Genomic DNA, 102,558 nt, shown 5'->3' on the forward strand with positions numbered 1-102,558 from the left:
AAGCTCATGAGAAGATACTCAACATCACTAATCACCAGGGAAATGCAAATCAGAACTATAATGAGATACCACTTAAAACCTATTAGGAGAGCTATCGTTAAAACAAAAGCAAAACAGAAAAACACATATGTTGGCCAAGGATGTGGAGAAACTGGAATCCAAGTGCACAGCTAGTGGGAATATAAAACGGTGCTGCCACTGTGGAAAGATGGAAAAGCCATTGTGACAGCTCTTCATAAAGTTAAAAACTGAACTGCCACATAAATCCAGCAAATCTACTCCTGCATTTATACTCAAAAGACTTGAAAGCAGGGATTCAGATACTTGTACACCAATGTTCAGAGGCAGAAACAACTGAAGTTGTCCACTAATAAATAAAATGGATCAACAAAATATGATGTATACATACAATGGAATCTTAGCCATAAAAGGAGATTCTGATACCTGCTACAGCATGGATGTAGTAAACACTATACTTGGTGGAAAAAAGCAGACACTGAAAGAAATATTTTATGATTCCACTTGCACTAAGTACTCAGAACAGGCAATTTCATAGAGACAGAAAGTAGAATAGAGGTCACCAGGGGCTGCAGAAAGAAGGGTAGTGGGCTGTATTGTTCAATGGTGAGTTTTAGTCTGAGGTAATAAAAAGTGTTCTCAAACTAAATGGTGATGATGGCTGCACAACACTGTGAATATACTGGGTTGTTAAACTTAAAATGATAAACTTTATATGTATATTTTACCATCATTTTTTAAACATAAAGGGTGCTGCAGTCGTGTCTGACTCTGTGCGACCCCATAGACGGCAGCCCACCAGGCTCCCCTGTCCCTGAGATTCTCCAGGCAAGAACACTGGAGTGGGTTGCCATTTCCTTCTCCAATGCATGAAAGTGAAAAGTGAAAGTGAAGTTGCTCAGTCGTGTCCGACTTTTCGCGATCCCATGGACCGCAGCCCACCAGGCTCCTCCGTCCATGGGATTTTCCAGGCAAGAGTACTGGAGTGGGGTGCCATGGCCTTCTCCAAACATACAGGGTACTCAGGTCTGAAGCAGTATGAAGTCCCTTTGAACTCTCTAAACTGACTGGTGAGGGCTTGCTTGACACTGGCCCACACTGAGAAGACACATGTGGGATAAAGTTAAAATTGAGCAGAACAGGAACAACAGACAATGAAAGAAGAGGTTTAAATCAGGGTCTTTCAGGGCTTGGCAGTAACATTTGGGGCTTGCAGGCTATGGGGTCCATGGTGCAACTTCTCAATTTTGCAGGTTTGGCCTGAGAGTAGCCATAAACATACATAAATGAATGAGAAGGGCTGTGTTTTAATGAAACCTTATTTATAAAAAATAGGAGGCTTCTGCCAATCCTTGGTCTAAATAAAAGTGTGGGAGGGGAAGAGGGTCAGCAAGGCATCGTATTTTTTAATATTATATGAACACAACAAAAGAGGGAGCCCTGTGAGATTAGGAAAACCATCCTGAACCACACAACTCCTTCTAAAAATTCCAGGAAACTAATTTCATATAAAAATAAACAGCAGAAAATTACTAAGGTCAAATCTCAAAGTTATTATTTAAAAAAAGACAGAAGTATAACATTTCTGTAAGATGAGACCACACCAGAAATACATGCATACAAAATAGCTCTAATTACAACCATTTTAAAACTAGCTAAATATTAATAAGAAAATTATATATGACACGAAAGAACCACGGTGAATGGAATTAGAAAAATTCGTTAAGAGTTTTACTTTACTCAAAGTAACACTTAGAAGTAAAAGGGGAAAAGATTAAGACTAAATTAGAAGAAACACAAGACCAAATAAATGCAATTTTAAAATGCCTTTGGGAAAACAGGAGGAAAATTTTTCAAGAAATCACAGAAGACAGTAAAATGATTTGAATGAAAATGACAATATGGCAGATAAGTGAACAAAATATTAAAAAATCAAGAAAATACACATTAAAAAATTAAGGTATACATGTCCTGGTATAAAATCAAGAAAATCTGTAAACACTTCCAGGAATGTTCTCAAATTGAGGAAAAAATATCTAAAACTACATATACACCATGTATCCATGTATTTAAGAATACTTAAACAACCAATACCAAGACATTCCAGTAAATTCACCAGACTTTCGGGAGAGAAAAAATCCTTTATGCATCTATGGGGGCAGAAAAAAAGCCAGTGGCTTATATGAGAAACAAAAGGAGGATATTGTCAGGCTTTTTAACACCAATGCTTGATGCCAGAAGAAAATAATAGAGTAACTGAGTATCTTAAATCCAAGGCAAATAAAATGTGACTCAAAAGACTTTGTATCCAGCAAAACTGACTTTCATATATAAAAAAGCACATACTATTATCAACATGCAAGAGCTCAGGAAGGGCCTTCTGGAAAATAGCAGATATAAGCCCAAATCTTGAGTTAGAATTTGGGTAGTGGAAGAAGGGGTATAGTATAAGCAGATGGCATAGTATAAACAAAAGCACAGAGATGGGGAAACAAAGAATATTTTCAAGGATTGTTATTTTTTTCACTAACTTATTCATCTTTCCGGAGAAGGCAATGGCAACCCACTCCAGTACTCTTGCCTGGAAAATCCCATGGACGGAGGAGCCTGGTGGGCTGCAGTCCATGGGGTCGCTAGGAGTCGGACACGACTGAGCAACTTCACTTTCACTTTTCACTTTCATGCATTGGAGAAGGAAATGGCAACCCACTCCAGTGTTCTTGCCTGGAGAATCCCAGGGACGGGGGAGCCTGGTGGGCTGCCGTCTATGGGGTCACATAGAGTCGGACACGACTGAAGAAACTTAGCAGCAGCAGCAGCAGCATTCATCCTTCAAATCTAAACATTACTTTCTCAGAGAACCTTCCCTGATCCTACCAGACTAGGTCAGGTTCTCTGTTACGTGCTCTCTTAGCTCATTCTTGTCTCTAATTTGAACCACTGTTGTTATAACAAAATAATGAATTGTGAAACTGGTCATTTACCATCTCCTCCCCTAGAACATAAAGCTTTCTGAAGCCAGGGACTCAGGATGACAGAGTCACATCATAATCCCACTGCCCAGCCCGAAGCCTTGCATCACAGTCACTCAAAAATGTGCTGAGTTAATGAATGGGTGGATCCACTTAGCTGGAATGGAGGGTTGTACACAAGACTACAAAAATTGGGAATTTTACTGGGAATCAGACTGTGAATGACCTAGAACGCTAGGGTTAAATGCTTAGATTTTTATTCTTCTTGCTTTTTAAATTTAAAAACAGTGATGATTTAGCAAAGAATATACTGGAGGATTAAGTCTCTCATCTCTCACTAGGGTATAAACTCTTGAGAGCTGGTGTGCTCACACAATGACTGATTAGGAAAACAATACCCATTATTTTATAAACGAGCCTTGAATAAATGTCAAGTTCTCTGAGGTGGTAGTGGGTACCTTTTAAGCAAAAAGAGGCAGGGCCAAAAAGTTCGTTCCATAATGTCTTATGCTAAACCCTGAATGAACTTTTTGGCCAAGCCAATATTTGGCTAAACACTCTGTGAATCAACTTCATCTTTCAAGGGCTCAGTAGCACTTTCTTAAAAGATCAACTTCCCTCAGTGCTGTGTCTCCCAGAGTGACTGGATTGGGTGTCAGTCTCTATGTTTTGGGACATAATTTAATTATGGACTATACCTTTAATAACTTTCAGAGGCCAAGGACAAAATGCAAATAAGCACAAACTTTTTTTCTTTTTAAAGAATAAAACAGCCACCCAGTCAAAAACTGAAGCACACAGAAGGATATAAAGTGAAAAGCAAGTCTCACAGACTCCCAGCTCTCCTTCCCAGATGATCCTGGTTAAGTTTCTTGTGTAAATTTTTATTTCTAAAATGTTGTTATTAATGCAACAGGAAAACTACACAGTCCATATTTCTTATGAAGGTTCAATCTTCTAGATCCTGTTTGACCTAATCAGAGGCTAAATTCAGGTCCCAAATAAAGAAACTTAAAATTTTCTTGAAATCCAACACAAAACTTAGATCTAAATAGACTCAAGGAAAAAAACAAAATTAATACGTATGTATTAGTTTTTAAGTCAGATTTCATTTTATTTCTTACTACCCATGGTAAAATAAACTCTTCTAAGATTTTTTAAAATAGTGTAAGTTGGTAGTCATCTGGAAACCATTTATTAACTAATTAAACCCTAAATCCATGCAGAAAAAGTATCAAATGCACTCAAGGTCAAAATGAAACAAGGACATAAGCACCTATATGCCTTGACAAAGCAACAGCTCCTGGTAAAATTCCTGATATTCAAGAGAGATTTAAAAATAAATGTCCTGTTAATTTCAATGTTGCCTGTAAGCAGATCTCAACTGATCCTTAGATGATGAGGTTAAGGTAAACATAACTGCCTACTGGGGGGGCTGAAATAACCTGGGACTTGTAAGAGGTGGGAAGTAATCCAATTAACAGAAGCATTGAAAATATGTGATCTTACAACAAAATGAGTACCAATTTGAAAAATGTCTATGGGCATGTTCTTCTCCAAATAGAGAGCAGAGTGAATACAGGGAATTAATTTTAAACAATACTCCTAGGATCTAAGGCAACCGTATGTCTGGGGCTACTAAACTCTCCAAAGCCTGAATATTAACAAGTTCCTTGCATGGTAATTATTCTAATTTTTCAATTAAAAAATCTAATGTAACAAACAGTCAACAAATTCAAACTCTTATTAAAATCAGCCTCTAGTTCTTCATACTCCATCCACAAAAAGAGCTACATAATTGTGCCCTCTTTATTTAGGGTTTCTTTTGTTTGGGGAAGGGGGTGGTGCCACAGCTTGCAGCACATGGGATCTTAGTCCTTACTACGGATGAAACCGACACCCCCTGCAATGAAAGCACTGAGTCTTAACCACTGGACCGCCAGAGAACTGCCCTTTCTCAAAGATGCAAACCATCTGCCCCCTGTGCAAATGAGGCTCACCTGGCTGCATCAGGCTGCACCTGTCACAAGGCAGAAACCTGAAGGTGTTCAGAAAGGCAGGTGACACGTGGTCATTCAGTCTGCTGCTGCTGCTGCTGCTGCTGCTGCGTCGCTTCAGTCGTGTCCGACTCTGTGCGACCCCATAGACAGCAGCCCACCAGGCTCCTCTGTCCCTGGGATTCTCCAGGCAAGAACACTGGAGTGCCTCTTTTCAACTGCAGTGAGCTGGTGTCCTAACATTGAAGACTAACTAGTGAAACTGCTAAACAAAGCCCATGCCAGTAGAGGAAAGGGGCCTTTAGACCTGATGAAGAGCTGTCCAGCCCGTTCTTTTAGTTAGTTATTTTTAAAATATTTATTTGGACACGGTATCTTCGATCTTCATTGTAGCATGCAGGAATCTTTTTTTTTTTTTTTTTTCTGAGTTGCAGCATGTGGGATCTAGTTCCCTGACCAGGGATGGAACCTGGGTCCCATACATTGGGAATGTGGAGTCTTAAGCCACTGGACCGCCAAGTTCCTAGGCCAGTCTTTTCTTATGTCTATTGTTATTAAGGAAAAGATTCCTCTAAGGTGAGCCAAGCTCAGTGGCTCACTTTAACTTAGAGCAACTATTTGCTGCTTCACGAGTTTCCAGCCATCTAACAGGATTCTCCTAAGTCAGCTCTCACTCCAGCAATGCTCTGCATCCCTGCTTGGGAAGGTCCGAGGGAAGCAGATGAAATTAATTAGGATACAGCCCATCAAAGCCAAGGCAAGTATTTTACCAGCTGTGTACAAAGACCTTCCCACAACCATGGCAAAGGCCGCAGAAGAAATATTTTTACCACTGAGAGTTCCACAGTCACTGTCCTTTTTGACTCGCTCCTCCTCTCTTCAGCTCTCTGCCCTGACAATCTCAGCCAGTCCACCATGTTTGTTCTCACAGAGGCACAAGGATTTCTTTTAAGATTATTTTTGTGGTTTACCCAACTAACCGGGAAATCAGGCCTGTTGGGATAGACGGTAAAATCAAATAAACAATCCTCTGAATGTCTGGGAAACGGCTGCTGGGCCTTCAACTTCAGGAGACACTCGGGCCAGCTGTGCTCTTCTACGCGGGGTCCTCCTCGTCCATCGCCACGTCGTCACTGGCATTCTGCTGCTGCTCGGCCTCTGGCCCCGCGGGGAGGATGCTTGTGACGGTGTGGAGCAGAGCTTCGATTTGCTCCTCTGTCAGCCGTTCCTCACTCTCCTCCACCATCTGCAGAAGGAAAGAAAACCCCCCAGGACTTATAAGGAGCCTCACAGACTGGGCCCACCCCCGCCCTCCCCTCCCCATGTTGTTCCTGGTCTCGGCCCAGCCCCTCAGCACAGAGCTCAGGGTCTGGCTCCTGAGCTGCCCTGGGTCTCCAGGCCCTTTCCGCTGTAACTCCCCAGGAGGCAGAAGCCTGCTCAAATTCCAGGGTAAGCCGATGTGGCTGCTCCACACGAGTCAGTGAAAAAAGCAAGCTGCAGGTTAGCATTTTTTCTTAAAGAAAAAGCAAACCCTAACAGTTCCCTACCCATCCACCTACACACAAAAATACACTACATAGACAGAGAAAACTCACCCGGGTAAAATGGCATTTTATATACACTTTGGTGCATCACAACCAGCACATCTGCTAACTTATGTCCTGTAGCAGCAGCTCAGTTGATGACTGCCCACTATGTGCCAAATGGTTTGTTTACTTTTTCTAATCCTTACTACTATCCCTACTGACAACAGCTCCTGGGCCTGGCACTGCGTCTTGCGCTTCACACCCATTTTTCCTTTTAAACCTCATGACAAGCTCAGCAAAGGGCAGATCTAGAATCCCAAGCCAGACCTGTCCATCTCTGACTCCTACAATCTAACACACACCATGGGCCATTGTCATCTCCTGGGGACGCAGGATGCCTGAGGAATGACGGCTGGGAAACAATCTCCCACCGCCCCATCAAAGATCCATTTATAGCCCAGTTTCTGAAATGGTCCTGGACATCTGAACGCACAGATGAGATCCACACTTGCAAGCCTAACCTCTAATCCTCAATGTTAATAAACACAAACACAATGTCATCAACCATCTTGTGAAAGCGTCACGCAAGCAGTCCAGTTATTTCACCACGCTCACGTGCAGGCACTAGCCATCTGTCAAAACAGCTTTCTCAACAAAGGTGTTCAGGGTCTGTCCTATGGCATTTCCCAGGAACAGTCTCTGGAATCTGGCAACTACAACCAAAAGGAGTTCCAGAAAGAAATCCTGGCAGATTTAAGTACAGCATGATGACAAGCGAGGCTTACAATCCTCAAAAGGACTTCAGTCTGACTGCCTGGCTGCACAAACAACAGTGCAGAAGTTAAAGAAGCCAGGTGACAGGCCCAAGATCAAAGTTCTGGCAAACCGCCAGCCTCTTCATTCACCTCAGTCCAAAAATGTTTCCACAACTAGAGAGTAACACTGGGTGTTCTAGAATAAAGATTCAGAGTGAGAAAAAAAAAAAGATCCAGAGTGAACCAATGGAGCTACTTCCCATTATGCTGCAAAGTAAAACAACCACACGATAAAGATTCAAAGGCTCCATGTAACTTTTCTACTGAAAAAGAAAAAATCCTCAAAAGCCCACTTTTATTTATTTTTAATTTTATTTTAAAATTTTTTTATATTATAGTCTTTATTTTTTTCTATTTTAAGAATAATTTTTATTTTTTATTTATTTTTTTTACTTTACAATATTGTATTGGTTTTGCCATACATCAACATGCATCCGCCATGGGTGTACACGTGTTCCCCATCCTGAACCCCCCTCCCTCCTCCCTCCCCCCTCCCCATACCATCCCTCTGGGTCATCCCAGTGCACCAGCCCCAAGCTTCCTGTATCCTGCATCGAACCTGGACTGGCGATTCGTTTCTTATATGGTATTATAAAAGCCCACTTTTAAAATCAGCCATGTAAAATTACAGCCTGTAAAAGGAAATATTCTACCACACACTGCCTCCAAAGAATGAAGGGGGAGAAAGGAGAGATATACCTGATTTGATAATTTAATCTTGAGGGAAAAATGATCTCTATTCAGGAGAACAATGTCTCCCAGCTTATGAATAACCGGCACACACAGTTGCTGATGAACCGTCTCCTGCCGCAGGTGAAGAATGTGAAAGAGAGTGTTGTGAGACCAGTGACAACCTCCCATCATTATCAGCGCTCCTTCTCACAATCACTGCACCAGAGCTTCTCAAGGCCACTGTATGTAAAGCGAGGACAAGCAACAGACTAGTACAAGGAGGCTCAGCACTACAGGAAAACTGATCTGATCTCACAACAAACAGGGCAAGGTCTCTTGAGACTTCGAATCCAGCTCCTCCTAGAACTCCATGGCCTCCAGTAGGAGGTTTCTAACAGCTCCTCTCTTGGAGACACTGGATGGCACACCAGAGTCCACTGATTTCAAACAGTTTGGTTATATGAGCTCTGAGGGGTCTTCTTAGAAAACCAAACAGGGAGGATTTCCACAGGCCACCTTCCTGCATCCAGTCTCTGGGTCTGACAGATCTGGTTTCAGTTAGGTGTGTTCTTGGCAATAGGGCTGACAAGCTTTACTAACTTTTGGCCAAAGGTGCCAACAGCAGATGCTTTTATTAGCAAACAACCCTCAGGAACAATTATAGTCAGGAAAATTTCTTTCCCAGTCACAGAAGAAAATATGAACTGTATTAAGCAAGATGAAATATACACAAAAAAGAAACTTGCAGAAACAAAAACTTACCAACCCCTCTTGGATCGCTAGAGTCAAAAATAATAACACTACTCTTCAACTTTTCTCTCCAACACAGAAGTAACAGAGCTCAAATAAAGAAATGCAGAGTGGTGTCTCAACATTCCAAAATATCAAAGGGTTCAAGTTGTTCAGAATATAAGGGCAAATGAAACATAAAAAAAAAGTATTTGAGGGGAGTCAACATAAACGATAAATTTTTTATCATACGTGAAGATTATATTAGTTACCAGGGTCTGTCAGACTGGGCTGCTATACTCCAAAAATGTTTCTCACTTAGTTGAAGTTGCCAAGCCTAACCTCCTGCTCTGCTCAAAACAACTAAAAATCTAATAACAGGCACTTCTAGCTATTTGACCCAGAACAGTTCACTTTACCTCTATAAATTTCAATTTTCTCTAAAGTAAAATTAAAGTAATGCCTTTAATAAGGACCAAAAAGGACACACATTTCAGTGTTTTATAAAGCAGGAAACTATATGATTCCAGCCTTTTTATAATCACTAAATTACAACAGGCACTGATGGTAGCGCCTATTAGGACCGTGGCCTGTGAGGCCCGGGAGTTCACATTCTGTTGTCAGGCCAGAGGTCCCAAATGGTCCCAAATGAAGACACAAAAGGGCACGGCAGAAGTCTCAGAGCTGGTGGCCTCCCCACCTCCTCACATACAGCAGGCAGTCAGCTGTGGATCTGAGGATCACAACAAACCATGGCTGAAGGATTAACCAGGACAATCGAAAAAGAGAAGTTTTTCGGCCTCCAACACTGAATCCTGACAGATGCTGGATGTTGGGATTACTTCTGGACCTAGGGAGAACACACGGCTGTAAAGCTAACATGGGGAAATTCTCAAGTTCTCTGCACCTTCCTACCTAGGGAAAACCTCATTTCTTATCCCTTTCTGGTGAGAAGAGACCTTGCTACACACCTTGGTAAATGACTTGCTACCCTTTATGGCCAGATCCCTGGCTGGGAAAAATCTGGCCAAAAAATGCTGGGAAACAACACAGACAGCTTTTAACAAGGTCTATCTACCTGCGGAAAGGAGGAGAAGAGGATAAACACAGTCTGAGGAGACGTCAGAGAACTTTCTCCTCACCATGCAGCAGCTCAGGGCTTAGAGGAAGAACAGGGCTTCTGAATCACACAGACCACTCAGGCACTCACTAGCTGAGACTACGGTGAGGGCATTAAAGGTGATACACACAGTTTCTGGCCCTGAGTCTGGCATAGAGCAGGCCATCTTAATAGCAGCTAATCCTACCAAGTCCTGAGAGCCTTCCGCAGGCTCCAGGATGAGGTCACGCTAATCCTCCTCATCTCTTCTCTCCATCTGTCATTAAGCCATGAATAACATATGTTGCTGATTAAAGTTGGAGGAGACATGACATGTGATCTTTAACCCAGAGGGATGGGGATTATTTTCTTGCTGTTTTGTTTTTTTTTTCTTTTCTAAGCTGAATTTCCAATATAGTCAAAAGCATCAGAATAATTGACGGTATTAGAAAAAAAAAGTTTATTTAGCCTGAAGACCAGTTCCCCCTAAAAGACACCCTTTATGGAAGGAATTCTTCTAATTTAATTTTGGGTGCATTTTAAAGGGTAGAAACAAAATGCTGAGAGGACAATAAAACTTTTAGTCAAAAAGTAAATATCCCAGGACTCTCTTAAAAAGGGTTTGGTTTTGTTTTTTTTTTAAGCAACTCTTAAACATCAGAGGTATTTTCTGCCATTTTCTTCCACATTTTTCTAAAGGAAATTTGATAAAGAGCTAAATACTTCTAAAAGTGATTTTGAAAACTGCTTTATTTTCATTTTATTAATTCTCCAGCCAAAGTTTTTTACTCGCAATTGAATGGCCTGCCTAATATTTAAGAGCTTAACAGTGGTCTCCACCCGGGACACGGAAGGAAAGCGCACCACACAGAAGGGCCACAACCGCTCAGTCTGCAATCCGAGGCCACTTCACAGTCTCCTCACATCTCCTCTGCCGTCTGCCCTGGCACGCGCGCGCACGCGTGTGTATGTGTGTGTGCGCATGCGCGTCCTCAGTCGCTCAGTGGCGTCTGATTCTTTGAGACCCCATGGACTGTAGCCCACCAGGATCCTCTTTCCATGGGATTTTTCAGGCAAGAATACTGGAGTGGGTTGCCATTTCCTCCTTCGGGGTATCTTCCCAACCCAGGGATCGAACCCACATCTCTTGTCTCCTGCACTGGCAGGCAGCTTTTTATCACTGAGCCACCTGGGAAGCCCTACTCTGGCTTTCCCAATCCTAAAACTTAATGCTGTGCTTGCAGTTTAGACTCTGTAAGTATTGAGTTTCCACTGAATGGTTACATGCAAAGGGAAACTAGATGATCAAATGTGTGGTTTGAGAAAGCAAACTATGATTGTGGTACGGAAGATGGGCAGGCAGGGGCTGGACTGGAGGTAGGAAAACAGTGAGAAGATGACTGTAAGAGCTGAGCAGAGAAATAACAACAGGAATTACTGCAGTGCAGCAAGGGGAGAAGAAAGAGCAAGAGGTAGGAGAAGGAAGAGAAGCCGCAACTGACCGACTAGGAGCTAAAGGGAAACGAATGACTTCCAGGAGTCTAGCCTGGGACACTGGGCCAGGAGGGTGACAGCGTGAGCCTGCGGCAAAGTGCACATATGCTCCATTCATCGAGAGAAGAAATACAAGAGGAGGTCAAAAGTGTGTGTGGGGCGGGGGCAGCGAGGGGGGAGGATAAACTCCACCAGAGCCATGCTGAATCTAACCCTACAGAGAAGCAGTGGCTAGAAGGGTGTAGGACATGGAGGAGACAAAGAGCTGCCAAGTCAGATCCCCAAATCCTACAGAAGGAGTGACATTTCTCCAGTCTTTCCTTTTCCCTAAGTCCATAGTAACTAGGATCAAATTGTTGAGGTTTCCTTTCACTTATAAAATGGATGGTCTAGCAGTCTTTTCAAATAATGACAGTTTCTGGCTTGTCTGAGGTCAGCCTTTAGAACCCATTTTACATCTCAGACCCAGAAACTAACCCATCCAAGTTCAACCCTCCTTCACTCACCAGCTGGATCTCAACAGCAGTCACAGGCCTGTGATTCAGCAGCTGAAGCTTTTCAGCTCTGTCAAAAGAAAAGTACAGAGCCTTCAAAACTCTTATACTCCTAAGGATTTGAGTCTTCACCAAGCAGTTTAGAGAACACTTTGTCAGATAACACATGGAAGAACAACTTGGAACATGGCCCTCAGTTTCTTCAACTGTAAAATGAAAGAATGAGAATAGGAGAGTCCTCGATCAGTGACTCTTACTCAAGGGCACAACCATGGATTAGAATCCTGAAGAGTCCAGAGGCTTGGGTTATAAGAAATGTAACAGACAGTACAGCTGCAGTTTTAATAAACTGTATTTGGGAAATCTTAATTCAAATTATAGAAAGTAAAGATTTACAAAATCATCTTGGTTGTTCATCACTTCCAAATGGTTGAAAATTCCTTTTTGAGGTTAAGACTAAATGTCACTCAGACTTGACCTGTTAGTAAACAAAACCAAAGACTCCAAGGAGGCAGGAGGTAATGCATGGCAGTATAAGACAGAGTTTTCTGCCCTCAAAGAGCTCAGAATCCAGTTGGGAAAAGAAGGCTAATAAAAGCGAATTTTAACAAAAGATTCACAATGAAGACACCAGTTATCTGCCACCAGACAAAATATAGCTCATGGCTGCAGGGGTGGTTGAAATGCACGTGCTCTCAAAGATGACAGAACTTGTGGGACGTAGGCTCAAGAGGGAGGGAGACGTGTATACCTATGGCTGATCCACGCTGATGCACTGCAGAAACCAACACAACACTGTAATTATCTGTTAACTAAAAACAGTTTTTTTTAAAAAAGGTAGGACTTGAAAAAAGTGGCTTCAATGTTTGCCACCCCTGTGCAGGTGACAATTTCTACATTTCTCTCTCTGACCCTGGAGCTCTACAGCTTCCTCTTTTGAATTCAATTCAATAAACATATTCTGGAATAAAGTGATGAATAAGCCACAATTCCCAGAGCCAGGTGTCTGGGGAAGCAGTAGTTACCCAGTTCTCCCTAAGCCTTGGTTTCATCACCTGTCAAACAGGAATGACTACAGTACTTACCTGTCTCATGAGAAGGTTACAAGGGACAAAAATTTTACCATTTAGAGCAAGAGTGGCAACCACTTATTGCTTACTTTCCATATGGCAAGCACATTTAACCCTCAGACTTGATGCTGAGACGGTAAAGAAATAATTTGTCCATGGCTACACAGCTAGTAAATGGCAGAGCTGAGACTCTGCTATCCAAGCTTATGTCCTGAACCATCTGCTTCTAAAAGTATTCAGTGTTCATAAAGACGACTCACACAGTCATTGCCCCATAAACGGCAGTCAGGATTAAGGCAGTGCAGTCAAGTTCTACCCCTCATAAGCCCCCAAACATGCACTCTAGCCTTGAAGGAGGGCATGGCAGCCCACTCCAGTATTCTTGTCCAGAGAATCCCATGGACAGAGGATCCTGGTGGGCTACAGTCCCTGGGATTGCAAGAGTCGAACATGACAATGCTCTTTCTTTCTTTTTCAGAGAGGAGAAGACTCTTGCACTGGGCCCTTAAGGATTTTCTAGGCGAAAAGGATGAGAGGAACGGGCAGTCAGGGCAGGAACAGCACATGTAAACATCCAGAAGAACGAACATTCACGGAGTTTTAGGAAATGGCTGCAAGAGAGGCTGTGGGACTCGAGGCTGAGAGTCAACTGGGACAAGACCACAAAGGCCTGCACTACCAAGGAGTTACTCTAGAGGCACTGGGGAGCAAGCGGGGACAGGAGGGGCTGGCTGGGTCTGGAGAGCCCGGGAAAATGGAGGCAGAGACGCTGTGTAACACTCCCGGGTGAGAGAAAGCAAAGCTGTGTACTTAGGTGGCGGCAGCGGCAACGAGAGTCCTGATCTGCTCCTGGTCGCCCTCAGGTACAGTCAACAGGCCCTGACGACCGCCGAGGCTGGGGGTGTGGGGGGCGAAAGACGGGGAGAGCTGAGGCTTGCTGTCGGGTATTTAGCCTATTTGGAAATACTGTATGAACTGAAATCTGAATTTGAGTTTGTGGTACTTTTGCAGCCACAATGAAGAACTCACCCAACAGCTTCTCTGGTCTTAGTTCGAGTTTGGTCTAGAACTAGAGAAAAAGATTAGAGCCGGCTTTATTATGAAGGAGTATGCAAAACCAGGATAGTGGATATCACAGTCCAGAGGCCAGCTGCAGAGGAAATGAAGACCCACGGCAGCCACCGTCAAGCACCTCTACTCACGGGGCTGGGGGAAGGCCGCAAAGGAGAAAGGAAAAGTCCAGGACAGAGGGTATCACCAATAGTGTCAAATGCTGAAGAGAGGACAGTAGGTTGACAGTAGAGAAGTCACTGGATTTGCCAAAAAGGAGGGCACTGTTGGCCTGGTCAGGCAGTTCAGCGGAATGATGGTGAAGGCGACAACTGGACTGTGAGGACTGGGGAGTAACTGGAGGAAGTTCCTTTTCCTTTGTAAAGCAATTCTCATCCCTTTATTCAAATCTTCCAGATAGTCTTTGGTCTACACTTTAGTATAAACCCCCACAAGATGCGCACCACAGCACAGCTGGAGACATACGACACAAGCTCCACGACAGTCAAACGTAACATGCGGACAGCACAAAACTCAGGTGCGCTGGAGCTAGAAGGTAAAGCGAAATCCAATTTCGGAAAACAAAAAGTAAGAGATTAAGGATCCCAAAATATTCTTAGCCCTAATGAGCTTTCACTGGACTCAAGTCATTTTGGAGGGAGGCATTCACAATATGACCCCATTAACCCAGCTTAGGAATTCTTGGGAGCCATGAGCGGCCGCACCAGGCACTCCGACAATAAATGGTAACCAGTTTGTGATTTGAAAATTCTAAAATTTTGGCTCTAAATTAATTTCGCTCTAAAGTCACCAGGCTTTTGAAAGGCACCTTCTGTGTCGCCCTCATATTTTAAACTGTTTTCAGTATGGTTTATGTTGATATGCTTTGATATCAGACAAAGCTCCATTTTTCTGGCACCAAAGCAAATCTGGGTTTGGTTCATGTATATGGAGAGTCTCTGAAGAGGGTCCAAAGGCACTCTCCACGTCTGTCTAAGGAGATCCAAAGTAGAAGTAGTGGAGTAGGTGCTAAGGGCACAGAGCGGGTCTCAGAGGATCCTTGTGAAAGACTAGGTAAAAGATGACAAAGGGAACTTCCCTAGCAGTCCAGTGGTTAAAAACCTGCCCAGTCAATGAGGGGTACACAGGTTCGAGCCCTGGTCAAGAAAGATTCCACATGACGCAGGGCAACTAAGCCCATGCTCTGCAAAATGAGAAGCCCAAGCACCTAGAGAGGAGCCCCCACTCACCACAACCAGAGACAGCCCGTGTGCAGCAACGCAGACCCAGTGCAGCCAGAAATATATAAGTTTTAAGAAATGACCAGTAGGAGAAGTGCAAGGAGAGAAGGAAATGGGTCTGACTGCTTTCTGTCCTTCACCGCAGAGTCAATGGAGACTGCTCGGAGGGAACATTAGACTCGGGTGAAGGGTGGGATTAGAGCAAAGGGTAGAAAGGAAAAGGCAGGCAACCAGTATGTTTCATTCATAACAAGCAACATAAATAAAAATAAATCAAAGACTTACAGGAGATTAAAGATAAATCAGAATAATCTGGCGACTTTAATTAGAAGATTGAAGTCCTCTGCAAACCTAATGTCATGTGTTATGACTAAAAGCAAACACCAGTATGGTACAGTATTACTCCAGAGGAACTAAAGGCAGATCCTGAGGGCTGCTTCAGCCACATTCATTTTATGAACAAGTACCTCCTTCACATCAACCTTCAGGGAGGTACTGCCACCACAACACACACGGTTCCTTATTAAGTTTGAAAAGTGACTTAAAGTTTGGGCACCAGAAAGATATCGCATCAACACGTGTCTAAACCACAACTGCAGGTTAACACGACTAAAGAAGTTATATTATAAGAAGCTATGTGATGTCTTTGCTGGCACAGAGGTGGCCTTGGTTCCTCACCAGATGGTGGAACCACCCTCTGAGCCACCCATGGAGAAACTTCCCTTCTACTGAATTACAAGAACCCAGGCTCCCTTCAGGACTGCAAGCTGAGCAGCACGGGGCGGATGCCCTGGCAGTGGAGGAGGAACGTTGCCAGCAGTAGCCTCAGTATCGAATCTGGCACCTGAATGATACCCTCCTCTCACCAGCACTAAGCCATGGGACTCTGGAACCTAAAGGGCCAACAGTCACAGACTAGGCCACAGGCAGATACCACGAGGTGCCAGGAAAAGCAGCGGACACAGCAGGGACTGTGGCAGCCCCTGGTGTCCTGACCTGCTGCGAGGTCAGAGGACAGACCTCACAGCAGGCAGGTCAGGCAGTCAAACCCACCAAGCAAGTTCTCTGCTCTGCACCCCAGGAGCTGAGCCCAGCTGAAGTTAAGTCACAGGACCACATGTACTGCAGGACCATTTTGGGGGATGGAGGGTCCAAACATTCCCCCTGACTTCAGAGGCTCATTTTTATCGTCTACTTTCTCTCCTTCATTTAATTCACTGCACTTTAGCTCCTGCCCCAAATGATCACCAAAACTGTTCTCATTTAGGGGCCCAGAGTGCCCCACACTGATCACTCTAGAGGGCTTCTCTGCCCTGCCCTGTCTCTGGAACACTGCTGGTCACTCCCTCCTTAAAACGACCTGCCCTTGCAGCCTCCGCAGACCATTCTTCCCTGATTCACCTAGCTTTCTATTCCCTCATCTCTTTACAGGTTTCCTCTTCCGCTTGCCTCCGTGGCATTCCTGTGGTGCCATCTTTCATCCCTACAGAGTTCTTCATCCAAACCTCACAATCTCATCTGCCGTTACAGGTTAGAACTAAGAAATTCATGTCTTCATGTAGTGAGAGCCGATCTCCAGACCTCTGTAACCAACTGCCACCTAAACACCCCAGACACACCTCAAACTCAACCTATCCCAAAGCAATCTGACTACCTTTCCCATCAAATCAGTTCCTCTCTCCATACTTCTCATCTTGGTGAAGAGCCAAATACACAGGCCAGAATCATCCTCGACTCTTCCCTCTCACCCACTGCCCATATTAAGACACTAAGAATTAATTCTATTTCTTTCGAGGTATCTGTCCGCAGCCCCGCCCTCACCATTTCTACAAGCCACTTCAATTCTTCTTGGCTAAAGGGCAAAGGCCTGTCCTCAAGCGTCTGCCACTTTTTCAGTCTACCTTCATTCTTACAAATAAAGTACCTTTTAAAAGATGAAAATCTGGTCATCTCATTATCCTGCTTCTAATCTTCCCACTGTCCGCACAGTTTATAAACTTTCTTCGTTCAACCTTCAGAACCCACGGACATCTGCTGTTTGTCAGTCTCTCTAGGTTCAAATGCCTTCATGTCCCCCAAGCACTCATATTCCAATTAAATGACACTGCAAACATTACACAGGAACTACTTCCTGATTCCAGGCTCTAGCATATCATGTTCCCTCTGCTTAGAAAGCATGTGCTCACTTATATCTAGCTGACTATTACCTTATATGAAAACCCAGTGTCACCTCCCACAGGCAAAATGATACACTCAAATTCTGACACTTCAGTGTCTCTCTGCTATGTCCCCACTGCCCTAGCACTTACACTGTAGCTATTCATCTTTGTATCCCTACTAAGACAAACCTAGCATGAGATAAACATGAGTTGAAAAACAAAGAGCTAGAGTAGCAATGACTTGCAGGAGACGTTCCAGAGACAACTGTTCGCACAGTGGGGAAACAAGGGGCGAGACTCCAGGCTCTCTAAGCAGAGTAACCACATTCCAGATGTTAGTGAAACCTGCACCCATCTATCTACTCTGAGCTGTGCTGCCTCCAGATTACTCTTGGACTTTGACACCCAAAGTCAAATAAAACATGGTTCCTATCAAACCCTCAAGAACTTTAGCAGTGGAGGTTTTTAAGCAAATTAATGGAGCTCCAGTTTGTATTACTAGAACCGGGTCACTGAGGGGCTATTATCTTGAATCTCCTCTTCCTGAGAAAAGGATGAGAAAAACTCTAGCAGGGGATATTCAGAAAAAAGAATTAAAGAGCATTTCAGCAGTTTCTGTCACACACTTGATTCCTGTCTTAAAATGCACTGGCTAGCACAAGTGATCCAGGTCTTGATAGTACGTGGCAAGCAGCCCCCTGAGTCATAAGGCACTGAGGCCAGATGAATTCCAATGGGCTGCAAATAAAGTTTGCCTGCTTCCAGAGGAGCCAGACCCAGCTACAGTGAAAGGCCCTGCAGCCCCCTCTACTGGTTGTTTTCAGAACAACACTGCCTGGAGCAAGGCAGATACCTGCAAGGGTATCTGTTAGAGCCCTGGCATGTTCATGTGTCTCGGGAAACAACCTTTAATGAAAAGTAGGCACATATGTGGGGAAGATCAGAGAGAGACTGTGCATGCCTAGGGAAAGAGGTACACTCAGAAAAGGTACACTGAGAAGACCTTGAGTTTATACCTCAAGCTGATTCTCAGCACAGAAACAGCCCACTATAATACAAAAATAGTAAACAATAAACAAAAGTCAGAAAGCCTAAGGAAAAGGAAGAAAATCTGATTTTGAGCTATGATTTTATTAGATCAAACATCCAGTTTTCAACAAAGAACTCACAAGGTAAACAAAGAAACAAGTATAGCCCATGCAAATACATAAACAAATTAACTGTCTCTGAAAAAAATTAATGGTCTCTGAAAAAAACCCGATAGAAAGTCTACTAGACAAAGGCTTTAAAACAACCATCTCAAAAATAAGTAAAACATTAAAGATGCTCCAAGAATTAAAAGATGTGGAGAAAGTCAAGAAAACAATGCATGAACAAAATGGAAATATCAATAAAGAGACAGAAAGAAAGAAAAAGAAATTCTGGAGCTGCAAAGCACATTGACTAACATGAAAATGACTAGAGGGATTCAAAGGCAGATCTGAACAGGCCAAACAAAGAATCAGTAAACTTGAACAGAAAAAAGGATTAAAGAGAAGTGAATAAAGCCTAAGGGGTTGGTGGAACACCATGTGATGAACCAACATATACATTTTGAGAGTCCCAAAAGGGACTACGTGACCATCAAGAGACGAATGGTTAAAGAAGATATGGCGTGTATACTGCTACTGCTAAGTCACTTCAGTCGTGTCAGACTCTGTGTGACCCCATAGACGGCAGCCCACCAGGATCCCCCATCCCTGGGATTCTCCAGGCAAGAACACTGGAGTGGGTTGCCATTTCCTTCTCCAATGCATGAAAGTGAAAAGTGAAAGTGAAGTCGCTCAGTCGTGTCTGACCCTCAGCGACCCTGTGGATTGCAGCCTACCAGGCTCCTCCATCCATGGGATTTTCCAGGCAGGAGTACTAGAGTGGGGTGCCATGGCGTGTATACACACACACAAACACACATATACAATATGGAATATTACTCAGCCATAAAAAAGAACACATACCATTTGCAACAACATGGATGGACCTACAGATTATCACACTGAGAGAGTCAGTTCCTAGGCAGGTTGATAGGGAGTCTAGGGGTCCCCAAGGAGAGAGGGGTCTGGAATTCTCAAGGAGGAAGAAAGGACAAACTTTTTTTCTTTCTCCACATTCCTTAGGATTATATAACAATAATGTATCCTGCCTAAGGACAGTCTTTGGATTCAACCTTCTGTTATCTTAAAATGTTAATTATGGGAGTAGACCTGGTCTTTACAAGGATGTATCCTGCCTGAGGACAGTGTTATCTTAAAATGTAAATTATGGGAGTAGGTCTGATGAGGTCTTTACAACCTCCAGACATTCTTTGGATTATATAACCTCATTGTTAACACTAGCAAGCAGGTATTCTTTCTGCCCCCTCTGATGCCTATGTCAGAAGCTTTCTCTATCTCCTTTATACTTTAATAAAACTTTATTACACAAAAGCTCTGAGCGATCAAGCCTCGTCTCTGGCCCCGGATTGAATTTTTCTCCTCCGGGAGCCAAGAATCCTGGTGCCTTCGCGTGATTCAACAACCCTTCAACACTAAGTGAAGTAAGTCAAAGACAAATGTATTATATCACATGTGGAATCTTAAAAAAAAAGGCCCCAAATAAACTTATTTACAAAACAGAAAAAGACTCAGACACAGAAGACAAACTTATAATTACCAAAGGAAGGGAAGGGTAAATTAGGAATTTGGGATTAAGAGATACACATTCACTATATATAAAACAAATAAACAACAAGGACCTCTAACACAGCACAGGGATCTATATTCAGTATCTTGCAATAACCTATAATGAAAAAGAATTAAAAAATATATATATATATGGATAACTCGATCAATATGCCATACGCCTGAAAGTAACACAACACTGTACATCAACCCTGCTGCTGCTGCTGAGTCGCTTCAGTCATGTCCCACTCTGTGCGACCCCACAGACGCCAGAACACAAGGCTCCCCCGCCCCTGGGATTCTCCAGGCAAGAACACTGGAGTGGGTTGCCATTTCCTCCTCCAATGCATGAAAGTGAAAAGTGAAAGTGAAGTTGCTCAGTCGTGTCCGACTTTTCACAACCCCATGGACTGCAGCCCACCACGCTCCTCCGTCCATGGGATTTTCTAGGCAAGAGTACTGGAGTGGGGTGCTATTGCCTTCTCCGCTACATCAACCATACTTCGGTGTAAAACTTACTTTGTCTTTAAAAAACAACAACAATAAAAACAAAGCCTTAGGAATATGCAGAAAAATTATCAGAGTTCTAACAGTTGCGTCTTTGGAGTTCTGGAATGAAAGGAGGAAGAGACTTGGGGCAGAAAAAAATGTTTAAAGAAATAGTGGTCCAAAACTTCACAAACTGGGGTAAGAAATACAAATTTACATAACCAAGAAGTTCAGCAGATAAACTTTAAAAAAAATCATAATCAAATCCTTCAAAGACCAAATATAAAGAAAAGTATTAAAAGCAGTCACAGGACTTCTTTTTTAAACTAACATCTTTCAAGAGCTGAAAGAAAAGATCACTCAACCCCTTGAAACTATCCTTTCAAAATGAAAGAATATATATAACACTCCCATTTGAACCAAAACTAAGAAAATTGTAGCCAGCAGGCCTGTTCTAAAAGAAGTGCTAGTAGAAGCTCTTTAGGCTGAAGTAAATGCTAAAAAGTAAACATGAACAGGAATGAATGATGAAAAGAAATAGTAAAATTCTAAGTAAACACGAAAGACTATTTTTGTCCTCTTAACATTCTTTAAAATATGTATTGGGTTGGCCAAAAAGTTCGCTCAGGGTCTCCCATAACATCTTACGAAAAACTGGAACTAACCTTCTGGCCTACCCAATAGTGTTGATGAGGATGTGAAGAAATAAGAACCCTGTGCATTGCCTGTGGGAATGTAAAATGGAGCAGCCACTAGGGAAAACAGTATGGTAGTTTCTCAAAAAACGAAAAATACAGTTATCCTAAGATCTAGCAATTTGGCTTCTGGGTATATACTCAAAAGAACTGAATGCTGAATCTCCAAGAGGTATTTATACACTTGTGTTCACAGCAGTACCATTATGCATAACAGCCAAAAGGCAGACATCACCCAAATATATACACTAATGGATAAATGAATAAACAAAATGTCACACACACATAAGATGGGACAGTATGCAGCCTCCAAAAGGACACCCTGACACACTCTACAGCATTAATGAGCCCTGAAGACGTTATAAATGAAATAACCAGAAAGACGTTATAAATGAAATAACCAGAAGACGTTATAAATGAAATAACCAGAAAGAACAAATAACGTAGCCAAAGTCAGAGATACAAAGCAGACTGGTGGTTACCAGAGGGAGAAGGGAGGATGGGGACTCATTGTTTAATGGGTATATGGTTTTAGTTTGGCATGATGAAAACCTATCCTTTGGATGGATGGCAGAGATGATTGTACAACTGACTCTATCTAATGCCACTAAACTGCACACTTATAAATGGTTAGAAATAGGGCTTCCCTGGTGGTCCAGTGGTTAAGAATCCACCTGCCGATGCAGAGGACATGGGTTTGATCCATGGAGCAGAAAGATCCCACATGTCTCAGGGCAACTAAGCACGGGTGCCACGATTACTGAGCCGAGCCCATGAACCTAGAGCAACAAGAAAAGCCGCCGCGATGAGAAGCCCACACCCAACTAGAAAGCAGGCCCTGCTCACCGCAGCTCAAAAAAGCCCGTGCACAGCAACAAAGACCCCGCACAGCCAAAAACAAACAAATGTTTTTTAAAAATGGCTAAAATAAAAATACCACAATATTAAAAAATATTCAGATTTTGTAAAAAGACATATACTGTACGATTCTATTTATACGAGGTATTAAGTGTAGTCAAATTCATACAAACAGAACGGTGGTGTCAGGGGCTAGGTTAAGTAGGAAATGGGGAGTTGTTTAATTGGTATAGTTTGTTTTACAAGATTAAACAGTTCTGGATGTTGACTGCACAACAGTGTGAATACTATAAATGAACTTTAGACTTAAAAGTGGTTGAAATGGTACATTTTATGTTATGTTTATCACAAAAGTAAAACTATAAATAAACATACATAAACACATACAGGCACACATTTGAAAAGATTTGTCTTCATAGAGAAGAGAAGCAAGGGAGAAGGGCACTAGTTTACTGACAATGCACCAGCCGTGTGCCTGAAACAATGCCAAATGTTGCCTCCAAAAGAAGATTTCTGATTATTCTGAATGAATGACAAATGCCTTTTTTGGATTTATCAGCTGTGTTATTAATTCTAAAAGACCAGGGTTAGTTTTTTCTCATGGAAACTCTTGCTCTAATTCTTAATGACGCTTTTAATTTCTACAAACTTAACTTGAGGTTAAAGCGTCTGCCTGGAATTCAGGAGACCCAGGTTCAATCCCTGGGTCGGGAAGATCCCCTGGAGAAGGAAATGGCAACCCACTCCAGTACTCTTGCCTGGAGAATCCCATGGAGGGAGGAGCCTGGTAGGCTACAGTCCATGGGGTCGCAGAGAGTTGGACACGACTGAGCGACTTCACTCACTCACTCACTCAAACTGAACTTATTCAGGAAAGTCATCAAGAAAGTAACTGGGCACAAGAAGAGCAAACAGAGTATTATCAAGCCATTTTTGCCCCACAAATGTCAAATGACTTAATTCACCAACTTGATCAAAAGCTCGTAATTTATAAATCCTATTTTTCAACCAATTTAGTCTGAATGTTGAGAAGAGGTTAAGGGACAGATTTGGGGGAGATTTTTTGAGATTAAAAAGCCCACTGTGTTCTATTTCTGGCCCTAGAAGGATCCCAGGGTGGAAGTCTCAGTTGTCTCATATACAATCCTAGGATCCTACTGTAAAAGAGCACTGCGTATTGATTAAAACCTAACTAAATATAAACACACAGTTGCAAACGATGACTTTTGCAAGCTATCATTTTCATTGTGTGTCAGTCTTTCCCCACTTAAGATTATTTTTACTTACTTGGTCAACTTGTGGCTTTTCATTGCTGTCAGAAATTCTCTCACAATCTCAGGACTCTGGTGCTTACATGGTGTTTTTGATATGTATTTTAATGTCTACGGAAAAAAAAGAAAAAGCAAGCGTTAGACAAATAGCTCTGAATGAACTATAGACATTAAAGAGATGAACTATATAAAGTAAAAGAACATGACTGATAAATGATTCTAGGATTCTAAACACATAATTAAATGAACAAAATCAGATAGGAAGGAATGATGACAAAAGTGTTAAATCCCTTATTTTCCTTAAAAGAGATTATGATGATTTAAGGCAAGTTTTTTAATGTCTTTGAAAAGATAAATTAGAAGACAATTAAATCCAAATCTTTATAAAACAAAACGAAAACTGAAAGCAAATAAATAACAAGAAAAAATAAATTAAAATGACAGATACAAAATCAAACATATAACAGCTTAAATGCTCTTTTTTAAGAACAAAGCATAAGAATGGGAGAGAATGCAACAAACTATCAATTAGATATTAAGATTATAAATTACTTTTAATACTTTCTTTATACATTTTGGTACTTTCTAAGTTTTCTACCATAAAAAAGTATCACTTCCGCTGTAATAAAGAATTTGTTTTTGCCAAAATAGATGATCTGGCCTTTGCCCTCTGCTTCCAGGCGGTAGTCTTCATACGCTTGGAACATTACACCTAATAGGAGTGTGTTTGTCTGGGAGCATGACGTCCTACTGGATAGTCTTAACAGTAAGACTGAGAGTAGGGGCTTTGGGTCATGCCATATCAACTGACCTGGAGGCTGACATGAACTACACAGGCAATCAATCAATCAATCATGCCTAGGTAACGGAGTCCCAGTAAAAACTGGACACCAAAACTTGGTGGAGCTTCCTTGGTTGAAAATGTTCTGAGTGTATTAACACACACTGACTTCGAGAGAAGCATGTTCTAACTCCACATTAGAGAACAAAGGAAGCTCTGCCTATGATATTTCTCCTGGCACCTGCCCCAACTGCTTCGTCCCTAGGCCAATTTTAATCTTTATCTTTTCCTTGTGATAACCTGTAACTGTGAATATAATAGCTTTTAGCAAGATCTATGAGTACTTTCAGTGAATTATTGAACCTGAGGGTTCTCTTGGGGCGCTCTGACTTGCAATTGGTATTAGAAGTGAGGGAAGGTTTTTTATTATTCCCTCCTGTAAACTTTGCAGTTGGCCAACACTTGCAATTGCCCAAACTCTTTCCACTTCTATAAACAGAATAAAAACGGAGTTACAGTAAAACTTCTCAAATCAGATAATGGATAGTCAAGATTCGGTGGCCAGTCAGCAGCAAGATACACCAAGCCCCTTTAACAGTAGTTTGGATAGACCCTCTGGAAACCTAGACTTACTTCATATGTGATAGTATTCAAGTTCTGTTGCCCAGAACTGTGTTTATTCTTTCCACTTTCTTTACGCTGCTCTTTCAAGTCAGTTAGTAACTGGAACACCTAGGAAGAGATATACAAAAAATTTTCATAGATAAGTTTGAGAAATGTATCTATTCCAAGGTCAATGATCTTGAAGGATAAATAGAACATCTCTTTCTTCTCATAAACCCTCCTCCAAACTCTTGCATTAGAGCAAATGAATCCAAAAAGCATTTGACTTTTTAAAGATGTTATTTTATCTAAGTCAAACAGTATAAATTCATTTGTTTACATAAGCTATTTCAAGTGTTTCTTATCAATATAAACCATAAAACTCTAAACAAAGTGGGTATAGTGCAAACGTACCTCAACACAGTAAAGGCCATACATGATAAGCCCAGAGCCAACACTGCACACAACAGTGCAAAGCAAAAAGCTTCTCCTCTTAAGATCAGGAATAAGACAAGGATGCCCACTCTTGCCTCTTTTATTCAACTTAGTACTGGAAGACCTAGACAGGGCAATCAGTCAAGATAAGAAATAAAAGGCATCCAAAGGGATGTAAAGAAAAATTAAAACTGTCACTATTTGCACATTACATGGTATTATTTACAGAAACTCCTAAAGACTCCACCAAAAAACTGTTAGAACTAAGAAATGAACTCAGTAAAGTTGCAAGATACAAGGCCAACATACAGAAATCTGCTGTGTTTCTATACACTAATTAAAAAAAAAAAAAAAAATTCCAATCATTATAATTGTAACAAAAAAGACAAAACACCTTGGAAAAAATTTAACCAATGAGGCAAAAGACCTGTCCAGTGGAACCTATAAGACACTGATAAAAGAAAAAGTCAAGACACAAATAAATGCTCGTGGATTGGAAGAATATTGTTAAAGTGTTTGTACTACCCAAAGCAAACCAGATTCAGTATAATTCCTATCAGAATTCCAATTGCACATTTCACAGAAAAAGAACAACCCTAAAATTTGTATGGACCACTAAAGACCCAGAATAGAGCCATCTTGAAAAAGAACAACAAAGCTACAGGCATCACACTCCCCAATTTCAAACTATATTACAAAGCTATAGTAATCAAAACAGCACAGTACTGGCCTAAAAGAGATGCAGAGATTAATGGGACAGAATAGAGTCCAGATATAAACCCACACATACACAGCTAACAACTGATGAAAAAAGAGCCAAGAATATACAATGGGGAAAGGATAGTCTCAATAAACGGTGTTGGGAAAACTGGACAGCCATATGGAAAAGAATGGAACTAGATCACTACATAAACCATACACAAAAATTAACTCAAAATGGATTAAAGACTTGATGGAAGATCTGAAACCATAAAACTCCCAGAAGAAAACACAGGCAGCAAGCGCCTTGACACTGGTCTTGGCAATGAATTTTCGGATTCAACACCAAAAGCTAAGGCAACAAAGGCAACAATCAACGAGTGGGACGACATCAAACTAAAAAGCTGCTGCGCAGCAGAGGAGATCATCAACAGAGTGCAGCCTACTGAACAGGAGGAAATGTCTGCAAATTATTAGCTGATAAGGGGTTAATATCCAAAATATGTAAATTCCTACAACTCAAAAGCAAAAAAACCAAATAATCCAATTTTAAAATGGGCATTTTCTCAAAGAATACATACAGATGGCCAACAGGTCCACAAAAAGATGTTCAACATCACTAATCATGAGGGAAATGCAAATCAAAACCACAATGAGATTATCACCTCACACCTGTTACAACGGCTATTATCAAAAAGTCAAGAAATAAGTACTGGTGAGGATATAAAGAAAAGGAAGCCATTGCATACGATGGCTGGGAATGTTAACTGGTGCATCCGCTACGGAAAACAGGGAAGGATTATCAAACAATTAAAAACAGAACTACCGTATGAGTCAGTAATTCCACTTCTGGATAATTATCCAAAGAAAACAAAAACACTAATTTGAAAGGATATATGAAGCATTATTTATAATACCCAAGGTAAGGAAATAACCTAAAGTGCCCATTTACAGATGAATGGATAAAGAAAATGTGGCATATGCGTGTGTGTGCACATGTGTATGTATATATATATACATATATATATATTTATACACACACATATACACACAGACATGCACACAGAGGAATATTATTCAGTCATAAAAAATGGAATCTTGCCAACTGCAACATGAATGGAATTTGAGGGCATTATGCTCAGTAAAATAAAGCAGAGAAAGATAAATACTCTATGATCTTACTTACATGTGGAATCTTAAAAACAACACAAAACCAAAATCCAAGCTCACAGACATAAAGAATAGATGCATGCGAGAGACAGCAGGGAGGGTGACAGAACGGATGAAAGTGTTCAGATGTCACAAACTTCCAATTATAAAAGAAAACCATGGGGATATAACGTACAGCATGGCAACTCTAGTTAATACTGTACTGCATATCTGAAAGTTGCTAAGACAGTAAATCTTAAAAAGTTCTCATCACAAGAAAAAAAAAAATTATGTGACTATGATGTTAATTAATTACTTATTGTGGAAATCATCTTGCAGTATACACAAATATCAAATCATTATGTCATACGCCTGAAACTAATATAACATATTTGACTATACCTGAATTAAAAAAATTTTTCTGACAACAAATTAAAAAAAAAAAAAAGATGTTGCTTCTTCTCCAATATGAAAATCTATTTTATTTCTGGAAAAGAAAAATTATGAGGCAAGTGATAAAAGTGGTTTACCAAAAAAAGGGGGGAGGAGGGACAGAAATGCTATAGAACTTTAGAAGTAAACTTTTCCCACAAGGAAGAAACATGTCTATTAGTGCTAAGAAGGGTCAGGAGGAAATCTCTCTCCTATTTTGGAGATTATACCAGAAAATTGTGAGAAGCACAGTATCACGACATAGTAACGACTAGACACAATGCAACCGTCCCCTGCCTGTCGGTCCTTTCAGATATAGTGGCTTGAGACCCCATTAATGCAACATTCACAAATGGATAAAACGCTAAACACCTTGTCCAGAGGCCTAACAGACAAGGAGATTTCTAAAAGCCAATGGCTTGACCATCTCCTTCCTGTTATGACTAGAACCCATTTAAGATGAACCTTTAGGAAGGAAAGAAGACGGCCCACTGTGTTAATTCTACTACCTTCTACATATATCACACAATGAAGACTTAAATCTCCTCTAAGTCTTCCTGAGTTTAGACCCTGACCTAAGAAAAATTGACGAATATATGAATTGTTCTTGCTATACCCAGAATTAACCTATCAGATGGTTTTGCTATTACCAAACAACACCCAGGTATAATAGAAAGTAAGCAGAAATAATGGTCTATCTCCGCTCTCACCAACCTTTTTCCTTCCTTCCTTTCTTTCCCCAGCAACCCAACCCTCAAGCCCCCAAATTCCAAATCTGTTGCTGCTGCTAAGTTGCTTCAGTCTGGTGAGTCAACTAAACTCTCACTTCCAAAATGAAGGTGTTAATACCTATGAGACCATTATGAGGATCAAAATAATAACTTACAAAAGCATTTTACAGCTAAAGAGTGTTAATTTGGAAAAGGCACACATTTTTTAATAGAAAATTTTTACAAACAGAAACAGTTCCAAAATAGATACTTCCATCCTATGAAGGCATCCCAAATGAAGATCTAAAATCTCTAGCATTTGGAGATGGTTGCCTACATGAGCTAGAGCCTTCTCAGCTTTCCTGAATTACTGTGTGTGATTTACCAAGCTAAGAGCATTCCAAAGTCCACCAGATGGTGCCATCTCTCTTATTTTAAATGGGAAATCCAAATGAATTCAGTCATTTCTAACCAAAACTAATTCAGCAGCCTTCAGAAGCAGAGGGCAAACAATCAGAGAGGAAAACACAACAGTGCAAAGCAATTTACCTCATAGTTACTGAGCAGTGCAGCATTGGCATCCTTCCTGCAAAACAAAGCGAACTGTCATTAGTCTGGGTTCCTATCCCTCTGTGGGAACAAAATATATAAAATAATCCCTCTGTTAAGATTCAATAGTCCAGTTCAGAAACTTGGGGACTACAACCCCCAAATTGAGAAATGTCCTAAATCTCACTGGTTTAGCTGGCGATGCAAATTCAGAGCAAATTCTCCTCTTTAAAACTGAGGTATATCACAAACCCATTATCAGGTAGGTTACTAAGATACTCTACTTATCCATGGTCCAAGTAGGCAGAAGTTAAAGAGAAGTCAGACATCAAGAGGAAGTTAGCAGTAGGAAGAACCCGTGGGCCAAACCACAGGAGTAGGGGGATGGCAATAAACAGAGGGTGCTAGAATTAGCTGGAGAAACAGAGTGCCGCCTCATCCCACAGCTATGCCCCTCTCCAGCACCTCTGCCTTCCACCAGCTGTCGACATTTTGGGCAGCTAAGTTTTCCTGCTGGATCACCAGAAATGAGACCCTTAACACTAACATCACTCCTGGAAATCCCAGCAATGTCAGGAATCCTGCCAGATTGGCACAAAACTCCCAAGGTGTTTATCTTCACTGTCAACTCAACAGGCAGAGTTCACGTGTAGAGCAGTGGTCAAAACCCTGACCCCTGTGCAACAGTCAAGGCAAAATGTCACTTTCACATATGAATGAGCGCAGCAGTGTAACTTGCATTAAATGACCACTGATCCATTCTACAGTATCGCATCAAAAAGTACATACTGTTCTTAACGGTCTATAGTAAGAATGCAAATTAGTAACAATTAAGAATTCAGTTTTGACCTACTGTATAGCACAGGGAACTATATTCAATATCTTATAATAATCTATAATGGAAAAGAATCTGAAAAAGAATATATATGTATGTATCGCTGAATCACTTTGCTGTATACCTGAAACACTGTAAATCAGCTCTACTTCAATTTCCAAAAAACACAGTTTTGAAATCAGACAAATCTGGGTTCATATTCCAGCTCTGCCACTTACCTGAGTTTTAATGAGTTAATTACCACCCCCTAAGCATCCCCATATAAAACAAAAAGTGAAGATAAACTAGTACTCAGAAGTGTAGCCTGGATTCTAAATCCAGCTCCATCCTCCATTAGATATGTGAATTTGGGCAAGTTATCGAACCCTTCTGTGCTTACATTTCCTCATCTATAACATGGCAATTATAGTACCAACCTCCTAAGATTTTTATAGGATTGAGCTGAAACACGTGAAGTACCTGGAACACAGTAAGGACTCAATAAACACCATCTATTACCACTTCTGCCTGTGCTACCACCACCTCTTCCTACTTCAAAAAGCTGTTCTGAGGATGAAAGGAAAACACAAATTTTAAAAGTGTAACAGCCGGTCGTTTCCTAGGATCGCCCTAAAGGAAAGCTGTAAGACATCATTTCACTTTAATTCTCACTAAGAAGCCTGTGATGTACGAGCTATTATGATTCTTCCTCATAGATGATGAAACAGGTGCAAAGATTAAAAACTGTGCTCAAGGGCACACAGTAAAAAGAAAAAACTGAAGTGGACAATAACTATGGGATTGTAAAAAATAAAACTGGATGGAGATCAGTAACACAGAATCAACTCACCGAGGAGTTTGTATTTGACATAATGTGCAACAGAAATTACTGTCTGTTCTTAAACTAGGAGAGGGGCTGTAAGGTGAAAACCAGGACACAAAGTTTCAAAAACATGGGCGGTTTCCCCAGTCAATAAATAAAGCAAAACAAGCAAGAAGTTGACACAGCATTCAGCCGAGACCTTAGGTCATCACACAGTGCTGTCAGCACCGTAATCAAAAAAGCACAAGGCTTACCAAAGGTTACCAGTCATTCAACAGAGAGCCAGGATTTCATCAAGTGAGGCTTTGCGCAAATGACAATGGCATTTAGGTCACAGAGAATATATTTAAAAGGAACCTGACACAGGAAGGATAATGCATAATTAGGGGCCATGACAAGGTTCATTTAAAACTGGAAATGACAAATCAAGCCACATGTCATCCTTGACTACTTAATCAGGAAGTCAGCTCAAGAGCCCTCTTATGATCTCTGCTTGAAATTGAATTACAATTCCCTGTGTGCCATAACATTCAGGGGTACCAAAACAGCCCTTCCTGGAACAGGGTGGTGAGGAATTACAAATGCTGTTCTTTCTCAAGGCCAGTGGATGCATCCCAGGTACCACTGTGACAAGTTCATCTCCAAGTCCCAGCCCCTCCTCAGTCATGCAGACTATTCTAGGCCCTGGGAAATCTGTCCTGGCTGTTCAAGTACTGCCCCACTGCCCAACCATGCTGTTAACTGAGAGAATCCTGGGAACGTCTCCTGCCTTTTCTAGAGTCAATATACAAAGGATAGGCGCTCCCTTCCAGGTATATTGTCATGAACCTGTGTTTTGGGGCCAGGAGAACAATGGATCTTACTGCATCTTGCACTCTGGTGGGCACAGCTAATTTATCCACTGATATTTTATTAGGAAGATATTAATATATATATATTTTTTTACCCAGCTAAATACTAATGGAGTAAATGCAAAAAATTCTAGGCATTCCTTCATTCAATAAAATATAGGGCTTCCCTGGTGGTCCATGGTTAAAATTCTGCAATTTCACTGCAGGAGGCACAAGTCTGATCCCTGGTCAGGGAAGTTTCACATGCTGATTGGTGTGGAAACACAACAACAAAAAAATCAATGAATACAGTGTGTTTTTACTAAGTCCTAAATTAGTAGTGTGTATTGCGGAAATTTTTTTTAATGCAGCTTTTATCCTGAAGAAGTTACTGTAACCACCACCAACTGGCAGGCTGCTGAGAACAGGATATGGTGAGATTTGAGAAACATCTTAATCGAGTTATCTAACTCAACAGCACCAATAATGATGATGTGATGCACTGAGAAGGAAACATGCCTTATAGCAATCCAGTCCAAAAATGGCTCATTTAAACCTAGTTAAGAGGATATAATCAGACAAACGCAACCTGAGGAACCTTCTTCAAATCCATTGGCCCAGATTCTTCAAATATCACTATCATTTGTCCTGATACCAATGTCACAAAAAGAGGCTAGGAAACTGTCTTAGAGTGAAGGAGGTTAAAGAACCCTGGCAACAAAGGCAATGTGTGATTCTTGACTGGATCCTAATACAGTGTTTCCTAAATCTAGCTAAAACATTATTAAGACAACTGATGAAATTTTAATATAGATTGCATTTTAATAATAGTGGTTATATAAGCACTAGGGATCCCTGATGGCCCAGACGGTAAAGCGTCTGCCTACAATGCTGGAGACCCAGGTTCGATCCCTGGGTTGGGAAGATCCCCTGGAGGAGGAAAGGGCAACCCACTCCAGTATTCTTGCCTGGGAAATCCCATGGACGGAGGAGCCTGGTTGGCTACTGTCCATGGGGTCACAAAGAGTCGGACACAACTGAGCGACTTCACTATCACTATATAAGCACTAAATTCCCCAAGTATGATGATGGTATTACAGATACATAGGAAAATGCCTTTTTAAGACTGATAACATGACACAGCTATAATTCTCAAATAGTTCAGTAGAGAGTGAGAGAGTGTGAGAGTGAGAAGTGTGTGTGTGTGTGTAGAGAAAATGCATGCATGCCTACATGGTGACTCTAGGTAAAGGACATACAGGTACTTGTGATGCTCTTTTTGCAACTGCTACATGGGTTTAACATTTCTCAAGGTAAAAACTTGAGAAAAATGGAGATGTAAAACTAAACAATTCCAGGTTTTTTAAAAAAGACATCAGTATAACTTGTAATTAAGGACCCTCTCTTCCAATTTTTTTTTCCTTCATACTCTCTTGTAGGACCTAGAATAGTACTGATATTACTTATATTTAAAGTAAATATTCCAAGTGAATTTTAAAGACTGTGTGAATCTATACTTACAAGAGGGCAGTCGTTTAAGCTCCTTAGCTGACTTGCTATTTGAAATTTAACCTGTAAAATCTGCTTAACTTGCTGAATCAATTTAATGGACACAAACAACTACTGGAAAACCAAATTCTGAATAAACAGGACAAAACGATCTACTGACAGACTTTCCTTCGAGGCACACATGCACAAAGAAGTCCAAGCAAACAGTGCCTAGTTATTGTCATGCAGTCAACTCTTACGAACACAATGACGAACGGAATTGCTCAAATCTATGTTACTGATTGAAGTCCTGTTGGGAAAAGCTAAACTCTGCTCCAAGAAAACTGAGCAACCTTCAAAGTCAATGAACAAGTTAAAGTGTAGCATGCACTTGGGAGCCAGCAAACAAAGTATCCTCTTTCCAGCCCTGTTCCTGACCTGCTGTAGGACCTCTTAGCTAATGTCTCTAAACATCAGTATTTCCAGTTGAAAGATGAAGGAAATTCTGACACTCTTTCAAAAAGATGATACAGAAGAAAGTCCATTTTTCCTAACTCTGTATCTTAACTTCAAGAATAACAGGATGAACATAAAGTCTTCCAGGCATATAAATAACCCAGAGGCATTAGACAAAGTCAGTCAAACAACAAATATCTCATGCATACAAATACTTAATCTTGCTATGAATATTTGGTATCCTTTCATCTGACGTGATGGTGAAAACGTTTTCATTTTTCAACTCTCCCTTTCAACCAAATAAAGCATAAATATTCCTTAACCTTAAAAAACTTCTAGTGTATATTATACGTATCATTCACATACACTAGGTAGTTAGGAAAAAAAGTAAAAACTCACGGGACTCTTCCATCCGTGCCTCCTCACTGCAGGTCCTAGGGCTGCCTGGCAGAGGTACAACACATTTGCCCTCTCAGAAACCCAGGGGTCTCCTGAAGATCCTGAGGACCACACTGTCCGAGATCACACCTCATGCTGGAGACCAGCCAAGATATGAAGTTAGGCGTCCAGACCATCCCATTCCAGGGGCCCTGCCATCCCCAAACCACACGCCTACCTCAGAAAACCTCATTTTCCCAAAACCGCTAGCCACAGAATTCTTGATTGATCAATGACTTCTTGGAAGAAGTGGGCAGGTTACTACCGGAGAAAAACTTCTTGACTGAAATCATTTCACTTTGGAAAATCAGAAAATTGATATGCTAAGCAATCAAGAAACTAGCTCATTAATTTATATTAATTTAACTTCTTAAACTACTAAAGTACTATTTATATTACTTCACTCAACAAGTACAGTTAGCCCTCTGTATCTGTGGATGTGAAACCCACAGACACAAAACTAGTAAATACAGAAGGCTGACTATATTTGTCAAGGCCTACTGTATGCCAGGTGCAGTGCTAAGCGCTAGGTGAACACACACTGGTCCCTGCCTTCATGGTACCTACACTGTCACGAGGAAGACAAAGCACCAGACAAACATACATCTATTATTGTAACTTGTAATTATTTAAGGGGAAAATAAACCAAGGTTCTATGAGAACCAAAAGCAGGACTGACTTCAGATTTACCAAAGAGGAAAAACACTGAAAAAGGATACTCAACCTGAGATGTCAAAGAGGTAAGAAAAGGGCAGAACAGGAGCAAAAGTATACCAGGAAGAAGGAACAGCAGTGCAAAGCCCTGGAAGTAGCAAAGGGCTTGGAGGGTTACCCTAATTACTTGCCTACCAGTGGAAAGTGTGTGTGTGCAGGGGAGGGTATATGACAAGAGACCACGCTGGTGAGTGCGTGAGGTTAAACAGGGTCTTGTGGTCCTACTAAGAAATGCAGATATCCTCTAAGCACAACAGAAAAGCAAGGAAGGATTTTTACACAGAGAGTGATTTGATCTAATATTTTAATTCACTTTGGCTGCTGTGTGGAAACAGAATGGAGGGGGCAGGGCAAGCGTGAAAACCAAAGGCTATTGTTTAATCCGAACCAGAGAAGACTGACAACAAAATTAGCAGCGGGGACAGTGAAAAGTTACTGCGATCAAAATTCATTCTTAAGTTGGAGATGACCGGAGTGGCTGATGGACTAGATTTAGCGGTGAGGAAACAGGGCTCAATTTCTGGTCAAGGCAAGTATATGGCAAAGAGAGAAGGGCTAGAAATACATTCTAGGGAATCATTTTCATATAGATGGGTAAAATGACCAGGGGAGAGAGTATGGCGAGTAAGGGTCCCAGGACTGAGCCCTAAAATGCTTCAACATTTAGAAGCCAAGCAAGGAAGGGGGTTCCAGGAAAGCAGACAGAGAAGTAGTCCTTGAGGCAGGAAGAAATCCAGAAGAGCATGTCACAAAGCCAAGAGTTTCTGTATCAATTACTGCCAAGGGATGGAGAGAAAGCTGAGGTCAGAAAATCAACTTCTGGGCTTGACAAGATAGGTAAATCTACATAAGACCCATTTCTGCAGACCAGTGAGGACGGAAACTCAAAGAATGACGGAAAGAAATAAAGAGTAAATGACACTTCTAAGAAGTTTTCTGGTGAAAGGAAGCAGAAAAGGAGCCACAGGTAGACAGGATGTGGGGACGGACAAGGAATTTTTTTCTACTCAGCAATTTTTACCTTTATTCATATGCATACCAAGTGTTAAGTTGGAAAACTCAGTGGCCACAGGACTGGAAAAGGTCAGTTTTCATTCCAATCCCAAAGAAGGGCAATGCCAAAGAATGTTCAAACTACTGCACAATTACACTCATTTTACATGCTAGCAAAGTAATGCTCAAAATTCTCCAAGCTAGGCTTCAATAGTACATGAACCCAAAACTCCCAGATGTTCAAGCTCGATTTAGAAAAGATCAAATTGCCAACATCCGCTGGATCATAGAAAAAGCAAGAGAATTTAAAAAAAAATCTACTTCTGCTTCACTGACTATGCTAAAGCCTTTGTGTGGATCATAAACTGTGGAAAATTCTTTAAGAGGTGGGAATACCAGACCACCTTACCTGCCTCCTGAGAAACCTGTATGCAGGTCAAGAAGCAACCATTAGAACTGGGCATGGAACAACAGACTGGTTCAAACTTGGGAAAGGAGCACATCAAGGTTGTATATTGTCACCCTGCTTATTTAACTTATATGCAGAGTACATCCTGAGAAATGCCAGACTGGATGAAGCACAAGCTGGAATCAAGATTGCTAGGAGAAACATCAATAAACTCAGATATGCAGACACCACCCTTATGGCAGAAAGCAAACAAGAACTGAAGAGCCTCTTCATCTGGTCCCACCACTCCATGGCCATTTTTATGGCTCTTGATACAGGCGAGTCTTCAAAAGAACTGAATCAAGTTATATTATCATCAGTAGTGTGTGAGAATTACTACCCCCGCCCCCTGGTCTGGCCATACTTTTAGTATTTTTAAAAAAGTGTATGTGTGAAATGAATTCTCAGTGTCGCTCACTCATAAATTACTCCAGGTCACCATCTAGCCCTTTTCACCTGTCGATGCCTGCCTTGGCTTCCCAACTGAGTCACAGCGAGGGGACCAGGACTGCCTCCATCCATTGGCAGAGTTTAGTAAGACAAGGGATCTTTTTTTAAGACAGATAAATTAAAACAGGTTTGTATGCTGACAGGAAATGCTTAGTGAAGAGGGAAAAACTGATAATGGGTTGGACTAGAGTAATATATGTCCATGTTTTTTCAAGTTTCATATGAAACCCCATTAGTGGATTGCACGGAGAAGGCAATGGCACCCCACTCCAGTACTCTTGCCTGGAAAATCCCATGGATGGAGGAGTCTGATAGGCTGCAATCCATGGGGTCGCTAAGAGTTGGACATGACTGACAGACTTCACTTTCACTTTTCATTTTTCACTTTCATGCATTGGAGAAGGAAATGGCAACCCACTCCAGTGTTCTTGCCTGGAGAATCCCAGGGACGGGGGAGCCTGGTGGGCTGCCGTCTATGGGATCACACAGAGTCGGACACGACTGAAGCGACTTAGCAGCAGCAGCAGTGGATTGCAAAATCAATTTAGTGGGTTAACATTCTATTTTAATAAAAGAGAAGAGAGTATCAGAGTGTATGGTATCGTCTTAGGAAGCTTTCATTTACATATAGCTACTGTGCTTTTTTTTAAGCCTGAAAAACACTAGTACATGTAGACATTAAACACGAGGCACAAAAACATAAAGGAAAATATAAGTATTAATCAGTGCCAAAGAAAACACAATATGCGGATGACTATAAGTTAACGTAAAGGAAATCAACCCTGAATACTCATTGGAAGGACTGATGCTGAAGCTAACGCTCCAATACTTCGGCCACCTGATGTGAAGAACCGACTCTTTCAAAAAGACCTGGATACTGAAAAAGACTGAAGGCAGGAGAAGGGGACACAGAGGACGAAGTGGTAGGATAGCATCACCGACTCAATGGACATGAGTTTGAGCAAACGCCGGGAGATGGTGATGGGCAGGGAAACCTGGCGTGCTGCAGTCCACTGCGTTGCAAAGAGTCGGATACGACCGAGCGACTAAACAACAAAGTAAGTTGTCAACCATGGAAAAATTCATTACACAATAGGCGCAAAAACTTCCATTTGCACGAGGAACAATGAGCAGACACGGAAAAGGCTATGCGGAGTTAAAATTGTTAGAATGGCTTTTACCCTCGACACACACACACACGGCTAAATACACCAACTTCCCATCAAACTCGGAGAGCACTTCTTCTGACTAAGGCCTCCCCAGGAGCCCACGGCCCCTAAACAAAGCTCCACCCCAGGATTTACCCATCTTTCCTTCTGGTACCTCTAGGCTGGACCCAGGGCTTTCTACCTCAGTCCCGGTTCCGACACTGAGCCTAGCTCCCCACGGTGACCCCTGCAACAGGAGTGAGTGGATGAGGGAGGGAACAGGCACTTAAAGGCAGCTGGGCCAACTTGCACGCCGCCCCGCGACCTGGGCACGCGGTGGGAGTGGGCGCGAAGGTCAGCGGGCCAGAGCGGGAGCCCCTTCCTTCCAGCGCGCCGCGACGAGAGGTCGCCCCAGGCCCCCGTCTGCCGGCTCCCAGGGCCGAGACGTCCCGAGCTGTGAGCGTCGGCCCAAAGCCCGCTGCACGCCCGCGAACCACTTACACTTCCATGTCTTCTCCGCCTCTTCTCCTCGGGTCACCAGCACACGCCGAGCTCCAGGCCGAGAAGCTGCGGCTCCCGGCTCCGCGCCACACGCCCCAGAGCCGGCTCCGCGCGCCGCGATGCACGCCGGGATCGCCGCGATGCACGCCGGGAGCCTGGAGGACGCCCGCGGGGCCGCGAGCGGGACGGGCCCCTCTGGCCATTTGAACGCCTATGCTCTTCGCCTGTCTCGGAATCAGAATGTTAAGCGTTTGCGAGAACATTAAGCTCACGTTTTCGTTGTCTAGGTTGTATAGAAGTAGTATTAACTTACATTAGTAAGTTTCCAAAGACATAATCGGATTAGCAGGTCTTTGCGGCGTTAAAGACCCCTCAGATATTAGCGATGGCTAGTGGCGAGGCGGCCCGGAGCTGTATTTCTGGACCTGGGTGCTGGGTACGCGGTGTGTTCCGTTCCGTTTCTGAAAATCCATTGAGCTCCATGCATAGGTGCACTTTTCTGTATGTGTGTTATACTTGAATAACACGTTCTAAAAGATGGGGGGAAAAAAAAACAAAAAACCTCAGCCTCCTTCCATTTCCCATTCATCGGCGTTACTTAGTAGGGAAGTGTAAAGAACCTTAATGAGAAGCACAGTCTCTGACCTTTCGGCCTTTCTAGAAAGTTGCCCAAAGGGAATTATCAGATACTTGAAGAAAGATCGCTGTGTAATGATAATGTTGCTGAGATAGAGCGTAAATGCTCAGCAATGAGGAATTGATCAATCTTGTTTCATCCATACAGTATAATATATGTAACATGAGAAATCATGTAGCATAATTTATATGCTGGGGAAATGCTCAAGATAGGATTTTTAAAAGATGGAAAATGATGTGGTATGACTAGTAATTTAAGGAAAAATAAGCATGGGGAAAAAATATCTAAGAGTATTGGCGCTGCTGCTGCTGCTGCTAAGTCACGTCAGTCGTGTCCGACTCTGTGCGACCCCATAGACGGCAGCCCACCAGGCTCCCCTGTCCCTGGGATTCTCCAGGCAAGAACACTGGAGTGGGTTGCCATTTCCTTCTCCAGTGCAGCGAAGTGAAAAGTGAAAGTGAAGTCGCTCAGTCGTGTCCGACTTTTAGCGACCCCATGGACTGCAGCCTACCAGGCTCCTTCATCCATGGGATTTTCCAGGCAAGAGTACTGGAGTGGGGTGCCATTGCCTTCTCCGGTATTGGCGCTAGAACCACCTAATCTACTAAGTTTTGTGTTCTTACAAAAAGACATCAACAGAACCGTCAGTATCTTATCTTCTGGATTTTTGGTATGTTTGAAATATTCCTTTAAGACTGGAAGGAAATATGCCAAAAATGAGAATGACAGGTGTCTTTTGTTTTTTTAAGATGCTATCTTTTAAATTTTTTATTTATTCATTCATTTGGCTTCTCTGGGTGTTTGTTGTGACATGCGGGATCTAGTTTCCAAACTAGGGATGGAACAAGAGCCCTCTGCACCGGGAACATGGAGTTTTAGCCACTGGACCACCAGGGAAGTTTGCGGTTGGTGTCTTTAGACAATGAGTCAATTGCTAATTTTTTCCCACTTTTTTTATAGCTATAGCAGTTATCATTTACTAAACATTCTCTTTGCAAGGTTCTTGATAAGTGCTTTACTATTCCATGATTTTAACAGTTAACAGTGCAGGCTTTGCAGGCAGCCTGTGATTCTATTTACCTCCATCACTTTCTTAGGGGCCATTTAACCTTGGGAGTTTACTTAACTTCTCCTAACCTTAATTCCCTAATGTATAAATTATGGATCTGTTAGATATCTAAAGTGCCTAGCACATACTAAGTGCTCAACAAATAATAATTACTGACAGTACAGTCATGACACTCTATTCGGTAGTTTCCTTTGTTATCCAAATTTTACTACTGAGGAAACTTGAGCCAAGCTTGGTGAGATTATAATTTACCCAGAGTCACTCATCTAGGCCTGTAGGGATTTAAACCCAGGCAAATCTGAACAAATACATGAAGTGTATTAAATTGTTAATAGTGATTAATGACTGGATAAATGCAACATGCAGTATTAATACAATGGAATACTATTTAGCAATAAAAAGGAATGGAGTACTTATACATGCTACAACATGGAAGACCCTCAAATACATGCTAAGTGAAAGAAGCCAGACACAAAAGACAGCATATTATATGATTCCATTTATACGATATGTCCAAGAATAGGCAAAAAGAAAAAAAAAACAACCTTTAGAGAGGAAGTGGATTAGTAGTTGCTGCTTAGGGTTGGGAGCGGGTAGAGGTGGTGATGGGAAGCTGATGGGTACTGAGTTACTTTGGAGAGATACAAAAATGTCCTAAAATTAGATTGTGATAATGGTTGCACATTCCTGTGAATTTACCAAAAAAACAATGAAGTGTACACCTTAAATAGGTGAATTGTAAGATATTTGGATTATATATCAATAAAGTTATTAAAATGGTTTTTACCGGTATTTGCCTGTGACACCTGCATTGGAAGGGAAGTGAGGGGAATTTTTAACATTTAACTTTACACATTTGCAATTTTTTAAATGTTTTTCAATATACATGTTATTTTATTTTATTTTTTTACATGTTATTTTAAAACTACAAAATAGAAAAAAAAAATTTTTGGCCAAGCCACATGGCTTGCAGAATCTTAGTTCCCTGACTGAAGGTTGAACCCAGGGCCACAGCAGTGAAAGCACCAAGTCCTAACCACTGGACCACCAGGGAACTCCCTACAAAAGTATTTTTAAAACAATTAATTTACTTTAAAAATCAACAAGTAAATAAAATGCCAACCCAAACCCAGATGGCCTAATTCATGTGGAGATTCCCCGTTGTGTTATTCACTCAACAAACATGTACTGATGGCTCACTGGGTGGTGATGATACATATATGAATAATACACACCTCCTGCCCTGGCCGGCTGCCAGCCTAGTTGTGAACGAGCTCTGGACATCAATAACTACAATCCCCTGTGTTTAGACGCTATGGAACAGAGGAGGGGATGACTAATGAGGTGGAGAGGCGTCCCAAAGCCAGGGGTGTTTGAACTGGGCGCAGGGAAGAACACACAAGGCCAAGGCTTCAAGGATGGGCTGCCACAGAAGAGGTGAGTACTTCTGAGGGCCCCATGATAAGATGGCTACACTTGTTTCTCTGACAGATGCTCCCCTAAGACTTTTCAGGCCATATGCAGCCACCCAATCTATCCCATGGGGACAGCCAAGTAGTCAGGAGACAGGCCCAACCCCAAGGGAAGGCTGCCCGCAAGGAGCCTGCATAAAAAGGTAACCCAGGCCACATAGCTGAAATTCCTGCCTGGCCTGTCCCCACTCAGAGCCCCCCTGCAACTTTCCTAACTTGAGGCTGCCTGTGGAGTCTCTGTTGTTCCCCTCCAAAGCACATTATCCTAGAAAATAGTTTTGTTTTTTTTTTCTTAACAGCTAATTTTTTAGGCAGAGGTATTAAGTACTGGATATACAAAGGGCTAGAACAAGAGCAAAGATTCATGTATGTCCTCCAAGGAGAAATATCCTGTTGAACATTAAAGCATTCAGGTTTAGAGCTCAGAAAAAAATCACAGAGCTTTTGAAGGTTTAAGTAGAAATTGAAGCCTTTAAAGTGAAGTCACCCAGGGAGAGTCTAGAATACTAAGATTTGCTTGGTGCTTACAAGCTGCCAGAGAGCTGATCTGAGCCTTTCACAATTGTACACTCATCGAATCCTCACCAAATCTCCTTCAGGATATGTACCAGGCATGGTGTTAGCATGGTCTCATTCACTTCTCTCAGGAGTTCTCAGAATTAAGCACTATGATCAGCCCGAGTCACAGAGAGGACAGTGAAGCTCACAGAGTGGTCAAGAAGTGTCCAAGCCAGGGTTCTCACTCTTATCTGGTCAACTCCAACCTCGCCTGTCTTCTGCCAACATTAAGGATTTCTCCCTGTTCTACACTAAATTCTTCCTAGACCCTTTTGCTGTACCAATGTGGACATTTCAGGGGACAGAGACCAGACAAAGTTTCCAGTCTCCCAAGGAAGGTAAATTCCATACAGCACTCAGGTCTCAGCTGAAAATGGGTATGATTCATTGTCTGAACAGTCCTGGACCGCCAAGCTGGCAAAGAAAATGAACACAGATTTGCTTGGAGTCAAGGCTCCCCAGATGGATGTTCTTGCTGCCTGCACAGAACACTGGCTTTGTGGTCATACTCCTGAAGGTCATTCTCAGCTCTGCTACTTCCTAGCTGGGTGTTTTGGGACTCCCAGCCTCAGTATTCTCATCAGCAGAATGGGAATAATTATAGCATTGACCACAGAGGGTGGTTGTGAGGATATAAGTACATAATCGCTATATAATATGTTCAGCATAGATAGAGCCTGGCACACAATTAGAAGTCAAGAAGTATTAGTTATCATTGTCATTTTGTTTGTTGTTCTATTTATATACTGGAAATGCCTCCGGCTATCTCCAAATTTCTTCCTTAACCTTTTCTTCCCTCAGGCAGGAGCCAGAGCTTTGGATTTCTGAAGATGCTCAGGAGATGTGATGATGTAAGAATGTTTCCTTTCCCTCCCAGTCTCCCTCTTTTCCTGGGAGCATACAGGACCCCAGAGCTAGACATCTGCATCAGTGGGGAGTCTTTCCAACACTGGCTCCAATATTGATGGATGAAAGGGAGTAGCAAGACAGGGAGGGAACGGTTTCCCAGGCATAGGGAAGAGCATTTAGGAAACCTTGCAACAGCTTTATGAATTCTAGGAACTCCAAGTAATCCCACACTTGAGTGAGGGCTAAAAATATTCAACCCCCGAGGTATTCCAGCTATTGGTCCAAACCTTCTCAGTTGACTTTCAAGGCCGTTTTACAAACTTGTCCCAACCTACTTCCTACTTCTCCTCCCCACCGCCATCCTCAAGCCCCTGACCCTTTGTTATAGCCACTCTAATGGTTTCCTATTCTCCAAGCAGGTCTTTCACTTTCCCGCCTCTGGCCTCCCGAACCTTGCCCAGGCTGCCCATCCCCTAAAGGGAATGTTCTAACCCCTCCCCTTTTCGCTGAGCTAACGACTCAAAGAACAGGAATTTGAGCAAACTCCGGAGATAGTGGAGGCAGAGGAGTGTTGCAGTCCATGGGGTCCCAAAGAGTCGGACTTGGCGACTGAACAACAAACCCTCATCTTCCAAGACCCAACTCAGGGGACATCTCCCCCAGAATGTAGAATTTCCAGAGCAGAAGTTCGAGACTCCTTAATCCCTAGAACCCGGGCTATCATTTCTGCTGAATAATTAATCATGTCAAGAAAATCTTTCCTGAATACTCCAAGATAAACGCCCCACTCTGCGCTGTCCTCTGTGTCCCGCTGCACACCTTGTCTATGCTTTGTTATGAACTTCTTGAGGCAAGCATCATTTCTTTTTCTTCAGTGTCTAATAAACTGTACCTATCACATAGGCGGTATCGAGTACGAGTTTGTTGAATGAATGAAGAATCGGGCGTGGCTTTTCACCTTTCATGTCCTGTGAGCCCGCCAGGTGCGGCCCAGAGTCTTTACCTCTACCCCTTTCCCGGGTCTCCAGGGCCCGGAACAGTCTGCAGCCTTGAGCACTGTCGCCCAGGCACCACCCTTCCAGTCCCTTACCCTCTCACTGGGGCCGCTCAAGCTCAAATCCGCTCCGGAGACGGCTCCGCCACAACCAGGATTGGAGGGGGGAGGCAACGCCCACCTGGAGAGGCCGCCTGGGATTGGTGTGTCCACCGACTGGAGGCGGGGACAGCGCCGAGCCGCTGCTGACGATTTCCCAGCCAGAAAAGCCCAGCCCAGCGGCTGGGCAAGAGACTCGCGGCGCGGTCAGGCGGCGTAAGTGTTCGGCTGCCGGACTGGCAGGACGGGCGGGAGCGGAGGACGCAGACGACCCGGGAGAGCGCGCTGGGCGCTGCCCACGTCCGCCTCCTCCACCGACTGCCCTCCGACAGGCGCGGTGCCCCAACCCGGTGTCGGACCCGCCCGGGGGACCCCGCCCGGTGGCCTAGGAGGTCGTCAGTCCCGCCTTGTTTTTTAGACCCGGAGGACCTAGGCTCCCGGAGGACAAGGAACCGCCCAACATGGCATCGGAGGTGAGAGGGACCTCGGGGACGCTCGTCCTCCAAGCCTCCAAATGGGGACGAGGGGCGCCCTGGGAGCCAGCCGGGGCGTGACCTGCGCCTGTCGCCCTGGGGTACTGTCCTCTTTGGCTCCAGGCAGGCTCCCTGGCGCACCTGCCAGAGCCCGGAAGATAATTTTGTCCCTTCTTTCCTGTGTCCCCACCACCATCTGCTCTCCCGCGTCCCTCACCCCTCCCCAGCCTGTGTGGCAAACCCACCAACCCGCACTCCTGGGAAAAGCAGCTCTGACCTCACCTGACCTGACAGCGCTCTCGGCCTGGCGGGGAAAGGTGCCTCCCACTCACTCAGCCTCCCAACCTGTTCATTCCTTTCTTCCCTCCCACTCACCCCCTACCCCCACCCCACCCCTCCCCATCCTGTGCCCCTCCCCTGCCTTAGCAGTTGTCCCTGTGATTCTTGTGTTTGTTAAGAGCCAGGAGGCAGGGAATCGTGCCTTGTGGCTCCAGGACCTGGTGGCTTCCTGTCCCACTGGCCCCTCCCCCTCAGAGCCAGAGGACTCCTGGGTTCTCTCCCTGACCGAGTGGCAGGAGTCTGAGGCACAGATCCCTTTTCTTGGGCCTCGATTTACCTGGCTGATGGGGAGAATATTAGCTGTCTGCCTCCTCTGTGAGGTACCGGATGGTGAGGTCATTGCTTTGAAACTTTCAGGTAAAAGGGCTGTTTGCTTGATGCCGAGAAGGGAACCCTGGGCCTGGGAATCACAAGGTGTGGGTTCCAGACCCCTCTGGCACCCATTAGCTGGCAAGTCACTTCCTCTTGGGCCTCAGTTTGTTTACTGAATAAATGGGTTAAGACTGTCTGCTCTGCTAGCTTCTGGGTCATGGCAGAGGGCCTGTGGCAGGGCCTGGGCTTTGCAGCCAAACAGACTTGGTTTCTGAAGCAGTCATTCAACCTCCCTGAGCATATTTCCTCATTTGTAAAATAGGGGTAACCTCATAGAGGGTATAACGGCATCTGGAAATGCCTAGCACAGGGCCAAGCAATAGTAGGTGTTAATAAATCATGGCTAATGACATTAAGAGGGATAACACTGGTGTTTCCTGTGTGTGTTCTAAATTGACTATTGCTGGGAAATCCCTAGCGGTCCAGTGGTTAGGACTCCTGGCTTTCACCACTGAGGGCTAGGGTTCAATCCCTGGTTGAGGGAAATAAGATCCCACTACCTGCATGCATGGCAAAATTAAAAAAAAAAAAAAAAAAAGCTATTGCTCTTTTCTCTCAGCCAATCAATGTCCCTCTCCCCTCACCCCTCACATCTTTCTGGCCCAGTTATGCCCTGGTTCATAGCCGTGCCCTCTGCTGTCACCTCGCCCCTCCCTTGGTGTACATGTGGTAGCATCTCACTCTGACATCCCCCTGGAGTCCTTTTAAGCCTGCCAGCGGCGTAGGAGCTTGGACCCAAGCTCCACTGCAGAATGGACTGCCTTCAGGAGTCCAGGGCTCTGGGTGATCTCTGCTTGCCCCAGGCTGTCCTGTGGGTTGGCACTAATTGGTCTGGCTGCAGCCCCAGTTGTTAAATAGCTGTTATTACTAACAACCCATGAAGGGAGTCCAGGGGCCTGCTGGGGGAGGGGATGCCAGGTGACGCCTTGCTGAAGGCCTGGCTCTGCATCCTGACTAGCTGGCTGAGGCCCTCGGGCCCCAGTGGTCAGGACCAGGGCCCCACGTGGTGCTTTGCTGGAGATCTGGGCTTGGCGGGGCAGCATGAGGGCGAGGGGCGGGTCCAGCTCACAGGGAGGGCAGAGACTGCATCTGCAGGGCAGAGTCCACTGGCAGCTGAGGTTGCTGGGCACTGAAGTGTCAGCTCCCAGCCTGGGGTGGTGGTGGAGAGCCCAGGGGGACATGCAGAAAACAGGAGTGGAGCTAATGCACACCCTGACCCCTGGTAGTCCTCGGCCCCTCCCTGAATAATATCTAGAATTTACTGAGTACCAGGCACTGTGCTGTATACGCAATTAGCTTAATCTAACTGAATACTCACAACAACCCCACCAGATAAATACTATTCTTATTCCTTTTGTATAGAGGGGCAACCCTGAGATTAGAGAGGTTATATAAAGGCCTATGGTTAGGTGGCTAACAGAAGTCTGGGACATTGCAGGGGGACAGAGGAGAACTTATGTCCTCAGTGCCCCATGATGGGAAAGAACCCTAACTTCAGTGTCCAGTCAGGTTCCCACATTCACTCCCTGACCGACTCTGGGAAAGCTCCTGACCCTCTCTAAGCCTCAGTTTCCTTATCTGTCCAGTGAGAATAACCCTACCCACTGGCTCCCACTGCCATCAGACTGGGTAACTCTCCTGAGGGCTCTTTGTGGGAGGCATTGTTCTCAAGGGGGGAGGAGATTAATCGCTTCTGCCCTTCTGGCCAGAGCGGGAAGCTATGGGGTGGCCGGTTTGTGGGCACAGTGGACCCCATCATGGAAAAGTTCAACTCGTCCATCACGTACGACCGGCACCTCTGGGAGGCGGACGTGCAGGGCAGCAAAGCCTACAGCCGGGGCCTGGAGAAGGCGGGGCTCCTCACCAAAGCCGAGATGGACCAGATACTCCATGGCCTGGACAAGGTACTCTCCACACCCCCAGGCCCACCCCAGAGCATGCCCCTCACCCCTTGCTGTGGACGCAGGCTTTCACCAAATCCCCAAGTACAGGCTGCAGTAACATCCCCAGATGACAGGCTTGGGATCTCCCCTCGTAGTGATCAGATGCCTAGAGAGGTGCCCTTCAACCACGTGCAGCGCTGACCATCTCTCTTCATCCCTCAATGCCCCTGTGATCCTGTGGCTCCTGAGAAAGGTGCTCTGGACCTGAGATGCTCGCAAGGGCGGAATGCTGCCAGGACTCAGCTGCCAATGCCTGCCCTCCTGACCCCTGTGTTGCTGCCATCTCTGCAGGTAGCTGAGGAGTGGGCTCAGGGCACCTTCAAACTAAACCCCAATGATGAGGACATCCATACGGCCAATGAGCGGCGTCTGAAGGTGTGACACCCACTGCCTCATCCCCTACCCCTCCCCTCTCTGCCTTGCCTGGGGCCACTTGAGCATAAGCACCACCATTCTGTTCACTTCATCACTGGGACTTCAGAGCAGGAGGCAGCAGCAGAGATGGCAGAGATTAGGCAGATCCAGGGGACCCCAGGGCAGGGAGGGAGAGTCACAGGCCAGGGAGGAAGTGGAACTGCCTGAGCTGACCCCACAGGGCTGTGAGCAGGCAGACCCCAACTGCATGCCTCTCTCCACCCCCAGGAGCTCATTGGTGAAACCGCGGGGAAGCTGCACACGGGACGAAGTCGGAACGACCAGGTGCCGCCACCTCCCTGCCCCGCACTGGGGGCCTTCCTAACCTTGGGGGGTCCAGGGAGCAGAGTTAGGGCTGAGTCCCTGAGTGCCAGCTCCTCCTCCCCCCAGGTGGTCACTGACCTCAGGCTGTGGATGCGGCAGAATTGCTCCATGCTCTCAGCCCTCCTCTGCGAACTCATCAGAACCATGGTGGATCGGGCAGAGGCGTGAGTCCCGGGGTCACCAGGTGGCAGAGAGGGCCAGGAGGGCAGCCAAGGTCTCTGCTCCCCTGAGACAGGTAGCCTGAATGCCAGACCTAAGTGGCAGGGTGAAGAGGGCAGGGGGGCCAGGCTCTGGGGTACTGGGAGCCCCAGAACTCCTGGGCCGAGTGAGGCAGAGCAGCCAGCAGTGGGCCATTTCTTTCAGCATCGCCTACCCACAGCTGGCCCAGCTTGACACGCAGGGGAGCTCACCCTTTGTGGATTCACAGGCTGGAGGCTAAGGCACCAGGCAGGTGCCCTGAAGCCTGAGGAAGGGGCTGGTTTGCTGGGGCTGCCAGAGAGTCCTTTCTCAGCTGCCTGCATCTCAGGTCGCCCATCGCTGCCCAGCACCACAGGCAAAGGAGAGAGCTGAGGGCTGCCTCCCACTGACCTCAGCCCAAAGCTCTGTGACATGACTGCTGAGAAGAGTCTACTTGTGTCAGAGACGGGGTTGAGCCTTCCTTGTCCCAACTCCCAGTAACCCCAGTTTCACTGACTTCACAACTAGGGGAAAACAAGGGCCCAGAAATGTCATCCTGTGGGAGACAGGTGTTGGGAGAATAGGGAGTGAGTGAGTGCTAATGAGTAAGGGTTTCTCTCTTGGGGTGATGGTACACTTTAAATGGGTGATTGGTATATTAATTATATATCAATAAAGTCATTAATATTAACAAACCAGAACCATCACCCACAGCATCTCTGCTACTGTGTAGCCTACGCTAAAATGTTCCCAGCTTTTCTGGGCTCCTCCAGGGCTCCTCTCATGCTCACAAACTCAGCCTCTCAGTGCCAGTGGTACCGGCCGTGCACCTTCCTCCCTGCCCTGGCTCCTGCCCAGATCTGCTGCCAAGGTGCAGAGGCGGGAGCTGAAGGTGTGATCTACATCAGGTCCTACACTCATCCCCTGAAGGCCCCACAGCCACGGCCCAGCACACTGCCTGCTTCCCAACCTTCGCTGACACCATGTATTGTCTTCAGGAGGTCACTTGGTCCCTCAAACAGGCAGATCCTTGGCAAGCCTGCCCTGCTGTTCCCAAGAGGGCCCCAGGCCTGCAGGGTCCCAAGTGTGACAGGCAGGCCTCACCTGAATCTTGAGAGCCCCTCACACACCCTGTCCTTGCTCTTCCCCTCAGGGAACGTGATGTCCTCTTCCCAGGGTACACACACCTGCAGAGGGCTCAGCCGATCCGCTGGAGCCACTGGATCCTGAGGTCAGAGGGGTCATGATGGAGACTCGCGATGGAGGATGTGATTGGGGGCGTGGCAGAGGGGAGGGGCCAGGCCAGGCTGCCCTGACGCTCTGGCCTCCTGGCCTTCCACAGCCATGCGGTGGCTCTGACCAGAGACTCTGAAAGGCTGCTGGAGGTGCGGAAGCGGATCAACGTCCTGCCCCTGGGGAGGTGAGCAGGGCCCAGTGCTCAGAGGGTGGAGTGGGGTTCTTGCCACCTAGTTAACGTGGTCCTAGGGGTTCAGCAGAAGAGGAGGAGCCAGGAAGGACAGAGGGGGACAGGAAGCCAGGCGATCAGCCTCCCTGTCCAGGGTGGGAAGGGGACCATACATGGGCCCTCAGCTCTAAGATGAGAACGAGTATGTCACAGCAAAGCCAGGGCTCCCTGGAGAGCCAGCCAGCTGTGTTTCCCCACCTGTGGGGACAGGTGTCTGGCTCCCAAGCTGACCAGGCTCTGGCCCTGGCAACCAGCACGCAGCATGCATGTGCATGTGTGTGCGGCCAGGGCCTGCCTGTGGGAGCCCTGGTCACTCAGAACCCCACCCCACTCTGCAGCGGGGCCATCGCAGGCAACCCCCTGGGTGTGGACCGGGAACTGCTCCGAGCAGGTGAGGCACCCTGCCCCTCCTTTCCTGGGAGACCATCCTCAGTACCTGCCAGGTCCCACAGACACACACCTAGAGACGGCAGGGGTCTGGGTGAAACTCTGGTTTGTTTCTGTGGACACGAGGCTAGAGTGGCCTGGGGAGGCCATGCTAGGGGTACGTAGAGCCGGGGAGACTCAGGACTCCCACCTCCCTCCTGGGACCTGTACAAGAGACCTCAACTCCTGTCCCTCCCTACTCTGCCTCCCTGAAAAGGGGTCCAGGGGGAGGTGGCTGGGCAACCTGGTTCGGGGAAGGGAGAAGGCCCTTCCCAGCCCTCCAGCCCAGCCCTATTGCCTTCCCTTTCCCGCCTCACTCAGAACTGGACTTTGGGGCCATCACTCTCAACAGCATGGATGCCACCAGTGAGCGAGACTTTGTGGGTGAGTCCTGGGAGCCAAGCAGGAGATGCGGGTTTGATCCCTGGGTCGGGAAGACCCCCTGGAGTAGGAAATGGCAATCCATGCCAGGATTCTTGCCTGGGAAATCCCATGGACAGAGGAGCCTTTTGGGCTGCAGTCCATGGGGTCGCAAGAGAGTCAGACACGACTTAGCAACTAAACAATAACAACCTGGGAGCCAGCCCGCCTGTCCTCCAGGGCCAGTCCCCTGCAGTGTGTGCTGCCTCTGTTCCCCCCACCCTGGTTCCTCTCCAGCTTCCTGCCACCCCCGTATGGCCCACCTGGAGCCTCTCCAGGCTGGGTGAGCAGCAAGACAGGCCTGGTGAGCAGACAGTTTGCTCTCTCTTTTCTCCCACAAGCCGAGTTCCTGTTCTGGGCTTCGCTGTGCATGACCCACCTCAGCAGGATGGCTGAGGATCTCATCCTCTATGGCACCAAGGAGTTCAGCTTCGTGCAGCTCTCAGATGCCTACAGGTGAGGCTGCGCCCACCCTCGCCTAGCCCTGCAGCCCCCGGAAGGGCTTGATTCCTCCCCACCCCCACCCTGGGCAGAGCTGCCCAGCAGACCAGCCAAGTGGCGCAGGAGCCCCTTCAGCCCCAACATCTGTGTCTCCAGCACCGGAAGCAGTCTGATGCCCCAGAAGAAAAACCCAGACAGCCTGGAGCTGATCCGGAGCAAGGCGGGGCGAGTGTTTGGGCGGGTGAGCCAGGCAGGGAAGGGGGCACAGCCTCAGGGCTGACCCAAGGGTCCAGAGGGAACATCCTGGACAAGCTCCGAAGTCCTCCCTTTCCCCGCAGTGTGCTGGGCTCCTGATGACACTCAAGGGACTTCCGAGCACCTACAACAAGGACTTACAGGTTCGGGACCCGCCTGTTCTACCTCACACACCAGTTCTTGGGGTCTTGGCTCATCTGGGCAGGGGCCCCACAGAATTGCCACCTCCCATCATGTACACCCAGCCCTTGACCACCCTGAGAGCTCTCTCCTCTTCCTCAATGTGGGGTGTATGAGGTGCTGTGTGTTCCCAGTGGGAGGCAGTGGGGGTGCCTCCGTGGGGACCCAGCTCCTGGGGCCTTACTTCCTGCCACGTGTCTCCCAGGAAGACAAGGAAGCCGTGTTTGAAGTGTCCGACACCATGAGCGCTGTCCTCCAAGTGGCCACTGGTGTCATCTCTACCCTGCAGGCAAGACACACCTCTTCTCCCCGAGGCTCTCAAACTTGGGGGTGGTGTGCCAGGAGGGTGATCTTGAAAGGAGACAGGTGTGGGTGGGTCCGGAAGACCTGGGGCAGAGGGAGGGGGTATGTGCTTGGTCCTGCCCTGGGAACAGTGAAGAGACACAGTTAAGCTGCTGCAGGAGAATGGAAGTGGGTTAGATCCAAGGAGCCCCCTCAACTGGCCTGACCAGATTTCTTTTTTAAACGCTTACTGTGGGAGAATTCAATATACAACAGTGGAGAGGATGTATGATGACCCCTGGGCTTCCCCAGTGGCACAGTGGTAAAAGAATCCGCCTGCCAATGCAGGAGACCTGGCTCCGATCCCTGGGTTGGGAAGATCCCCTGGAGGAGGAAATGGCAACCTGCTCCAGTATTCTTGCCTGGGAAATCCCATGGACAGAGGAGCCTCTAAAGTAGTGGTTCTCAAAGTGTGGTCCCGGGATCAGCAGTATCAGCATCACCTGAGAACTTGACAGACCTGCAATCCTAGGCCCCCCTGCAGACCCACTGAATCACAGGCTCTGGGATAGGCCACACGATCTATAGTCTAATCAACCCTGCAGGTGGTTCTGATGCATTCTAAAGATCAGGAGGCAGCCCTGGTAACACCGCTAACACTTGTCAATAGTTGGGAAATGGTAGCTCAAGCAGAAAGCAGGACAGGGTGGGTGAGAGGGGGTGTGTCCAAGGCAGGGGACATCCTGACTGAGCGGGGTGGGTCTGGGGCGGGCAGCTCCAGGACCCAGGGCCCCTGGATTCACTGCTGGCCTGGCCTGCTGTCCCCAGATTCACCGTGAGAACATGGGACGGGCTCTGAGTCCTGACATGCTAGCCACTGACCTCGCCTACTACCTGGTCCGAAAAGGGGTGAGTGTGGGGCAGCCAGGGTGGAGGGGCCAGGGGACAGGGATGTTCCCCAGGCCGGGGTTGGGGGGGCCATGGGGGCGCCAGCACCCCAACAGAACAAGGGGTGGAGAAAGCTGTGTCAGCACTGCCCTCCTCCCTGGCTCTCCCAGATGCCATTCCGCCAGGCCCACGAGGCCTCCGGGAAAGCCGTGTTCATGGCTGAGACCAAGGGGGTCGCCCTCAATCAGCTGTCACTGCAGGAGCTGCAGACCATCAGGTGCGTCCCCCTTCCTGTCCTCCCCCCATCTGCTGGGAGGCAAGCCCAGGCCCTCTGAGACTGGGCTGGCCAAGAGGTCCTGGCCCACCTCCGCCTTCCCCCTCAGCCCCCTGTTCTCGGGCGACGTGAGCCACGTGTGGGACTACGGACACAGCGTGGAGCAGTACGAGGCCCTGGGAGGCACCGCGCGCTCCAGCGTTGACTGGCAGATCGGCCAGCTGCGAGCTCTCCTCCGGGCACAGCAGACCGAGAGCCCTCCCCACGCCTCTCCCAAATAAAGCGGGCCCTGGAAGAGGCTGTGTGTGTTTCCTGCCCAACCTGTCTGCCTCAGTGGTGGGCTCTGACGGGTAGCGGGTCTGTTGAGCGGGCAGTAGAGGTCATCAGGGAGGTGGAAGAACCGGGTGACATAGCTCGAGTCACGGATGCTGACGGCCCAAGGGGGTCTCACCTGCACCTACCTCCTCCGCCCCCGGCGCAGGCCCCACCCCCATCACCGACCCCGCGCAGGCCCCGCCCCCGTCACAGCCCGGCCTCACAGTGATTTCCAGCCTTGGGTGTCTAGGCAGCACTGGCCTCCTTGGATCCGTGGTGGGACCTGACGGGCTTGGCTCACCCAGTCAGCCCCGGTCCAGCCCCCTTCCTTCTGGGGCCCTCCCTAGGCTCCCCTGCTCCCATTCTCCTCTGGGTTAACCCAACCCTTCCCTGGACCATCCGGCAGCACTGCACGGTGCCCCCTATCTTCTTAAAGGGAATGCTGTATCTGGTAGCAAAGTTGGTTATCCGGATAGTGAGTGATGCCTGGCACTAGGTGAGCTCCATGCATGGGTAAAGAACACTTTCTCCACCCTGAAGAGTAATGTACAAAATGGCAAGCACTGACCTTGAGGTGAGGCCCACAGACAGGTGGTGCCAGAGGGGTCTGCCCATGCTGTGGTCGAGGGAAAGGATGGTCACGTTGAGGCTGCAAAGAGCCTGAAGTGAGGTCTGGCACGTGGTCACTGTTCAATAACAGCGGGTCCCCAGAGCCAGCAGAGATGCAGAGACCTCTTTTATTAATACACAAATCTCACCAAAATCCTGATAATAAAACATAAATTTCAGACATTTCTTAACAACAAAGATAAGCAAGCTAAACACAAAGTATGAATAAGTCCTCCAAGTGAGTCTGGGAGCAACGAAAAGATTTTGTAAATTAAAGAACAAAAACTCTGGCCTTGGGGGACAGTACACCAAATTCCCAAAAGGGTCAAAGCTATGGGTCACAGCATCTTCTAGAGCAGTGTTTCTCAAAGCCCGGGTTCCTGACTATTATCATCATCTTCAAACTTGTTAAAAATCAAATTTTCAGTCCCCACCAAGACCTGTTGTTCTTCAGTCGCTAAGTTGTGTCTCTTTTGTGACCCCATGGACTGCAGCCTGCCAGGCTTTTCTGTCCATGAGATTTCCCAGGCAAGAATACTGAAGTGGATTGCCATTTCCTTCTGCAGGGGATCTTCCTGACCCAGGGATTGAACTCACATCTCCTGCTTGGCAGAAAAGTCTTTCCCACTCAGTCACCTGAGAAGTCCCTAGCAAGACCTACTGAATCATTTTGGGTGGGGTCCAGCAATCTGTTTTAACAAGTGCTTCAGGTGATCCTGATGTGTGCTCAGGTTTGAGAGGCACTGATCTTAATCTTGTTACACAAAGTTGGGGCAGACCAGCAACATCCACCTCACCTGAGGCCCGCCCTGATTTACTGATTCAGAATCTGCACTTTAACAAACTACTCAGGTGATTCCTGTACACTCTTAAGTAAGAGTCAGAAATGCTGATTTGTGGATAAACAAGAAGGCTTTATTTTATAGTACAGGAAACTATATATTTGGTAACTTGTCATATCCTTTAATGGGCTTCCCAGGTGGCTCAGTGGTAAAGAATCCACCTGCCAGTGTAGAAGATGTGGGTTTGATCCCTGGGTTGGGAAAATACTCTGTAAGAGGACATGGCAACTCACTCCAGAATTCTTGCCTGGAGAATCCCATGGATAGAGGATGCTGGTGGGCTACAGTCCATGGGGTCACAAAGAGTCTGACATGACTTAGCAACTAAACAAAAATAGTTGAATTACAGTGTTGTGTTAATTTTGTGTTAATAGTTGTGTACACTTTGTATATAGCAAAGTAACTGTACATCTATATATACAACATATATATACATTCCTTTTCATATTACTTTCCATTATGGTTTGTCTCTGGATATTGAATATAGTTTCCCATGCTGTACAGTAGGACTTTATTGTTTTATTGATTCTACATATACCAGTTTGCATCTGCTACTCCCAAAGTCTCAACCCAGACCTCTCCTACCCACTGTCCCCTTAGCAGCCATCAGTCTCTTCTCTATGTGCCTGATTCTGTTTCATAGATTCATCTGCATTGATGTATCTTTTGACTGATCTTTCTGCTTTTTTATAAGAACCCTTGTGATTACATTGGAACCACCTGAATAAACCAAGATAATCTTGTCGCAATGTCCTTAACTTAATCACATCTTCACTTTTTATCATGTTAAGTACCAGGGATTATTCAGTACCAGTTGCAAGTTCCAGGGATTATTAATCAGCTTACTACATTCTGTCTGGCTCTCAAAGATTTATGTCTGTCCCACATGCAATGTGCATTCACTCCATCCCAAGATCCCCCAAAGTCTCAACTCATTACAGCATCAGCTCAAGTTCAAACTTAAGTCCCATATCTCATCATTTAAAATGGGTATGAATGAGATTTTGAGTATGACCCATCCTGGGGCAAAATTCCTCGATATCCATGAACCTGTGATTGTGGTGAGGATTAAATGAGTTCATACATAAAAATTCAAGAAATAAGAGGACTTCTGTGGTGGTCAGTGGTTAAGAATCTGCCTTCCAATGAAGGGGATGTGGGTTTGATCTCTAGCCAGGGAAGTAAGATCCCACATGCCTCAGGGGAACTACTGAGCCACAACTACTGAGCCCACGTGCTCCAACAAAAGATCCCCACATGCTTCAGTGAAGATCACTCACGCCACAAGTAAGATCCAAGGCAATCAAATAAATATATATTGGAAAAAATAGCCTTTTAAAAAATTCCAGAAATAAATTATCTGCTACTAAAATATGCCGTTTCCTAAAACAGGAACAGGATAACAGTTATAGACATTTCAGTTAAAAAAGACAAAAGGGAAATTCCCTTGTGCTCCAGTGGCTAAGACTCCATGCTCCCAATGCAGGGGACCCAGGCTCAATCCCTGGTCAGGGAACTAGATCCTAAATGCTCCAACTAAAAGATCCTTCATGCTTCAATAAGATCTAAGATTCTGCATGTTGCAACTAAGACTTGGTACAGCCAAATAAGTAAATAAATATATAGTTTTTAAAAGTCTCTGGGCTTTTCTTCAGGAAGGGAGGACAAAATAAATTTATGGGTTTGCTAATCTAATGTTCTGCTAATCTTGAAAAATACTGATTCTGATGAATTTTTGTATGAAGCAGAATTACAGTTAAACACATTTAACTTAAAAACATTGAGAGGCAAAATATCATATATTGCATAATTTATATAAAACATCCGGATTAGCTAAATCTGGAGAAAAAAAATTAGTGGTGGCTTAGGGCCGACTGGGAGGGGCAGAAGGATAGATAACTAAAAGGCACACAGGGTTTCTTTTTGAGGTGATGAAAATAATGATGGTCGTACATATACATGAATATACTAAAGTTCATACTGAGAAATTTGTATATTTCCTATTAAATCATTTCTTATTAAAAAAAGTTATATACTTTAAATGGATGAATTATGTATGTGAATTATATCTCAATAAAGACATGTTTAAAGACATTATAAATCAACTATACCACAATAAAAATTTTTAACAAACTGTTTAAAAAACAAACCCTATGATGCTCTTGGCTGAATCTACCATGAGAAGACTATTTTCAGCAACCGAACTGTCAACACTCCAGAAAACATCAAATCCCTCTGGAAGGACACACTGTCATTGGGAAGGGCCCAGAGAGATCCTGCAGACCGACAACAGCAGGCTAGAACTCAGCCTCCTGGGAAGGAATGGGAAGGGACTCGGGTTAACAGTGCAACAGAGAGGAACCAGTTCCAGCTCACACAGTCTCTAGCCCAACACAGCACGTGATCAAGGGTGTTCCACTGGGCTTCCATCACAAGACAATGTCTGTGTGTGCTCACTTCCCCATTCGAGTCCTTATTCTGGAGAGCAGGTGTCATTGAAATCTGAAATTTCTTAGATGAAAAATCTGCAGGGCTCATATGAGGCCAGGGATTGTTTAATGGGTATCTCACGTCCTGAAAGTGATTTGCATTGACCTTAAATCAGATTCATCTGCTTTGATCCAATAAGCCACACAGTTAAAAAATCAGGATATCAGGGACTTTCCTGGTGGTCCAGGCTAAGACTCCATGCTCCCAATGCAGGGTCCCATGCTAAGACTCCAATGCTCCCATGCTCCCAATGCAGGTTCTATCCCTGGTCAGGGAACTAGATCCCACATGCCACAGCGAAGTTGAAAGATCCCATGTAGAATACTGACCTAAGACCTGGCACAGGCAAATAAATGAAAATAAATATTTAAAAAATAATAATAATATCAGAAAAATCTGGATGTTATCTATGAAAAAGAAACCAGTCTTCAGGCTGTCAATAAGATCTAAGACTTGTCTAGCTATGGAAACAAGAAGATGCCAAACGATTCCCAGGACCTGTTTGTGATATCTTTAAAATACAATGAAATTTGACCTTTTTTATTTATTAAAATGTTTCTTATTATTACAATTTTTTTTGGCCACACTGTGTGACATGTGGGATCTTAATTCCCAGACCAGTGATCAAACCCATGCACCATGCACGGGACGCACAGAGTCTTAATCACTGAACTGCCAGGGGAGTCCTGAAACTTATCTATTGGAAAAATAAAATAAAAGGGAAGTCTCACACATGTGCTCTGATCAGCTGAGTGTCTGGTTACTTGCTTGTTAGGCTCAAGGCTGTGACCCTCCCAACTTTAAAAAAAAAGAGCAAAATGGCTCTATGAGGCGGCCTTAAAATAGCTGTGAAAAGAAAAGAAGCAAAAAACAAAGGAGAAAAGGAAAGATATACCCCTTTGAATGGAGAGTTCCAAAGAATAGCAAGGAGAGATAAGGAAGCCTTCCTCAATGATCAGTGCAAAGAAATAGAAGAAAACAATATAATTGGAAAGACCAGAGATCTCTTCAAGAAAATTAGAGATACCAAGGGAACATTTAAAATGCTAAAATAGACTAATACCAATAAACTTATGCTTATAATATTTAAAATTAGAAAATTGTAGGCAAAATATATTTCATTAACCAAGCTAGAATTTAAGAGGGAAAAAAGCAAGAGTCCAATTGTCTTGAGTATATTTATAGGCAAAAAGTGTATTTTTAAGTGAAGTATATATGCAAGCATCTCAGTAAAGTCTTCCTCAGAATAAGGAAAATACTAGGGGAGCTCTTATATTCTTACATTCAATCATTTCCTCTCTTTACTACTTTTATATTCCTGAATGTTTTAGTCATGATCTTAGAGCTTTGGTAGATTTTCCATGATGAAAGAGATTGTTTCAGTAAAATTTATCATATGCTTTTTATGTATTGAGATTATGTGATTTTTTTTCTTTCATGCTATTAATGTGATGTATCACATTGACTGATGTGCATAAATTGAATCATCCCTGCATCCTGAATGTAAATTCCACTTGATTCATGTGAATGGTCCTTTTAATATGCTACTGACTTTGGTTTGCTGGTCTTTTTTTTTTTTTTGGTTGCACTGGGTCTTAGTTGCAGCATGCGAGATCTTTTTAGTTGCCTCATGTGGGATCTAGTTCCCTGACCAGGGATCAAACCCAGGCCCTCTGCATTAGGAGCTCAGTCTTACCCACTGGACCACCAGGGAAGTTCCGGTTTGCTAGTATTTTATTGACAGTTTTTGCATCGATATTGATCAGAGTATTGACCTGTAGTTTTCTGGTACTGTCTTTCTTTTTGCTTTGGTATCAGGGTCATGCTGGCTTCATAAGATGAGTCTGGCCTCGTCACATATTTTGGAAGACCTTGGGGAAGATTGGTACAAAGGTAACCATTTTAAAGAGTACACTCAGTGACATGTAGTGCACTTGCAGTGTTGCGCATCCGTCACCTCATCTAGTGGCAGAACATTTTGATTACCACAAAGGAGGTACTGTACTCATTAAGCAACTTATATGCAGAGTACATGATGAGAAACGCTGGGCTGGAAGAAGCACAAGCTGGAATCAAGATTGCCGGGAGAAATATCAATAAGCTCAGATATGCAGATGACACCACCCTTATGGCAGAAAGTGAAGAGGAACTAAAAAGCCTCTTGGTGAAAGTGAAAGAGGAGAGTGAAAAAGTTGGCGTAAAGCTCAACATTCAGAAAACGAAGATCATGGCATCTGGTCCCATCACTTCATAGGAAATAGATGGGGAAACAGTGGAAACAGTGGCAGACTTTATTTTTTTGGGCTCCAAAATCACTGCAGATGGTGACTGCAGCCATGAAATTAAAAGACACTTACTCCTTGGAAGGAAAGTTATGACCAACCTAGATAGCATATTCAAAAGCAGAGACATCACTTTGCCAACAAAGGTCCATCTAGTCAAGGCTATGGTTTTTCCAGTGGTCATGTATGGATGTGAGAGTTGGACTGTGAAGAAGGCTGAGCGCCGAAGAATTGATGCTTTTGAACTGTGGTGTTGGAGAAGACTCTTGAGAGTCCCTTGGACTGCAAGCAGATCCAACCAGTCCATTCTGAAGGAAATCAGTCCTGGGATTTCTTTGGAAGGACTGATGCTAAAGCTGAGACTCCAGTACTTTGGCCACCTCATGTGAAGTGTTGACTCATTGGAAAAGACTCTGATGCTGGGAGGGATTGGGGGCAGGAGGAGAAGGGGACGGCAGAGGATGAGATGGCTGGATGGCATCACTGACTCGATGGACATGAGTCTGAGTGAACTCCGAGAGTTGGTGATGGACAGGGAGGCCTGGCGTGCTGCAATTCATGGGGTCGCAAAGAGTCGGACATGACTGAGCCACTGAACTGAACTGAACTGAACTGAGTGGGTTTATTATGTTTCAATGAATGAATGCATATTTAAATAATTTCTCAGTTTGTAACTTCTAATACAGTAAATACCAAAATATCAAATACAGATATAACCCACATAAACAAAGCCTTTTAGGGGTATTCAATAATTATTAAAAGTATAAAGGGGTTCTCCTATCAAAAAGTTTGAAAATCAGTGCTTTTGACCAGTTCCCCCCCCCAAAAAAAAAACCCAAATCACAAATCAGACAAAATTTTTTAAATGGGTGAGATAAAGTAGAAATAGAACAAACAATCCTAATGTCTTTGTGGAATCAGAAGAGACCCTGAATAGCCAAAGCAATCTTGAGAAAGAAGAACAAAGCTGGAGGCATCACAGTCTTTGACTTTAAACTATACAAAAAGCTACAGCAATCAAATCAGTATGGCAGTTGCATAAAAAGAGACACACAGATCAATGAAACAGAACAGAGGGCCCAGAAATAAACCCACATATGTATGGCCAATTAATTTATGATAAAAGAGCCAAGAATATACAATGGGGAAAGAATAGTCTCTTCAGTAAATGATGTTGGGAAAACTGGACAACCGCATCGAAAGAATGAAACTAGACCACTATATACACCACACATAAAAATTAACTCAAAATGCATTAAAGACGTGAATGTAAGAACCGAAGCCAGAAACTCTAGAAGAAAACATATGTAGTAAGTTCCCTGACATTAGTCCTGGCAATGATTTTTTGGATTTAACACCAAAAGCAAAGGCAATGAAAGCAAAAATAAACAAGTGGGACTCCGTTAAACTAAGCAGCTGCTTCTGGGCAAAAAAAAAACATCAAAAAAATAAAATGAAAAGGCAACCTACTGAATGGGAGAAAATATTTCCAAATCATGTATCTGATGAGGACTTAATACCCAAAATACATAAAGAACTCATACAGTGCAATAGCAAAAAAATCAAACAATCTGATTGTTTCAATGGGCAGAGGAACTCTAAGTAGACATTTTTCCAAAGAAGACACAGTTGGCCAATAGGTATTTGAAGGTGTTCAACATCACTAGTCATAGGGAAATGCAAATCAAAACCACAGTGAGATATCACCTCACACCTGTTAGAATGGCTACAAAAAGACAAGAAATGAGTGTTGGTAAAGATGTGGAGAAGAGAACACTTGCTGGTGGGAGTGCTTTTTGGTGTAGCCACTATGGAAAACAGTATGGAGCTTTCTTAAGCAACTAAAAATAGAACCACCACATGATCTGGCAGTTCTACGACTGGGTATTTATCTGAAGAAAACAAAAACACTAACTGAAAAGACAGTACCCTTATCCTCACTGTAGTGTTATTTACAACAGCCAAGACATGGAAACAAACTAAAACGTCCATCAGCAGGTGAATGGGTAAAGAAAACGTGGCATGTAACAGGTTATTCAACCATAAAAAAGAAGGGAAGTTTGCTGTGTGTAACACCATGGATAGAATTTCAGGGCCTTATGCTAAATGAAACAAGTCAGAAAAAGATAGAGACTGTATGATCTCACTTATATGTGAGATCTAAAACAACAAATAACAAATGAACAAAAAAACTGAGTTCATGGATATAGAGAATAGATTGGTGGTTGCCTCAGGGAGGGAGTGAGCAAAATTGGTGAAGGGAGTCAAAAGGTACAAATTTCCAGTTATAAAATGAATAAACCCTGAGGGTGTAATGTACAGTATGCTGGCTACAGTTAAGAATATTGTATATTTAAAAGTAGCTAGGTAAGTGGCTCTTCAAAGTTCTCATCACAAGAAAAAAAATGTTGTGTACCTGTGTACGGTGATGGTTGTTAACTGGACTTATTATGGTGATCGTTTTGCAATATATGCAAATATCAAGTCAATGCATTGTACACCTAAAATGATATCTCAATTCTACCTCAATAAAAGAAATAATATACCGTTCAATAAATTATATTTTTAATTTATTTTAAAATAAATTATATTTTTTAAAGATTCCATGGCTGTAACTTTTTTTAAAATAAGAAATTAACACATGTTGGTGAGGATGTGGAGATTTGGGAACCCTTGTTTACTGCTGGTGGATAAAAAGGTGCAGTCACTGAGGAAAACAATTTGTTAGTTCCTCAAAAAGTGAAACATGTTACGATAGCCAGGACATGGAAGCAACCTAGTTGTCCATCAGCAGACGAATGGATCAGAAAGCTGTGGTACATATACACAATGGAATATTACTCAGCTATTAAAAAGAATGCATTTGAATCAGTTCTAATGAGGTGGATGAAACCAGAGCCTATTATACAGAGTGAAGTAAGTCAGAAAGAAAAACACCAATATAGTATATTAACACGTATATATAGAATTTAGAAAGATAGTAACGATGACCCTATATGTGAGGCAGCAAAAGAGACACAGATGTAAAGAACAGTTTTTTGGACTCTGTGGGAGAAGGCAAGGGTGGGATGATTTGAGAGAATAGCATTGAAACATGTATATTATCATATGTGAAACAGATCGCCAGTCCAGGTACGACGCATGAGACAGGGTGCTCAGGGCTGGTGCACTGGGATGACCCTGAGGGATGGGATGGGGAGGGAGGTGGGGGGAAGGGTTCAGGATGGGGAACATATGTACACCCATGGCTGATTCATGTGACTGTATGGCAAAAACCACCACAATATTGTAATTAGCCTCCAATTAAAATAAATTTTAAAAAAAGTTTAAAAATGTGAAACATGGAATTACCATATGATTCAGCAATTCCATTCCTAGGTATATACCCCAAATATTTGAAAACAGGTATTCAAGCAAGTACAAGTACTTGTTTACAACAGCACCATTCACAATAGCCAAAAGGTAAAAACAACTCAATACTCAAAACATGCTATATCCATACAAAGGAATGAAGTGCTAATACATGCTACAACACAGATGAGGCTTGAATAATTATGCTAAGTGAAAAATGCCAGACACAAAAGATCACATCCAAATGAGAATTTCAGGACAGACAGATCCATAGAGACAGAAAGTAGGCTAGTGGTTGCCAGAGGCTAGGGGAGGGGGGTAGTGAGGAGTGACAGCTTCAGTTCAGTTCAGTTCAGTCACTCAGTCGTGTCCCACTCTTTGCAACCCCATGAATCGCAGCACGCCAGGCCTCCCTGTCCATCACCAACTCCCGGAGTTCACTCAGACTCTCGTCCATCGAGTCAGTGATGCCATCCAGCCATCTCATCCTCTGTCGTCCCCTTCTCCTCCTGCCCCCAATCCCTCCCAGCATCAGAGTCTTTTCCAATGAGTCAGCACTTCACATGAAGTGGCCAAAGTACTGGAGTTTCAGCTTTAGCATCAGTCCTTCCAAAGAAATCCCAGGGCTGATCTCCTTCACAATGGACTGGTTGGATCTCCTTGCAGTCCAAGGAACTCTCAAGTCTTCTCCAACACCACAGTTCAAAAGCATCAATATGCTATCTAGGTTGGTCATAACTTTCCTTCCAAGGAGTAAGCGTCTTTTAATTTCATGGCTGCAGTCACCATCTGCAGTGATTTTGGACCCCCCAAAATAAAGTCTGACACTGTTTCCACTGTTTCCCCATCTATTTCCCATGAAGTGATGGGACCAGATGCCATGATCTTCCTTTTCTGAATGTTGAGCTTTAAGCCAACTTTTTCACTTTCCTCTTTCACCTTCATCAAGAGGCTTTTTAGTTCCTCTTCACTTTCTGCCATAAGGGTGGTGTCATCTGCATATCTGAGCTTATTGATATTTCTCCCGGCAATCTTGATTCCAGCTTGTGCTTCTTCCAGCCCAGCGTTTCTCATCATGTACTCTGCATATAAGTTAAATAAGCAGGCAATATACAGCCTTGACGTACTCCTTTTCCTATTTGGAACCAGTCTGTTGTTCCATGTCCAGTTCTAACCATTGCTTCCTGACCTGCATACAGATTTCTCAAGAGGCAGGTCAGGTGGTCTGGTATTCCCACCTCTTTCAGAATTTTCCACAGTTTATTGTGATCCACACAGTCAAAGGCATTGGCATATAAAGCAGAAATAGATGTTTTTCTGTAACTCTCTTGCTTTTTTGATGATCCAATGGATGTTGGCAATTTGATCTCTGGTTCCTCTGCTTTTTCTAAAACCAGCTTGAACAACTGGAAGTTCACGGTTCACGTATTGCTGACGCCTGGCTTGGAGAATTTTGAGCATTACTTTACTAGCATGTGAGATGAGTGACTGCTTCAGTTCAGTTCAATTCATAGTGAAGGCTTGTGTTCTCTTTCTTTTTCCTCTTTCACTCTTACCATTCTGATTTTCTTTCTTTTTTATCTTTTTTTGGCCATGCTGCGTGGCATGAGGAATCTTAGTTCTCTGACCAGTTCAAACCCATGCTCCCTGAATTGGGAGTGCAGTCTTAACCACTGGACCACCAGGAAGCACTCCCCCCCATTCTGATTTTTAACTGAACTTTAACCTTCCAAAAACTTGTCTTTGCCCAAAAGTAATAAAACGTAGTTCCCACTGTTATCAGTTCTTCCCTACCTTCCCCAGCTTGCTCTCCTCAATTTACAATATATCAAGAAGCTAGTAACCTAGAGGGGTAAAAAGATACAGGAAACGTTCATTTGGAAGTTTCTCATTGTTCTCACTTGAGAAAGTACAGACCATGTTCACTCTGAAAGCTTTTAAACACTCCTACATTCAAAACCATTTGATGATACTTATCTGTATTTGGTGAACCTGTCTTTCATAAGCAAATCATATAAAACAGACTGAAATGTCTTAGGTTTCTCAGGCTTTGTACCTTACCCTAGAATCACGAGTGTATCCCAGTAAATCCAATTCAAGATCCACTTTTTCCTCACACTGTTGTGAAACACAGAGGAGAGCTGGCCACCTCTGCCTTGAGACGGATGCCTCTCCCATTTACTTCAGAAACTGATTTGCATTACTTGCAGCACACAAGTAATCAGCTGCTTGCTCAACACAACTGACTTTATCCTAGGAAATCCTCTGTGTAGCCTGCTTTGATGATATCAGCCTTCCCCTGCTTGTTTCCGGGGTTCTTAGAACCAAATGTCCTGAACTAACACACCCACCAGAAACAATGAGAAGGGATACATCCCATGCATCCAAATGCCACTTACACTGGTTAGTCATGAAATCGGCAAAATTCCAGATGAGCTCGCCAACCACATATTCTTTGCGTTTTTGGTCCAGAACCGCATGATACTGCTGGGGCAGGCCTTTCTGGTACTCTTCACTGAACATCAGTGGTGGATCCTGGAATTCAAGGCAGAGACAGAAGTTAGGAGTCACAACCAGTAAAACTGTAAACATTAGATAAAAATAAAGACCCATGTATTGACGACCCAAATATCTGTCCTTGTGGTGGGCTACAGTGCCTGCAGGACTTGCTGATACTGGTGGAGGGCCAAGCTAGTGTGTGATATAACCCAGGGTTAAAAAAAAAAAAAAGGATTAAAAAAAAACCCCTTAATTAGTAACTGCTTCATTAATAAACAGGATATATATATATATATATATATATATATATATATATTTTTTTTTGGCCATACTGAGCGGCTGGTGGAATCCTAGTTCCTCAACCAGGAATTGAACCTGGACCCTCAGCAGTGAAAGTGCAAGTTCTAGCCACTGGACAACTAGGGAATTCCCATTAAAGAGAATTTAATATTTGCTTTACTTTTTTCCACCTCTATTCCCCACTGCAGTCTTACAACTGAACTACACTAGGAATAAAAGTACGTCTCTGGATAATAAATTTAAAACCCAAGGCTGAAGTAGCTGCCAATGCATAATTTGAGCACTGGCGTGACTCAGCTTTAACTTCACACCAATTCCCCTGTATCTCATCTAGGTAAGGAGCTGCTGTTTAGCCCATTGACTATTCAACAAATCATTATTTAGCATCTGCTTATATGCCAGGCATTAGGGACAAAGTAACAAACTAGAAAGATAGGGTCCCTGTCCTCATGGGCTTTACAATCTGGCAAGACACAAGCTCGAAGTGTAACAAGGGTGAATTGGGAGCATGTAGTGTGTGGGGGGCGGGTAGGAGGAGGTTAGTAGGGGGCGCAGACGGAGGCGGGGGCCACAGAAAGCTTCACTGAAGTTGAGACCTGTCAGGCGAGGAGGGGAAAAGCAGAGGCCACATCTATGGACTCAGCCTCCGGAGAAGAGCTCACGTCTGTCATGTGCTAAGATATAATGATCTTTGAGGTGTTCTTAGAGCTTAAGGTCTGCGTTTTCATCTCATGGGAATTTGTGGGGGGTGCTGGGTCTTTGACGCATGAGGATGCAGCACTGCAGTCATCTTACAAGAGAACCAACCCCTGTTGGCTTTGGTCCTCCTTCCCAACGAGGATTAAAACGTTATTATACAAGACACACTGCAGATACCACTGTGGAGTGCTTAGGAAGCCAAGAGAAACACAATTTAATCTCCCTCCTGGAGCCCCCGGTCTGGTCAAGGAGAGAACGAAAGAGAGCATGACAGCTCACGGTGTTCCTCTGCCCAGCTAGGTGGGGTCCTCCTCCCCAAAGAGTGGACACCTGAGCTGAAGCATGACCGCTGAGTCAAGTTCCATCAGCTGGGGTTATGGAGCTAAGAAGGGCTTCCTGGGCAGAAGGAAGAGGCCAGGCCAGCACAGGAGCCACCAAACAGAACAGACTAGGATCTGGGACTGAAGGCCTGGGAGAGGGCAGAGGACGCGGACAGCCCTGAGCACAGATTACGGCTTCATCCTGTGGGGTCAGGGAAAGCCAGGGACAGGACAAGGCTTGGATTTGTTCCAGGGACCACTTGGGCAGCTTGTGGGAGGCTATCTGAGGACCACGCACATGGAACAGAGGCTGAGTCCGGGCCGGCCGTGTGGAGAGGCAGCTTAGGGAAAGCCTGGTTAGCTGTGGGAGGTGGCCAGGACAAGGGAGGGACGGGGAAAGAGGCAGATCTCTAGTCTGGGGCCGTGATGACTGACATCACTGTCCGAGAGAGGGAAAAAATAACTCCCATCTTCGATGCACTTACCTCATGAAACCCTTCAATGGCATCTGCTCCGTACTCACTCTGAATCATCAGCTTCTGATAGGCCTTATACAAGTTCTCGAACTGGGTTGCCAGCTGCAGCTGAATCACCTCCATGTGCCCATAGTCGTGGTACCAGGAGTAGTAACTGTTCACACAGATGATGTCCACGTACGGCGCCTGCAAGAGCATGGGGAGAGGCCACCAACCAGGAGAGTGGAGGACTCACACTCGGAGTGCTTCTGGCAGAGGAAGTAAGGAGTGAGTGCGGAAAGTGCGTTAGATGCGCACGTGTAGGAAATAATAGTCAGAAGGGACCTGAATGGAGCGAGTGAAGGGAGCAAGCCTCTCGTTCTGGGCCGGCACCCCTGACCTGGCTGCAGCTGGGCTCTGGGGAGGGCGATGAGAGGCAGAGCTGGCCCCAGGGAGCCCATCCAGACTGGACTTCCTTCAACCCTAGGTGGTGCTCCTGTCACTAGTCATCCCCTTGGCCCAACTGAGGGCCGAAGGCAGTTTTCCCCTCACAGAGCCTCCCAAGTCCCCTTTATGAGCTACTGTCATGGGCCCTGAAGAGATTGGACAGTTCCCTCCTGGGAGGGCAGCCCGGGTTGGGGGCAGCACCGCCGGGAATCTGAGCAATGTGCTGCTCGGTGGACCCCAAAGCTCACCTGAACGCACGCTCGCCTGCAGAGTCTGTACTGGGACCCACGCGGTCCATCTCTCCCAGGGGGCTGCAGCACCCTTCTGAGCTTGGGGCGGAAAGATGCCGCTGGGAAGCAGTACCTCTGTGTGGGCACGTGACCACACTCACACATCCCAGTGGGTGAGCCTGGCAACCTTCTGGGGGACCAGCACAGGCTCCCCTGCCCACTAGAGCAGGAAGGCATGCCACTGAGACTTTGAGACGCCCAGGTCGCCTGTGCCCTGCTGGTGTTCCACCACAGTCGTGTTCCTTTGAAGGGATGGCCCCGGATCACTAGGGCTGCAAACCGTCGGTTCCACGTGAAAACGACAGTGCTCACACTTACACGTGAACACAGTGCTTTCTTATCCGCTCTTTCTCGAGAGGATTTCGCTTTCTGGAGCACTTCTTAGTACTGGTCTCAGTTCCCTAGTGAGGCATCTTCTTGCTCCTGTTTTATAGCTTTTGCGCAACAACTCAACACAGTTTCTGAGGGGCTGCTGTGCCCAGGGACTATGAGAAGAGCCATGGGGTCCAACCGGCTGGGTGAGCCTCTCCCTTCAATTTTCAGTCCCCCTGACACTGGATCTCAGCAGTGGTTCCCAAAGCCGAATGATGCCTGGAATCACTGAGGAGTTTTTTAAAAACTCAGATTCCTATCCTGGACATTATAAATCAGAATCACAAAATCCGGACCTCTGTACTTTCAAAAAGCTTCCCTTTGTGGCTCCAATGATCAGCCAAGTTGGAGAAACACAAGTCAATGATGACTTTAAGCTCCCTTAAACCTCTGCCCCTTTCTGAGCATATTAAACTTGGGGGCATAAAATTAAATCAAAGTGCAGAGAAATCGATGAGTTGAGAATGAACTGAGAAGGAATTTGACCTCCCTATGCCTGACCTCCTTAGCGTCAAGAAGCTACACTGCCTGGCAAATCACTCCCTGGCAGCTCTCTTTAACCCAAAGAGCGTCTATGGAAATGGTCAGACTGGCTGCTCGTGGTCCCTCCCAGCAGCTCATGTCAGCAAGCATCAGGGCAGGACAAGAGGACAGGCAGAAGGAAGATGTGCAGAGACCCCCAGGCTCACCCCCAGGTCTGCTTCATAGTTGGTGTTGGTCACAAAGGTCACGGGCCGGGAGGGGTCCAGGGTTTTAGTGTGGGCAATCAGTGTCCTGTTCACGGAGGGCAGAAGACACGGTGCCGTCAGTCAGGGGAGGGCCTCAGGTTCCCCTCCTGAACCTCTCCTTCCCATCTTCCCAGACAGAACACCCCCAAGACAGGGCTCTCCTCCCTGCCTTCTAGGGCATTTCAGGTAAGCAAACGTGCTCCTCGAGACATCATGTTCCCTGACATCATTCTCTCTTCCTCCCTCCCCAGATCTTAGCCCCCTACCCGTCCACCAAAGGGGGCCATCCTCAAGAGAGGAGAGGCACAGCTGAGATCTTTGAGCTGGGCGCTGCCAAAAGCAAGTTTCCTCATCTCCGACAAAACTAGGATGTTGTGCAGGTTAGGATGAGTATTAATGTAACACATCACTAGGGAGTGTGTCCTGGGAGGCAAGCTGTGCACTGGGCACTCACTAGAGACTTAAATACATGTATTGGCTTGGCCAGAAAGTTCATTCGAGTTTTTGAACAATGTTATGAAAAAACCCAAATGAACTTTTTGCCCAACCCGACCTCCAGCTGTGTGTCCAGAGCTCGTCTTTGCCCAGGAAGGTCCACTACTCAGAGCCTCCATCCAGGACAGGGGGATGCAGGCAGTGTCTCCTAGGGAGTATTTCCATGGCCTCTGCTGCCTCCGCAGTAAGTGAAATCATTCCCCATGCCCAGCTATGCTAAAATTGCAGGATGGCAAGAAAGAGAAGAAACCAAGGACCACGCCAGGAGGCTGGCCCACTGTGGGGAGATGGCCCCTCTCTGAGGTTTCTGCCCAGGACAATGCCTGGGGGGTGGCGGAAGATACTGGTATGCAGTGAACGGACAATGAACTTCAGGTGACCTGGTCCTGTCTAACAACGTAACTTTAGAATAGTCAGAATATGCACGTCTTTGAAAATCTGTTTATAATTATATGCCTAGGTAAGTCGGCTTTATAAAGTTTAAATCCCCTTTACAGGTGAACTCAAAAGCATTGCAAAGTGGTTTTGTGCAGTTCTAACATGTACTAAATTTCCCAGGAATGGGGACAGCATAAATATCAAGGGAAGACACAGGTGGCTTAGTGGTAAAGAACCCGCCTGCTAAGTGGAAGACGCAGGTTGATCCCTGGGTCAGGAAGATCCCCTGGAGAAGGAAATGGCAACCCACTCCAGTATTCTTGCCTGGGAAATCCCAAGGACAGAGGAGCCTGGTGGGCTACAGCCCATGAGGTCGCAAAGAGTCGGACACGACTTAAGGACTAAACAATAACAGCAGGGCTTGGTTTTGACTGGAGCTCTGTCGGCCATTGCTCAGTGCCTCAGAAAAGGGCAGAACAGAGGGAAATGCTGCTCGCAGCACCACAGTTGCTGGCTATGCTTTCCAGCCCTATATCAGCTTCTGTAGCTCTGTTTTCAGGGAGTTTCCCAGAAGGTGCAAGCGCCTGACCCATTCAATGGCCCTTCTGGAGAGTCAGGTCACAGATTTATGTATTCTTTGACAACTGTCTCTTCCTTATGTCAGTCAGGCCACGTCACTATCTTTTTTCTTTAATTTGAAGTTTTATGTAGCAGCAGGTAGGCTCCCCACTCCAGTAGTCTTGCCTGGAAAATCCCATGGACGGAGCAGCCTGGTAGGCTGCAGTCCATGGGGTCGCAGGAGTCGGACACGACTGAGCGACTTCACTTTCACTTTTCACTTTCATGCATTGGAGAAGGAAATGGCAACCCACTCCATGTTCTTGCCTGAGGAATCCCAGGGACAGAGGAGCCTAGTGGGCTGCTGTCTATGGGGTCGCACAGAGTCGGACACGACTGAAGCGACTTAGCAGCAGCAGCAGCAGGTAGGTTAACTCTGCATTTCATTTCAGGTGTGACAAGGAGACACTCGTCTGAAATCATAATCTGGGTGGGTGAGTATCTTGTCCCCTGAATTGACCAGGGATGGATGCACCTGGGCTGGAAGCAGCCCACACCCACTGCCAGGCCCACTGACACTCTCCCATGGCTGCCAGGCAAGGCTGAGCTGGGCCAGCAGGCTGCGGTCTCAACGGGGACCCGGACCAGGCAAGGCAGGAGCACTCACTTGAAGTAGTAACCAGCCGGTTTCAGGAAGGAAGCGGGCTCATTGGCCAAGGACCACATTACAACGGCCGGGTGATTCTTGTCCCTGCGGATCATTTCCTCCATCACCTCCAGGTGGTGTTGCAGAGACACGTTGCTGAAGCTCTCGCTGCAGGCCAGGGGAGGAGAGGGAACAGGTCAGTCTGATTTTCTTTCCCTCTAGTAGAAACTCTGGGCTTCCCTGATGACTCAGTGGTAAACAACCCGCCTCCCAACGTAGGAAACACAAGTTCGATCCTTGGGTCGGGAAGATCCCCTGAAGAAGGAAAATGGCAACCCACTCTGGTATTCTGGCCTGGAGAATCCCATAGATAGAGGAGTCTGATGGGCTACAGTCCATAGGGTCCCAGAGTCAGACATGACTGAGCGACAGCATGCACGCACAGGCTGTGGAACTGGGGGTGTCGCCCAGTGCAGGCAGCCGGCACTCACGCCAGCACGATGCCCACACCAGGGCTCTCGTCGATGACCACGACCCCGTAGCGGTCACAGGGCTGCAGCACCTCCTCCGCGTAGGGGTAGTGGCTAGTGCGGAAAGCGTTGACGCCCAGCCAGCGAAGCAGGTTGAAGTCCTTCACCAGCAGCGGCCAGTCAAAGCCCTTCCCTCGAATCTGGAGGACAGCAGAGACGGATGAGCCCCTGCCCTCGACTCCATCCCAGACACGTTTCGTCCAAGAGCCGGGACCGCCGGAGTCACCCCATCAGCCCGCTATCGAGGCCAAGCACAGGCAGTGGTTTGGGGCGCTTGGCTCTGAGCTGCCCTCAGCCACTCCAGGGGCTGCAGGGAAGGGGATGGTAAGAAACAGGGACCCAGGAGCCCCTACTCACGTCTGCATCCTCATGCTTGTTGACCCCTCGGAAATAGAACGGCTTCCCATTGATGAGGAACTGGCTCTTGGTGACGGCCACGGTGCGGATCCCCACCAGGAGGGTGTAGAAGTCAGACACGGGCCCCACGGCCATCTGCGCCGTCAGCTTCACCTGCGAAATCGAGCACTGGGCGTGAGGCAGCCTGACCGGCCTGAGCCCCATGCAGCCTGAGCTTCACAGGACAGCCCCTGGCAAATCACCGCGGCCCACCTCTGGGTCTGCAGGTGGAGAGAGGCAGAAATTATATCTGCCGTGAGCAAGAAGAAACTTTTGCCCACACTGCCGCGGGGCTTCTCTTCCAACTCGGCCTCCCCACCAATGGCTGAAAAAATCAGGCTGGGGACTCTTCAATCCAATGGACCAGGAAGCTGAGGGGACCAGGCCTGCTGAAGCTAGGGCTGCTGGATGGGGGCAAAAGGCCTCCCCCAGCCCAATCCTCACCACCATTACCTCCAACGAGTACAGGTAGGCAGGGTGCTCGTGCATCAGGTACGGCCACCAGAGGTGGGCACTGGGCACCTGCAGCTGGCCCTCGGCCCTGCCCCCTTGGCCATAACTTTGCCTTCCTCATCCAGAAGAGACACGTCCACTTGGAAGTGGTCACTGCCCTGGACGATGATCTGGTAATTCACCAGACCTACAGGAGACGAGAGATCAGATGAGAGAGAAGAGGGGGGCATGTGGCCTGCGGTCCTACAGGTGAGAGCACCTTGAGGAGGTGGATGGGAGAGCCCGTCTCCAAGGGGATCTTTCCAAACAGGGAACCAAGCCACTCTGGGCCTGGCTGAGGGCAGATCCTGGCAGGAGCCTCACCAATGTCTTGGTCCACGTCAGTGGTGACAGTAATGTCATCCATGTAGGTGGTAGGTGTGGTGTAGAGGAGCATGGACCGATGCAGTCCCGCGTAGTTGAAGAAGTCAAACTTTGTGTTCTGGACAAAGTAACCCTTGGGGTACCTAGGACGGAGCAAGGGGACCGTGGCCTTGTCCTGAATCCTTCGATCTCAACTCACATGTCTCCCTGGCCTCCAAGAGCCAGGGCCTCACCTCTGCTGAAGCCACCCTGTCCCCTGGTAGGAAGACGTCTGGGCAGGGTAGGGAGTGGGGGTGGGAGCGGGGGCTGGGCAAGGTGCTGCTCACATGGAGGGGTCCGTCTTGTAGAGGATGGTCCCAGGCGGCAGGGTGTGGGGGGACAGCGTGTTGTTGATGGCGATGGTGATGCGGCAGGAGGACAGGGGCCTCCTGTCAGCCTCAAAGGGGAGATGGCCCCCCTCATGCTCGATCACATGGACCCCATTCACCCACTGCAGATACAGGGAGACAAGCGGAGGGGGTGGGGGCTTGGCCAATTCCGGCACACCCTCAAACACAAGTGCAGGATGAGGGAAGCGGACAGAGTGGGGCAGGCTGAGGGTTCTGCCAGCTGCCAGTGACCTCAGGAGCGGAAGAAAGGGGCTCCAGGGGAACAGAGGAGACCACCCTCCGCCACCCAGGGAACAAACCCAGTGTGGGGCCTTAAATGTGCCCCCGCCCCCACATGTACCCCAGAGGCAGGCTGTCAGGTGACGGCTGGGAGCAGGCACCCCAGGACAGCCCATGCCCCACCCTGCCCCACACCTGGCCACCGGCTCTGCCTGCCGCCCGCTGTACTGACCACAATGGCATAGTAGTGGGCGCTGCTGATCCTCAGAACCACTCTCATGCCCACGTCTTCGGTTCACCACTGGGGCAGGGTGATCTCCCGTTCATACCACACCCAGCCGACAAAACTCCGCAGCTGCCCATCCTGGCCCACGTTGTTGAAGCTGGAGGGCACCGGCATGTCCTGGGTAGGGCCGGACTGAGGAGACAAGGGCGGGAATCAGGTCCAGACCACCCGGGAAACTAAAGGGCCAGGTCCCCCAGCAATTCCGCCTGCAGGACAAAGCTGGACAAAATGACTTCTCCCCAGGGCCCTTCCTGGCGGCCCAGCAATAAGGAATCTGCTTTGCAATGCACGGGACACAGATTCGATCCTGGTCTGGGAAGATTCCACATGCTGCAGGGCAATTAAGCCCAAGCACCAAAACTAAGACTGGATGCAGCCAAATACTTATTAGGCTGCACGTTAAAATATTAAAAAAAAAAAAAAGATGTCTCCCAGACCCTCCCGGATTCCAGACCACCCTACCAGCAACTCACCAATGTCTTTCATGGACTCATTTAATTTTTACGACTCCATGAAGCAGACCCAGTGACTCACTCACTCACTCACTCACTCAAGGGTGCGCAGGGAACAGCGCATGGCGTTCTAGGCGCTGGGAATAGAGCACTGAGCACGGCCTCTGCTGTCACTGAGCAGCTCTGTGTAAAGTGTGGAGAGGCGCAGGGAGCTATCTTGGGGTCAGGGAAGGCCTCTGGGGGCCAGGGCCCATGAGATACAGCCTCTGGACATCCTGGCAGAACCTGAGCCCCACAAGGAACCCACTGAACCTCTTGACCCTGAACACCTCAGGAAGAAGGCAAGGCAGGAGCGGACAGATAGCTCAGTGAGTCTGGAAGCAGCTTGGGGAAGAGCTTCCTGAAGACACAGATGGGACACGGAGCTCGGAGGAAGCGGGATTCCCTGCCCCTCACAGCTGTACGCCCAGTGGCTGGCCCATGCCCTGCCACACAGTGAGGACCCAGTAAATTCTGACTGAATGAATGGATAACTTTCTGATGACACCAACAGCAAGGACGCTTGTGTCCCAGGTCTGGTGGGAGCAGAAGTTCTTTCTCAGGGCAGCGGGCACCGGAGTTTCCATGGAAAGGGGTGTGCCCAGGGCCACAGCCAGCCTGGGGCAAGAAGGATAGCCAGAAATGAGACCCTGACTAAGAGGAAGATGATCAACTGACTGCCACCGGGAGGAAGGCTGGCCGGGGAGCCGGGGCCGCTTTGCGGAGGAAACTGTGAGTGGGGCACGTGCCCGGCTCCCCCGCCCCTTTCTTCCTGTGATGAGGGCTGAGCGGCAAAGACTGAAAAAAGAGGAAAAGGTCAGTTTTCATTCCAATCCCAAAGAAAGGCAATGCCAAAGAATGCTCAAACTACTGCACAATTGCACTCTTCTCACATGCTAGTAAAGTAATGCTCAAAATTCTCCAAGCCAGGCTTCAGCAATATGTGAACCGTGAACTTCCAGATGTTCAAGGTGGGTTTAGAAAAGGCAGAGGAACCAGAGATCAAATTGCCAACATCCATTGGATCATCAAAAAAGCAAGAGAGTTCCAGAAAAACATCTATTTTTGCTTATTGACTATGCCAAAGCCTTTGACTGTGTGGATCACAATAAACTGTGGAAAATTCTGAAAGAGGTGGGAATACCAGACCACCTGACCTGCCTCTTGAGAAACTTATATGCAGGTCAGGAAGCAACAGTTAGAACTGGACATGGGACAACAGACTGGTTCCAAATAGGAAAAGGAGTACGTCAAGGCTGTATATTGTCACCCTGTTTATTTAACTTATATGCAGAGTACATCATGAGAAATGCTGGACTGGAAGAAACACAAGCTGGAATCAAGATTGCCGGAAGAAATATCATTAACCTCAGATATGCAAATGACACCACCCTTATGGCAGAAAGTGAAGAGGAACTCAAAAGCCTCTTGATGAAAGTGAAAGAGGAGAGTGAAAAAGTGGGCTTAAAGCTCAACATTCAGAAAACAAAGATCATGGCATCCAGTCCCATCACTTCATGGGAAATAGATGGGGAAACAGTGGAAACAGTGTCAGACTTTATTTTTCTGGGCTCCAAAATCACTGCAGATGGTGATTGCAGCCATGAAATTAAAAGACGCTTACTCCTTGGAAGGAAAGTTATGACCAACCTAGATAGCATATTCAAAAGCAGAGACATTACTTTGCCAGCAACGGTCCATCTAGTCAAGGCTATAGTTTTTCCTGTGGTCATGTATGGATGTGAGAGTTGGACTGTGAAGAAGGCTGAGCGCCGAAGAATTGATGCTTTTGAACTGTGGTGTTGGAGAAGACTCTTGAGAGTCCCTTGGACTGCAAGCAGATCCAACCAGTCCATTCTGAAGGAGATCAGCCCTGGGATTTCTTTGGAAGGCATAATGCTAAAGCTGAGACTCCAGTACTTTGGCCACCTCATGTGAAGAGTTGACTCATTGGAAAAGACTCTGATGCTGGGAGGGATTGGGGGCAAGAGGAGAAGGGGTCGACAGAGGATGAGATGGCTGGATGGCATCACTGACTTGATGGACGTGAGTCTGAGTGAACTCCGGGAGTTGGTGTTGGACAGGGAGGCCTGGCATGCTGCGATTCATGGGGTCGCAAAGAGTCGGACACGACTGAGCGACTGATCTGATCTGATCTGATCTGAACTTGTCTGTAAATGCAATCCTTCAATATTTTGGTTTTTTAAAAACAACTGGCACAAAAACCCAACCAAACAAAAAGAACAGGCACACATGCACTGTTCAACATTTTAAAAGTAACTATAAATACTGCTCAGGATATTGATCCTTTTAACATTTTAAATCAAACTTACACAAACTTTGAAGTATTTCATTATGATTTTGCATAAAGGATAATGTCAGATCTCTTCCAACTCTGTGAGTCATATTAATTCTAATAAGCTAGATGCAACCACCCCACTTGCAGCTGGAAGCTGAGCACTTACGTATCAAACAAGGTTGTGCCTAACCTCAAAGAGAGGTTGGATAATCTCCAGGGAATATCAGGTTGTCCAGGAAGTAACGATGAGACTGAAATAATAAGCAGCCTTTCTTTAGTTAACGTTTTACATGATGGCAACACTTGAATGCTGAAGGGTGCTCTTCATAATACTGATATAAAATTGCAGCTAACAATATGTAACTATTTTACAACGGGAAACAAATTATTCTACTATTCGGGTCTAACCCAATAATCAAATATGGACAATGTATATACTGAAATATAAAGGTTTTATTCAGATACAATATTCTTTCCTATTTTTAAATGAGAATTTAACAGTCAGATACTCTAGAAGTGGTGTACTGGGGAGGTGATTTGAATTTAGGGGGTGGAGCACAAGGATTTATTTTTTTAATCTATACAAAGCTTTAAGATTTCATTTTTCCTTGGAGGAAGCCCAGCCAAAACCCATGATGCCTGGCTTCAGGACCTAATGAAGCTCAGGCTCTGGTAACTGATTGCAAAAATTCAGTTAGAGACACAGCAGTAGGTGAGAGGTGGATTTGTTAGGATTCAGAGAGAAGTACACCCTGCAGGGTGTGGGCCATTGCAGAGTGCAAGGGCTTAGGCCATGCAATGTGGCTGGGCTAGGTTTTGGGAGCTGGGTGAATTCATATGCTAATGAGTGGGAGAATCATTCCAACCATTGGGGAACCACCCACTCTTCTTCTGATGGTGTCTTGGAGCTGTCCTGCCACCTCTGGTTGTCATTTAGCTTACAGATTGGGGATTAAGGTTTAGTTCAATTTGACTTATCATCTTGGACCCAACTGATTTTAATCAGTTTATGTTTTGCCCTTGCACTATGTCATTCTTTCAAAAGTTGTGCCCTGCCCCCTTCCCTCCTGTTTCGTGCTCTTTTCCTGATCCCCATCCGGGCCCACAATGTTGCCTCTACAGTCTTCTGGAGGGACAACCAGAAAATAGCTGGCTCTTGGGAAGGAAATACTGTATAATATCCAGTCCCTCTAGATATTCAGGCCTTCATCTTCCAATAGGTGGGCTATTGGGCCAAGGAGTGTTTCCTACAACATGTGCAGCACCAGCATCTCTCAGTGAACCCAGCAGGGCAGGTGAAAGGCACACAGTGCCTGCTAGAAGTCCATCTGTTAGCCTCCCTTCAAAGGCAACTGGGCTTCCAGGGATAATGTTTGCCACTTTGGGAGTTAAGCCCTGCAGGCTGTTTGGGCCAAACCCTTACCACCCTTCTCCTAAAGTTACAAACATACCCCAGGATCAAATCTCCATTCCACTTTTATAGAACATCTGGTCTGTTGCCTCTTACCGATTTGTTCTTAAGCCAATTATTAACTCCTACAACCAGGACCCTGCCCCCTTGTAGGCAACATTGCTCCACCCAGCCTATTATTAAAATACTTTAATGCCCCTAACAGTGAAGAAGGAATTCATAGGGCCTGGACTCCATCTTAGGCCTGTTCATGCTGACCATGCTCGGCCACATTTCCAATGGACTCTGAACTCTGTGTTTAGTCCCTATGAAAACAACAACAGAAGGAAGGATAAGACCCCCTCCAGACAGGGGAACCTTGAAGATCGTATCTAGGTTACTCATCGCCTAAGAGAAAACATACACTAATCACCCCTTCCTCCAGACAGGCCATAAATTTTTCTGTATCTATCGGAGTGTAACCTTGGGTTTATTGATTATTGGCTAATTGTTTGACTGTTTGAGCACATGAGCACATAGCACGTGAATGATGGGGTTATTGGGATTGTATTTTCCTTGGTTTATGTAAGTCTCAAGGAATTTGGAGTGGTGGGTTCAGACACATACACATGGGGTATAAAAGATTTTCACAAATGCTGGTCGGAGTCCTTGGCTAAGAGGAGACTCTGCCTTGGGCCTGCCGGTGTAATAAACTGCACTCCACTATCTGCATTGTCCTTCTGAGTGAGTTTGTTTCCCGGAACGCATGGCTACAACAACAGGGCTAAATAACCCACTCCTTTGTCATTATTTCCGTTATTATCTCAAGTGGGTCTATGACAATGAAATGTTTACCATTGGAGACACCCTAACCTGCTCTTATGGGGGACTAGGGGAGGAAATCAGTGACTTACATTCCCTTAGAGCAGTAAGAAGATAAAGCTTATGACTGTTTCACCAGGTTCCAGGTCTCAGGGCACAGGCTTGGATTGCTTTACATCATGATATCTATTCCCATCTGTGATGAACAAACTGACAATGAGTTAAAATTACAACCCCTTAATCCTACTCAGCACTGGTCACGCTAGAGACCTTGGGGACACCCAACTCCAGTCTGGGAGTCTCAGGAGGTAGACATGCCTCGACCTGCCTAGGGATCTGGTACCTGAAAGGCTGTCAAGCCACAACCTGCTCAGGGACCCGCCAGTCCAGGGGTCCCAGGAGGTCATCATGCCTTGACCCGCCCAGGGACCCAATTCTCGGGAGTCCCACCTGCATCTCCAGGAGGCTGTCATGCCTCAGTTTGCCTGGGATCTGCACCCTAAACCTTGCCTGGCTCTCAGGTTGCAACAGTACTGGGTAGGTAGGATAAGTCTCAAAAAGACTTACCTCCAAGGAAGTCCACCCATGGAAATTGAAGGAGGCCTATTAGTTTTTTCTCTTTCTTTTCCTCTCTGTAATGACTGTCTTTCAGGTTGCAAATAACCAATCCACTTCCCAACAGACACCCTTGAGATGCATCCTTGATGACTGGAAGTTGTTAGAGTTTGTCCTCTAACTCTAAGGAGAAGTCGATTAAAATTCTTTTGTGCCACTGAGTGGCCACAGTATCCTCTGGGGGACAAGGAACACTGGCCAGAGGATGGGAGTTTAAATTACAATACCAAAGAGAAATTAAGGAAATAATTCCATTCACCATTGCAACGAAAAGAATAAAATACTTAGGAATATATCTACCTAAAGAAACTAAAGACCTATATATAGAAAACTATAAAAAGCTGGTGAAAGAAATCAAAGAGGACACTAATAGGTGGAGAAATGTACCATGTTCATGGATTGGAAGAATCAATATACTGAAAATGAGTATACTACCCAAAGCAATTTATAGATTCAATGTAATCCCTATCAAGCTACCAACGGTATTCTTCACAGAGCTAGAACAAACAATTTCACAATTTGTATGGAAATACAAAAAACCTCGAATAGCCGAAGCAATCTTGAGAAAGAACAATGGAACTGGAGGAATCAACCTGCCTGACTTCAGGCTCTACTACAAAGCCACAGTCATCAGACAGTATGGTACTGGCCCAAAGACAGAAATATAGATCAATGGAACAAAATAGAAAGCCCAGAGATAAATCCATGCACCTATGGACACCTTATCTTTGACAAAGGAGGCAAGAATATACAATGGATTAAAGACAATCTCTTTAACAAGTGGTGCTGGGAAAACTGGTCAACCACTTGTAAAAGAATGAAACTAGAACACTTTCTAACACCATACACAAAAATAAACTCAAAATGGATTAAAGATCTAAATGTAAGACCAGAAACTATAAAACTCCTAGAGGAGAACATAGGCAAAACACTCTGACATACATCACAACAGGATCCTCTATGACCCACCTCCCAGAATATTGGAAATAAAAGCAAAAATAAACAAATGGGACCTAATTAAACTTAAAAGCTTCTGCACAACAAAGGAAACTATAAGCGAGGTGAAAAGACAGCCTTCAGAATGGGAGAAAATAATAGCAAACGAAGCAACTGACAAACAACTAATCTCAAAAATATACAAGCAACTCCTACAGCTCAATTCCAGAAAAATAAATGACCCAATCAAAAAATGGGCCAAAGAACTAAATAGACATTTCTCCAAAGAAGACATACAGATGGCTAACAAACACATGAAAAGATGCTCAACATCACTCATTATCAGAGAAATGCAAATCAAAACCACTATGAGGTATCATTTCACGCCAGTCAGAATGGCTGCGATCCAAAAGCCTCTAAGCAATAAATGCTGGAGAGGATGTGGAGAAAAGGGAACCCTCTTACACTGTTGGTGGGGATGCAAACTAGTACAGCCACTATGGAGAACAGTGTGGAGATTCCTTAAAAAACTAGAAATAGAACTGCCTTATGATCCAGCAATCCCACTGCTGGGCATACACACTGAGGAAACCAGAATTGAAAGAGACACGTGTACCCCAATGTTCATCACAGCACTGTTTATAATAGCCAGGACATGGAAGCAACCTAGATGTCCATCAGCAGATGAATGGATAAGAAAGCTGTGGTACATATACACAATGGAGTATTACTCAGCCATTAAAAAGAATACATTTGAATCAGTTCTAATGAGGTGGATGAAACTGGAGCCTATTATACAGAGTGAAGTAAGCCAGAAAGTAAAACACCAATACAGTATACTAACGCATATATATGGAATTTAGAAATATGGTAACAATAACCCTGTATATGAGACAGCAAAACAGACAGTGATGTATAGAACAGTCTTTTGGACTCTGTGGGAGAGGGAGAGGGTGGGATGATTTGGGAAAATGGCACTGAAACATGTATAATATCATATATGAAACAAGTCACCAGTCCAGGTTCGATGCACGATACTGGATGCTTAGGGCTGGTGCATTGGGACGACCCAGAGGTATGGTATGGGGAGGGAGGAGGGTTCAGGATGGGAAACACGTGTATACCTGTGGTGGATTCATGATGATATATGGCAAAACCAATACAATATTGTAAAGTTAAAAAATAAAATAAAATATATTAAAATAAATAAATAAATTACAATACTATCCTGCAGCTAGAATTATTATGCAAAAGACAAAGGAAATGGACAGAGATCCCCTATGTCCAAATTTTCTTCTGACTGAGAGATATGAAGGAACTCTGTCTTAAGTATGGGATTGTTGTATGCCCTAAAAGTGAGCCGACTAGGCAAATGATGTTAGGCACAGACAACCAAGCAAAGGAACCCCCCCATGAAGGGTCACCTCCCACAACTCCCGAGTTGCCTGGTGGTCTTTCCTTGTATCCAAACGTGCCTCTGTATCCAGGAGCACCACCTCCACAAAAGCCAGCGTGAGTATGTCCCTTAGTTGAAACTGGAGGAGAATTTGGACCAACCCGGGTCCATAAGCCCTTCTCCCTCTTAGAACTAAGACAGATCAAATAAGACCTGGGAAGCTATACAGATGATGCAGGCAAATATATAGGTCCATTCCAACACATTACCTTGGCCTTTGACTTGATGTGGAAGGACATCATGGTCATATTTAGTCAAACTTTATTTGCTCCTGAGCATACTTGGGTTTTAAAGGAAGCCCTAAGATATGCAACGGGGCTTCACATGTCAAGTGGTAAATACCCAATAGGGGAAACTGCAGTCCCCTCCTCAGATCCTAATTGGAATTATAATCACCCTGAGAACCTCTGGGAAAAGGATCATTTTCTAATCTATATGAAGGCAGGACTGAAAGCATCCCAGCAAAAAGTAATCAGCTATGCCCAGGTCTCAGCAATAACTCAGGAGCCCAATGAGAACCCCACTGCCTTTCTGGAAAGGCTAAAAGAGGCCCTGTAAAAGTTTACCAATGTGGACTTAGACTCTTATGAGAGATGGGTGATTTTAAAGGACAAATTCCTGTCCCAATGTGCATCAGATATCAGAATTAAGTTACAGCAGCTACAACAGCAGGACCCTGCTGCCTCTTTAGATGAGATGGTCCAGACGGCCACCAATACCTTTTATAACAGAGAACAGAAGGAGCCAAGGCCCAGAAGGAGAAAAGGAAAGAGACAAGGCATGCCCAGATGCTGGCCACCCTCCAGGGAGGCCCTATGGCAAACCCCGAGTCCTTGAAGGACAAGGCACGAGGCAAATGCCTAATATAGATAGGTGGGCTATTGGGCCAAAGAGTGTCCAAACCATGACAAGTCTCCTAAAATGGCTTGCTATAAATGCCATCAACTGGGACATTGGGTGGCACTCTGCCCTCAGGACGCAAGAGCCTCAAGGTCAAGCACCAAGCCTTCCCTCACGAGGGTTCAACAGGACTGAAGCAGCCCGCTTCAGCCAGCCCACTTGTCACAGATAACCATCACGGGGCTTAGCCAAGGGTGCAACTGGATGTGGTAGGTAGGTCCGAGAATTTCTTGGTTAACATGGGGGCTACCTACTCTGTCCTGACCTCCTACTCTGGAGCCTTCTCCTCCCAAATCGATACCATTTTGGATGCTACAGGAAAAACAACTACTAAAAGATTCACCTGAGCACTTTGTTACCGGGATGGACAAATATTTTTCCACCAGTTTCTAGTGGTCCCAGACTGTCTTCCTCCCTTATTGGGAAGAAATTTCTCCCTGCCTTCAAAATCTTGCAGCTACTGCAGTTGTGATAGAAGGTGCTTTAAAACTCTCTTTTGGGGGCAAACTAACTATTTTTACCAGCCACCGAGTGAAACAACTCCTAAATGGGGGAGGCCATTTATGGATGTCTGATTAAAGAATCCTCAGATATCAAGTACTGCTGATGGAAAATCCAGGCCTCACTATATCCCCTTGTGAGGTTCTTGACCCAGCCACCCTCCTACCTACCCCCGAGGGCTCTCTCCCCTTTCACTCTTGCCTAGAAACCTTGGCTCACTGGACAAAACCCCGAGAAGGATTGTTGGAAGATCCTCTGACCAATTCTGAGGAAATCTGGTACATTGATGGGAGCAGCTTTGTCTTGGATGGAAAAAGAAGAGCCGGATATGCAGTAGTCTCCAATTTTGACACGGTAGTGGCTAAACCTTTGCCACCAGGTACTTGAGCCCAATTAGCTGAGCTCATAGCCCTGACTCGAGCTTTAGAGCTGGGAAAAGGAAAAAGAGTAGCTATTTACACTGACTCCAAGTATGTCTTTCTGTTGCTACATGTGCATGCTGCTATTTGGAAAGAAAGAGGCCACCACTTTACCACCCGAGGGTCCCCAATCAAATATGGTGATCAAATCCTTAGACTTTCGGAGGCAGTCCATCTGCCCCCTGAGGTTTCAGTCTCCCACTGTAAAGGACACCAAAAAGGGAGCACAGAAGTGGCACGAGGGAACCAAGCAGTTGATCAGGCAGCTAAGAGAGCAGCATTACAGAACCATGACCTAATAGGGGCTGCCACCTTAGTTCACAGACTAATTTGCCAGAAACTCCTTCATATACTGAAGGTGAGACTCTTAAAGCTAAGAGTGAGGACTTTCAAGATCATATGGGGTGGTTCTAAAAGGAGGGGCTCCTTTTTCTGCCTGGGAACTTCCAGTGGAAGTTGGTTAACTCCTTACATGCCACCACTCATTTAGGGGAAAAGGCCCTTCAAAGATTACTAGAAAGGTCCTTCAGAGGAACAGGCCTCCAAACGACTGTAAGGCAGGTGGTCTCCTCTTGTCCCACTTGCCAATTAAACAACCCCCAAGGAGCTCGAAGACCCCAGCTGGCCCAGCCGGTCCAACGACGTGGGGCCTACCCAGGAGAGGACTGGCAGATGGACTTCACCCAGATGCCAGTTTCTCAAGGGTATAAATACCTATTAGTCATGATAGATACATTCACAGGATGGATTGAAGGCTTTCCCACCTGGACTGAGAGGGCTGAGGAGGTGATGAAAAAACTGCTCCGTGAAATTATTCCAGGATTTGGTCTGCCCAGGTCATTACAAAGTGACAACGGGACATCATTTACTTCTAAAGTCACCCAAGGGGTCTCAAAAGCATTGGGCATTACTTATTATCTCCATTGTGCCTGGAGGCCTTCAGGAAAAGTAGAAAGAGCCAACCAATTCTTAAAATCAGTGATAAAAAAGATAACCCAGGAGACCTCTCTGGGATGGAAGGAGGCTTTATCAATAGCTCTTCTCCACGCCCGAATTGCCCCTCAGGAAGAGATTGGTCTTAGTCCTTCTGAGATGCTATATGGGGGACCTTTTCTTTAAGTCAATGACCTCTTCCTAGTTCCAGAATCTCAGACCCTCCAGTCTTATACCATGGCCTTTGGTCAATTCCAACAGGATATACGCTTGTGGGGTGTCAACTAGGACACAAAAGATTCTAAGGAGTCACTGCCATATGCCCCAGGGACTCAAGTCCTAATTAAAGTCTGGAAAGATGGGTCCCCAAAGGCTCAACTCCAGCCCACATGGAAGGGTCCCTACCCTGTAATACTTTCTACCCCCACAGCAGTCAAGGTACCAGGACATGACTCCTGGATTCACTACTTACGAGTCAAGCCGTGGAAGAAAACAGAAGAGGATACTCAATACACCTGTGAGCCCCTGGGAGATCTTAGATGCCTATTCAGGACTACCAATGAGTGTCATTCTAATGAACACCCCCAAAATCTAGTTTCTGGGGATAAGGTTTCTCAGGACAGCTCTAAAGAACCAACACAGCTTGGCAGGGGTTGTATTGCAAAACAGACAGGAGATAGATCTTCTGATCCCTGAACAAGGAGGGACTTGAGCCATCCTGGTGATGGGAATTTGGAGTTGGCTAATGCCCCTAACTAGCCCTTGTTATGCCATATTGATGCTGCTTATGATTGCTCCATGTTTTATCAATTGTCTAACCCATTTTGTCTCTGCCCAGGTCAACAAGCTACAACATGCAGTGCCAGTTCAACAAGGATATATAAAGTTACAGCCGACCATGGAAAATATTGCTCACCCTTAGATGGACACCGCTATAAGGACTCTGAGGCCTGAGACTGGCAAGAGGGGGAGGCCCAATGCCCTTCGCCATACCAGTTCAGCAGGAAGTAGCCAGAAAGACCTCGACGCCCCTATTCCCAAAGAACTGGGCCTCCCATCTATTGAGGGGGAATGTTAGGTAGTTAGAATAGGAAAAAGGAGTCCAGAAGGGCAGTGGCTAAAAGACAAGGAAGGGAAAAGCCCACGAAAATAGAACAGAGGAAGGTCTGAGGACTGGAGTGAAGACTTCAGGTAGAGCAAACAGCATTCCTGGCTGGCCCAATTTACATAGGGCAGGCCCAGAGGGAGGAAAAAAGCATATAAAATGAGGAGCCAAAGCGCTGGGGGTCTCTCTCATCCGTTCATGTCCGTGCTCGCTCTCTCTTTCCTCTTTGCATCTTTTGGGTTGGCATGCCCTCACGCCACGAGGATGTATTTTCCTTTTATTTTCTAAATAAAACGGAGCTGTAACAGTGATCTGGCCGACAGCTGAGAGCTGTAACACGGTCTTTCGAGAGCTGAGACACGTTCTGTCCAAGGGCTTTAATATCTGTCGCTTCAAATTTTTGTTGTGACGAGACAGAACCAAGGAAATTACACACTGCCCTGACGTTTCATCACATCAGATCAGATCAGTTGCTCAGTCGTGTCCGACTCTTTGTGACATGAATCGCAGCACGCCAGGCCTCCTTGTCCATCACCAACTTTTGTTCATAAGTAGTCTCAATTCTACACTTTATTCAGATAAGAGCGTTTAAATCAATTTTATATGACCTGGAGTGGTGTCTATCCTCTGTTGTTATAGAAAGAGGAAATTCCTGAAAATTTTTTCTCTTGCAACATTCTCAAGACTCAATACCTGCTTTCCATTAGCACCTACATAAAAGGAAGGCCTTCTACGGAAAGGAAAAAGGCAGATGCTAGTTCTAAACCAGAGGAGTAAGGGACATGTAACTTCTTACTTGAAGCACCTGATAGAAGTTAGCACCCTTGGGACTTACCTGATGATCCAGTGGCCAATGGATCCCATGGTCCCAATGCCAGAGGCTGGGGCGGGGGCGTTCGATCCCTGGTCAGGGAACTAGATCCTGAATGCTGAAACTAAGACCCAGTGCAGTAAATAAATAAAAAGAAATACTTAATTATTATTATTTTTTTTAAGTTAGCACCTTCAGGTCATCTCACCTCTCCCTGATCTACCCCTGACACGTCTCACAATCCTCACAATCCGGAACAACCCTGTCTATTTCCTCTCAGGAATGCCTGGGGTAGACTGAATAACAAAGCACTGCCATCAGCATCCCCAGGAGAGACATTCCCCGCTCCCAGCCCCAGCAAGCCAGGCACAGCTGGGTAGTGCTTTGCCAGATCCAGCCATGCTGACATGTATAGCTCTGCTCTGTCCATTTCAATGACTGGAGAGTATCCCATTGTATGAATTACACCACACAAAGGTCTTGATTTCACCCTTTCCTTTGAGCATTTAGGTGGTTTCCCGTTTTCACTTTACCATCAGCACATTCTTCACATGCCTGCTGACCTTTGGCTCACACATGATACTTTCCCCAGGTGTTTCCTCAAGATGGAGCTGCTGGGACTGGAGAGTCTGTTCATCTTCCCCTTTTCGACTTTCCTGTCCCTTTCCCTGTTCATCTTTCCCAGGCACTCTCCATGAGGCTGTGCACACTGGCGTTTTTAGTCCCAGCTACTCCATATGAACTGATTTATTTGAAAAGACCCTGATGCTGGGAAGGATTGAAGGTGGGAGGAGAAGGGGACAACAGAGGATGAGATGGTTGGATGGCATCACGGGCTCAATGGATGTGAGTTTGAGTGAACTCCGGGAGTTGGTGATGGACAGGGAGGCCTGGCGCGCTGCAGACCATGGGGTCGCAAAGAGTCGGACACAATTCAGTGACTGAAATGAACTGAACTGAACTGACTACATGAAAGCTAAAGAAAATCGCCCAGCCACCAGCCCCTCTCTGGGCCCAGCCCAGGCCCACGCCTCTCCCCTTTGACCGCCTCTGCTTGTGTCTGCTTCACAAAGATGTCTTGCTAATTTTCATCTTGACTAGATCTTTCTGAATCTTTTCTCTTTATATGTTTCATTCATCTTCATTGTATGTCTAAAGCATGGAGTCATGATGCTATTTGACTGTAAGTCTGCCCTAAGTCTGTGACTTTTCTATGCATCTCCCCCATCCCACAGCACCCTTCTATTACTGAGTCCAAGCTCTCTCTACTCACCACACAATAGTCCACTTAACAGAGAGAGGTGTCAAGGCAAGGAATACAACTTTACCAGGAAAGCTGGCTGACTGACAAGATGACAGACTAATGTCTCAAGATAACCATCTTTATCAGGGTCTGGATGCCAGGTTCTTTTATAGACTATGGGGGGATGGGAGGATTAAAGTAAAAAGGCCATTAATCTTGCAGCTATCTTCTAGAATGGCCAATCTTGGGGAGGGTATGAGTTAATGTCTTCCCTCCTGTAGCCATCCACAGGTGAACATGGTCCTGAACAAAGGTGTTTTGGTTTAACCTTCTGGCAGAGGGGCTGGGTTCCCTGAGGCAGGCTATTTTGTATGGACAGTATCCTTTTACTGAACAAAAGCAATCAAAGGCAAAGGTTAAAGTAAAAGAAACAGATCTAACATGGAGTCAGTTCTTCCCTGTAACTTTTATACTGGTATTCTTGCTCCTGGGCCCCAGAAATACCTTCCCAGGCTTCTCTTGGAGGCTGCATAGTTCTTCCTCCTATTCTCTGGGTCATGTTTTTAAGCTTGGCTCAGATGTCAGCTCTTTTGTTTACTGATGGGACAAAATTTCCTCCTGGGATAGCTGCTGTTGACCACATTTGCAGTCAGGGCCCTGACCTGGAGGCCTGGCTGCCTGGCATGAGCCCAACTGTGAGTCTGGCAGCCAGTCCTCCTTTCATAACCACAGTGACATGGACCTCACCCCATAAGTGAGAGAATACAGGTTATCATTTGAGTAAAGGTGATCTGGGACCTTTAGAGTGCTCCCTGGATTCCTACCGCTTGATCACATTAGTAACATCACACTCTCCCCGCTCCCCCCACTCCCAGCAGAATTTCTGCTCTGGAAGTCTGTAAAGTGGACTTATTTGTTCTCTGCTACAGATGAGGAAACTGAAGCTGAATGAGAGGCAAGGTGAAATTACTTGCTTAGGGAAACACACCCAAAACCACATTGTCCATTTTTATTTTTTTTTTCCCCCGCACAGCTTGCAGGATCCTGTGGGCTTCGCAGGTGCCTCTTAGTGGTAAAGAACCTGCCTGCCAATGCAGGAGGCATAAGACATGGGTTTGATCCCTGGGTCAGGAAGATCCGCTGGAGTAGGGCATGGAAACCCACTCCAGTATTCCTGCCTGAAGAATCCATGGATAGAAGAGCCTGGTGGGCCACAGTCCATAGGGTTGCAAAGAGTTGGATATGACTGAAACAACTTAGCATGTACACATGCACACAGGATCTTAGTTCCCTGACCAGGGATTGAAGCCCGGACCTGGCAGTGAAAGGGCCAAGTCCTATCAACTGGACCACCGGGGAGTTCCCTACATTTACCATTGTTGATGGCACATCATCCAGAAGACTTTTTAATGTTTAGAACAGAAAATAATAGAACAAGCTCCGCCTAGTGGTGAGGTGCATCACCACAAAGTTCCATTCGGTTCAGTTCAGTTCAGTTGCTCAGTCGCGTCCGACTCTTTGCGACCCCATGGACCGCAGCATTCCAGGCCTCTCTGTCCATCAACAAATCCTGGAGTTTATCCAAACTCACGAGTCGGTGATGTCATCCAACCATCTCATCCTCTGTCGTCCCCTTCTCCTCTCGCCTTCAATCCCTCCCAGCATCAGGGTCTTTTCAAATGAGTCAGCTCTTCCCATCAGGTGGCCAAAGTATTGGAGTTTCAGCTTCAGCATCAGTCCTTCCAATGAACACCCAGGACTGATCTCCTTTAGTATGGACTGGTTGGATCTCCTTGCAGTCCAAGGGACTCTCAAGAGTCTTTTCCAACACCACAGTTCAAAAGCATCAATTCTTCGATGCTCAGCTTTCCTTATAGTCCAACTCTCAAATCCATACATGACTACTGGAAAAACTAGATGGACCTTTGTTGGCAAAGTAATGTCTCTGCTTTTTCATATGCTGTCTAGGTTGGTCATAACCTTCCTTCCAAGGAGTCTTTTGATTTCATGGCTGCAGTCACCATCTGCAGTGATTTTGGAGACCCCAAAAATAAAGTCTGCCCCTGTTTCCACTGTTTCCCATCTATTTGCCATAAACTGATGGGACCAGATGCCATGATCTTAGTTTTCTGAATGTTGAGCTTTAAGCCAACTTTTTCACTCTCCTCTTTCACTTTCATCAAGAGGCTCTTTAGTTCTTCTTAGCTTCCTGCCATAAGGGTGGTGTCATCTGCATATCTGAGGTTAATGATATTTCTCTCAGCAATCTTGATTCCAGCTTGTGCTTCATCCAGCCCAGCATTTCTCATGATGTACTCTGCATATAAGTTAAATAAGCAGGGTGACAATATACGGCCTTGACGTACTCCTTTTCCTATTTGGAACCAGTCTGTTGTTCCATGTCCAGTTCTAACTGTTGCTTCCTGACCCGCATACAAATTTCTCAAGAGACAGGTCAGGTGGTCTGGTATGCCCATCTCTTGAAGAATTTTCCACAGTTTATTGTGATCCACACAGTCAAAGGCTTTGGCATAGTCAATAAAGCAGAAATAGATGTTTTTCTGGAACTCTTCTGCTTTTTCGATGATCCAGCAGATGTTGGCAATTTGATCTCTGGTTCCTCTGCCTTTTCTAAAACCAGCTTGAACATCAGAAGTTCACGGTTCATGTATTGCTGAAGCCTGGCTTGGAGAATTTTGAGCATTACTTTACTATCGTGTGAGATGAGTGCAATTGTGCAGTAGTTTGAGCATTCTTTGGCATTGCCTTTCTTTGGGACTGGAATGAAAACTGACCTTTTCCAGTCCTGTGGCCACCGCTGAGTTTTCCAAATTTGCTGGCATATTGAGTGCAGCATTTTCACAGTGTCATCTTTCAGGATTTGAAATAGCTCAACTGGAATTTCATCACCTCCACTAGCTTTGTTCACAGTGATGCTTCCTAACACCTACTTGACTTCACATTCCAGGATGTCTGGCTCTAGGTGAGTGATGACACCATCATGATCATTTGGGTCATGAAGATCTTTTTTGTACAGTTATTCTGTGTATTCTTGACACCTTAATATCTTCTGCTTCTGTTAGGTCCATATCATTTCTGTCCTTTATTGAGCTCATCTTTGCATGAAATGTTCCCTTGGTATCTCTCATTTTCTTGAAGAGAGCTCTAGTCTTTCCCATTCTATTGTTTTTCTCTATTTCTTTCCACTGATCACGGAGGAAGGCTTTCTTATCTTTCCTTGTTATTCTTTGGAACTCTGCATTCAAATGGGTATATCTTTCCTTTTCTCCTTTGCTTTTCACTTCCCTTCTTTTCACAGCTATTTGTAAGGCCTCCTCACATGGCCATTTTGCTTTTTTGCATTTCTTTTTCTTGGGGATGGTCTTGATCCCTGTCTCCTGTACAATGTCATGGACCTCTGTCCATAGTTCATCAGGCACTCTGTCTATTAGACCTAGTCCCTTAAATCTATTTCTCACTTTCTATAATTGTAAAGGATTTGATTTAGGTCATACCTGAATGGCCTAGTGGTTTTCCCTACTTTCTTCAACTGAAGTCTGATTTTGGCAATAAGGAGTTCATGATCTGAGCCAAAGTCAGCTCCCAGTCTTGTTTTTGCTGACTGTATAGAGCTTCTCCATCTTTGGCTGCAAATAATATAATCAGTCTGATTTCAGTGTTGGCCATCTGGAGATGTCCATGTGTAGACTCTTCTCTTGTGCTGTTGGAAGAGGGTATTTGCTATGACCAGTGTGTTCTCTTGGCAAAATTCTATTAGCCTTTGCCCTGCTTCATTCTGTACTCCAAGGCCAAATTTGCCTGTTACTCCAGGTGTTTCTTGACTTCCTATTTTTGCATTCCAGCCCCCTATAATGAAAAGGATATCTTTTTTGGGTGTTAATTCTAAAAGGTCTTGTAGGTCTTCATAGAACTGTTCAGCTTCTTCAGTGTTACTGGCCAGGGCAAAGACTTGGATTACCATGATATTGAATGGTTTGCTTTGGAAACGAACAGAGATCATTCTGTCATTTTTGAGATTGCATCCAAGTACTGCATTTCAGACTCTTATGTTGGCTATGATGGCTACTCCATTTCTTCTAAGAGATTCTTGCCCACAGTAGTAGATATAATGGTCATCTGAGTTAAATTCACCCATTCCAGTCCATTTTAGTTTGCTGATTCCTAAAATGTTGATGTTCACTCTTGCCATCTCCTGTTTGACTACATCCACTTTGCCTTGATTCATGGACCTGACATTCCAGGTTCCTATGTGAAAGGTTGTTGTTGAATCATGCGAATACACCAGGATTCTTGGCCCTGGAGAAGAATTCAATCCTGGGCCAGAGACGAGGCTTGATCGCTCAGAGCTTTTGTGTAATAAAGTTTTATTAAAGTATAAAGGAGATAGAGAAAGCTTCTGACATAGGCATCAGAAGGGGGCAGAAAGAGTACCCGCTTGCTAGTGTTAATGATGAGGTTATATAATCCAAAGAATGTCTGGAGGTTGTAAAGACCTCATCAGACCTACTCCCATAATTTACATTTTAAGATAACACTGTCCTCAGGCAGGATACATCCTTGTAAAGACCAGGTCTACTCTCATAATTTACATTTTAAGATAACAGAAGGTTGAATCCAAAGACTGTCCTTAGGCAGGATACATTATTGTTATATAATCCTAAGGAATGTGGAGAAAGAAAAAAAGTTTGTTCTTCCTCCTTGAGAATTCCAGACCCCTCTCTCCTTGGGGACCCCTAGACTCCCTATCAACCTGCCTAGGAAATGACTCTCTCATTCCCCCCTTTTCTTTTAGGAGAATTATGTTGCCTAGGGAAAAGGGGCGTCGTTCTCGTTCCATAACTGCTTCCGAGCTGACAGGGGGCATTGTCCCTAAATTGGTGAGGCAACATATTCTCCTAATCCTCATATTGAGGATATCTGATCCAGGGTCCCCAAATAGTAGTTGGAGGAAGCTACAGCAGTAGCAGGAGTTTGAGCAACCATTTGTAACTTAAAAGCTTTCATGCGGCTAGAAACAAATCCAGTTATACAATTACAGATGCAGGGAGCAAACAGCAAGAACAAAACAACCAGAATTATTGTAATTAAGATAGTTGTCCACCATGGGGAACTAGTTAACGTCTCCCAAAGTGAGGCAATTGAGGCTTCAGGAGTATCCATGGCCCTAATCATCTTGTTCATGTGGTTAGTAAAATGAGTAACATTCGTGCTCATATCAGGTATATATGTACAGCATTGGGTATGAATAATGGCACAAGTTCCTCCTTGTGCAGCTGTCAGAATATCTAGAGCCAATCTGTTTTGTAAAACCACCTTTCTAATTTGTGCTTGTTCAGCATTAAGAGCTGAAATAGCCTTTTGAGAATCTTGTAATGCCTGTTGAGTAAAATTAGTCAAAGCATCCACTCGTAACATAACATCTGTAGTTCCCAAAGAGGGAACAAACGCTGCAGCCAAATAATCATACCAATGAAATACAGAACTTGCCCACCGAGTTTTAAGGTAGGGTAAATTAGCAGGCTTTTCTGGAAGCTCTGAAAATATAAAGCCATGAGTAAAGGCTAGACCCAGGGTGCATCTCCCTATCCAACCAGGGGGGAGCCATGCCCATAGGTAAGAACCACATATCCAATAAGTTCCGTTTGGAGCAAGCCAGCGTGACTGAGATATCCAGTCCCAATTTGTGTCTGGCCAGACAAAGGGAGAACGTGAACTGGGATTGGAAAACACGGGAATGATTACATTGCATGTTTTCTGAGACAAAAATCCCAATTGTTTCCAATCACTGTAATTAAGTTGTTGGCTAACTTTTGGGGACGGCTCTGTTTGTTTCCAGCATATGGAGGCAGTAGATATTAAACGTCCTTTTTCAGGAGTTAGCCATATAACCTCATCCCATATTTGATAAACGTCAGGTAAAAAACCATTAGATCTAGACCTATTTACCTTATATGTAGCAAAATAGTCATTGAACTGAGACAATGTATAACCAAAATTAAAAGTCACATTATGTCCATAGTTAGAGTACAAAGTGTTGCACCAGTCCATTTTAGGGTTGGTAAATGTCATCAGATGAAGAAGAGGCATCGCATGTGATTGTTGTCGAAGGTATTCACAGACTTGGAGAAAGTCTTTTACTTGAAGTGGGGATGTCCACCACAGGAAGCCTTCCACTTGAAGAGGGGAGTGCTCCACAGACCCAGCAGTTAGACCAATTGTGGAATGCAGTATAGGAGTGAGCCCAGGACAGGAAGACATTGTCTTCGGGATCCAACGGCAGACTCAGGATTTTTGGAGTCAGCATGTCACACGTATGTTCCTCGGTTCTTTGTCTCATCACAACAAAGATTTGGAGCAACGGACATTAAAGCCCTCGGCACATCACAGCTCTCGGGTCTTGGACAAACCGTGTTACAGCTCTTAGGCAAATCAGTGTTACAGCTTCATTTTATTTAGAAGATAGCAGGAGAATCCAAGACTCGAAGAGAAGAGAGTGGAGGAGTGCGTGGGGAGGGGGAGAGAGAGAGAGAGAGAGAAACAGAGAGAGAGAAAGAGAGAGAGAGCGCGTGTGCATGCATGCGGGAGAGAGAGTCCGATAGAAAGCGCTTTGGCTCCTCCTTTTACATGTTTTTTCCTCCACTTGGGCCTGCCCTATGCATATTGGGCTTAGCCAGGAGTGCTGTTTGTTCTGTTTGTTCTGCCTGAAGTTTACACTCTGGTCCTCGGACCTTCCTTGTCTTTTAGCCACCGCCATTTTGGACTCTTTTTCCCTATTCTACCTACCTAACAAGCAGAAGTAGACTCACATAGATTATCAGGCCCATCCGCTGCCCTTTGCTTAACCCTAGAGCTCGGGTCAGAGCCACAAGCTCCGCTAACTGAGCACTGGTTCCCTGGGGGAGAGATTTTGCTTCCAAAACCTGTTCAGCAGTCACCACGGCGTAACCTGCTTTACGCTTTCCATCCCAAACAAAAGAACTGCCATCTGTAAATATTTCCATGTCAGGATTGTCTAATGGGGTATCCTTTAGATCCTCCTGAGCTGCATAGTTTAAAGTTAGGAATTGAGAACAATCGTGATCAGGTGTTTCATTTTCCTTCTCAGGAAGGAAAGTGGCAGGATTTAAATTTCCACAAACTTTAAGCTTAGTTACTGGTCCTTCTAACAACAATGACTGATACTTAAGAAGCCTACTGTCTGTCATCCAAATATTAACCTTAGAATTTAATATTCCACTCACATCATGAGAAGTCAGTACAGTAAGGTTTCGTCCATTAATTATTTTTAAAGCTTCAGGTGCTAATAAAGCCGCTGCCCCAATTACTCTTAGGCAGTGGGGCCACCCACGTGAAACTACATCTAATTCTCTGCTTAGATAAGCAATAGGTTGCTGGTGAGGCCCTCGGGGTTGTGTCAAAACTCCCAATGCCACACCTTTTCTTTCAGTGACAAACAAATTAAATTTGACCCTGTGGGCAAGCTCAGAGCTGGAGCTTGCAGGAGAGCAGTCTGAAGAATCTTAAAAGCCTTTTGAGTTTCTGGAGACCAAACCAGTTTGTCGGTTTGGGTCTGCTGAGTTTCAGCTATAAGTTTATATAAAGGCCGGGCAAGTTCCCCGTACTGGAATCCAAATGCAACAGTAACCTGTGATTCCCAAAAATCCTCTCAATTGTCTTAAAGTCATAGGTAGGGGGTGATTTAGTATAGGTTTAATTCTCTCAGGGCCTATGGCCCTAGTCCCTTCTGATATGATTAGGCCCAGATAGCTAACCGATTGTTGACAAAGCTGAGCCTTTTCTCTTGATGCCTTGTAACCACAGTCTGCCAGAAAGTTTAAGAAATCTTCTGAGGCTCGCGAACAAGCTTCCTCTGTCTCAGCACAGAGCAAAATATCATCTACATATTGTAACACCACTGCTTCAGAGCTATTAAAGTTTTGTAGATCCCGTGACAAACTTCGTCCGAATAAGTGAGGACTGTCACGAAATCCCTGGGGCAAAACTGTCCAGGTTAACTGAGAAGCTGGCTGCGTAGGGTCTTCAAAGGTAAATAGAAATTGACTTTCTTCCGCCAAAGGCACTGAATAGAAAGCATCCTTAAAATCAATCGCTGAGAAATATTTGGCCCGTTCAGGAATTTCAGACAATAGAGTATAAGGATTAGGCACCACGGGGTGTAAAGGAACTACAGCCTCATTTATTATTCATAAATCTTGAACTAGTCTTCATTTACCATTCGATTTCTTTATACCCAAAATAGGAGTGTTGCAAGGACTGTTACAGGGAATTAATAGTCCCTGCTCCTTTAAATTTTTGATGATGGGTTTTAACTCTTCCTTAACTTCAGGTTTCAGTGGATACTGCTTCTTATGTGGAAATACGTGCGGGTCTTTGAGCTTAACAACTACAGGAATAGCATTTTGTGCTCGACCCACAGATTTTCCATCAGCTCATACTCTAGGATTTACATTTTGTTCAACTAAAGGGAGAGAAAGGAAGGGCTCCATATTCATGAAAACAGAGGCATGGACCTTGCTCAGTATATCCCTTCCCAAAAAGGGTGAGGGAGATTCTGGCACGATCAGAAACTCGTGTGAAAACAGCACAGAATCCCAGTTGCAAGATAAAGAATAGCTGAAATAATACCTTTTGGCTCGTCCAGACAGTCCCATTACGGAAGCGGATCAGGAATAAAGTGGGCCAGGGGCTTCAGTAAGCACAGAATAAGTTGCCCCAGTATCTAAAAGGAAATCGACAGATTGGCCCCCCACAATTATTAATACCCGGGGTTCCTCAGGTGTAATTAGGACAGGAGCTTGTGTGGGGACCCCCGGGCACCTTCAGTCCTGATTGTCTTGAGAGTCCGACCCCGGAGACCTACGCCTCTGGAGGTGGTCTCTCTTCCAGTGTGGTCCTTTGCAGACCGGACATGGAGTCGGCGGGGGGGGGGGGGGGGGGGGGGGGGGTGGTGCGGCGCGGCGGCTTAGATGCCTGAGGGCAATCCCGCTTGAGGTGCCCCTCCTTTCCACAGTAATAGCAAGCCCATCCCTTTTCACCTGCGTCCCTCTGGGCATTTTTCTCAGGCTGTTTAAGAACATTTTTCATAGCCATGGCGAAGGCTTCCGCCTTTTCCTTTGTCTTTTTTTGCCTTTCTTTCTTTTCCTCATATTCCCTACCATAATAGACTGTCTGAGCCAGTTGTAACAGAGTATCTAAAGACTGATTTGGTCCATACGCCTGTTTTAATAGCTTACAGCAGATATCTGGAGCCGACTGAGTGAGAAATCTGTTCTTTAAGATCACTTTTCCCTCTTCACTTTCAGGATCAATCTCAGTGAATCTGCGAAGGCCTTCTCTCAGTCTATCTAGGAATTTACCAGGAGCTTCCTTCTCCTCCTGTTCTATGTCTGCCAATTTGCCATAGTTTAAAGGCTTAGAACGCGCCTGCCTAAGTCCTTCAAGAATACATTTAACAAAATGACTCTGATCCCATCTTCCTTTAGCTGTGTTGTAGTCCAAGTCTGGTTCTATAGTTGGGACCGCCTGATTCCCAGTGGGGAGGGCCGCTATCTCGTTCTCCCTCTTCCCTACTGATTCATTACCAAGCCATTCATCCCCATAAGCAACCGCTTTTCCCAAAACTCAAGTCTTTGACTCGGGAGTCAGCGTTTGTCCCAAGATATACATCACATCCTTCCAAGTGAGGTCATAAAGCAGAGTAACACCTTTAAAAGCTCTAATATATTTTTCTGGGTCCTCTAAATAGTCTCCCAGATCCTCCTTGATTCTTTGTATTTCTTGATATGAGAAAGGCTTATTAACTCTCACAGACTGATTATTTCTCCCTGTGGGTGTTTCATAAAGAGGCAACAGCTTGTGTGGCTGTTCCTCAGTCTCTTTGGCTGCTCTGTGCATATGATCCCAGGGATAGATTGGAGAAACCTGTTTTTCCTCTTCTCTTTGTCTCCTGTCCTCCATCTCATCTCTTACTTCGATGGTCTGAGTTTCTACTGAAACCATAGTCGTCTGAGGTCGTACTGAGACAGGAGATGTAAAGGAGGGAGCTGAAGGTTTCAACGCCCAAATCTATACCCTTAGGACATACGTCTGGCATATTTCGTAGAGAGAGAAAGGGCAACACATATGCTACTTCTACCCATTTCCCTTGTTCCTTATAGAACTGGTCTAATTGTAGGACAGTATTATACTTAAGAGACCCTCCAACCGGCCACCATTCACCATCCTCCAGTGGATACCGTGGCCATGCAGTATCACATAGGAAGACCAGGTGTGTCTTCGTTAAGCCCTGGGGATCAAATCTATCCCAGTTTTTTCAGGATACAGTTCAAAGGAGTGAGGCTGGAATTGTTAGCTCCCATCTGTAAGAGAGAAAAAAAGCGACCAGCACCATTTTTCTACCAGAGGTGTCCCTCCCTGCTCTAGATGGGGGTGTAGACAGACGTTACACCGAAAGCTTTTCCTTCCTGGTCGGACTTAGTCTGTCCCTTACCGACACAGGTGCAGTCCGGGTCCCTCCTGGTTCTACCACCGAAATGGGGTGGGGATGTACCAGGGGTAGACTTGATAGCATCCCTACTTGACGTCCAGCTCTTCACCTTTAATCTTGCTTGCCTCTGATGTCACCCAGGGTGAATCAGAGTAACCTTCCAGAATGCCTCCCAAGCTAAGACTACTAGGGGAAACATTCGTCACCTGAGTGCCTGTGCATGACCCTGAGTATTTCCTGACCACAATAAGACTGACACGAACATAAAACTGAGATGTTCTTTCCAAGCATCACCACACCAGTATAATAGCGTCCACTGATCCATTAAGAGCCGGCATTACCAAAGGAAAAAAAACCCATCGCAGTCCCAATCTGAGTAACCTTTAACCTCAGAGATGTTCTGGGAGCTAGAGCTCCATCTAGCTTCCGAACTTTCGATTCCTAGTGAGGCTAGGCGCTTTCTTGACTACCAATTCAAGTTTGGGACCTAAGCCACAGTACACAATAACAGTATAGATCACAAGTCCCTTGAAAGTCTATGATCCGATAGATTAGATTAGTACTTCTAATTCCCAAGGAGTTATGAAATGGTCAGAGAGTGGAAAGTTTGACGGAGAAAGGAGAGTTCGGTCCACACGCTTTGCCCATTTCTGGTCGGTTCCCAAAGGAGACATTGGGTGCCTCTTGGCATTGACAGGTCGGTATAACCCCTGACAGGTTTCTGCCATAAGCCGTATGAGATCACTGTGGAACCGCAGAGCAGGGCTCCTTACTTGCTTCACGCAGGGCATGCCATTCATTCACACAAGCACACGGTAGAGTTAGTAAAGTACAGCAGAAAACGTGTTCGCTAAGAGAACAAATAACTAAAGCTCCAAGCATCCTTACCTTGTCCTGAAGGATCCTGGATGAGGCCCCAAGATGAAAGGTTGTCGTTCAATCACGCGAATACACCGGGATTCTTGGCCCTGGAGAAGAATTCAATCCTGGGCCAGAGACAAGGCTTGATCGCTCAGAGCTTTTGTGTAATAAAGTTTTATTGAAGTATAAAGGAGATAGAGAAAGCTTCTGACATTGGCATCAGAAGGGGGCAGAAAGAGTACCTGCTTGCTAGTGTTAACGATGAGGTTATATAATCCAAAGAATGTCTGGAGGTTGTAAAGACCTCATCAGACCTACTCCCATTATTTACATTTTAAGATAACACTGTCCTCAGGCAGGATACATTCTTGTAACGACCAGGTCTACTCCCATAATTAACATTTTAAGATAACAGAAGGTTGAATCCAAAGACTGTCCTTAGGCAGGATACATTATTGTTATATAATCCTAAGGAATGTGGAGAAAGAAAAAAAGTTTGTCCTTTCTTCCTCCTTGAGAATTCCAGACCCCTCTCTCCTTGGGGACCCCTAGACTCCCTATCAACCTGCCTAGGAAATGACTCTCTCATATGCAATATTGCTCTTTACAGCGTCGGACCCTGCTTCTATCACCAGTCACATCCACAACTGGGTGTTGTTTTTGCTTTGGCTCTGTATCTTCATTCTTTCTGGAGTTATTTCTCCACTGATCTCCAGTAGCATACTGGGCACCTACTGACCTGGGGAGTTCGTCTTTCAGTGTCCTATTTTTTTGCCTTTTCATACTGTCCATGGGGTTCCCAAGGCAAGAATACTGAAGTGGTTTGCCATTCCCTCCTCCAGTGGACCACATTTTGTCAGAACTCTCCACCATGACCCATCTGTCTTGGGTGGCCCCACACAGCATGGCTTCGTTTCATTGAGTTAGACAAGGCTTTGGTCTATGTGGTTAGATTGGTTAGTTTTCTGTGATTGTGGTTTCTATCTGTCCGCCCTCTGATGCCCTCTCTCAGTGCCTACCATCTTACTGGGGTTTCTCTTACCTTTGACGTATCCCTTTCATAGCCTGTCAGAAAATCTGCTAAATACCTGACCTGTGTCCACTGGAGGAGGGAATGGCAAACCACTTCAGTATTCTTGCCTTGGGAACCCCATGGATAGTATGAAAAGGCAAAAAAATAGGACACTGAAAGATGAACTCCCCAGGTTCATTCATTGGCACAAATAAGATTAAGGACAGAAGAACCCCCACCAGCTTGAATAACAGCTACTGGGGCCCTGCAGATAGTGTCTTTGGGACATACGGAGGAGTAGACTCCCCAGAGTTCCTCAATTGCACCTACTGCCCCTTGCCTGTTCACTGGAGGTTTGAGGAAAGAAGAAATGAGAGATTGTAAAGGAATTCAGATTTTGTTAGGCATATGTGCCTCCAGCCACAGGAGAGAGACCTACCTTAACTGGAGGTCTTCTGGAATCTGAGACTGAGCTACATGAACTTTCTGCTGAGTTTGTTATTAGCTGTCCCAGTTTCCAGCACATTGGGCTTGTCACTTCCCCCGCACTGGGTTTTCTTCGTGTTCAGCTCCCACCGTAGGAGCTTTCGCTGAGTTAGGCTCCTGCTGTGCTTGGCCTCCTCCTTGCGGGGGCTGTGCCAAGGCTGCTTCAGCCAGGTTAAATCTGAGCCACGGCATGAAAGATGTTAGGGGAGTGTGTAATTTCCTCGGTTCTGTCTCATCACAACAAAAATTTGAAGTGACGGATGTTAAAGCCCTCGGACAAAATGTGTCTCAGTCCTCAGACAGACCGTGTTACAGCTCTCAGCTCTCGGACAGATCAGTGTTACAGCTCCATGTTACACCTCAGTTTTATTTAGAAAATGAAAGGAAAATATATCCTCGAGGCGTGAGGGCATGCCGATGCAAAAGACACGGGGGCGGGGGAGAGAGAGAGAGCACCCGCGTGCGCATGAGCACGGGAGAGACTGGACCTTGGCCCTTTGGCTTCTCTTTTAAGTTTTTTTTTCCTCCCCTTGGGCCTGCCCTATGTAAATTGGGCCAGCCTAGAGTTCTGTTTGTTCTACCTGAGGTCCTCACTCTTGTCCTCGGACCTTCCTTTGCCCAATTTTTGCAGGCTTTTCCCTTCCTTGTCTTCTAGCCACTACCCTCCTGAACTCCTTTTTCCAATTATAACTACCTAACATGAAAGTTCTGCCCAGAGTTGAAGCTTATTCTATCTTCTGTTACTAAAAACTCTTCTTGGGGATGAGATACTGACACATGCAATAGCATGGAGTATCTCAAAAACATGATACTGAACAAAAGAAACGAGGCACAAAAAGCACATTGTCATTCTATTTATGTGGAACTCTAGAAAAGCCAGATCTACTCTATGGTGACACAGTGTTGATCAATGTTTGCCTGAGGCCGGGGGTGGAGGCAAGATAGACTGGGCAGAGCGGTGGAAAAGTTCTTTTTTCTTTGGTTGCGCCACATGGCTGGCTGGATCTTAAGTTTGCAGACCAGGGATCAAAACTGTGCCCCCTGCAGTGGAAAAGCCAGGGATGTCCAAAAGTTCTGTGTTTTGATGGTGCTGGCAGGTATTCAGGTACACACATTTGTCAAGCCTTATCAAACTGTACACTTAGAACAAGTGTGTACTTCATCATTTGTAAACTATACCTCAAGAGAATTTGTTTTAGACAATTGGGGGAAAAGTCCTTGAAACTATTTCTACAAGGGGAGGAAGGGTCTTTTCAGACACTCAGACTTGTCTTTAGATCTTGTAAAAATAATCTTTAACTTCTAAAATATTTGTTATTTTAATTGGTTGTTATATTTGATAATTCTTGTCCTGGTACTGACACTAAAATAGTAATTGCTATTTCTAGGGACATCCCTGTATTCCTAAAATACACACACACTCTAAGGACGAAAACTGGCAGTTCCTTCTTCTCTATATATGTATGAATGTGTAATGAAACCCATGACTCTGCAATTCCTTGTTTGAACATGAGTTTGAATGTCTTTGAGAGGTAGTATAGCAGAGTGACTAAGAGCATAAACCTCTTACCAGATTCAGATTCTACCTCTGTTCCTTACTTAACTTTTCTGTGCCTCAGTCACTCTAATTCTAACATGAGAATAATTACAGTTGTTGGAGAAGTGAATGAGTTAATTCATGTAAAACACCCAGGTAAGTACCTGGCATGATAGTCAGGCTAGTTATGCTGGAGTAACTAACAACAATCTCAGTTGTTTGAAATAGTAATAAGCATTTTTTTTGCTTTTTTATATATTCAATTAGAAATTGCCAGGTTTATGGTGCACATTTCTCAAATAAAATTAGATTATAATCATTAGCATGATTCTAAATATGCTAATTTATAGGTAAAGTAATGCCAAAGTTAAATTTGAGACATATCATGAGAAGAAACTGGAAAAAAGTTTGAATTTATAAAAACACAAAATTACTCCTTAATTTTGCTACAGGTTTTTCTCTGATCTTGGAGAGTCACTGCTTTCATTTGTCTTTGTGTTCCCATCTATAAAACTGTGGTCATTATACTTGACACTGCCTTTCTTAAGAGGGTGTTATGAGGATGAATACAGTAATACGCTGTGGTAGGAACAATAAAGGTTTATATCTCACTCATGCCACACATCCATCAGAGGTTGGAAGAGAGGCATTTATCATCCTAAGTCACTCAGGAATTTAGGCCGATGGAAGTTCCATTTGGACACATGCTTCCAAGATCACAAGGCAGGAATAAGGGATGTGGCAGGTCAGGCACTGGCTCTTAAATTTTCTGTTATCTAAATCTCCTTGGGGGGAATTCCCTGGCAGCCTAATGGTTCAGACTCCATGCTTCCACTGCAGGGGGCATGGGTTCGCTCCTTGGTCTGGAAACTAAGATCCTACATGCCACAGCAAAAAAAAAAAAAAATCAATCAATCAATCAATAAAGCTCATTTGGCAAAAAGAGTCATATGGTCACACCTAACTTCCAAGGGGCATGGATCAAGTGTCTAGAAAAGGGCAACACCAGAAAAATGTTTGGTGAAAAACACTAAAGATTACCAGGTTAACTATTGCAATTCAACTTTAAAGTAAGTATAGGAGAACTCAATGAGGAGGTAACATTTAAGCCAAGACCTGGATCACTGAGAAGAAACTATGAGAACATTGCATGCAAAGTCCATAAAGCAGGAATGGGCTTGAAGCATTTGAGGAACAGGAAAATGACTCATGTTCAGAAAATGGTGAATAAGAGTGAGAGGTGGCAGGGCTGGGACACACAGGTTCTTGAGGGCCATGGTAAGGAGTCTGAATTTTACTCCAAGGTGTACTGGGAAGTCACTGGAGGATTTTTACCAGGTAACA

General features: G+C 45.2%; 3 protein-coding genes across 12 annotated transcripts; 1 reads left to right on the top strand and 2 right to left on the bottom strand.

The window, feature by feature from the left end:
• Window positions 1-3,853: 3,853 nt before the first annotated feature.
• Window positions 3,854-53,121, bottom strand: CRCP (CGRP receptor component). Of its 5 annotated transcripts, XM_027527321.1 has the most exons (8): window positions 53,041-53,113; window positions 38,120-38,336; window positions 37,807-38,030; window positions 28,704-28,740; window positions 24,760-24,858; window positions 23,362-23,456; window positions 11,829-11,886; window positions 3,854-6,233 (listed from the first exon to the last, which is right to left on the bottom strand). In XM_027527321.1, exons 3-8 carry the CDS (start codon window positions 38,007-38,009, stop codon window positions 6,084-6,086), a joined length of 642 nt encoding a protein of 213 aa, XP_027383122.1. In that variant the 5' UTR covers window positions 38,010-38,030; window positions 38,120-38,336; window positions 53,041-53,113; the 3' UTR covers window positions 3,854-6,083. The 5 variants fall into 5 exon arrangements, with proteins under 5 accessions (XP_027383122.1, XP_027383121.1, XP_027383125.1 ...); XM_027527320.1 differs by having other exon boundaries at window positions 37,807-38,336; XM_027527322.1 differs by lacking the exon at window positions 3,854-6,233 and adding an exon at window positions 7,855-8,240 and having other exon boundaries at window positions 37,807-38,336; window positions 53,041-53,121.
• Window positions 43,648-52,457, top strand: ASL (argininosuccinate lyase). 6 transcript variants are annotated; one of them, XM_027527314.1, is made up of 18 exons: window positions 43,656-43,700; window positions 43,903-43,957; window positions 44,185-44,274; window positions 46,378-46,572; window positions 46,903-46,986; window positions 47,254-47,310; window positions 47,416-47,513; window positions 48,680-48,757; window positions 48,869-48,946; window positions 49,330-49,382; window positions 49,739-49,801; window positions 50,179-50,293; window positions 50,435-50,519; window positions 50,617-50,676; window positions 50,919-51,002; window positions 51,824-51,904; window positions 52,054-52,160; window positions 52,267-52,450. In XM_027527314.1, the coding sequence occupies exons 2-18, from the start codon at window positions 43,946-43,948 to the stop codon at window positions 52,436-52,438; spliced, it is 1,512 nt and encodes a 503-aa protein (XP_027383115.1). In that variant the 5' UTR covers window positions 43,656-43,700; window positions 43,903-43,945; the 3' UTR covers window positions 52,439-52,450. The 6 variants fall into 6 exon arrangements, with proteins under 6 accessions (XP_027383117.1, XP_027383115.1, XP_027383118.1 ...); XM_027527319.1 differs by lacking the exon at window positions 44,185-44,274 and adding an exon at window positions 44,654-44,746 and having other exon boundaries at window positions 43,683-43,700; XM_027527316.1 differs by lacking the exon at window positions 44,185-44,274 and having other exon boundaries at window positions 43,648-43,700; window positions 52,267-52,449.
• A 14-nt stretch (window positions 53,122-53,135) lies between the features above and the next one.
• LOC113883524 (beta-glucuronidase-like) lies at window positions 53,136-85,663 on the bottom strand. The gene is given in 13 exon segments (XM_027527313.1): window positions 53,136-53,237; window positions 64,446-64,581; window positions 66,350-66,526; window positions 68,118-68,202; window positions 70,255-70,401; window positions 70,725-70,903; window positions 71,121-71,273; window positions 71,613-71,698; window positions 71,701-71,799; window positions 71,976-72,118; window positions 72,302-72,465; window positions 72,816-73,001; window positions 85,572-85,663. Coding segments are annotated over 12 exon segments (1,539 nt in total). The 5' UTR covers window positions 72,984-73,001; window positions 85,572-85,663; the 3' UTR covers window positions 53,136-53,235.
• Between the last annotated feature and the right edge of the window lie 16,895 nt (window positions 85,664-102,558).

The sequence above is a fragment of the Bos indicus x Bos taurus genome, chromosome 25 (genome assembly GCF_003369695.1).
Source record: "Bos indicus x Bos taurus breed Angus x Brahman F1 hybrid chromosome 25, Bos_hybrid_MaternalHap_v2.0, whole genome shotgun sequence".
In the NCBI taxonomy this organism is placed as follows: domain Eukaryota; kingdom Metazoa; phylum Chordata; class Mammalia; order Artiodactyla; family Bovidae; genus Bos; species Bos indicus x Bos taurus.

What these genes read in the sequence shown, in the direction of transcription:
- CRCP (XM_027527320.1), bottom strand. Translation starts at nt 38,069, where the DNA reads ATGTTCTCGCAAACGCTTAACATTCTGATTCCGAGACAGGCGAAGAGC. An exon ending in GGCGGAGAAGACATGGAAGT is followed by an intron (nt 28,741 to 37,806) that starts GTAAGTGGTTCG and finishes TTTGTTTTGCAG; the next exon opens with GAAGGATGCCAATGCTGCAC. An exon ending in CTGCTGTTGAGATCCAGCTG is followed by an intron (nt 6,234 to 11,828) that starts GTGAGTGAAGGA and finishes TTCCTTCTGCAG; the next exon opens with ATGGTGGAGGAGAGTGAGGA.
- ASL (XM_027527314.1), top strand. An exon ending in CCGGGAACTGCTCCGAGCAG is followed by an intron (nt 49,383 to 49,738) that starts GTGAGGCACCCT and finishes CGCCTCACTCAG; the next exon opens with AACTGGACTTTGGGGCCATC. An exon ending in GTGTCATCTCTACCCTGCAG is followed by an intron (nt 51,003 to 51,823) that starts GCAAGACACACC and finishes TGCTGTCCCCAG; the next exon opens with ATTCACCGTGAGAACATGGG.